The sequence below is a fragment of the Culex quinquefasciatus genome, chromosome 3, assembly GCF_015732765.1.
Source record: "Culex quinquefasciatus strain JHB chromosome 3, VPISU_Cqui_1.0_pri_paternal, whole genome shotgun sequence".
NCBI lineage: Eukaryota > Metazoa > Arthropoda > Insecta > Diptera > Culicidae > Culex > Culex quinquefasciatus.
The window spans coordinates 182,247,710-182,391,888 of record NC_051863.1 but is presented as its reverse complement, the minus strand read 5'-3'; the positions used below and the strand labels follow the sequence as shown (position 1 = coordinate 182,391,888).

General features: G+C 33.9%; 3 protein-coding genes across 13 annotated transcripts in view; 2 read left to right on the top strand and 1 right to left on the bottom strand.

Annotated features, from left to right (window-relative positions):
• The window catches only part of LOC6040757 (kazrin), a 189,015-nt gene extending 122,996 nt beyond the window's left edge, over positions 1 to 66,019 (top strand). For 6 of the 9 annotated variants that reach the window (XM_038259767.1, XM_038259762.1, XM_038259766.1 and 3 more), the window contains exons 13-15: positions 15,128 to 15,239; positions 58,483 to 58,506; positions 64,210 to 66,019. In XM_038259767.1, coding sequence (XP_038115695.1) covers positions 15,128 to 15,239; positions 58,483 to 58,506; positions 64,210 to 64,647 — 574 coding nt within the window. In that variant the 3' untranslated portion in view covers positions 64,648 to 66,019. The remainder of the gene's footprint in view (positions 1 to 15,127; positions 15,240 to 58,482; positions 58,507 to 64,209) is intronic. The other 3 variants (XM_038259768.1, XM_038259770.1, XM_038259771.1) reach the window with 3 other exon arrangements.
• Positions 66,020 to 69,318: 3,299 nt separating this feature from the next.
• LOC6040753 (protein spinster) lies at positions 69,319 to 134,879 on the top strand. Of its 3 annotated transcripts, none has more exons than XM_038261905.1 (8): positions 69,319 to 70,200; positions 114,183 to 114,540; positions 119,217 to 119,543; positions 120,037 to 120,298; positions 124,221 to 124,319; positions 130,363 to 130,675; positions 130,835 to 131,166; positions 133,790 to 134,879. In XM_038261905.1, exons 1-7 carry the CDS (start codon positions 69,837 to 69,839, stop codon positions 130,981 to 130,983), a joined length of 1,872 nt encoding a protein of 623 aa, XP_038117833.1. In that variant the 5' UTR covers positions 69,319 to 69,836; the 3' UTR covers positions 130,984 to 131,166; positions 133,790 to 134,879. The 3 variants fall into 3 exon arrangements, with proteins under 3 accessions (XP_038117833.1, XP_038117834.1, XP_038117835.1); XM_038261906.1 differs by lacking the exon at positions 120,037 to 120,298 and adding an exon at positions 119,617 to 119,878; XM_038261907.1 differs by lacking the exon at positions 130,835 to 131,166.
• A 5,642-nt stretch (positions 134,880 to 140,521) lies between these two features.
• Positions 140,522 to 141,782, bottom strand: LOC119770000. The gene is made up of 2 exons (XM_038264017.1): positions 141,603 to 141,782; positions 140,522 to 141,199 (listed from the first exon to the last, which is right to left on the bottom strand). The coding sequence occupies exons 1-2, from the start codon at positions 141,618 to 141,620 to the stop codon at positions 140,864 to 140,866; spliced, it is 354 nt and encodes a 117-aa protein (XP_038119945.1). The 5' UTR covers positions 141,621 to 141,782; the 3' UTR covers positions 140,522 to 140,863.
• Positions 141,783 to 144,179: the final 2,397 nt, after the last annotated feature.

Below are 144,179 nucleotides of genomic sequence, written 5' to 3'. Positions count from 1 at the left end.
CCTTTTCCATACCTACAACTTTGCCGAAGACACCAAATCGATCAAAAAATTCCAGATTTTTGAATTCTCAAATATCAATTTTGTACACCCAACCGGCGGTCGCATGATTGTGATGCATGGTGGCATGAAAGTATATCAGATTCTGCATGAAATCTGTCCTCATAGGGACGTGGCGTTACATCGTGCTGCCACCTGGTTTTTTTAAGCGCAAGAGTGTAAAAGTGCTGAGTCATCGTCTAAAAATAGACGGCGTCCTATCTCGCCCAGCAAAATGAAGTCGATAAAGTAGTCGGTTTCGATGAGAAAAAGTGGAAAATGTGGTCTAAAAATAGCGACGCCATCCCCCTATGCATTTTTTGCGATATAGGGGTATGACATTTTTGCCCGTTACCGACAATTATCGACATTACCGACGGCTTTTTGGTTGTATTTCATAAAAAAAACCCTTATCAGAACGAGGATTGAACCACCAACTTCTTGATTAATGATCCGACACGCTTCCACCGCGCCATGGACGCTTGATGAAATGAGAGTGAAAGAGCATCAACATATTCTTCTCTTTGGAGTGTTGCTCGGGGACGGGCCAGCATTATATGTCTTGGTGAGAACTGCAGATCGCTGTAATGTGTACACGCGGGCAAAAATGATCTACGGGCTTGCTGCAAAAAATGTTATAAATTGTGACATTTTCTGCAGCAAATCCACTGTTGCAGATTTTGAGCTATATTTTTCCTTTGGGTGTATGGACAGCTTGTATTTGTGTGACAAATTATAGGGACACACTAATGGTGCAAAATGGTTTTTTTGGGCAAACCGAAGGCACCAAAACAGTTTCAGCTGGATTGAAAAATACAAAAATATTCGAATGGCTGAAATCTCAAAGAATTGCTCTTTGTAGCTTACCAGGGGAGGTAAAAGGAATCAACTTCCGGACAGAGGAATTAACTTTGAGCATTTTAACTTTTTCCCGCCTGTGACGACATCGAGGTGATATTTCACCTTGTCCGAGTGGTTGTTAAGGGACGTGAAATCTTAATAGTTCAATAGACTGGTTCTTGAATGTTATCGATTCGTATTATCTTCCTAGATCTGTTTTTTTTTATTGAAATTTAAAACATTTCTCACTGAAGAAACTCACTCTGAAACTTAAGTTTCTGGTCAATCTAACCCTCATAGACCCATCTTCACATATAGAAGAAATTTTCTATTCATGCTTCAAACTCAAAGAAAAAGCTTAAAAAATAATTGCCATAAACCGTGTCATTTGCAAAATTTGCCCAAAATTCCCATTTGCGGAAACCAGCTCATTTCGTCCCAAGCACCTATTTTCGAACCAATTTAAGCTCAATTTAACTAGCAACATCACGCCCCTGTCCCAGCTCGATGTTCTCTCACACAAAAGAGTCTTTCGTTGGCAGCGGGGACAGAGAGGCTCCTTTATTACATTGTCGCTGATAAATAAACACTCTTTAGCGCACTCAATTTTGAACCTCTCCACACCCCACAGCTACACGTGACACAAGGGTGCTTCCTACGTTAACAACCCCTTCTCTAGTCGAAATGCCATCCGACGAGGACTCACTTGACGAAAACCAAAAAAAGTATAACTTTGAAAATTTTGCCCGCAAATTTCAATCAATTTTTAACAGTTTTTTTTCGAAATTTCAAAATATGAAAGTGAGCTTCCAAAAAATAAGTTGAGGTTCACAACCTCTTCCCACAACAAAAAATTAAAAACTCTCTCAATTTCCATGTAATGCCATCCCGGGCAGACGGTAATAACAACATTCATGCAAATTGCAAATAACAAATTCTGTTAAAAAAACAGAAAGTGTTATGAAATATTCTTGAAAAATCCATTTTTGCATAAGGTTTTAATAACAGTTTGTGTTATCATAACAAAATCTGTTATTGGTCTGATATTGGTTGAAAGCCAAAACAACTTTTGAATAACATTTTTTGTTATGGAAGAATACCTCCAACTGTTATTGGGAGATCGGATTAGTTTTTAAAATAACAAAAAATAATAACAAAGATTGGTTTGAAGAATAACATAAAATGTTATTAGTCTGTTATTACAGTCCAATAACAAAAAAATAATAACGACGAATAACAAATCTTGTTATAAATAACATACAATGTTATTGACCTACTATTTTCAGTTATCAAAAAATGTTATTCCAAAGTTATTACCGTCTGCTCAGGATCTTTTGATCAGTATACTTCCCTGAAAAAAGGTCCGCAGTCTGTTTACTTTGGAACTCAGCAACAAGCTCGTTAGGGCGAAAACCCAGAGTGAAAAATCGGGCCGTTCCCCCCTCCGACCCCATCCAGCTTTGAAGTGCACCCTGAAAAAGCTTCTCAAGAGCTTTCCCCCCATCCCGAAAACCACTAAAGCTCAAGATTGTTTGAATATAATCAATCAGCTCTCGTGCTGTGCCATTAGAGTAAAGTTTTCACCTTCAATACCCTGGAAAATTATCATAATTTTCAATAATTCAATCCGACAAAGAGCGCAGAGTGGGGATAGCACCGGAAGTGCCCGCGAGCTATCTCCGTTGCGGCGCCGCAAAGACAAAAGCTAAAAACTTGGCTGTCAAAAGTGAGCGGATTCTATTTCATTACGCTGCCACCCACCACCACCTCAAGTGGCAAGCAAATTCATTTACAAAGTCGAAAATGTGACGTCGATAAACTTTGGGTGCCTTTTCGGTTCGGTTGGTGGCCCGCAGTGGAAATCCGGTTGGAAACTGGTGGCGAGATGCGAACGCAATTTGTTAAACATTCTAACAATATTTGTAACTTTTTTACCTTTTTTTTTCTTTTTTCGTGATAAACAGTTTTTATCAAAGCGATCACTAACAAATTTTGTTATTATTGAATCGCAAAACCACGGTCTAATTAACAAATTTCGTTATTTTTGAATCACTTTTTCCACTCGGGATGACACCCCGTAGTTCATCCACTGCTCATCGCCAGATGGGATAAAAGCACTCTTGACGATAGAACAACCGAGGGATTGGGAGGGGTGGAGGACAGTTTGCTCACACCCCCCCCCTTCCCCCGTTTCATTCTCTTAACCACCGTTAGAATAATCACCGTTGATAATTTGGCAGAAGGGCGATGGCAAGTACGCCACATTTTGGAAGGTCGTAGTCGTCGACGGGAGTAATCTTGAGTTTTGGATCTTGGACGTTAATTGTATCATCAGATTTCACGATGATGGCGATGACGTGGTAAAATTTTGGTTTGTTTCTTGATTTCGAGGGTTTTTTGACATATGCGGTGCAATTGTTTTGATTAATGGCAAACACTCACGAAACTTACAAAAACTGATCAGGAGCGTTTTCAACGGTATGTCCACGCCTCCTTTTTCCTGTGAAACGTGATCCGTTCACAGAATCCTCCCTGCGGTAAACACAAAGCAGTAGGGCTGGCCGCTTCTATTTTTGTAATATATTTTAGGGTATTCTCGGGTGTACTGCAATTATTAATATTTAATTATTAAAAATGCTTCAAGACTCGACACAGTCATACAAGTGCCAAAAGTATGCTAAAATATCTGAAAATCCATGAAAATACTTTTTCCTTAAAGTACATGACCACGATGCGTAGTTTCTCTAAACTTTTAAGAAGTCAAAACTGAATCAATTAAAATGCTTGAAACTTTTCCCAAAGTTCAGAAAGCATTTTTTTTTGTTTTTTTTTTATTAAAATTATTATTGAAAAAACTTGCAAACTATTTGGAATACATTTATTTACATTATTTTTTGCATTTGGAATCAAATGTGGTTTTTAAGACTTTTTACAAATTAGAAATTTGAAAAAAAATATGTTTGTATAAATTCACTGGTGCTTAACCATTTGGTCTTGCGGACAAGATCTGATTCTTTTGAAGCAGACACTTCCGGAAGTAATGTTCAATGTTTAAAAAACAAGTGTAATGTGCTACGGAATTTACTTTGCTAATAGAACCACTGAAAAAAAAACTCTGGTGGTAAAACTTATTAATATGCAAGTCTTACAAATATGATTCATGGATGACATAAGGTCGAATAGACGACACGAATGCCATTGCAATGGTAAAGTGTCTTTAATAAAACTAATAATAATAATAAGGTTGAATGGACAAAAGGTCGAATGGACAAAACGTCGAAAAGACAAAAGGTCGAATGTGAAAATGTTAAACAAATAATTATATATCTAAACTTCTAAAAAATTCTTGCGAAAATATTTTCTCACAAACAAATCTGATTTTTTTCAGTGAGTTTATCCTTGGTTCATCCATCCTTTCAGTAATGACCTTTTCTTAAATAAAAAAAATAACTTCCAAACTTTGAGAAGATTTCCATTCTTTCAAACATGAGCAGTTCTTGCAAAAAAAAAGTAGGACCTCTAAAAATTTTTTTAAGTTTTATTTTTTAAAAACATCCTATTATTGATCATCAACATATTTTTGCGAATATTTCTTTTCTTTCAAACATGAACAATTCTTTGAAAAAAAATTCGCCTTCTAGAATATTTTGGAAGTTTATTTTTATTTAAAAATACAACCTATTCTTAATTGTCAAAATATTTTTGTGAGTTTATCCATTCTTTCAAACATGAGCATATCTTTCAAAAAAAAGTTTGTCGAAAAGTTCCTTTAAACAAAAAATCGACTTCTAAAATATTTTGGAAGTTTATTTGTATTTTTAATAACAATCTTTTCTTGACTATCAAAATATTTTTGTTATTTTTTTTTTTTTCATTCTTTTGAATATGAGTTCGACTTCTAATTTTTTTAAATGATTTTATTTTATTTAAAAGTCTTTTCTCGACCGTCGTTATGATTTTGTATTTTTTTTTTTTCATTCTTTAAAATATTAGCTGTTCTTTTTTTAAAATACTTCTTCTAAAATATTTTTTTTGGGTTTGTAAAACTGGGTAAAAAAAATATTTAAGAGATTTTTACATCTAGATTTTAAAATTTTTTAATAACTTCGAAAAATGAAAAAAGTCTTGCTTCTTAAAAAATTTTGCACGTTTTCTATCCTTTTTCAATCTATTTATGCATGGCCACAATAGATCCTAAAAAAATCTGACTTTAAAAACATAGCTGTTTATATAAAATCGATCGTATTTATTTATATTTTTAAAGATAAACCACCTCTGACCCCTCCCCCTTCACCCCCCGCCCTCTCCTTCCTTTCAAAAAGTATCCAACAATCGGAAAGCAAATTTTTATTTAAAAAAATTCTATTTTTTAGAATATAGAAGTGAAATAAAAAAACGTTCAGATCACCTTTCAATAGCTGCATTTCAATATTTGTGTATTTAGGCTCAAATCAAAAGTTTAATTTTGTTTAGGGTGTCCAATTTTCCCGGGTTTTGAATTTCCCGGGAAACGGGAAAAATATTTTTGGAATCCCGGGAATTCCCGGGATCCCGGGAAATTTTTGATCCAGTAATAAAATCTATGTTTCATTATAATTGTTATGTTTTCAAGCTTAAAATCATTGAATTAGCTTAATAATATCAAATGGCGATAATCCTCACTTCAATCTAAACAAAGACGTTAGTTTTAAAATAGCATAAAAGATTTTTTTGTCTTTGTGGTGTTTAGGATTTTTTATCAACTACTATTTTTAATTCCAGCATGATTTATTATTTTTTTATTTGCGATGCGAAATTACATAATTCTTGAGTTTTTTTTGAAAAGGTCCAATAAGCTTTTGTCTTCCATATGTTTATAGGACCTATTCAAAAAAAAACTTTGGGATTCTTTTTTTTTTTAATTATAAATAATTTGATATGAGATTGTTTTTTTTTTTAATTTAAAGTCGAAAATATACGTAAATATATCCAGTCTTAAAAAAAAAATAATAGAGAATAAAAATTTCAAAGCACTAAGCATTTTGCGGACTTGTTAATTAAAATTAAAATATTTTTCCAAAAAACCAATTTAATGGTGAGATTTGCTGAATACAAATTTTAATTCATTTTATTGTTCTATAATTTTCACAACCAAATCTGAATTTCCAGACCAAAATATGTTTTTTTTTAATTTCGGGAATTCCCGGGACAAATTATAGAAAATCCCGGGATTCGAGAATTCCCGGTTTAGGAAAATTCCCGGGATTTTTGTCCCGGGAATTCCCGGGATGGACGCATTACCCCTGATATAAATGAAGCTCCTTATTTCGTACCTAAAAATTTCATAGTTTATTAAAAATGCCCGGGATTTTTTTAAACATTCATAAAATCTATATTTTTCATATATTTGTTATGTTGTCAAGCTTTAATCATATAATTAGCTCATTTATATTAATTGGTGATAATCTACACTTCTATCTAAACATAGACGATAGCTTTTAAATAGCTTAAGGGGTTACATAATTGTAAATCGACATAAATGTCAGAGGTTTGTATGAGAACACATTTGAACTTTTTCAAATCTATTTTCAAGACATTAAAATATATATTTTCATCTATCAACAACATAAATTTGAAAACTTTTGGTTGTACCATTGCCGAGATATAACAATTTGAAGTTGGAAGTTTAAAAAAATGGTTGCCACGATATCTCATAACTGCTTTGACCAAATCGGCTCATCATTTTGGTTAACAATCGTTAAACTGGTACCGGTGCCTGACGAAGGCCGATATTCAAAAAAGTTTATTTTTAAATAAGATAAAAATATTTTTATGTTTTTCATAAAAAAAAAGCTAGAGAGCTTTTGATTCTTGCATTTTTCAAATATGCAAAATTCATAAATCGGGCATCGTCATGCACACGGGAGGCCTTGTGAGTCTTCTCCCTAATTTCAGCCAATTTGGTCCATCCTATCTAGAGAAAAAAAATGTTCACAAAGTTTGACAGTTTGCTTTGCGCATTGCAAAATTTTGTGCTTAAATCGTCTTAATCAGTTTAATAATGAAATATCTTCATGAAACTTTCAGGAGTGATCATCTTTCAAGTTGATTTTTTCGTGCATTTCCTACATGCATGTAACCTCTCAAAACAAATTAAAAATATATTTTTTGTTTTTTTATTCTGCTTTGGCCAACTGGGAAAACCAGGACTTAAGTCTGAATAGTTAAATATATTTTCCAATTTTTAAAATTATTAATATTTATAAATGTAATAACCAGTCTTTAAAAAATATAGTGAGATAAATAAAAAATATTTAAAACACTAGGAATTTTGTGAAATTTAACAATTTTCACTAATATGCCAAATTATTGCTGATATATGATGAATACAAATTTTAAAGCTTTTAAATTCTTATCGATTATTATGTATTCAACTATTAATGTATTTCCACCAAAAAATGTATTTCCGGTCCAAAAATTGATTTTTTTTTCAATTTCGGGAATTCCCGGGACAAATTATAAAAAATCCCGGGATTTGAGAATTCCCGGTTTTGGAAAAATCCCGGGATTTTTGTCCCGGGAATTCCCGGGATGGACGCACTAATTTTGTTAAATGTTTTTTTAATTCGACTTTTGTTCTTTCGAACTTTTGTCCTTTCGACCTTTTGGTATTCGACCTTTTGTCCATTCGACCTTATGTCTTTCGACCTTTTGTGATACATTCGTCTATTGCAATGAAAAATATTATTACTTGTTACTAATTACACATAGTTTTGCACCTTTTAATCTTTGAAAAAATACTATTTTTTTCTACACCGCTTTACTATGAAAAGTTACTCTGGAAAAAACACGTAATTTATTTATGGCTACCTTGCTAACTCACTCCATAACAATAAAAAGATCATTCATGTTCCGAAAATAGGTTGTACTTCAATTTGATGCAAACGCAGTAAAAAACCGTTGAGCAGGTATTAGACTATAACAAACAAACTCGCACTTTTTCGTATTTGAGTTTTTGACAGCCAAATTCGCAATCAAAGCAAAATGTATACAGGTTGACGTTTCCACAAACAAATATAAGCAAACAGGTAAACTATCAAACTGTCAGAAAGTGCGAGTTTGTTTGCAATAGTCTAGTACCTGCTTTAGAAATTTAAATTTCGTTTTCTTCTGTTCATTTGCTCATGTTTTTTTTTTTTTTTTTTTTTTTTCTTTAAATAATTCGCATTTTTACGAAAAGTTAAACTTTGGAATTTCTGGTGTCATTTCTTGAATCAAAACATTGCTTTCGAAAAAAAATGAATTTACATTAGAAAAGAATCAAATTCGAACATTTGAGCAATTCTCTATCAAAACCGGAAATGTATTTTATTTGTATTTTTTGGTTTGGCTCAAACTTTGTGGGGGCCTTCCCTATGACCAAATATACTATTTTGTGTGATTGGTTCATCCATACAAGTCTCCATACAATTTTGGCTGCTGTCCATACATAAATGGTATGTAAATATTCAAACAGCTGTGACTTTTGAGTGAATTTCCTGATCGATTTGGTGTCTTCGGCAAAGTTGTAGGTATTGTTGAGGACTTTTGAGAAAAAAATAGGTACACGAAAAAAAATATTTGCAGATTTTTTAATCAACTTTTTTTTACTAAAACTCAATTTCCCAAAACACAAAATAAGTTTGCATGAAACTTCGTTTTTTTCCAAAAATCACTGTTTTTATCAAAAATTCATAACTCGGTGGCAGATTTTTTGACCATGTTTCTCTATGGCTCAAAAGTTGCGGATTTTTGTCCCCTTAAACATATCAAAAAATCTCGAAAATCAAAAAATAAAAATTGGAAAATGAGTTTTAGTAAAAAAAATTGATAAAAAAATCTGCAATTTTTTTCCGTGTATCTATTTTTTTTCTCAAAAGTCCTCAACAATACCTACAACTTTGTCAAAGACACCAAATTGATCAGAAAATTCACTCAAAAGTTACAGCTGTTTGAATATTTATATACCATTTTTGTATGGACAGCAGCCAAAATTGTATGGAGACTTGTATGGGTGAACCAATGACGCAAAATAGCTTATTTGGTCATAGGGAAGGCCTGATCTGCTTTTGTATTCAGCTATAATTTTAGAATGTTTTGAAAGATTTCATTAAAAGCCCAAATAATCACTTTTCATTTAAAACGTGACGAGCTAAACATTTTTTTTATTCTTTATTATAGAGTTTTTTAGCCGGAGGCTGGTTCAACTCTTTTCGAGCTAAAATAGGTTTTTCGAAAAATAAAAATAAAATACCGGTCGAATTATTTTGGTCAAGGAACTTCCATCCCAAAATCAAGCCCAATCAAAACATTTTTGGTCTGGATCCTGCTGATTTGACGTGCACAGAAAAAAAATCATGGTAATATTACTTCTGGGAAGGGGTACATCTTTTATGTCAGAAAAAAGGTGTTATTTTACCTCTGGAAATGTGTAATTTTACCACTTTTCTGTTGTAATGTCACTTTTTCAGTCTAAATTGAGGTAAAATTACATCATAAAAGAGGTAATATTCAACCTTCCAAAATTAAAGCTTCCAAATTTACATTTTTTTTCTGTGTGGAATTGCTGCATTAAAAATGCAAAAATCGAAAATAAGAAAGCAAAATCTTTCCCATCATTCGACTATCCAAAGTCCCATTTTTTGGATTAGGGTCCACACAAGTCGTTAGCCGGCAACGAAATTATGGGAAAGTATAGTTTGAATCAGACTTGGGTTATGCTGATCCAGCTTAACTCAGTCCCGGGTTTTAGGTGGTGGCAGACCTCTCGCTGCGTTCAATAGACCCATTTCAGAATGGCAAAGTACTTTTTTGTAGAATTATTGCCTCGTTGAATACAACAACTTTCCACATATATATTAATAATCGACCATGTCACAATCCTAGCTACGAGGAAAAATAAGAGATTATAATTAATACACTCCATCAATGCACTCGAATCCAATTTATTACCGCCGCCGAGAGTACGTGCTGTTTGCCGGGCGATCAAAAGTGATTCCAAACATAATCGGCTTAATTAGCAGCGCGCTCCCCCCCGAGACCGGAAATTAAAAGCACTCGAATCGCACTATCGACGACTTTGTTTTTGTGTCAATGTTTGAGCAGGTTGGTCAAAAAATATTCAATCCCAAAATAAGCACACTCTATAATCCTCAACTGCTGCTGCTGCTCGGGAGCTTTCCAGGTTTAGCTCGGTGGGCGTTTCGGGCGATTAACGACGGGGAAAAGCAATTTTCCTGCGAAAGAGAGGGTACTGCTGGCTTTGATTTTCCAGCTCGATGCTCGTGGCGTATGTATGCTAATGACTTTCGGACAGGATTTTCCGAAACTTGCTGCCGAAGGTAGCGTTGTTGGTGTGGAGTGCGCAAGGGGGGGATGGGGGAAACCCCTTTAAGTTGGGTGAAAGTTCTTTGGCCTCGCCTGGGTGGAAAATTCAGATGGGACGAATTGTGGAAAAAAATGATTTTATTTAGAAGTCATTCGTAGTGTTCAGTGACTTTGTAGTAAAAATTTGATGAAAAATTTAACAAAAATAAAACGTTCTCAAAAGTTAGTCAAGATTCCTTCACACACTCACCCCCAGAAGGTGCTTGACTGGATATGATTTCCAATTCAAATCAAAGGGAAATTCACTCCGCAAACATTCATGGCAAACACACACACACACTCAAACCATTTCACTTAGTTTGTGTGTGAGTCTGTGTGTAGTATGCAAAATAAAATCAGTAGGATATTTCAGCACTGCCAAGTTCGCAGCAAACGAGAACAGCTTTTCCGAGGGAAGAAGACAAGTGAATGTCTTGGTTCATACTTTGGTTGTTGATAAGGATTCGAGTCGATGTGTTTGTGTGTGTGACACAAACACACACACGACCCAAGTTCATATCTTTGAATGAGCCAGTAATTTGATTTAATCGGTTCGCAGCAGCAGTGGGGCCAAACGTGGAAACTGTGCGTGTGTGTGTGTTTGGTTGTTCCGGATTTAATCAAATCAGCAGCCATAGAGAGAAAACTCCAAAAGTGTAATTGGAAATGATGAACGATAATTGATCCTTCCTGAATGAATGGGGGAGTTAGAGAGGTGTTTTCCATGAAGAGGAACGCTCTTTGGAAGGGCCGAATGATTAATTTTAATTCAATTTGTTGGTGGGATATGTATAATTTTCTATTTAGATTACGATTCAGGAAATACGACAAATTTAATTTGTTAGAAAGTTGAAATAAATATGTTGTGATTGCCATGTTATTGAATTATGGATCGAGTGATTTTGGTTTATTTCAGATTGTGGAATGATAGAACGTACTACATTATTTATTTATTTATTTATTTATTTATTTAATCTGGTAGCGTATGGTTTGCACCTTTTCAATTGCTATCTCCGGTATCATCTGTGTTTGCTAACTAAAATTTGGTTTGTTTAAGTCATGATTTATCTACTTAATATTCATATAAATACAATCAAAACGTGATTTCAAAGCATCAAGTTGTTTCTCACTGTTTAAATTGAAGATACATTACAGTTTATGGGCTTGAATTAGAACCTAAAATTTCAAAGATAACGTGATTTTCTAATTACAGAAATCAAAAACAAAAATGATCAGAAATTTTTCCAAATGATTATTTTTTTAACATTGAAAATTAGACCAATGATTTCCGAGATATCGTCAGTTGAAAATTGCCCGTTTTCAAAGTTTTAAAGAGAAAATTGTTGGAAATTTTCACAGCTCTTCAGGGTTGCTCATTTTTGAAGATGTATTATAAAAATGCAAAAAAAATGAAAATAAATCGACATTTAAAACCCAAAATAAGCTAAAACTTGAAAACAACAAATCCACATTTAAGCATTCGTGATTTTCCGATTTTTCCGAAAACAATATTTTCATTTTTTTTTTCAATCAAGACTAACACTTCAAATGGACGTTATATAGAATGTTTGGCCCTTTTGAAATGTTAGTCTTGATTTAAAAAAATTAAAATATTGTTTAAATCGGAAAATTTCACGAATGTTTCATAATTTAACATTGAAAATAGGACCATTAGTTGCTGAGATATCGACATTACAAAATGGTAGGTTGTTTGAGTGAGACTTTAATAACATAAATTTTCTTGTTTTTAAACCTTTGTATGGCAATATCTCAGCAACTTAGGGTCGTATCAACAAAGTTCAAAAAGCAAAACATAGACATTTTCTAAGCTTTTATTTATTTTATTTTTTTTTTTTTTCAAAAAAGGGCAAACATGTGCACTTATTTAAAAAAATGACAAACTACGACTGGTTTAAAAAAAAAACCCTAAAAATGGCTAACTTAAAAACGGTGCACTTTATCAAAATTTCACTACAGTACTTTTTGATTGCAAATTCGATTTTACATAAAAAAAATGAAGTTGATAAATTTTTGCGACCAATATTTCGATTTTTTGAAGAAATCAGTATTGATACAAAAATTCATAACTGGGTCAAAGATTTTTTGCACACTCTGCAAATTTCTGAAAATTTGGCATTTGATGTCCCCCAAAACATATTAAAAAATAAAAAAATAAAAATAGTGTTTTTTTTTGTAAATTATTTTTTAGTGACAAAAAGAGAAATAAAAAAAATCATCATTTTTTTACCGTATATCATTTTTTTCAGTGTAGTCCTTATTTATACCTACAACTTTGCCGAAACACCAAATCGATCAAAAAATTCCGTTAAAAGATACAGATTTTTAAATTTTCATTTATCAGCTACCAAATTTGTATGAAAAGTTAAATGGACAAACTTATGAATTTAAAAAATACAAAAAAAAACGAATGACAGGTATCACAGAGAATTGCTCAATCCCAAAAACACTGTTTGAATGTGATTTTAAGGAAAATGTATTTGGTTAATTTATGAACGGTGAATTCAAAATTATATTGAAAAGTATTGCTTTTTAATACAAGTGCTGAAAAGTTCAACTTTACAGCACTCATCTGAGTGCTGAAAGGTTGAATTTTTCAGTCCTTTAGGCAAAAAGTATTACTTTTCGATTCTATTTTATTTATTTATTTATTTATTATTATTTTTTTTATTTTATTTTTTTAAGAAAAGCAGGCCGTTTCCTTATCCAAAAATGACAGAAAAAAAATAGTTGTGTTACAATAGAGCTGAAAAAAAATTTTTTTTTAATTCCGTCGTGAAACTATATACTTTTCCTGTCATTCTTGAACGACGAAATGGCCTACTTTTCTATACCAAAAATAACAGAATCGAATAGCAACACTTTTCAAAATAAATGCTTAAAAGTTCCACTTTTCAGTACTGACATGGGTGCTGAAAAGTTGAACTTTTCACAACTTGTTTCGAAAAGTAATACTTTTCAACTTTTTTTTTTATTTGAACGATTTATTGACAAAACACACGAACATTTGACTTTTAATTTCACTTAAAGGGTGTTTTTCGGGATTGCAAAAAATGTTGTATGGAACTCTTTGCAAAACTTGATTTTACCATCACTCGTCGTAGTTATCCAACTCGGTGAACCTCGTTGGATAAATGTACGACTCGTGCTTAAAAAATCTTCTTTTTGCAACTTGTTGCATAAACTACTGTTTCAGTAGTGAGCAGTTACGGGCAATATTAAACACATCAAATAAATGTTTTTTTTTTCTTAAATTCTATTTTGAGCGGATTATATCTTGAAAATGGTAAACCTTTTTAGCGTAAGTGTGTTTGGTCAACTTAAAATCCAAAACAGTTTCGAAAAATAATAATCTTTCAGACTAGTCTTGATGATTAATTTATCAACACTGAAATGAGTTCTGCAATGAATTTTCCAGCTGTTATTTTTGGTGATGAGAGGTAGCCTATTTTGTAGCTGCAGTATGACAGGAAATGATGCAGGAACTTCTTTTCGTTGCAAATTCGATGATGCATTATAAAATAATTTAAGAAGTTACTTTCCTTGAAATACGATTTCCGGAAAATAATTTTACTAAAAACAGCATGCCGGAAAATGGTAATCCTGTTAATGAGTTTCCAGGGAATTTCGAGCAAACCATTAATTATTTTATATATTATTCTCGATGGATTTGGAAAAATTAACTTGAAAAGTTAAAACCCCGCAAAAAACGGTTGGTTAAAATTTCTTTAAACTATTTATAATTGATTACCAAAAGTTTATTGAAAAAAATCATGAACTTTAAAAAATATTGGCACTGGTCTCATTGAAAACAAATCATGATGAAATTTAAGAAGCTCAAAATATTATTCAAAAAATCTAATGTAATGTTTACAGAAAGATTAATGTGAAAAAATTAAAAAAAGTTAAAAGCAAATCTATTTGATTTTAAAGTTGTTAATTTGGCAAATCTTCAAAATTTTATCAAGTTACTCCATCTCACCCTAAATACAATATCACCTTTTTTGGTCGCCCATTTCATCAACAAAAAAAAACAAATAATTTCCCCATACAACAAATCGCATACATAGTTTCAGAAAGCAAATTAATCTTTCATTATGCATAATCCGCCTCGCTCTGCCTGCCCACCACAGCCCACCTTTCCACCTCCACTACTGGTTCTCGCTCGTTGTTTTCGCTGTGCTCTTAAAATTAAAACAAAAAAACTATATAAAAACTAGCAATATGATGGAATCCCTTCTACTGCAATCCAATCTCGCCTGCTCACTCAGTTCTCGCAATATCTCACGTTAATTTCCCCCTTTAAAAAAATATATAGATATTCTCTCTCATTCCGTCTCGCATCCGTGTGTACCATTTTTCGGTTACTATACTGATTTTAATTTCCATATCTTTTTTCAATATATATTTTTTGATTGATGTATTTTTTTCCATGTCTGCTTTTTTCTCTCATTTCAAACGTAAAACAAACCACACCTCTTCCGCTGAACTCCTCGTCCACCAATAAAACAAACCAAAAAAAAATCTAAAAACAATCGCAAACTGTGTGCGCGCGCGCCCAAACGTATGCAATCCCGCATCACGTCGCAACCTGGGACCCCAACAACATGGCGTGCATCGACCACCAATCACGTGCGTATCTGTGTTGTGTCGTATCTGTGTGTGTGTTAACTTGTGTGTTTGTGTATCTGATGCACTGTCCAATAAACCGAAAACACACAAACACACACTCACCATCAAACTACGTCGATGCGGTTGTCAACAAACAACACACAACTGTCACTCGAACAACAACAACACAAACCACAACAATGACACGACAATCATCAACAACAACAACACGCCACAGGGCCACTCTGGGCCAGGGGATACGAACCGGCGGCGGCACCGTGGTCCCAATCGCCAGCGGAATCGGCATGATACCGATGCCCGGAGATCGACGCAATACCGGCAGCTTGCGGGTGAGTACGGACTAATGTTTCCTTTCTTGTTTTGTTTTGTTTTCTCCTAGCCTACTGTTTGGCACTTGGTTATGGTTTTGGCGTCGAACAGGTTGAAATTCATACTGAACTGCAGTATGGTTAGCTGCGTTCGCAATGGAGTGAAACCGCCATGAAAAAATGACATTATTATATCGATAAAGATTACAAGCTTCAAAACAGAACAGATTTTTACGGCAAAACGACTCCATGTATTGTTTTCTCTTAATCCTCTTTTTGATTTTTTATATCTTGTCATAAAGTTTGATGATCTTGTAACCCTTTCGTGAAAAATATGTAAATTATCATTTTTTGGATAATGAATATCACCTCTTTTTGAGTAATTTTACCACAATTGTGGTAAAAATGTGAAATTCAACCATTTTTTACACAAGATATGTCACCATTCACAGATAAAATAAAAATATCATTTTCAACTATTTAGTGTAGGTTACAGGATTATTCTTGTTGTTCTTTATGAAATTAAATAAGTGAGTAATTCTTTACGTACTCATATTTTTAATTTTCTTTAATAGATTACATTTCGTATATGCAATCCCTTTATCGAAAGAAAAAAAAGCATCTTTTTGTCCCATCAAATTCATCAAAAGTTGTAAAAAACCAAAAAGATTGCATTTTTTCAACTTTTTGAACATTTTTTTCTCGGGTGCTGTTCCTATTTAAAATGTTTTAAAATTGCTGAAAAATGCTAAATAAAAAAATAGTCAATAATTTCTACTTACGTGTGCCTATAACTTAAACGTGGAATAAATAATTCAGTTTTAATGAAATAACACTTTTGAATTCCGCTTAAAAAATAATTAAAATCGTATCGTATCTTCAATATTTCTCAAAAAAAAATTAAAGATAAACTCCGGTTTCAGATATTGCACCACAATGATGGTTTTGAACATTCCCAAAAATGTAAAAGTAATATATTTCAAAGGTTTTAATATGCCTCTTCGATTTTTGTTTTTTTTTTTTTTCATAAAAAATCAGGGTCAACCGGTAGGAGAACGATTTAAAGTAGAGTTATCAAAGCGCGATAAATTACATGGCAACAGTTGTCGAAAAACTGACTAAAAGTGACTTCTTAAAATTCACATAGTGATAAAAAAATTCTCAGCCTCATAATGTAAAATTACCTCAATTTAGACTAAAAAAGAGGAATTACACTTAATTAGATGCAACATCAAACATTTTTAGAGGGAAAATTAACAAAAACTGATATAAAAGATGTAGCCATTCCAATATGTAATATTACCGTAGTCTGGGGCGAATCGGGACAACAGTCTGAATAGGGACAACAGTGTTTAGAGCACTTAAAGCTTTTAAATTTGGATATGGATGTACACATTGGGTGGGTCTCGTGGCGCAGGGGTAGCGGCTTCGGCTGCCGATCCCGATGATGCTATGAGACGCGGGTTCGATTCCCGCCTTATCCACTGAGCTTCTATCGGATGGTGAAGTAAAACGTCGGTCCCGGTTTCTCCTGTCTCGTCAGAGGCGCTGGAGCAGAAATCCCACGTTAGAGGAAGGCCATGCCCCGGGGGGCGTAGTGCCAATAGTTTCGTACACATTTTGTTGGTCTGAGCCTGTTCTAACTAAATTATAATTGAGATTTTTTTTTGCGTTTTTGTCAACCATGATCAAATGAGATGAAAATCGAATTTTTGCAAAAAGAATTAATTCAATTGGTTGAATACCTAGTACTAAAGAAATTACAATTTGAAGTAAAAGAATTATGGAGCACTAGTACATCTACAGGTTAGAGGGTTAAATGTGAAAATAATTTAAATCATGTTGCATAATAATACAAAACAAATCATTGAAAAATTACTTTCTATTGTTTGTTCTCAAAAAATGCAAAAATATATTTGAGCAATTCTTTACAAAACCGGCCGATTTCGACCATTTTTATTTTTTGTATTTTTTGATTTGGCTCAAACTTTGTGGGGGCCTTCCCTATGACCAAAGGAGCCATTTTGCATCATTAGTTTGTCCATATAAATTTCCATACAAATTTGGCAGCTGTTCATACAAATGGTACGTATATATTCGAAAATCTGTAACTTTTGAAGGAATTTTGATCAATTTGGTGTCTTCGGCAAAGTTGTAGGTAATGTTAAGGACTATTTAGAAAAAATAGGTACACGGAAAAAAATTTCCCGATTTTTATTAACTTTTTTCACAAAAACTCAAATTCCCAAAATACGTATTTTTGATTTTCGAGATTTTTGATATGTTTTAGGACAAATCCGCAACTTTTGAGCTATAGAAACATGGTCAAAAATCTGCCGCCGAGTTATGATTTTTGAAAACTGGGGATTTTGAAAAATCGAAATTTCATACATAAAATTTTGACCTCATTTTTATGCAAAATTGAATTTGCAATCGAAAATTACTTACAGATTTTTCGATAAAGGGCTCCGTTTTCAAGATATAGCCACCGAAAGTTTGATTTCAGTGAAATATTTGCAGTTTTTCAATTTTTAAAAATAGTGACCATGAGTAACCATTTCTAAAAATATTTTTTTTGAAAAGTTCAGAAAATTTGCTATAAAATTGGCTAAAAGACATTGAAGATTGGACCTCTGGTTGTTGAGATACAGCGGCTTAAAGAAAAAGAAACACGAAACTGAAGTTTTCTGTTCACCAAACAGCCCACCATTTTCTAATGACGATATCTCAGCAATTAATGGTCCGATTTTCAATGTTAATACATGAAACATTCGAGAAATTTTCCGATCTTTTCGAAAAATATTTTGAAAAATTAAATCAAGACTAACATTTTAAAAGGGCCAAACATTGAATATTATGTCCATTAAAAATGCTAGTATTGATTTAATTTTTTTCAAAATATTTTTTTCGAAAAGATCGGAAAATTTCACGAATGTTTCATGTATTAACATTGAAAATCGGACCATTAATTGCTGAGATATCGTCATTAGAAAATGGTGGGCTGTTTGGGTGAGACTTAGAAAACTTCAATTTTCGTGTTTCTTTTTCTTTAAGCCGCTGTATCTCAGCAACCAGAGGTCCAATCTTCAATGTCTCTTAGACAATTTTATAGCAAATTTTCTGAACTTTTCAAAAAAAAAATTTTTTAGAAATGGTCAGTCATGGTCACTAATTTTTAAAAATTGAAAAACTGCAAATATTTCGCTGAAATCAAACTTTCGGTGGCTATATCTTGAAAACGGGGCCCTTTATCGAAAAATCTGTAAAGTAATTTTCGATTGCAAATTCAATTTTGCATAAAAAATGAGGTCAAAAATTTTATGTATGAAATTTCGATTTTTCCAAAATCACCAGTTTTTCAAAAATCATAACTCGGCGGCAGATTTTTGACCATGTTTCTCTATAGCTCAAAAGTTGCGGATTTTGTCCCCTAAAACATATCAAAAAATCTCGAAAATCAAAAAATACGTATTTTGGGAATTTGAGTTTTTGTGAAAAAAAAGTTAATAAAAAAATCTGGAAATTTTTTTTTCCGTGTACCTATTTTTTTCTAAATAGTCCTTAACAATACCTACAACTTTGCCGAAGACACCAAATTGATCAAAAAATTCCTTCAAAAGTTACAGATTTTCGAATATATACGTACCATTTTTGTATGAACAGCTGCCAAATTTGTATGGAAATTTATATGGACAAACTAATGATGCAAAATGGCTTCTTTGGTCATAGGGAAGGCCCCCACAAAGTTTGAGCCAAATCAAAAAATACAAATAAAATCCATTTCCGGTTTTGGTAGAGAATTGCTCATTTAAAGCATGCTTCAAATATTTGAAAACATTGGGATGTTTGGAGTAAAACCAACACTACAAAGTTTTACCATTTGTTCAAGAGCTGAAACGAGTATTGGTCATGAAAAATATAATTTCTGAATGTTTTTTTCTCATTTGAATAAACTGGTCACAGAGGCAAGTTTGAAATTTCTCATCAAAAAATACCAAAATACATTTTCTTGTAGTTGAATGATTTTTTAGATGCAGTCAAGCTGTTAATTGATATTCACACTTATTTAAACCATTATTGTTGATTTCATATACAATTCTGTTGCATAATATTAATTAAAACTAAGATCATAACAATTTTCAATAAATTTAAAATTTCCCGGGAATTCCCGGGAAATTGGCTAAAAATTTCCCGTTTCCTGGGAAATTTGCAACCCCGAAAAATTGGACGCTCTAAATTTTTTCGATAAATGTGGAGGAGATAAAGCCAAAAAAATCAACTCGATGCATTAAACATAATTTTTTGTAATAATATTTTTTATTTTAAAAATGTTTTATTGTAATTCTTTTTAAAAATAATGTTCCAAATTATTTACAAATTTCTATCGCTATGCTAATAATATCGGAAATTCAGTATAAATGTGTTTTCAACATATTTTATTTATTACTTTTCTATTTTTTCAACCAGGATGATGATCAATCAAGACTACTACTAAGCGTTTTCTTTTTTGAAAATTAAAAATTTGTCATAATTGGCAAATTTTGCACAGGTTTCCACTAGATTGCCGCTTTGAGTTTAGTTTTTCTTTTCACAAATTTTTTTTTTTTTGAATATTTGGAACATGTGAATGTAGTGAAATTGTGTATACACATTCATTGCATTAGAAATAAAAATTTAAATGTAGCTTATCCCAATTTCCACATAATACTGTTTTTTTTTCAACTTTCGGGCACTGAAAGCACTGCTGAAAAGTAATACATTTCAGAATTGTTTTTTTTTTTGGTTTGGAAAAGTAGGCCGTTTAGTTTCTCCAGAAGGACAAAAGAAGACGACAGTATCACATTGAAATTGCAAAAAAAAAAAGTAATTGCTTTTGCAAAAAAAAACATGTCATTCAGCTGATAACTCTTATGCATACACAAAAAAAAGTTGAATTTGGGAATGTTGAAAATTCGACAGGTTGAATATTACCACTTTTATGAGCAATATTATATAAAAAACTAACTTAATCCACCTATGTGGTTGATGCCTTCCTCACTTTTTACCAAAAATGGGTATATGAGTGGTTTCATATTTTTTTTAGATCCAGAAAAAAAGAACACAATGTATAACTTATGTGGTAATATCTCGATACAGGGTTGTCAGTCAATGCTTTGGACTCATTGGAAAGTCCTTTCAATTACCTAACCAACGATGGGTCGGATGATGGATTCGGACATAGTTTACATACATTTAAGTGAGATCCGGCTTCAAAAAAGTACATAAATATCACTTAAGTGGTCATAACTCGAGACAGGGTTGCCAGATCTTCAATGTTTTGGACTCATTGTAAAGGCCATTCAATTACCTAACCAACGATGGGTCGAATAATGGCTCCGGTCATAGTTTACATACATTTAAGTGAGATCCGGCTTCAAAAATGTACATGAATACCACTTAAGTGGTCATAACTCCAGACTGGGTTGCCAAATCTTCAATGTTTTGGACTCATTGGAAAGTCCATTCAATTACCTAACCAACGATGGGTCGGATGATGGATTCGGACATAGTTTACATACATTTAAGTGAGATCCGGCTTCAAAAAAGTACATAAATATCACTTAAGTGGTCATAACTCGAGACAGGGTTGCCAGATCTTCAATGTTTTGGACTCATTGGAAAGGCCTTTCAATTACCTAACCAACGATGGGTCGGATGATGGATCCGGACATAGTTTACATACATTTAAGTGAGATCCGGCTTCAAAAAAGTACATAAATATCACTTAAGTGGTCATAACTCGAGACAGGGTTGCCAGATCTTCAATGTCTTGGACTCATTGGAAAGGCCTTTCAATTACCTAACTAACGATGGGTCGGATGATGGATCCGGACATAGTTTACATACATTTAAGTGAGATCCGGCTTCAAAAATGTACATGAATATCACTTAAGTGGTCATAACTCGAGACAGGGTTGCCAGATCTTCAATGTTTTGGACTCATTGTAAAGGCCATTCAATTACCTAACCAACGATGGGTCGAATAATGGCTCCGGTCATAGTTTACATACATTTAAGTGAGATCCGGCTTCAAAAATGTACATGAATACCACTTAAGTGGTCATAACTCCAGACTGGGTTGCCAAATCTTCAATGTTTTGGACTCATTGGAAAGTCCATTCAATTACCTAACCAACGATGGGTCGGATGATGGATTCGGACATAGTTTACATACATTTAAGTGAGATCCGGCTTCAAAAAAGTACATAAATATCACTTAAGTGGTCATAACTCGAGACAGGGTTGCCAGATCTTCAATGTTTTGGACTCATTGGAAAGGCCTTTCAATTACCTAACCAACGATGGGTCGGATGATGGATCCGGACATAGTTTACATACATTTAAGTGAGATCCGGCTTCCGTGGCCGTGAGGTTACGGGTTTCGCCTTGTAAGCGGAAGGTGATGGGTTCGATTCCTGTCTGGCTCGGCAAAGTCAGATCCCTTCAAAGAGTAATTCTACTCACTGGGAATACTGACCGGTAGGGGATGGGTTTCGACTAGCGGCGTGCTGGGTTTCCAATCCAGAGGTCGTGAGTTCGATTCTCGTACCGGGATGATGAAGTTTAAAGTTAAAAAAAAAGTACATAAATATCACTTAAGTGGTCATAACTCGAGACAGGGTTGCCAGATCTTCAATGTTTTGGACTCATTGTAAAGGCCATTCAATTACCTAACCAACGATGGGTCGAATAATGGCTCCGGTCATAGTTTACATACATTTAAGTGAGATCCGGCTTCAAAAATGTACATGAATACCACTTAAGTGGTCATAACTCGAGACAGGGTTGCCAGATCTTCAATGTCTTGGACTCATTGGAAAGGCCTTTCAATTACCTAATCAACGATGGGTCGGATGATGGATCCGGACATAGTTTACATACATTTAAGTGAGATCCGGCTTCAAAAATGTACATGAATACCACTTAAGTGGTCATAACTCGAGACAGGGTTGCCAGATCTTCAATGTCTTGGACTCATTGGAAAGGCCTTTCAATTACCTAACCAACCATGGGTCGGATGATGGATCCGGACATCGTTTACATGCATATAATTGAGATCCGGGTATTTGTGAAAACACATTTTTATACATAAGTTTTGAACTACTTATCGAAACTTCAAACAATTCAATAGCGATGTATGGGACCCTAAACCAAGTCGAATGCAACTGGTTCGATCAAAATCGGTTCAGCCAGTGCTGAGAAAACTCAGTGAGAATTTTGGTCACATACATACACACACACACATACACACACACATACACACACACATACACACACACATACACACACACAGACATTTGTTCAGTTTTCGATTCTGAGTCGATATGTATACATGAAGGTAGGTCTAGGAGCTTTTAATAGAAAGTTCATTTTTAGAGCAGGATTATAGCCTTACCTCAGTGAGGAAGGCAAAATGTACAAAAATGTGAACCTGATGAATATTCATCAAAAACTGATGAAAATCCATTATTTTCTGAGGTATAATTAATAATTTTTTGACACAAAATCTGTCACAATTTTCTGATGAATATTACCATAATTTTTTTTTTCTGTGTAAATTATTAAATTTCAGCATTAAAAAACGGTATTATGCGATAATCTTAAATAATAATTTTTAAAAACTCCATCGAAATGTTGCTTCATTTGGTACTGCCATGATAAAAATTTAAATATTTAGCAATATATACGGTATCGTGTGAAAATTGTATTACTTTTGTAAAAAATTATAGATAATTCCGCGTCATTGGATATCCATATTAAAAATAATGATAACTTAAGTATTCTTAAAAAATACGATGTTTTGTGAAATTAATAGTATTTTACAATAAAATCTCTATCAAAGCAAACAAATCTTGCTAAATTTCTTGTCTTTTGATGCCCATAGGATTTTTTTTAAAGTGAAAATGGTATTTTGAGAAAATAACTTTCAAAGTCTGAGGAGATTTGATATGAGTAGGTCTTTCTCCAGAAGTTTATTGAAATCAGTTATTCCGTTGGTCATCACTATGTGAATTATCTTATTTCGATAATAATACTTCTATAGCACACTTCTCATCGTTTAACAAAGTTGAATTGTAAGTAGCTTCCAACGCCAACTTTTAATTTTTTTAAGTGAATAGTTATTGTTGTCTTGTTTGCTTTTTTGTAAGGCCGTTGCAAACATTTTTTAAAGTTTACGTCCCTGGCCTCTGGCCAAAGTCAAGGGGGGGGGGGGCAAACAAATTTAAAAAAATAGAAAATATTGAAATTATTGCCATGGTTTGAACAATATTTAAAATGCATAAGATATCAAAAGAGTTGTTTTACATTCTTTAATTAAAAAAAAAAACTTTAGGTTAAACATTTTTTTTTTTTTGCAAAAATAAACATTTTGCTGGATAGCGCTTCGAAATTTTACAAAAACTTCTAAATATTAATATTAACTATTTCAAACATGTTACAAATTTTAATAAACGCAGCAAGCGTCATTTTGAATTGTTTTTGGTTGATTGTATATCAAATTTCATTAAAATTTTGATTTTTTTAAAATATTGAAATAATATGAGAAATATTCATAGCGGCTTAATTAAGATATTGAGTCGAAAAAATAAAACAACAACTTAGCTAATCAATATTTTCAGCAGTAAAACATTTTAAATAAAGGTATTTTTTATTTTAGACATTTTTTCATTATAAAAAATAAAACTATAAAAACCATAAACCATTAGTCCAAACAACTCAAGAGTCGTTTTGCCGTAAAAAAATCTGCAATAAATCTGAAACCATCACAAACAGCAGTATGCTGCACTTCATAACGAAACTTTTACTCCCTTCTATTTGAAACGAAAAGACAAACTCTGAAACATCCCGAAAGTTTGCATGAGCGCAGCAAATTTTACCTGTTATTTATTTATGCCCTAGCTTTTTCCCTGTGCTTGTTACTCTCTCCTCTCTGCATAAATCTAGCTTGTTTCTAGTTTCTGCTTGCCCAGTTAAACTGCACACGTACACACAAACTAAAACATATACACTCACATTCATCCTTTTCATGTATATACCAGATATAGAGTTACCGGCTGCCAAAAATAGTTTTCCGGCTAAATATTTACCGACCCGGCGTGTAACGTGAAAGTTCCTCCCAACCGGAGTTTGGCCCAATTTTTCCAAAAGCCCGCTTCATTACACGCTATCGGAGGCAAACTTTACACACACTGGGTCCGGTGATTCCATGAAATATTCATCCCAAATAATTACATATAACCCTTCCGACAATGGGGAATGCTAATGATACACTGCGAAAAAAAAGCTCGCCCAGTGTCAATTTAGAACGGTGTCAGTGAACGCCCCTGATGGCATAGTTGGCAAGGTCGGCGCCATCAAAATCTCGAAAGCGTGCGTTCGAATCACGAGCAAAGTAGTTTTTTAGCGTTTTGTTATTACTGTGCACTATATGGCAAGGTATTTTTAGCAAATAACCTTTCTTCTAGGGAATGGGACTCCATCCTTGGGACGAAAGCCCAGAAGGCCAGTTTAGTAGCTCTATTTTGGACAGTTTATTTTTGTTATGGTGGTGGTGAAACGTTACATTGCCATCTAAACAATAAACAAAGTTGTATTTAAATTTCGAAAAGCATTTGCATTTGGCGCTTCAAACATTAAAACAAACAAATTTGCATTAATGAATAACCTGTTCCGGTGAATACACCTTAACTTTTTCAGCAGAATCAATACAAATATAATTCACGCTGAATATTTTATCGGGACAAAGCAAACGTTCGTGCCATTTCATAATTGCACGTCATTATCGTTCGTTTTCTGATTAATTTAACTTGCCAATTGGAATCGCGGTTTTGTAGCAACATTAATCGCATACAGTTTGATATTTTTTAATGAAAAATCGGTTCCGAGCGTGTGATTGGCAAACCTCCGCCCCATGTAAATTTACGCAATATTTATGTGTACAACCAGTATCGAAAATAATTGCAAACAATATCGTTAATTGAATTTGCACTAATTGGCAAACGCTTTTCAGGAAGGTACTTTAAAGTTTAAAGCCCAATTTGACTATGCGGATGAGGTTGTCAAACTGATTGACTGACTCGCCTAGAGAGGAGAGAGATTCCATTCTCCTTCAAACTGTCGGGGAATGTGGACAACGCTGTCTGAAAGACATGCCATTTCCATCAAATGTCGTCGGAAAATGAAGGACCGAGAAGACTGGGAGCCAGCCGTTGCCAAATTTCATGAGTAAACATTGGCAGGGTTGAAGTCTCAGAAAGATTATTGCGCTGCAAAAGAAGAGAATTTGGAGCAAGACAGTGAGCAAAAGAGCAACTCTCTTTTTTCCGTTTTCCTTTCGTTTTGTCAAAGACGAGGTATCCAAAGGCTTGCTACGAGAGCCAACATGTCAAACAAATCCTGCGATGCATATTTTCATTTTTGTGGTGTTTGAATTCGATGTCTTAAAAATCTCATATAAATTTAATAATTCGCCTAACTTTAGCCCTTCAAAGTCATCATTCAAAACGGCTACCCAAAAAAAGAGGTCATACAAAGGTCTTGTCGGCAGCTGCTCACCCCCTGCAAAAAAAAATGCAATTGCCAACGACTTGATGCATCGTACGGGGCAATCACTGATGACGAATACCAGAACTTCATGCAATCGGAGTGCTGCAGCCTTCTTGGCAGGGTGGGAACGCATTCGTACTTTTTGCTACAATTCGACTAGAGCAAACTTCGGAAATAACAAAGCCAGGTGGATGAAGGTCGGAACTCGACACAACTTCCCCAAAAAAAAGTTGCCAGGTTCAGTTTGAGACTGGAAATAATTACTGTAAAAAATGCATTTTCATGTAAAAAATCGATTTCGATTCTGAGGTCAAAAACTGACCGATGGCCCACATTTTTAGAGGTTTCAAGTTTTTGCCCTTGTATGAAAACCTATACTTTTCCAATTTTTAATCGAATCGTCTTTGGCGGCCAAAAATTTTTCAATTTGAAAATTGCAGTAAAATCGTTGCTGATTTGGTGATTTTGCTAAACAAAATACCCCTATTTTAAAATAAAAATAGCATTTTTAGCCCGACATTGACCAAGATTTTGAATTTTCGTTAAACGTTTGGAAGTCAAATATTGTTGTTTTAAAAATTGTTTTATATTGTTTTATTATCTAAGAAAATTTCGATACACAGCTAAACAAAAAAACTTTTGAAAGGTTGAAAATTTTGATTTGAATGTTTCTCCGATGAAATTTTACACCATTTCAATAAGAATATATAAATTCACACAGAAAAGATGTAAATTTAAACACTTTTAGAGCTATAATTACAAATTTTTACTGATAAAAAATCTATCTACATTTTCAGATGAAATATCCAAGGTTTTTAACGATACAGTTATCGAGGCTCGATAGAGATAACGATAGTTCTATCGTTATTTCGATAATTCCAATCTTATCTTATTAATGTTAAATTTTCAAAGCATTTATTAAAAATATTTGTTTTCAAAAATCTAATAAGTTTCAAATTTAAATATGTACTCGAAATTGTTCAAAAAATACCGTTTTTTCTAAAGTACATAAATTTTCATAATTTGCAATATGGGTATCAAACGAAGCGAAATTTTGCATGCTTTTTAACTTTATTAAACATTCAAAAATTACCGTATTTTTTCGAAAATACTTTAATTTTCAAAATATGCAATATCAAACAAAGCAAATTTTGGTTTGCTTTTTCACATTAATGTAGTTTTTTTTTAAATATATAAATTTTCACAAATTACCGTATTTTTAGAAAACACTCAAATTTTTGAAGTACGCATTGTGGGTATCAAACGAAGCAAAATTTTGTATGCTTTTTTACGTTATTAAAGTTTTTTTTTTAATTCTATAATTTTCACAAATTACCGTACTTTTTCAAAAATACTCAAATTTTCAAAATTTGCATTGTGGGTATCAAACGAAGCAAAATTTGGTTTGGTTTTTAACATTCATAGATTTTTTTTCTTAAAAAAATCAAAAAAAAACATCACAAAATACCGTGTTTTCCAAAGTACTCAAATTTTCAAAATATGCATTATACGATAATATACGAAGCGAAGTTTTGTATGCTTTTTAACTTTATCCAAACTTACTTACTAAAAAAGTAAAACACTGAAATTTTCATAAAACACCGTGTACTTCGTTTGATACCCATATTCCATATTTTGAAAATTTGTGTATTTTTCAAAAAATACGGTTATACGAAAATATACGGTATTTTGTGAAAATTTTAGTTCTTACAAAAAAAACTATTGAGCTGAAAGAAGCTTACAAAATTTCGCTTCGTTTGATAACCATTTCGCAAATTTTAAAATTTTTGGTATTTTCGAAAAAATTCGGTAATTTGTGAAAAATTTAATATTTTCCAAAAACTTCAAATAATTTGAAAAAGCATACCAAATTTTAATTCGTTTGATACCCATATTGCAAATTTTACTTTATTCAAATTTTAAAATTTTTCGTATTTTCGAAAATATACGGTATTTTGTGAAACTTTTAGTCTTTACAAAAAAAAAACTAAAAAAAAATGGTAAAAGAAACTTACAAAATTCCGCTTCGTTTGATAACCATTTTGCACATTTTAAAAATTTTGGTATTTTCGAAAAAAAATCGAAAAACGAAACGAAAAAAATCGGTATTTTGTTAAAATGTTAGTATTTTTCAAAAAAAAATACTCTTATAAATTGTGAAAGCACACAAAATTCACATATTTACATATTTATACTTAAAAACTTACCAGATTTTCAAAAAATAAAAAAAAATCAAGATCATTTAACATAATACATATGGTTGAATTAATCGATTTTAGATATTTTTCAAAAATTAGTTTATCGATTAACAACCTTGAATATAACTATATTTTTTTAATGTATGCTTAAAAAAATTTTAAATTGCAAAGCTAGTAATATTAGCAGTTCGTTTTCTAAGTACGTTTTTCTTTAAACATGATTATTTTTATTATCAAACATGTAACCGAACATTTAACTTTTTATTTCTGTGATATGTACCATTCCTGACAATATTTCTGAAAGTCTTTCGGGCTTAAAGTCATAAAAAGTGTGTTGTTTCCTTATGAACTCTAAACAACGACAATGTTGGCATCAACAAGGGGAAAACAACCTATATTCAACTGTTACCAATTTATCTTAAAAACCCACTTCCTTCTGTTTTGCAGATTTTCATTGTAAATTAACAGTATAATTCAATACCAACAATAGTTCACTAATGACAATAGGTGGCTTCCCCCCTAACGATTGGACAGCATAAACCGTTTTTCGGTATGCAGCATCATCCAGCTTGCACCAACAGTCGCAAAAAAAAGAAAAAAAAAGTTGGAATCCTGGTTCATAAATCTTCCCAGTTTTGTCAGCCGAATAAACTGTGCTGCGTTTTTTTGTGTGTTTATCCAGAGCATACATAACCTACGGGTTAAAACTATCGAAAAAATATGCCATTTGAATTCGACAATCAAGTGCAGTTGAAATGGTACACCATAAATCAAGCATTTTGGGGGGAGTGCTACACACTTTTGGTGATGCAATCTGTCCAATTTTTAAACTAAATATTGAGCATTTTTTTATAATTTGGATTATTAGATTTCAATTCGATCAGGCACTTGCAAAAATAAATAGAAATTTTTGTTTGCTGTTCGGACTACCAGATAAAATTGAATAAAACAGCTAAATTAAAAAGGACTTTTAGATCTCATTTATTGCAATTAAGCTACCATTGTCTGAAGAATAAATTAATTTCTTGGCCCGAATCACTCATTCAATCTGCATCACTTCAATTGAAACTCAACCACCGTACAATCAACTGAAGTGAACCCAACTCCTCCCAGATAAACTTCCTGACCCCAAAAGCCAGTACCATTCGCCTCAATCAATTGCTGCAAACAACCAACCGTGTTCCAAAAAGTTGTCCTTTCCCAACTACTTCATCAATTCTACCAAACCACCAGATCTTTTCATTTCCAAACCAACCTGAGACCCCCCCCCCCTCTTTCTTTTAAGGACAACTGTTCAGAAAGTAGTTTCATTATGTCGCATAAATTAAACATTTCTTCGTTCTCGGTGACAGGATCTTGTCCGGGGGACAGCAGAACCGAGAAAAAAAGTCGTTTCTTTTTTTCTTGCTCTCCCACTCGGTCGACAAAGTTAAATTGCATGGAACTTCGAGGGGGTGGTGGGGTTTTGGTGGGGGCTGGGAGATTCGAAGAAAATTTCATCAAGCTCCCAGTGAAGATGCACTTCTGACTGGGTGGTGTCTACGAAATGCAGGCGCGCTAAAGAAGAGGATAAACTTTTTAATCAACTGAATTGGACAAATTGTCTTTACTTTCCTTTTCGTTTTTTTAGACTTTTTTTAAAAGGACGACTCAAGATCCCGAGCAGACGGAAATAACTTGGGAAGTTCAGTTTTTGATATTGTGAGAAGATCGAAACATGTTATTCGGATGATCGGATTAGTTGTTAAAATAACAAAAATCAATAACAAAGATTTGTTCGAAGAATAACTTAAACTGTTATTATGTTGTTATTGCAATAACAAACCAATAACACAGAAGGAATCATAAAGGAATAACAAGATTTGTTATTTTGTGCGGAGAGGTGGATCAGCATAATAACAAAAAATGTTATTGAAGTGGTATGTCTCCATAACAAAAAAAGTTATTGTTTTGGTTAATTTGTAATTTGCAAATAAACCTGCAGTTGCCATAACTCATCTGTACTAGTCAGGGCGACTTTGAATCCATACTTTGAAGACAACTCCGACTCTGGATGCAGGATATGACGTTCCAAAAATACCCGACTTCACAGATTCCGACTCCAAGTAAAAGTTGCTGAAAATTTTATGAATCCGATGCAGTCTCCGAGGTCTCACTCCAGCTCGAACTTCAACGTCAGCTCCGACTTCCTGGCTCTGTGAAAATAATAACAGTTTTTGTTATTCACACTTCAAAAATTCTCAATAAATAAATCAATTCCTTTAGGGAATTCAACAAAATTTAAATAAAAATTAACTCTCAAAAGTTAATTTTATCAGATTAATTTCAGCTTAAAACCCAATTTCAAGGTGAAATAAATGACCCCGACGAAATTGGTCAAAATTATTTATAGTTTTAGCCAATTCAAATCCCTTAGGGGGTATATCAAATAATTGAAAGAATCAACTTTGAAAATTTCAACTTTTTAAAATAATTTTAGCTTAAGGACCCCATTTCATGGCCAAAATAATGACCCTGACGAAATAGGTCAAAATTATCCCATAGTTCTAGCCAATTTTAGCAAAGTCCCTTACGGGGTATATCAAATAATTAAAAAAAAATCAACTTTCAAAATTATAACTTTTCAGAATAATTTTAGCTTAAGCACCCCATTGCATGGCCAAAATAATGACCCTGACGAAATTGGTCAAAATTATCCCCTATTTCGAGCCAATTTTAGCAAAGTCCCTTAGGGGGTATATCAAATAATTTAAAAAATCAACTTCCAAAATTCCAACTTTTTAGAATAATTTTAGCTTAAGGACCCCATTTCATGGCCAAAATAATGACCCCGATGAAATAAGACAAAATTATCTCAAAGATCTAAACATATCTAACAAAAGAAAAAATAATAACAGATTGTGTTATGGACACTTAGAAACTTTTCCATTTGTGCGATTTATGGTAATTTTATTTCTAAGTCAGTATACCGAACGAATAACAAATTTTGTTATTAGGAGAGTTTTTGAAAGGTATAACATTTCCTCTTATTAGCGTGTTATTAAACATTTTCAATATAATATCACTTCAATACCAAATTTTGTTATTTTATCAGAAACTGTTATTATTTTTTCTTCTTGAAGTTGAACTTCAGGACAAAATAATAACACTTTTTGTTATTTTAACAGGATTTGTTATTGAAATATTATTAATTTTGTTATTACCGTCTGCCCGGGATGGAATAAAAATATTATTCAAATGCCATTGCCAAGTGAAGCTTTGGCGAAGGTCCTGTCAGTCAACAAAAAAAGAAAGCTTGATTTTTTAGCACATTGATGATTACGACGTCGGATGCAGGTCTAAGAACTGAAACGATCTGAGGAATGATTACAGACATTGAGATCTCAACTGAACAAGTTTTTATATAATGATTTGATATCCTACGGACTAATATAAAGCGGTTTTAACGAAAATTCTTCAATTTAGAAAATTTTCTATTTGTCCAAACACTCCATACGTTTTCAACACAAATCCTTATACAATCGTAATGGCTGGTCAGTGGTCATTTGGGTCATATCTTAGGTACACACAAACTTTTTTTCAGCCAAACTCGCAAATTTACAACTTGACTTTAAGGTGGCACTTAAAAAAAAAAGCCATTCTCTTATTTTTAACTCCAATCAGTTGCTATTGAAAATTTTAAAGTAAAAGTAGTAAGGCGTCATCCATAAAGTACGTCACGCTCTAGGGGAGGGGGTTGTCGCAAGCGTGACAAAGTGTGACAAGGGGGGGAGGGGGGGGTTCGTGAGACTGTGACGTCACGCAAGACTTTTTTTAAAAATGAAAATTTAGTCTTAAACTATATTTAAAAAGAAGTTTAATGTTTGATAAAGTTTACTCATAAATGAAACAAAATACAAGGCTTTAAGGTGAAACCGTTGAACATTTTTGTAGAAAATTAATCATCACTATAAAATATTGTATATATTATATATTATATTCAATTTAACGAGTTTCAGCACCAAAAGGAATCAGCATGTGTCGGTTGTTGCCTTCTTGAAGCCACTGAAGGAATTTTTGATCTAAATTAATTGTACTTCAAAAATTATATAATTTTTGTCATTGACGTCCTAGTTGGCAATCATTGATTAATGACGATTTCCATAACTTAACAAGGAATGGGATAATCGTTACCAAAAGGAATCAGCATGTCGACGTCGTCGTGCTATCTTGTCGTACCCGCCATTTTGACGTTCCGAGAAAAACGGGTTTTAATGTTTGACCTTGAATATACAGAAACGCAATGTAAACAATAACAAACACGTTTTGTTTGGCTGACCATTCTGTGCATTGTCCCGAAGTTTGGTTGAAGTTGGTTGCTGGAGTCCCGAGTTATAATTAAAAATGTTTACGATAGTCTAGCTTGTACGTGCGACAAACGCATCCTGAATTTCCTGGCCTGAAATCCCTTTGGCCTTTTGTCGCACTTACATCAATTTTCATGGAGTGACAACATGGCACGACAAGATTGAAACTACTTTCATATGTAAAGTGACAAAAATGCACGGAGTTTTTTCGGTTTTTGTTGAATATCTCAGGATTGAAATCGAATTTTGGGGATCTGTGACGGTCAAAAGGTGAGGCATTGTGAGCTGCACAAAACGGCGTTCTTAACTCAATTTGGCCCAAAATGCACGTACGACAAGTTAGCACGATGGCGACGATGTGTAGGGCACTCTTCTAAACAACTTGTTAAAGGAATTTTGTCAAAATATTGAAAGCGACGCAAAATTTATATCTTCGAAGGAAAAATCATGACAATGATGGAAGTCTTCACGTTAAGAAAAAGAGTTTTTGATAATAGATTTAATTTGCTTAAATCATCATATTTAAAAATCACATTAAAAAAAAATCCAAATACAACCTTTAAAAATAAAAAAAAACTTCCTCGATTGAACTCCGAATTAAATAATAATTCTACATATATAAATCGTCAAATTTTCAAAACAACCTATGAGCAATGGGCTTCCTATGCAGAAAGGACCTTTTGAAAATTTAATAAAGATTTACAAAAGTCATGATGGGGGTCCAACAAATCGTGACGTACTTTTCAAGGGGGGATCGGAACCAGCGTGACAAAGTGTAAAATAGGGGGGAGGGGAGGTTAATTTTGGCCGATTTTAGCGTGACATACTTTATGGATGACGCCTAAGTAGTCATCAGTCTTTGTAATTACTTTTAATCACTTAAAGGAAACGAACAAAACAAAATCAGCGTTTTCTGAACTTTTCGATAAAATATCTCTAATGTGATGGAGGAGCGTTCTAATATTACGTAGTTGAGGGAAAGCGGTGCTAAAATACATTACGTCTTTTTCGTGGGGAATTGCTGTGGACTGATATGAAAAAAAACTGACCATAGTAGAGAAGTATTTGAAGTACTTAAATATGAGCCTACTTAATTTTTTTGAGAAACTTTAAAAGTTATACAAATATAATTAACTAAATGTTGATGAAGAGTATTACTTAAATAAACTCAAAGGGCCATGATTTTTACAATGGAAATGATTTCGAATAGGAAAACAAAATGCATTTTCGAAATCTTTGGATAATTTTCCACTAACAGAAGATAAAATTTGTTTGTAAATTAAAATTTTTATTTTTATTTTGAAGCCCAACTCGAAAAAAATATATTTTGTGGCAGTTTCAGTGAAACAAAGTTCAAACAAAATTTGGAACAAATTCAGAATTTTGTTGAAAATGCAATATTGATCAATATTTGTTTTAACAAAACTGTTTCAAAAAGCTTTAGATCTAATTATGATTGTTTTACATTTTTTTTCTGAAATTTTTATGTATTTTCATAAAAAGCTTATAAATTTAATGAACTCAAAAGAAACATTAAAAAATATTCATTAGGAAATGATGAGAAATTTTCAGTAATATAACATCAAAAATTGGTGAATTTTTAGCAGTTTCTGAAGAATTTTCAACAATGTACACTTTTTTGCACATTGTTTAGGTAAAATTACTCAAAAAAGAGGTAGTGTTCAACCAACCGAAATTTTAACCTTCCAAATTCATTTTTTTCTGTATAGCAGAAATCTTACACGGATAAAATAAAACCTGTAAGGCAATCCGGTAACTCTGTGTTGTCGAATTTGAAAACACGCAAATGTTTCCAAAATTGTCAACGTTTGTTCCGATTTTGAACAACAATGTTGTCCCGAAAATTCCCGGATAATTTGAAATTTATCGAAAATTGTACAAATTCTGGTTTTGATTAATATTATAAATATTTGACAATAAAATTGTATAGAAAAGCAACTAAAATAGTAAAAATAAGCATTAGGATCAATTAATGCCTTGACTGCTTGAAAATCATACAACTTAAAGAGAATATTTAATTTGCTTAGCTTTTATTGGTAACTCGTACAAAATATTAAAAAAAAATGGATGATTCGTTTTTTTGTCAAAAAGTAGGTATTATTTTTTAATCACAGTATTTATATAGTGAGTAAAATAAATCCATTCTCCAAAACCATAAAATTGCTTTCAAATTTGTCTTGGTGAGAATATGATCAAACATAATAGGTATTGAAAATTTAGTTGAAACAAAAATAAAAAAAATGCAGAAAAAAATTTCATCCCGGCAAATATTTTTTTCCAGGACAAATCTTACTGATAACGATTCATGATTTTTTAATGATTCAGCCTAATATATGACTTCGGTTGAAAGAACTTTCATAATTTTTGTTGTCCAACAGAAAATTTTTTTTTTCTGAAAATAAAAGAAAAATTTCCCGGGAAACAGGAAATATTTTTTTTTAAATCCCGGGAAATTTTTCCTGGGACGGGAATTTGGACGGTCTAATCAAGAAAAATGTTGACGATTTAAAATTTACTTTACACTTTCAATCTCATTTTACTAAATTAAATTAATAATCTTTAGACAACACAGCAAAAAATAGTTGAATTTTGGAATGTTAAAAATTTGGTAGGTTTAATATTACTTCTTTTTTGAGTAATAAAAATGTGTTAAAATGTGAACCTGATGAATATTCACCAGAAACTGATAAAAATTAATCATTTTCACCATTTCCTGATGAATATTACCATCATTATTTTTTTTCTGTGAACAGTGGAAAAATATAACAAAATAAATTGAAATTGAGACCAGAATGGCTTTAAATTCATCACAGAGAGATAAAATCCAAACAGAATTGATAACAATGTCCTCCACCGAACAAAAAAACATTAAGTTCATTGGAAAGAGAGAGAAATGTCTAAACAATATGAAAGGAAGTCCACGTTTGACGCCCCAGGACATGGACATTGGAAGCCGACGGGCTACTTGTTATCATTTGCTTTGATGACTCTGGAAGAAAGAGAGGAAACTGAACAGATTGGAGCTGTGTTGTCTGGGTGGTCCTATAGAGAAAAATAAAACATGCTTTTGTGACTAATGACCAATCAGTAAGTCCAAAAAGGTAGGGGTGGGGGGGGGTCATGTTGCTATCTTTAACTTAATGAGAAATTGATTTGTTACGTCACTAGCAAGCAATCTTCATTATTGACTACGTCAATGCAGATAATTCTGAACAAAATGAAGCTAAGTCCGAAACTTGAATTTTTCCTGAAATTGACACGTACTTATTTCAACATTTAAGCTCAATACCGACCGCACAGCCGCTCAATGTCACGTTATGTCATTCGCCCCTAGCACAAAAGATATCCTTCCTCGAATTCCACGTAAGTTCCCCGGCCAATCTCAAATGCATTGCATCAGCGTCCGGATTGCCCACAATAACCTCAAAACTTGTTCGTCCTCCTTCTAAGAAAAGACGTGCGGGTGAAAACGATCCAAATCAGGATGCCCTACATGAGCAAAAAAAATAAGATCCTGTGGAAAACAAACACGAACGTGTTTATAGAGAAAAAAAGGGCAGCAAGATAAGACCCCGAAACTTTGGCCCTCATCATTCGAGGAAAAGCAGCGAGCAGGAAAACATCTCGAAACAACAGAACAATAAAAGACTTTTATGATTTCGGTGCTGCCTTTTTTGCTCGACTAAACCAAAAAAAGAAGAAGAAGAAGGAAATATCTTCCAGCTTCGCAGACGGCACAGACATCTTTGAAGTGGGGCGAATTTTCTCAATAATGTACAATCGATGAAGCTTCTCTGGGGAGGGACGTCTCGTCTCTTCCCGGTGGCACAGCAGCTGAGCTTTGTGGGTCTTTGGGAGAAGATGATGAACGACCTGTCGATACCATCTGGGGAGCTTGGGAAATGGAACACTTTTATTGGAAGTTTTTCCAGGTTTTCATCCGGCTTATGTTTCATAAAAGGAACTGGAAACTGGGCTGAAATAATTGGAATTAAAACAAATTGAAACAACTTACATAAAACATGTACACACATCACCTTTTCCGCACATAATAGCAAACAAGTTGTGCAACTTCATTCATGAATGAAATTTGAAATTGCAAACCATGCAAAAGTGTGTTCCTGTAACGAGCGACGATGTGGAAGGCTTGGTGCACCGCAAAGTGCAATTAAAATAATTTCATCGAAATGATGAGTGTTTTACTCACTTTGGAGAAGGGCTTTTCAGCGAAAACATTGAATTCGAGTTGAAAACTCTCAACTCTGGCGGGTGATGATTTTTCCCCATTTCCACTAGAAAAATTATCGATGCGAAAAATGTGTCTCATATCTCATGAATGTTTTTGCACCTGATTTGGCATATTTGTTCAAAATTGACAGTTATTGACAGACTCACTATAATTGCACGAATAACCACTGCTGTTGTTTTTTTTTTCAATTTTTAAACTTTACAAATCACCTTAATAATAAAACACACAAAAACTTACCTGAACGTCGTAAAACACTTCAAACACACACAACACATCAAACCTGTTGCCCACTTTGCCAAATGAACCCCAATTTTGACGTCCGCATTCGAAGTGCAATTCACCCAACCAAGGGTCATTCGGTCGTGCAAAAATTTTGCAGCAATGCAGGCGAAACTTTTCCAATCTGTGCACCCACCGCGCAGGCAAACAAACAACACATCGTCGGTTCAACACACTCGAGTCCGTTGCTCCGATTTTCCGACCATCAAAGCTCTGCTCCCTGTATATGAGTTGAACATTTTCATCAAAAACTTTTCACCGTTCATCACCATGGCTGTGGAAAATGCGTCCTGGGAAATGTTTTTCTCTTCTCTTATTTTTTTTATTTTTTTCTTTTTTTTTTGCATCGAAGGGGATAAAACTCTAAATAAAAGCTACCGGATTCACTGCAAGAGTGCCATCCAGAATAATTGCTATCGGTTCATTTTTTTTTATTGCTTGGAAAGTAGGAGATCTCATTTTGAGGCACATCGTGAGTGGAAAATATCGATTCAAGCTGCGCGTTTGCGTCATTTGCAAAAAAAAATATTTCGATCGCTGAAAAAAAAATCTCACCAACGCGTGTACAAACCAGATAGCGTAATTCATCTCGATAACGATAGCTAGCAAAACTGTGCGCATAACTAGGATAAGCATTTCGAAGGAGTAAAAAAGCGAAGTAAAATAAATAAACACAAGTATGAGATATGATTTCTTTCGCGATACAAAGTTTATATTTACGTGAGATTCCAGAGTGAAAGCAGTAATACGAAACGTACCTTCTTTATAGCAAATTTAAACAGGACTATTTTTCACATCTCTCTTAGTAATGAAAACATATATTAGATCAATTCGTAGTTAAACTATATAAAGATTAGCAAAAGTCACTTTTATTTACAATCATTTAAAAAAATAACAAATCTCAGTAAAGTATATAAAACTAAAATAGCAAGAAGAACTTATTCTTTATACATAACGATACCGCTGCGAGCAAAACGATAAAAAGGAACCAATACAATACCAAAACGATAAATATTACCGTGTAAAATGACGCTAACACAAATTTAATTATAGTACTCACCTTACCAATGCCAAATGGCGCAGAAATTATTGCGCGTATTATTACAACTGTGCACACCAAACACACACACACTCTCTTTTGTATAAACTGATATTCCTGCAAATCACATTTTGTCACAACTCATAACGCAACGAACAATACTTGTCATAACCGTCTCATTTTGACATCGAAAACACAGCCAATCGCCCAAAACGTAGAAAATATTTGAAAAAGAAGTGTTGCCATTCAAAATTCCCAATCATCAACTTGAACAAATATTTTCAACAAAAAAAAAATAAGACCTGAAAAGGTTAAAGCAAAACATTCATAGGTCAAATGTCGTTACCAGTATTGTAATCTTTATCTAAATACGATAATTTATAGGCGAAAACCGAAGTTAACTGCTTGACATGAATTTGTTAAAAAAAAAACCTTCCAGGATTTTGAACGCTTTTAATGAAAACCATTTTTGATAGTGTGGAATGTTTATAAGGGGTCATCCATAAACAACGTGGACCCTTAAGAAGGAAGGGGGAAGGGGGTGGTGATTATCCATTAGGGTGGGGACGGATTTTGAAAAGTTCTCAGATTAAGTTCTGGTGTGGTTCCCCTTGTAGGGCTTACCAAAAGGGACTCTCACGCCAAATTTCAGCTCATTTGGTTGAAAAGTGGCTTGTCTCAAGCGGGTTCAAGTTTACATGGAAATTACTATGGGAAATCTTGAATTTTCATTAATTCGCTCCTACAGGCCTGGGGAAAACTTGTAGAAACTTCTAGCATGGCCAGAAATGAGCGGAATCGTCTGGAGAACAACTTTCCCTAAGAGACCAGGTCGATTCTTTCAACCCCCATCGAGCTCAACGGCAATACATCCGGGGTTTACGGAACCAACGGTTTTCCCCAGAAAAGCATCAAATTTTCCTTAGCATGCTATGAATGCTTGATGAAAACCGCGACGCCACGTGGCAAACAGCTACCACGTGATTGTAAAATTTGCACCATAACCCGAGCAGACGGAAATAACTTCGGAATAACATTCTTTGTTATTTGAAAATACTAGGCCAATAACATTTTATGTTATTTATAACAAGATTTGTTATTCGCCGTTATGATTTTTTTGTTATTGGATTGTTATTGTAATAACAGACTAATAACATTTTACGTTATTTTTCGAACAAATCTTTGTTATTATTTTTTGTTATTTTAACAACTAATCCGATCATCCCAATAACGTTTGGAGTTATTCTTCCATAACAAAAAATGTTATTCTCAAGTTGTTTTTGCTGTCAATCAATATCAGACCAATAACAATTTTTGTTATGATAACATAAACTGTTATTAAACTCTTATGCAAAAATGGATTTTTCAAGATTATTACATAACACTTTCTGTTATTTTAACAGTATTTGTTATTGAAATGACATGAATTATGTTATTACCGTCTGCCGGGGAACAGTTTTTTTCTTATTTGGAGGTTCAGAATACAGCTGAATAGTATCCTGATCATCATGAATGATAATTCTATGGTTCAAAAAGTAATAGAAAGTCATTTTTATAGGCGATGCTAGTCCACGTGATAGCTGTTTGACATGTGGCGTCGCGGTGTTCATCAAGCATTCATAGCATGCTAAGAAATATTTGATGCTTTTCTAGGGAAAACCGTTGGTTCTGAAAACCCCGGATGTTTTGCCTTTGAGCTCGATGGGGGTTGAGCGAATCGACCTGGTCACTTAGGGAAAGTTGTTCTCCAGACGATTCCGCTCATTTCTGGCCATCCTAGAAGATTCGACATGTTTTCCCCAGGCCTGTAGGAGCGAATGAACGAAAATTTAAAATTTCCCATAGTAATTTCCATGTAAACTTGAACCCGCTTGAGACAAGCCACTTTTCAACCAAATGAGCTGAAATTTGGCGTGAAAGTCTCTATGGGTATGCCCTACAAGGGGAACCACACCAGAACTTAATCTGAGAACTTTTCAAAATCCGTACCCACCCTATTGTCCATGCTCCATACTAAATTGATTTTTTTGTTTGGTCAATTGTCGGGTGATTTTCTATTGATAACCCCTAAGTATAGATACTTATTTGTTAACCCTAAATACAGTCATGCCTCGGTTAAGCACCGCATATGGGGGATGTAAAACCGAGGCGTGCATAACCGAGGCACAGAGCTTATGGGATTTTGGCTATATGGGAGACATTGGCTTTAATCGTACGAAAAATCATGCAAACATCAAAAAATTATAGTGTTTTGGAACCGGGATGATGTCAGCTATCCATTAAAATTATTATTTAATGAAAGTTTTCACAAATATACGTATTTTTCCTGTATTTCAAAAATGCATTTTTTCTCCAAAGAAACCAAAAATATATTGTTATTGCAATATGGGTATCAAATAATCAGGATTTTTTCATACATTTCGGGTGTAATAACAACATTTTTAGAAAATACTCAAAATTTTCACAAAACTACGTATTTTTGTAAAATTTTTCAAAATTTCAGTTTTTACAATATGGGTATCAAATAATCGGGATTTTTTCAAACATTTCGAATGTATTTACAACATTTTTTGATAATAATCACAATTTTCACAAAACTACGTATTTTTTTAAACTTTTCAAGACTTCAGTTTTTTCCATATAAGTATCAAATAATCGGGATTTTCTCATACATTTCGAATGAAAAAACAATATTTTTTGAAAATACTAAAATTTTTCACAAAACTACGTATTTTCGAAAAAAAAATACTCAAAATTTGCGTTTTACAATGTGGGTATCAAACGATCGGGATTTTTTTCATACATTTCGAATGTAATATTATTATTTATTGAAAATACTCAAAATTTTCACAAATCTACGTATTTTCGAAAAAAAACTCAAAATTTCCGTTTTTACAATGTGGGTATCAAACGATCGGGATTTTTTCATACATTTCGTAAGTTATTTAAAAAAATGAAAATACTCAAAATTTTCACAAAACTACGTATTTTCGAAAAAATACTCAAAATATCCGTTTTTTACAAGAGGTATTCCGATTATTGTAAGAACTGAAACTTTAAGAAAATTTTCAAAAATTTATAGTTTTGTGAAAATTTTCGGTATTTTCAAAATATGTTGTTATTACATTCGAAATGAATGAAAAAATTCCGATCGTTTGATACCCACATTGTAGAAACTGAAATTTTGAGTATCTTTTTCGAAAAACACGTAGTTTTGTGGAAATTTTGAGTATTTTCAAAAAATGTTGTTATTACATTCGAAATGCATGAATAAAATCCCGATCGTTTGATACCCACATTGTAAAAACTGAAATTTTGAGTATTTTTTTAGAAAATACGTAGTTTTGTGGAAATTTTTGAGTATTTTCAAAAATGTTGTTATTACATTCGAAATGTATGAAAAATCCCGATCATTTGATACCCATATTGTAAAACTTGAAATTTTGAGTATTTTTTTCCGAGAAAACGTAGTTTAGTGAAAATTTGGAGTATTTTCAAAAAAAAATCTTATTGCATCCAAAATGTATGTATGATTTTTCATTTTAAATGTTTTTTAATACCCTGACTCAAGGCGGTTTCAAAAACACACAAAAGGCAAAAACTGGAAATTTGGTTTATTGGACCTTTTTAAAAAAGAATTCCAGGATTGATGATGCAAAATGGCTTAAGAAAGGCAAACAAAAAGTTTCAGCCAGATTTCGTAGAAAATTGCTTTCTTATTGATATTGAACATCGCTTATATCTATAGATTTCAACATTAATACAATTTTGCGTTTGAAATAATTAAATGGTCACAAAATATCGTACTATTGAAGAAAAAATATATAATATTTTCATATTTGGTATGAAAAGATGTGAAAATTTTCACTTCATTACTAATTTCAGTGTAAAACACAAACATTTTCAAAAAACGATATTTTACACAAAAAATGGTTACGCGGGCATAATTCAAACCAAATTTCATGTATTTTGATAATTATATTACAAATCGTCGTCGTCTGCTAACCTTGTCGTACGTGCATTTTGGGTCAAATTGAGTTAAGAACGCCCGTTCAAAATGCCTCATCTTTTGACCTTCAATGATCTTAAAAATTCGATTTCAATCCTGAGATATTCAATAAAAACTGAAAAAACTCTGTGCATTCTGGTCACTTTTCATATGAAAGAAGTTCCAATATTGTCGTGCTATCTTGACACAGCCTGAAAATTGATGTAAGTGCGACAATTGGCCAAAGGGAATTCAGGTCAGAACACGTTTGACACACACAACCAAACGTCGGGGCAATGCACAGAACGGTCAACCAAACAAAACGTGTTTGTTATTGTTTACATCGCGTGCTCTCGGTTTTATTTATTCAAGGTCAAACATTAAAACGCGTTTTTCTCGGAACGTCAAAAAGCGACGTTCGACATGTTAGCACGACGACGTCGAAATTATGAAAAATTAAGTATTTGCAAAACATAAGGCCGATGCCAATATTTATTAAGTTTGTGTTTGAAACATTTTTTAACTGAATGTGTTAAAAAAAATAAACTGGTTGTGTTTTTCAAGCCTATGTTCGAGGGCAAGGGGCAACTCACAATTTGAAAAATATCTTTTTTATATATTTATATACCGTATTAGTTAAAAAAAGTAACTTGTACTTAAAAATACTTTTTATAATATATTTTTCTTTTCAAACAATATGACATTTTGTAACAAAAAAAAACGTATGAAACACTTCAAATTGTAAAACCGTGGAAATACTTACAAAATTTAGTTTCGATTCATTTGATACTCAATGATGATAAAAAATGATTTTAATTTAAAAAATAACGGATCTGTTAAAAATGAGGGTTTTCCTTTTAAACATGGAAAATTATTTTTAAATAAACATCTTTTTATTGAATGCGTTCGAAGTCTGGTAAGATTTTTAAAAAAGGTAAGTTATTTCAAGATGCGTTATGAGTTATCATCAGTTTTATCCGATAATTTATCGTCGATAAAATTATCGTATTTCGATAACGATACTTCCTTCTTTAACGTCCCGACGATAACTTTTTTCATGAAAACGATAACGTTTGGAATATCGTTCTAGAACCACGATAAGGTTATCTTTAAAAACCTGGGATCCAATCCGACTAGACTCAGTTCCGTAGATAGCAACAACACAAGGTATGAGTTCGATTCCCGTTTTTGTTAATTATCTCCTTGTTTTTAAATCTTCAGCGTCAGTAAGTGTTATACCACAGACTACAGACGTACCTCTAGTAACGTCTGATGAAATGCAATTCAGTTTAATCATCTAGAGTTGAATTAAATTGCATACCGTCAGGCGTTTATAATTCCCTGATTGCAGACTAACAACTCATTAGTAAAAAGAAGTAAATAGGATCTCCTATCTCTGGCAAAGTGCATCTGAAGCATCTCAACAACATTTTGCTAGCTGTTTGGCTATGAATAACATCTCTCTCTTTGCATTGCCGGGCAATAAACTCAATCCAATAAAAACCCACTCGATGAAGTCGAGCGAAATGTGGCACAACCCGAATCGTTCCGGACTGGGATAAAGTTTCCCCACCCCCTTCTCCTTCCATATTTCTATAATTGAGCCAACAAGTGATTGTTATCTTTTCCGGACCGGCAGCCTTACCTTGCCAACATTTGAGTTGGGTTGCGGGGCTGGGATTGGAGAGAAAATACGATTGTCTCTCGGTGGCAAAATCAGGATTACCGGAATGGATTACCAAGCAGCGATGGGCGGCTATCGGATTGGTCCTGCGGGACCAACCGACCACGGGTCGATTGCACTGACCCGATTCCGGATGCGGACGTAAATATCGAAGTTTTGCTGCGTCGGTAGTTTGTTGTTGAATCCCTGGAACGAGTCTTTTCTGGTGGTTTGTTTGTTAGTGTGACATAGAAAAATAAAATAGATCAACCATAAAAAAAGGTTTACCCGCAGTTCTTTTTTTTTTTTTGCTCAATATATTAAAGTTTTATTTACATTTATTTAATTTACAATTCAAGTTGTCAAAAGATTTGGACGCTCTCATAAAAGTGTACACGGAGAAAAAAGAGTTCTAAAAATTCGTGAACATGCGTTTATGAAAAAACCTCCACTTGTTGACCTCGCAGCCATTTCAAGCTTCTGGGAAGACCGATTGTACTAAAAATGTTGGCCCGACCAATTCCCCGAAAGTACATAAACTTGCCAAATTGGCGGGTTTTCGCGCGAGTAAACACACTGCGGAGTTTAACCTCCGAGTTTCGCGAGCTTTGTGCGCAAAAGCTGGGCAAATTTACCTCCAAAGAAAATTCCCCCTCCTCGACGAAAAACTTGCTGCAGGTAATGCGTTTGGGCAAAAGTTGGTGCGCTTTGCGCGGGAACCCGCAAGCCATCGTATAATGATACACATTTGCATAATTTGGGGGGTTTTGCCGAAACTGAGTGCACTTTATTGCTGGGAACTGCACAACTTTATTTTTTGGAAGAGATTTTGCGGAAAGAAAGAGAGAAACTACAGTTTTGCTGATTTGAAATGCAAACTGCAAACTTACTCCAAAGTTAAGCAGTGGGTTGGGTTTTAAAGCGCGCTGGAAAACTCTACTCTTTGTCTTCAATGAAATGCTTTTGATTGTATTGGGAAAAAAAACACTGCAGAGTCACAATCGAGAATTAAACAAATTTTATCGAGATTTTAAATTTTGTATTTAAAATGACACATTTTAAATACAAAATTTAAAATCTCCATGCATTCCCAATGCCAAAAGAAGCAATTTTTCATCAATCGTTTCTCAATATAAAACTAAACAATAAAAAACACGTTTTGTGTGGTGGATCATTCTGTGCATCGTCCTGAAGTTTGGTTGAATTTGGTTGCTGGAGTCCCAAGTTATAATTGAAAATGTTTACGGTAGACGGGCATGTACGAGTGTCAAACGCGTTCTGACCTGAAATCCCTTTGTCCAATTGTCTCACTTACATCAATTTTCAGGCTGTGTCAAGATAGCACGACATGATTGAAACTTCTTTCATATGAAAAGTGACAAAAATGCACGGAGTTTTTTTTCAGATTTCGTTGAATATCTCAGGATTTAAATAAAATTTCGGGGATCTGTTAAGGTCAAAAAGTGAGGCATGGTTAGCTGCACAAAATGGCGCTCTTAACTTAATTTGGCCCAAAATGCACGTACGACAAGTTAGCGCGACACCGACGATTTGGCTATTTGTTATTAAAAGTTGAACTCACAAAATCATTTTTTATAATTTTAGAATTTGTTTGTTATGTTTGTTATAACTAAAAAAGGCATTTTTTGCGCTTCAGATTAAGATGGTGCAAAATCCTGAACAAAAAATATAAGATTTTGGGAAAAAGTAGGATTTTTAAAAAATCCAAGATACTGTCAAAAATATTTTAAAACATAAAAACATAGCTTCATACATTTTCAAATTTTCTAGTTATGGGTAGCTGATTTTTTTTTCGAAAATGTTCTGTTTTTTTCAATTTGAAAATACTTTGTGATGGAAAGCACCCCTGCAAAACATATTTTTGAAAATCTAGAAACATTCCCAAAAAATGTCATTAGTGACAATGTTGATCAGAATTATCATTATTCTCAATGTCACCAAAATTAACCCTCATTTTTCAACTCGCGTTGTCTCTGAAACTATTGTTTCGGTATTCAATATTATAAATGATGATTTTTTGATATTTTCCTCTCTTTTGAATAAAACAATCCTAAGAAAGACTATCTTATAGGAAATTGGACGAGTTTTCTGTTAACAATATTTACTTCGAGACTGAAAAATCAAGTCTGTGATATAGAAATTGCCAAAAACCACCAAAATAGAAGTTTATGCAACAAGTTGCAAAGAAGTTTTTTCAGCACGAGTCGTACATTTAAATACGAAGAGTGCTGAAAAAATCAAGTTTTGCAACGAGTTCCATACAACATTTTTTGCAATTCCAAAAAACACACACTGAGTGAAATTTTAAGTCAAATTTTCATGTATTTTGTCAATAAATCGTTTAAATCAAAAAAATGTTGAAAAGTGTTACTTTTCCAAACAAGTGCTGAAAAGTTCAACTTTTCAGCACCCAATTGAGTGCTAAAAGTTGCTTTTCAGCTTTATTTTGAAAAGTGTTGCTATTTTGTTAGAATGACAGGAAAGGTGGAATTCACGACGGAAAAAAACATTTTTTTTCAACAATTTATTTTTAAAACTGCTGTATCTTCACAAGGATTGGACATAGGACAATGGTCAATATAGAGACTTTTATGTTAAATTGTCCGAGGAGTCGATTCCCGCTATTGGCCACTTTTCAAATAAAGAGTTTTAGTAAATGATTTTTGTATTTTTCGAGGAGAGACATACTAACCTTCATTTTTCGTGAGTCTTTTTGTAACATCTTGGGCTATTTCCTCAAAAATTTCGTGAAAAAATCGTGACATCACCTTAAAATTTAACTTTTTAACTTAAAAATTCAAAAATCTTTTTGAAGTGGCGTGTATTTTTATTTCAGTGTATTTTTTTTTTTTTTTTTTTTTAGAAAGACCGTCCAATTTTCTACCAACTTGTCCTTGACCACTTTTTGATAATTATCTTACGCCCTTCTCACGTGCTATTTTTGAGTACTATTGGCTCCATATACACAAAAATGGCTTCTATAGGCCTAGGATAACATGTCTACAAAGATTCATTGATATCGAAGAGGGTGAGTGCAAAAGTGCTAGAAAAATTCCCGATTTGACCTGGAATTGTTCTTATGTTAAAAAGTCCGATAAAAAAAACGAATACAAAATCAGACGATTTCGACCCTTTTTAATTTTTTGTATTGTTTGATTTGGATCAAACTTTGTGGGGGTCTCCCCTATGACCAAAAAAGCTACACGGCAATATTTTGTCGATTTTTTGGTTGTTTTTTTTACAAAAGCGAACTACCGAAATATATCTGCTCGTAAATCTTCAACGCTACGAAAACTGTGCATGGGTAAGAGGTGGGCCATCCAAGGATAAACTCAATTTCCAAAAATTGGTATTTTTTGATTTTCAAGATTTTTTGATATGTTTTAGAGGACCAAAACCCGTCACTTTTGAGCCATAGAGAAGTATTTTCAAAAAATTTGCTGCCGAGTTAGGGATTTCAAAACGGGCTAAACATTCAATATTATGCCCTTATGAAATGTTAGTCATAGGTTTTGGTCCCCTAAAGCAGCGATTCTCAACGGGGGTACCGGGCCTACTTGATTTACATGGTAGGGGGTACCAGCCTAGAAGAAGGTTGAGGATCACTGCCCTAAACCATTTTAAAAAAATCTTGAAAATCAAAAAAAATACCATTTTTGCGTTCTTTTATTACGTAATGCAAAAATTTGATTTTTGTTCCCTTCCCTCGTAACAAAATTTCCATAAAAAATTTTTTTGTGTGGAGTGTAATAGGGCATCCAACTCCTCCTCCCACCAACTGCGTTACGTAATAAAATAATGCTTCCTTTTTGAGTTTTTGTGAAAAAGAAGTTAGTTTAAAAATCGGCAAGATTTTTTTGCTTGTACCATTTTTTTTTTTTTTTTTCAGAACACTAAATGGATCAGAAAATTCCTCCAAAAGTAACATAATTTTTAAGTACAATTTTTGTATTGACAGCTGTCAAAATTGTATGGAGACTTGTATGGATGGCTTATTATGCTATATGGCTTTTTGGCAAATGGAATGCATTACTCTATGCAAGTTTCATGTAAATTTAAAAAAAAAGTAATGAAAGGTTTGCATATCACGTAGAAAATTTGTCAAAAGGCAAAAAATCACTGATTTTTTTTAAATTAAATTTATGATTTTTATTTCGTTGTATTTTTAACATGAATAACTAAAATTTTCACAAATGAAAAATGTTATTGTGCGATATTATCCTCTTCCTAATTTTAACTCAATTTATGTGGAATATGTAAATTGACTGGTTTTAGAGATTTTTATTGTGTACCGAAGCGCATATTTCTAAAGTATTCAAATGTGCATTATATTGCCGGATTGATTTTTTTTTTTTTTATTGTGTACCGAAGCGCATATTTCTAAAGTATTCAAATGTGCATTATATTGCCGGATTGATTTTTGTTAAAAAAAAATCAAGATAAAAACGGTTTGGATAGTTACCCGAGCAGACGGAAATAACTTGGGAATAACATTTTTTGATATTAGAAAATACTAGGCAAATAACATTTTATATTATTTATAACAAGAATTGTTATTCGTCGTTATTATTTTTTTTGGTTATGGGATTGTTATTGTAATAACAGACTACACTGAAAAAAATAGTACCAAATTCTAAATTCTAGGAATTTTGGCTCTTTTCTTATTAAGTAATCAAAAAAACCGATTACTAAATAAGGAAAAGAGGCAAAACACTTAGAATAAAGGAATTTGGTACTATTTTTTTTATTTCAGTGTAATAACATTTTAAGTGATTCTCCGAACAAATCTTTGTTATTATTTTTTTGTTATTTTAACAACTAATCCGATCATCTCAATAACAGTTGGCGGTATTCTTCCATAACAAAACATGTTATTCCAAAGTTGTTTTTGCTTTCAACCAACATCAACCCAATAACAAATTTTGTTATGATAGCATAAACTGTTATTGAACTCTTATGCAAAAATGGATTTTGTAAGAATATTCCATAACAGTTTTTGTTATTTTAACAGTATCTGTTATTGAAATGGCACGGTAATAACTAACGTCTGTTCGGGTATTGTCACTGGTCATCTGTGAATCAATTCTAATAATGAAATCATTAAAAAATGGACAATTGTTATTTTGATCGTAAAAAATGTTAAAATTGAGCCAAAAAGGGTGGAAGGAATTAATATGAATTTGTATGATACACTCTAAAAATATAAATTTGAAAAAAATCAGAAATCACGATATTTTGAAAAAAAAAAGACAATCTTAAATGTTTCTACCAAAATTCGAAAAATGACTTTTGTACAACCCCTTTAGAGTTTTATGGTATAAAATATCAATTTTGTTTAATGCATCATTGATCACTTAACACCTACAAACGTTTTTTAAAATTCTTGTAAATTTTGTAATTGTAGAAATAGTCAAACTTTTTTGTAAATGTTTTCGTAGGCAGTACTTTAGGAGATGAATGAAAAATTTTATCGATAGTTCCCGTAGTTTTGAAGATACTAAAATACCTGTATCAAAAATCTTGGTACAAAACCTCTGGTTGATGTGCACCGTTAACGAACTTATAACTTATTGTTAACACTTCTAGATTTATTTTTTAAGGTTCTATATAAACTATGGGGTTTTCATATGTTTATAGAACCATTTCAAATAAAACTCTACACAGCAAAAAATCCGATGGTAAAATCGCATGCAAAAGCATGCACATCACACTGCATGTACAATTTTTGCAAACACAAAAAAAAGTTGCAGCCGACGGGATTCAAACCCAGCACCAACAGTAATGACTGGCGCCTTAGCCCACTGAGCCATCAAACCGATGAAAAGCTGTAGGGATAAACGCATATGAGCAGTTCTCTAGGATTTCGGTCATTCGATTTTTTTTGTATTTTTTAATCCGACTGAAACTTTTTTGGTGCCTTCGGTATGCTGAAAGAAGCCATTTTGCATCATTAGTTTGTCCATATAATTTTCCATACAAATTCGGCAGCTGTCCATACAAAAATGATGTATGAAAATTCAAAAATCTGTATCTTTTGAAGGAATTTTTTGATCGATTTGGTGTCTTCGGCAAAGTTGTAGGTATGGATACGGACTACACTGGAAAAAATAATACACGGTAAAAAAAATTTGGTGATTTTTTTTATTTAACTTTTTATCACTAAAACTTGATTTACAAAAAAACACTATTTTTAATTTTTTTTATTTTTTGATATGTTTTAGAAGACATAAAATGCCAACTTTTCAGAAATTTCAGGTTGTGCAAAATCACTGACCGAGTTATGAATTTTTAATCAATACTGATTTTTCAAAAATCGAAATTTTGGTCGTTTTTCACTTCATTTTCGATGTAAAATCAAATTTGCAATCAAAAGTACTTTACTAAAATTTTGATAAAGTGCACCGTTTTCAAGTTATAGCCATATTTAAGTGACTTTTTGAAAATAGTCGCAGTTTTTAAATTAGTGCACATGTTTGCCCAGTTTTGAAAAAATATTTTGAAAAGCTGAGAAAATTCTCTATATTTTGCTTATTCGGACTATGTTGATACGACCTTTAGTTGCTGAGATATTGCAATGCAAAGGTTTAAAAACAGGAAAATTGATGTTTTCTAAGTTTCACCCAAACAACCCACCATTTTCTATCGTCAATATCTCAGCAACTAATGGTCCGATTTTCAATGTTAATATATGAAACATTTGTGAAATTTTCCGATCTCTTCGAAAAATATTTTTGGAATTTTCAAATCAAGACTAACATTTCACAAAGGCCAAACATTCAATATTACGCCCTTTTAAAATGTTTGTCTTGATTTGAAAATTCCAAAATATTTTTTCGAAAAGATCGGAAAATTTCACAATTGTTTCATATATTAACATTGAAAATCGGACCATTAGTTGCTGAGATATTGACGATAGAAAATGGTGGGTTGTTTGGGTGAAACTTAGAAAACATCAATTTTCCTGTTTTTAAACCTTTGCATTGCAATATCTCAGCAACTAAAGGTCGTATCAACATAGTCCGAATAAGCAAAATATAGAGAATTTTCTCAGCTTTTCAAAAATATTTTTTTCAAAACTGGGCAAACATGTGCACTAATTTAAAAAAATGAAAAACTGCGACTATTTTCAAAAAAGTCACTTAAATATGGCTATAACTTGAAAACGGTGCACTTTATCAAAATTTTAGTAAAGTACTTTTGATTGCAAATTTGATTTTACATCGAAAATGAAGTTGAAAATTTTACGACCAAAATTTCGATTTTTGAAAAATCAGTATTGATTAAAAATTCATAACTCGGTCAGTGATTTTTGCACAACCTGGAAATTTCTGAAAAGTTGGCATTTTATGTCTTCTAAAACATATCAAAAATAAAAAAATTAAAATAGTGTTTTTTTGTAAATCAAGTTTTAGTGATAAAAGTTAAAAAAAAATCACCAAATTTTTTTACCGTGTATTATTTTTCCAGTGTAGTCCGTATCCATACCTACAACTTTGCCGAAGACACCAAATCGATCAAAAATTCCTTCAAAAGATACAGATTTTGAATTTTCATACATCATTTTTGTATGGACAGCTGCCGAATTTGTATGGAAAATTATATGGACAAACTAATGATGCAAAATGGCTTCTTTGGGCATACCGAAGGCACCAAAAAAGTTTCAGCCGGATTAAAAAATACAAAAATTAAAATTGAAGAAAAAAGACCGATTTCGTAGAGAATTGCTCATATATGAGCTTGACATTTCGGTTAAGTAGGTTTCCCATACTGATGGGCTACATATTTCAGGGTGTAATATTACACAGAATTTCATAAAATAATGCAAAGTTTATTTTACACCCAGGCCTTTTACACGCAGCTGGATTACTACTTTTTTAGCTGTGTAGACCTGCTTTAGTTTTGTTTATACGAAAGCACAATTACGACGTTTTGCTAAAAGATTCTGTTTTCTCAGAATTTAACAAGTGATTATTACATTTTCATCTCAAGTTAAGAATAGACAGAAATCTATTTCCTGGAGAGAACAAATGACTTGCTGTAAAACCTTCAGTCAAACCACACTTGTACACAAATGCACTCTTCAGTGCTCCACTTGCAGTGCAAATAGTGCACTTGCAGTGTTTTCCATCCGGATCGAAAGTCCAAGCTGTGCTCAAAAGTCACCATTGACCACATCCCAATGGAACAAGAAATCCGAGAGGGTAAAAAAGCCATACCAAATAGAGGGTGGGGGTTCAGGGATCAATTTTCAACCATTTCCAAACGATGAAAATACATTCTGCATAAAGTGCAGACACCAACTACTCTGAGCGAGGCAATGGCCAATATCGACCAATCGACAATTTCATCCGGAGAGGGATGATTTTGCATGTGGGGCGTTTAGGAATCAAGCATGGCCTTCCAACGTTTCGGAGTTGGTCAAGCTTCGAGAATCGTACACGTATGGAGAAGTCTCTTAGCATGACGGCAAGTGGACTCGGATTATGGTATGCATGCAACAACGATGGAATCCCATCATGGTGCAGTATTACGTTACAAAAGTTTTGTTCAAAATAGGACGAAAATCTTTTTCAAAAAAATCTATTTGAATAATGTTAGAAAGGAAATTCTTGAGATATATTGTATTTATTTCATTTTATTTCATAAAAATCCCCTCGCACACGCCGTCCTCCGAGCCCAAATCTGTTTGCAGTTTCTTCCAGTTCAAAAAGAAAATAAGCATCCTGAAGTGCAGCTCCATGGAGAATTAAAAGTTCGTTTCTTGCTGGCTGCTGCACATTCATAGAAAAAGAAACGAGAACGGATGCAAACACCCAGCGCATTCCCTCCTTCCCTCCAGGAGAGGGGAAAAGCACAGAACCAAGGCAAACCTCGCCCACAGCTGCACACGAGGCGGAGGAGCACTCGGCCAACAGATGAGATTAGCTTTCCCTTCTGGCTGCACTTTTGATATGCAAATTTTGCAGTTTCAGGGAGAAAGTGGGTGGACTGCACGGAGCTTTTGAAGGCAAATGACGGTGATCATATTCAGATTTTGCCTCGGGCAACGATATTTTGTTGAAGTAATGTTTCGCTGGGTTTTGAAGCTTTTTGAGGGAAACTTTAAACCGCTACGATTCGGCAGAAAATTGCCACTGGAGGTATCGATTACGTAATGGCGAGAAACGTTCGCCGGTATCAATTTGTATACGTTTCATGCAAACCCAGCTGAATCAGTCGGTTAATGGCCTCGAGCTCCCTTTTTGGTGAGTGTTCCGAAATTAAGGGGCTTGCTTTAAGGTTACCAAAAAAATGTTTTCGAAATTTTTTATGAAAAAAAAGTAAAATAAATATTGAGAAATTCAAAAACAGATTTTGACTTTCTTCACAGAAAGATTTTATTACCGAATTCGCTACTTTAAAAATCGATATAGTTTAGATCGGTAAACCATCTGTCAAAATGAAAAAAATGTTACCGAAAATCGATTGTACGATAAACAATAATGAACTCCATTACCGAAATTCGGTTAGTTTTTACCGAATTCGGTAATTTTCAGTTTACCGAACTGTTTTGCAGATGAAAATTGGGTAAACTTTACCGAGTTCGGTAAAAACATCCCGTTTCACCTTAAAGAACAGTGTATCAATTCGCAAATATATATTTGCTGTAAGACAATTACAAAAAAGATTTATATTTATTTGGGTTTCCTTGTAATCATCACAAGTTATCGCGGTTTTACGAAAAAAAAAAGTTTTGAAATAGTACTTTATGCAACAAGTTGCAAAAATAGGATATTTTCAGCACGAGTCGTACATTTATCCAACGAGGTTCATCGAGTTGGATGAATACGACGAGTGCTGAAAAAATCAAGTTTTGCAACGAGTTCCATACAACATTTTTTGCAATTCCGAAAAACACCCATTGAGTGAAATTTTATGTCAAATTTTCATGTATTTTGTCAATAAATCGTTTAAATCAAAAAAAAATTTGAAATGTGTTACTTTTCGAAACAAGTGCTGAAAAGTTCAACTTTTCAGCACTCATTTCAGTGCTGAAAAGTAGAACTTTTCAGCATTTATTTTGAAAAGTGTTGCTATTCGATTCTGTTATTTTTGGTACAGAAAAGTAGGCTATTTCGTCGTTCAAGAATGACAGGAATAGTAAGTAGTTTCGACGGAATTGCAAAAAGTTACTTTTGCGTTTTTTTGTTTCGTTGTCCGTGTCTTTTGCGGCTGATCAACGACGTCCATCTTTTCAAATCTTGTTTTCGTAAAACGCGATCACTTGTGATGTTTGCAAGCAAACCCCTTATGTCTACATATCAAATTTTTTGTAATTGTCTGCTCTACAACTTTGTAGAACATTGTTACACTCTAAAAAATAATCCTGCAAAGTTAGAAAAAACACGAAATTTTAAAATGAAAAATATTGTTCTAAATGAAAAAATTACCCTTCTGGGTCAATGTAGATTCGAAAAGTACATTAAATTTCCCATAAAATGACTTGTTCCAAATTTTTTACGGTCGAGTGATGGAAATTGGGAGAATTTTAAAACTTTTTTAGTGTTTTTCGATGAAAAAAACGTTTTTCGGAATTCTGAGTACGCCATCAAATCGGGCGTCTAATTTTACATAAAAGTCCCTTTGACACCAAATTTCTATCTCATCACCGTTTCAGGCTGCAAATTATTGAAAAACACCTCTTTTTCGCATGTTCAAAATGAAAGTGGTCGTACCGCCCCTCCGTCACGACATATCAAAAACAGACCTCGGATTCTTGATCAGGGACAAAAGTTACCCATTAGGACAAAGTTTCACGCAAATCGAATAGGGGTCGGGACAACTGCTGTGTGAGTTGGCGAAGAATTACCCAAAAATCATAGATAAAATTTTAAAATCACAGTCATCGTTGAAACGATAACGATAATCAATCGTTATTGCTATCGTTTTTTTTTTTCGATAATTCTATCGGCGATAACGGACGATAAATAATTTTTAAATATTTTTCTAAAATTTACTTAATCCAACCATACAATGTTAAGTTTTCAATTCTTTCACTTAGAATTTATTTTTTGATAATGTAATTAGTATTAATACTTAAAAAAAGATACTAAAATACTGTTTTTTTTTTTCTTATTGGAAAAGTGAGTTTTAAACAAAGCGTAATTTTGTTATGTTTTTTTGTCTGTCAAATTTCAAAAAAATCTCAAAATAGCATGTTTTATTAAATACTCGATTTTATATATTTAATATGGGAATCAAACGAAGTACTAAAATTTTAACAAATTCCGTATTTTACGAAAAATAACATAGAATATGCAAAGTTTGCCAAATCAAGCTTATTCTATGTGCATTTTCTTTTACCAGAGTTTTGTTTTTTTTTTTATTTTTCACTAAATACCGTAATTTTTGAAAATATTCAAACTTTCATAGTAAACAACATGGGTATCAAACGAAGCGAGATTGTGTATGCGTTGTCGCTTTACCAAATATATATATTTCTTTTTTTTGTAAAATTCTAGAATTTTCATGAAATACCATATTTTTTACTAAAAAATTAAAATTTTCATAATCTGGGTTCAAAACGAAGCGAAATTTTTTAAATACATAAATTTTCTCAAAATACCAAATTTTAAATATTCGGTATTTTTATAAAATTCGAATATTTTTGAAAAATATGGTATTTTGTGAATATTAAGTTTTTTGCAAACACAACTCCAATAAAATAATAATTATTAATATTTTGTTATCAATATAGCAAATTATGAAAATTTGTGTATTTTGGAAATAATACGTTATTTTGTTTTATTAAAATAGTAAAAAAAATAGTATTTTACAAAAAAAACCTCAAAAAATGTGAAAATGCATACAAAATTTTGCTTCGTTTATACTCATATTGCAAATCATAAAAAAAAATATTTTGTTTAAATTTGAATATTTTCAAAAATATGATATTTAGTCAAAATTTGAGTAAAGTCCAGACTCGATTGTCCGAAGGCCTTGGCAAAATTTCACTTCGGATAATCAAAACTTCGGTTAATCGAATCATGAAAAAATGTTTTTTTTTATTTTATTTTAAATCCAAGATGGTGGCCTAAATGGCGATTATGGAATATTAAAAAATGAATTTTAGAGACAATCAACCATTCAAATTTGACTAAAATGAGATCGTAGAAATCAAACTTGATGTTTAAGGCAAAAAAAAATACCAAAAAAAAAAATTCATTCGTGATTCGCTTATCCGAAGTCCCAACCTTCGGATTATCGAACTTTGGATAATCGAGTCTGACTGTATTTCCAAAAATATTACGAAATACAAAATTTCGCTTCTTTCCATAATTAAATTACGGTAATATTAAGGTTTTTTGGTAAATATACTGCCCTACAATTTTGAAACTAATCGCATATCAATACCACTGTCGGATGCAGAAATGTTCGAAATAAATCATTTTTAACAATAGTTATGGTTGTGTTGAAACCACTCAAGTAATTTTAACACATTGTCGAAGTCATTAAAATACAAACAAAAAACATCATGAAAGAAATTAAGTTTTTAAAAACATATATATTCCAAAATGACCACCTGATTTTTGGAAAGTTAGAAGAAGTGGCAGATAAATATGTTTGATTTTAAACTGCACCGGTTCTTTCCCAAAATACAGAATTACAGACATTGCACACGTTTTTCGATCATTTATTTTTAAACGTGGCAACAATAATAGTTGCATTTAAGAAAGTTTATTTTGAAATTTCAGAAAAAAGTGTGCAAATTGAATTGATGACGAAAATTTGCTATTGGTGCTTCATATGAAAAAATCACAGTTAAATCTATTTTAATTAATTTAATGATTTTACTATTTTTCAATAACATCCATATAAATATTAGGTTTGGTAATTTTGTCATCCAAACACCAAATTCAATTTTCGACAAAGTCAGATTTGAAGCATTTACCAACAAAAACATGTTTGAATAACATTTAAAAAAAGTAATTTGGAAACTGAATGTGTTGTTTGTGAAAACAAATCCACGTTGTCTAAGTTTTATCTGTTTTTATTGAATAAAATAAAGTTTCAACAACAACAAAAACAATTTTGATAAAAATACATTTAAAAACATTTCTACGTAAATCGACTATGATATGTATATAATTGAAATATGATGATAATAGTGTTTTTTATTCAGTGAAAATGTTGAGTCTATTGATAAAATAACAATTATGTTGGTTTTTGTATGATTTTGTTTAGTTTTTTTTTACAAAAATGGGTCCATAGTTGGTGACACCATAAAACGCTAATTCGGAGCAAATGTCCCCTTTACTTCACCACAAACCCTCCTCCCAAAAAGAACGAATGTCGAAAACCATTTTCTCATTAATCTACCAGCAAACGAATCGTACGTGCTTGACGGCTAGTTTCGTGTCTTATTTTCCAGTGGGTTGAATTTCTGGTCCTCCGGCCGAAAAAAATCCTCCATATCTGAAACACAAACCCTGCTGTTGTTGCTCATCTCGGATGCGTTCTCGCGTTTGTTCCTGTAAAGGGCACGTGCCACCACCTTTAGGAAAGGGCACTTTATGCGCCTTGTTGACATTCTAGATTCAACTGATAGGATAGATAAGAAGGTTGGCATAATTTTACACCCCCGCACAAATGTCTACACACCCACACAAACACTCAAAATCGAGTTAGCGATGAAAGTGTGGAAAACTTGTTTTCCAATTATGCAGATAAAACATAATCCACTGTGAATGATAATAGACGAAAGGAAGGTCAGAAGGATAATAGATAAGGATAAAAGGATCAATAAACAACTTCAGACAGGACAACTGAAGAAGAATAGTTCAATTTCTAACATATAAAAAACATGAAAAAGAAAGATGTGTGAATGTTGTCGAAGGATAACCAACTCTAGATACAATAATTTGTAAATACTCATCAATAAGACGCAAAAATCAAACAGAAGGTAAAACTATCGAAATCAAAAGCTATCTTGAAAAAAAAGAGAAACTAAGTGAAATATACTCAATCGGTGCAAACTATTGCCAATATCCAACCAAAAATGTTGCGTTTTATTGAGACGAAATCAAGCCGTCAATGTTGTCGCTTTTGCATGCTGATGGATGTCAAAATTGCATTGAAACGTTTCTTATTATTGATATTTGATGGTAAAAAATATTTATAAATTATTGAGCTTTTCAAAAGAAAATATGCTTGTTAAAAATCTGTTGATGCTTATTAACACTTTTTTTTTGCTGTTTATGTAACATTAATTTTATTAATTATATTTTGCATTTTTATTATAGTTCATTTTCAAATGGCTTTCTTTGACACTGCAATTGGAAGGAATTATGATGTACTTTTGAACTGTTTTATCGGCTTAATGTTTCCAAAGCTAACGCCTGATTTACCTAATCGACGCAATTATTACAAGGTCTGCTTTTGCTTCAACGCTTAATGCAATTCATTACTTTCTATATCAATATTCCTCCCCACCTGACAATTGTCACCGTCAAAATTATGTCGGCACCTGCCTCACCACCCCTTCTTCAAATTATGCTTCACTAACCCGCCCGCTTTGCTGCACATGCACGTATCAAATCTCCACAAAGCCCGCACCAGTCACATAATTCGGCGGCACACCTCATCAAAGGATGGAAATAGAAAGTAAATTTGCATTTTGCATGACAAACTTCCGTCCTCGCGCCATGCCAAACCGAAACCAAGTGCCGAATGCATAATCAACCCCCTCCACCCCCTCTCCCCGTTTCGTCATCGACCAGTGTACTAATTAGCATAATTTTTCCATCTCTTTCATCCGCGTATTGCATCCACCACCCACACACACACACATACACACACGTTTTGGCCAAACGACCCCTCTTCTCCGAGTCCAGTTTTCCGCCTGGAAAGGATCACAGGTAGTGTACCCCATCCTTCGTTCTCCTCAAGGGGAGTGATTCTCTGTGAAATCTATCAAATTTAATTTTGTTATAATTTATTGTCCAAAGTTTTTTTTTTCCAAAATCCGAAAAATGTTTTTATCAAAGTTTAGGATTTTTCCAGTCAAACCGTTTTTGTATTTTTTTGAACAATATGCATCAATAAACTTTAAAATTGCAAAGGAAACAGAAAGTGAATCTATTTTTTAAATCTCCAAACCTTTTTTATTTTTTTATACAACTATTTGCACTTATTAGGTAGGTTTTTTTTATATAAACCAATTATATAGTTGAATTCTTATCTTGCAATACATGAAGAAAAGTCCAAGAAATAAACCTACAATATTTAAATTATATAAAATGTTGTAAGACATAAGTGTCGCTACATGAAAATACACGATAACAGCTGGAATCTTTAGGTTCAAAAATTTTGAGCTTCAGCAATAATTCCTTTTGCGAAAAATGAAACTTTTTCCCGAACGTTATCCTAAAATTTCAGTAAATTCAAAATGTTTTACATCGAATTTTTTGTTAATTTGATAACATTTTTTTAATTCTATTTTATGTTTATTTCAATATTCTCCATATTGAAAAACTTTTACATCGGCCTTATGGTTTTTATTGAACATCTTTGGCCTTGAAAATATTTTTCTAATGATATTTTTATTGAGCTCAAACTTTGCATACAAGGTCAAGTATAATATTTTCCGATCGATTTGGTGTCTTCGGCAAAGTTGTTTATGATACAACGCGATAAAAATTGTTTTGGTTCGATTTCCAATGTCAAATTGAAAATTTTATGATATTTCACTTTTTCAATTTTGAATTTTATAATAATAATTTATCAGATGGTTGAAAACGTTTTTGACATTTCAAAAAACGTTGGGCTCGGTTTTAATTTTAAATAATTGTTTCTGCAAAGAACAGAAAATTTTACAAGACTTCAAGTTAAACATTTTCCCAGATATCTTTTTCTCTTGTAATTTTTTTTTTCTTCAATCTTTTCATAGCATATGTCAACAAGCATTGACCGTTTCAACAAAGCAACAATAGAAAATTTTTCAGCAGCTTCAAAATTTTTTTTGCAAATTTTGAAACTATTTACTTTTCCTGTCATTCTTGAACGACGAAATAGCCTACTTTTCTGTACCAAAAATAACAGAATCGAATAGCAACACTTTTCAAAATAAATACTGAAAAGTTCTACTTTTCTGCACTCAATTGGGTGCTGAAAAGTTGAACTTTTCAGCACTTGTTTCGAAAAGTAACACTTTTCAATTTTTTTTGACATAGGACTATGTCTCTACTTACTATATTGGGGGGCCAGTTCAGAAATTCGATCCAAAGCGTCACTTTTAAGCGTTAAAAAAGGGGACATTTTGAACGTTTATATCTTTTTTCCCTGTGAATCAATCCAGATGGTTGGACCACCAATCGAAAGAGGAAGACTTCAGCTATTGTTTAACTACATAGATAGTTTGACTAAACATAGTTAAAGCACTTAAAACATGCAATCAAAATGAGTAATTTTTCAGTACAAATCGGACAGATGACCAATCAGAGCGAACGTATGCATCGAGACCGCGCCTTTGTGTCGTTCTGGCTAAAGCCATTTAAGCAGAAAATTTCGCAAAAGCAAGTCACTTTGGAACGAGCACTGAACTGTGCACGTCGGGCCGGCGCGGAGCAGCAGCAGCAGCAGCGGCCAATAGAAGAAGAGGACCAGCAACCAGAAGGAAGAACCACCAGCAGCAGAAGGAGGAAATTGAGCGAAGCGGACTGCGTTAGCCATTATGATGCGGCGGTTCCTGCGAAAATGTCGAATTGGTGTGGAAAACCTGGAGTGGCCGGTACCCTCAAAGAAGGTTCCTCCGGGGCTTGGGGGGACATTTACAGAAACATACGAGTTGTGGAAATATGGGTATCAAAATTCATGCTTTTTGATACTGAACATAATAATGGCCATTTCGACAGTAGTGGCCACAACCTGGAGTGACAGGTGCCCTCAAAGAAGGTTCCCCCGGGGCCTGGGGGGACATTTACAGAACGATAAGAGTTGTGGAAATATGGGTATCAAAACTCATGCTTTTTGATACTGAACATAATCATGGCCATTTCGACAGTAGTGGCCACAACCTGGAGTGGCCGGTGCCCTTAAAGAAGGTTCCCCCGGGGATTGGGGGGACATTTACAAAACCATACGAGTTGTGGCAATATGAGTATCAAAAAAGTCAAAGTAGTTATGTCACAGACATAACCGGAATGGCGTAGACTACGTAAAGTTTTGAGATGTGGACATTGAGTTTTCCATATCTTAATTTTTAAGAATTAGCTAGATACTTGAAATACATTAACAGAATAAGATCGTAAATGGGAGATGGACCCCCCGACTAAACAGAACTTAACACTCCAGTCAACTCAACTGTCATGTAACCATACTTTGAATGTGTTGGTAAATCTTTGACTAGTAAGCCTTATTTAAACAATGGAAACATTGAATGGAGGAGAGAAAACAAAAACGATTTTTTCGCGAACCGAATGAAAATTTGGTAGCAATGTGTGGAGAGAGGGGTTCAGAAAGCTGTACAATCCGTCACCCTGAAGACCAACACTAGTTCCTGAAAGGCATTTCACCGACTCATCACGGTGGGACGAGAGACGGGAGTTAGGCAAACAGTTTGGAATTGACACGACGCAATTCTTTCAGAAGCGCTCGCCGCGAATGCGACGAGCTAGTTGCTGTTTCACAACCACGGCTTGACCACGAGGAAACTGTTCGGCGAGAAGGCAGCTCCGGTGGGACGAGGGACGGGGGTGAGGCAACTCTGAAGAGTTGGGAAATCCTCACCCCTACCACGAAAGATCCAAACGGTCCGGCCATCGAGAGGCAACTGGCTGACGGTGAGGACGAGAAGGCGATACGCGCTTCTTTTCCAGTTCTGGTCCTCTGCTGCTGCTGCTCTGGTCCTCCCTGCTGCTGCTCTGGGCTGAGCTTCCTGCTGCTGCTGCTGCCGGTCCGACGTCTGAGACGTGAATGATAGAATGGGCTCTGCGCGCGTTCTTATATAGCCTTCGGCCCGCTACTTTCTCCTTCGCGACCGACACTCGGTCGCGTTGCTCGGATGATTTTCCCCTCAAAATAGGTACTTGACATTCCCGTCCGTGAGTGGGAAGCGCTCATTTTGCTTGCAAAATCTGTGCATTTTGGAAACATTTTAATTCAATTGTTTTTTTGATTCAATTGTTTCAATAGTTAAACTATTTTGCCAACAATGAAAGTTTTATAGCAAATTCCTGAATAATTTTCGAATCGAATGGAGCATAAATCGTGTCGATTCGATTAGAGGGAAGGAAGATATAAGCGTTTGACGGATGACGCAGTAATCCAGGGCCTTCGGCCCGGGTTTTTTGGAATGACACCCCAGTACCTTCGACAAAGACGTAAGTCTACGTCAATTCATGCTTTTTGATACTGAACATAATAATGGCCATTTCGACAGTAGTGGCCACAACCTGGAGTGGCGGGTGCCCTCAAGGAAGGTTCACCTTGGGAGAACATTTATGACAATTTTGCCGACAAATCTATGAAACAAAATAAAATAATCTTATTCCAGATTTCACTAGCAATCCAACAACACATTCAAATTGTTTGGTCCTATGTCTTTCGGTTATGTCTCTGACATACCATCTTGAACTTTTTATTTTAACGATTTATTGACAAAATACATGAAAATTTGACATAAAATTTCACTCAGTGTGTGTTTTTTGGAATTGCAAAAAATGTTGTATGGAACTCGTTGCAAAACTTGATTTTTTCAGCAATCTTCGTATTTATCCAACTCGGTGAACCTCGTTGGATGAGTGTACGACTCGTACTGAAAAAATCCTCTTTTTGCAACTTGTTGCATAAACTACTATTTTGCAATTCCGCCGTGAAAATAAATGCTGAAAAGCTCTTCTTTTCAGCACTAAAATGGATGCTGAAAAGTTGTAATTTTCAGCATCCATTTTAGTGCTGTTTTGAAAGTAATACTTTTCAACATTATTTTGATCTAAATAGTGGATTGACTAATCCAATGGACATTTGGGCATACAATTCCTTTCAAGGGGTGTTTTTCGGAATTGCAAAAAAATGTATGGTACCCTGTGCAAAACTTTATTTTTTCAACACTCAACGTATTTATCCATCTCAGTGAACCTCGTTGCATAAATGTACGACTCGTGCTGAAAAAAATTCCTTTTTACAACTTGTTGCATAAACTACTATTTAACAATGGGCAAACATAGCCCCTATTTTCAAAATTTAAAAACTGCGATTTTTACAAAACAAAAAGTTACCTAAACACGGCTTTAAATTGAAAAATGTGCACTTTACCAAAATTTTACAAAAATACTTTTTGATTTCAAATTTGAAAAATCAATATTTTTTCAAAAAAATATAAATTGGTTAAAGATTTATTGCTCTCTCTGGAATTTTCTGAAAAAACGGCATTTAATGTCTCCTAAACATATAAAAAATAAAAACAATGTTTTTGCTGGAAATCAAAACAAAAGTAATTTTAAAAAATCTGCCAGATTCAAAATGCAAAAAATAATCGGATGGCTGAAATTTCAGAGAATCGCTCTTTTCCCCAACTTCAAACTCTTTTTGTTTTTTTTTTTGCGAAATATCGAAATCATGATCAAAAAAATGTTTATAATTTTATTTTAAATCGAATTTGAAAGTATTTAAAATAATTTTTGAAAAGTGCTTTGTTTTAAATTAAGAACTCCCCTAAAATGATTTTTTTTTTTGTAAACAAAGCTACTTTTTTACCTGTAGAAGTCATTTCAGGCTTGACCATCCCTAAACATATTTTCTTGGGAAAATTAAGAAAATTTTATTTAAATTTAAAAATAACATTGATAACTGGACCAATAGTTGTTGAACGTCAACAAAAAAATCTGATCTATCCGAAAAAAGTATTTTTAAACTTCGGTAAGACGGTAATTCGGTAATTTCGAAATAAAAGTATTGTTAAACTTTATAAAAAAAATCGCTAAGAATTTTCGAAAAAGCATTGTCAAAAATTATAAAAAAATGCTCATTTTTTGAATTGATTTTTCAAGGCACAATGAAATTTACTATGGAAATTACTTTAAACTTTTGTTTATATATAAAATGCACCATTTTCAAGTTATAGTTATATCCAATTTATGGTAAATTTCAGGCAAAAAAAAATTAAAAAATATAAATATTGAAATATCAAGCCATCGTTTCAACATTTGCATGGAAAAAGTGTCTTAAAAACTTTAAATAAAATTTGTACCAGCCCTATAAGGAATCATAGACATAATTGTTCGCTTTCAAATTTAATTATAGTTTTGAATTAATTTACAACAAGACAATGCAATTGATTTAGTTTGGCTTGGAACTTATCAAACATGTCCAAATTTTAGCCCAAGAAAAAACCGAGGAAACTGAAAATTTGTCCTTTTTTAAGCCTTTTTGTTATTTCAATCATTTTTTTCAAATTTGTTTTTATAAGCATAATCAGAGTATTACAATACGATAACAGGTTTCTTAGAGAATTGCTCCCCTCTTTACCCCAAGCGCAACCTTACCTCGTCTACCCATTTGTCAAATCTAAAACTGCCCCTACAACTACTAATCAACACAAACCCCCCTCTTTCCTCCCACAGGGATCCCTCACAAAAGCATTCCGGATAAGTTCCGGGTACAAGCCACGAGCGGGAGGCAGTGGCACCAGCAACGGCGGCGGCTCCGACAAAAACAGCGTCTACAGCTCGACATCTCCGACGCCGTCGTACAGCAGCAGCGAGGGCGGAATCTACGCCGCGGTCGGTTTCCATCAGCTGCATGGCCACCTCCCGCACCACCATCTGCCTCCGCCCACGACGGCCCCTCCCCCCGTGCCATCGTCCGGCGGTGGAAGCGGTGGCGTTCCCAGTCCACTGGCCACCGCCGACCAGAGGGCCAACTACCGGGTCAGCGCACCACCCATGGACGGGTCCTCGTCGTCGTCCTCGATGGCAACCCTGCCCAAGTACGGTTCGCAGCATCGGCGCGTCAAAAGCATCAGCGACATCGAGGTGGCCGCGGCCGTTGGGTCCGGCTAATTCCCTCGCTCGCTCGCTCTCTCTAATCACACGCGATTTCATCTCATCACACCACCACAAAGCGTATTGATGGCAGCTGTTGCAGTGCAGCGGTTGCATAAATACAGGCGCACGAACGGTAGAAATGGGGGCGAAACGGCGCCATCTGTTGACAAATGTAGAATTGGGCTGGAAGAGAACCGCAGTCGAATGGATCATAGACAAATAATATTAAAAAAAAAAAGTTCAATGTTTTGATTCAGTGAAATATTGTGTTTGTTTCAGTTATATTTTTAACAAATCATTTAAAATTTCAACATGTATTATAGATTTTTAGATTTTTTTAAATTGCAAAACAATTTAAGTATTTGAACCATACAATTGGTCTGTCTGTGGTCCATTGCGCAAAAAAAACTGAAATCAATTGTAAACCAAAAATCACGCCCCGTGTACAACCGCAGATTAACTATGAAGCAGAGAATTATTATTTTTATGTTTGGTTGTGCGGTTATCAATGAAACCCAGTCCAAACGTGACTTTTACTTTGATAACTAAAACTGAACCACAAAGGGTTTAGATTGGTTCACATTGTGATTTGAATAGTTCTACCCCGTATTAATAATTCCGTTGTAAAAAAAAAATCCAAACCAGACCATTCCACAAAGCCACCGTCAAAACAGTAGAAGAGTCAACATATCAACTCGACCACTATTCCAAAGAAACCCGTACATTCCACAGATGTAATTCCACTGAACCGAATAACATAAACCGTAACCAAAGCTTGTGTAAACGATCTTACAATAACTGTTAGTAAAACAAAGCAAAACAAAACTCTTATCTATAAACCAAAGCCGATCGCGATGCGCAAACTTGCGCCCCAGAGTGAGAGCAAACAAGTCGAACTAAAAAAAAACCAGTCATCACAAATATATTCTTGTAAACCCGTACTGTTTGTATTTAGTAGCAACCCAGAGTCGACGACGCAAAACCAACTACTAAAAAAAAGAGAGATAATCAAGTGCATGTGGAATATTGATATTGATATCGGAATTTCTGTCTAATACTGCACAGGCTCAACACTGGCACAGCAAAGCGAAGTGATTTATTATAATCAGTATCTGATAGGGAAATTGTTTAATTCAATAAAGTTAGGAACGCAGCTGCATCTAAGAGATATTAATTATATATTTAAAAGATAAATTCAAGCACTCAAACGATAGATTGAAACGCAAAAAAAACAAGTCGCAAAACTATTTATAACTACGCTATGTTAGAATAACTTATTGTAATTGTAGTACTGATGACAGATATGTAAAAACAAACTGCTAGATATTACATTTCTTATCTGATGGTCAAACTAATGCAATGAAATATAAATTCTGGAAACTGTAAATACTTTTTCATATACTGATATCACTTTTCCCAAATCGTCATAAAAAAAATTGAAAAATGTTATATAAAATCTTTCCTAAAATATTTTTTTCTAATGAATATGAAATAGCGCCATTTCAAAAGTTGATGTCTAAATGCTTGCTAGAAAAAATGAGAGATGGCGCCTGCATGTAGTAAAAAACGCTGCCACCTGGCGGTAAGTAGCTTTATCTACACATCATGCACACTCGAAAAGTACTTACTTCTAGTACGGACTTCAAAAGATTGATAGTTCAAATCTAAAATAGACGTAAACCCGGAATAAACAATTAGATAATTGAACGCTTCAATAAATAAATATTTTGATTCTAAAATTCTTACATTATTAAATTCTTTAATTATTGAATTCTTCAATTAAGCAACTCTCAACGAAATCGGTTGATTTCGACCATTTTTATTTTTGTATTTTTTGATTTGGCTCAAACTTTGGGGGCCTGCCTTAAGACCAAAGAAGCTAATTTTAGATAGCCTATATGGAGAGGCGAAATGTCACTCTCAGGGTTCCAATCGAGCAACAAGATCATGCAAGAACAAGGTTGGAATCAATTTAAAATAATTTTGGCAAAAAACGAGACTTATAACAAATACAAGTATTGTACAACTGTTGTTGATAATAATCTGGTAGTTTTTATTATGTTTGTGCTTGTTCGGTACAAGAAAAGTGCCAACACCAAAGAAAACTATAAGTTTTTCAACCTTAAATTTGAATGACTTCGGGTGTTTGAAAATTTCTCCCAGAACATTTCATTTCCCAATGTAGGTCCCTAGGTAATTTGTGTCATTGGTTCACCCATACAAGTCTCCATACAATTTTGGCAGCTGTCCATACAAAAATGTTACGTAAATATTCGAATATCTGTAACTTTTGAATGAATTTTCTGATCAATTTGGTGTCTTCGGCAAAGTTGTAGGTATTGTTGAGGACTGTTGAGAAAAAATAGGTACAGGGAAAAAAATGGCCGATTTTTTAATTAATTTTTTTTCACAAAAACTCAATTTCCCAAGATACGTATTTTTTGATTTTCGAGATTTTTTGATATGTTTTAGGGGACAAAAATCCGCAACTTTTGAGCCATAGAGAAACATGGTCATAAAATCTGCCAAAGAGTTATGACAAAATAGTGATTTTTGAAAAAAATTGAAATTTCATGCAAAAACAAATCTGACGTAATTTTTAAATGTAAAATTGAATTTCCAATCGAAAAGTACATTACAGATTTTTTGATTAAAAGGCTCTGTTTTCAAAATATATCCACCGAAAGTTTGATTTTAGCGAAATATTTGCAATTTTTCGATTTTTAAAAATTGTGACCAAGAGTGATCATTTCTAAATATATTTTTTTTAAGTTCAGAATATTTGCTATAAAATTGTCTAAAAAGACAATGAAGATTGGACCTCTGGTTACTGAGAAAAAGAAAAGAAACTCGAAAATTGAAGTTTTCTAAGTCTTACCCAAACAGCCAACCATTTTCTAATGTCAATATCTCAGCAACTAATGGTTCGTTTTTCAATGTTAAAACATGAAACATTCGTGAAATCTTTTCACGATCTTTTCGAAAAAAGTATTTTTAAAATTTTTAAATCAAGACCAACATTTTAAAAGGGCCATTTAAAATGTTAGTCTTGATTTATTTTTTTCGGAAAGAAATTTTCACTCTTGGTCACTATTTTTAAAAATCGAAAAACTGCAAATATTTCGCTAAAATCAAACTTTTGGTGGCTATATTTTGAAAACAGAGCCTTTTATAAAAAATATCTATAAAGTACTTTTCGATTGGAAATTCAATTTTACATTTAAAAATTACGTTACGTTTTTAAATTCTCAAATTCTTGAATTTTTCAATTCTTAAATTTTTAGATTCTCAATTTTTTTAATTCTCAAGCTCTTTAATTCTAAAAGTCATAAATTATTAAATTGTATAATTCCTAAATTCATTAATTCCCAAATCTTTTACCTCTGAAATTCTTATTTTTTTTATTTCCTAAATCTTCTTAAATGTCTCAAATGCAGAAACAGCAAGTTGATAAAAATGCAAGGCAAGTTTGCCTCACACTAAAAAACGGGATTTTTCTCCAGATTTTACGAACAAAGTAATGGCTATTTTGGATTCTCTAGAAGATCACACGATTTTGAACCAAACATCATGAATAACTCAAAAGTGATGAAAACGCGGGACATTTATGCGAACAGGGGCAGTTTACATAAAAAAAAACAATTCTTTGTTACCTAGGAAAATTGGTGTTGTTATTGAGATTGATGTGGTGAGGAATTTGAAAAATCGAGTTTGATGTGCAGGTACTTAAATTTTTAAAATCCCAGTTTTTTTTTTGTAAATTCATTTAGAATTTTTTAATATCTGGACTTCTAAACCTTCAAAATTTTTTTTAAATGTTTGATGATTGAACTTTAAATTATATTCTAAAATATTTTTAAAATATAGAATTTAGAAATGCTTGCTTGCTGTTTTAAATATTTCTTCGAATATTTGAATTTAATTTTTATTTTATTTTGAAATAGGGTATTTGTCCCTATTTTAGGCCTAGTACATATTTTGGTTCTACCAAACATAATTCAACGAAATTGTGCATTTCACCAAATCTGGCAGGAATCAAGTATAGCAAGAGAAATCAATCATTCTAATGTTGATTTGTGACTTTCAAAATTTCACAATGATTTAGCATGTTTGCGACCGAATTTGAGCGGCTGTACTGTACGAGCTGGGGCTGAACTGTAGGTCAAAAAAGTTCGCCACGTGCTTTAAGATTTCAACCAATCAGAAGGTAAGTTGAAAATAGGTACAAAGAAGGTCATATCCTAGGAGCAATGCCCCCAAAATAGGGACAACAAATGTTTTAGTTTCTCAGCCTCGGCCAGCTATATAAAGTAAATAGTAAAAATCCTGCATATTTCTCCAAATGGAACCCATGGCACATACATTGTTTTGGAAAGGACTCCAGAAATATTATTTAGAATTTTATTTGAAAAGGTCAAGCATAAAAAAATCGTATAGCTTATATGACATTTACAAAAATCTTTAAATTCATAAAAAACAAGTGCAAAACGGCATGCGCCAAAGTCGAAGCGCAACGGCCAATTTGAAAACAATAAATCGCCCACAAATATGCAACCCACGTAACTCAAAAAAGGGTAAAAACAAACTAAACTTCAGGCATTTATGCCTACTTTCACGTTAGCGTGTTTGCTTTGACGTTTGCACTGTTTGCGGCCTTCCAACGATTCGCCCAACCAAACTTCAGACAGGCAGTTTAGTTCATCACAGTTTGTCGCGAGAATCGGACCTGGCTCAGCGTTCCGTCGTCGGTTCCCGGTTTGACGTCGGTGTGTGTTCAGCTAATCGGCGCTGCGAGAAAGAAGCAAGATATTTTTAGCTTTTAATTCCTTGCAATTTTTTTTTGTTCGTTTCGCTCGTCCGGTCGACGACAGAAGAGCGCCGTGCCAATTCCTCGTCGCTGCAGGTTCGAATCCCGGTGCAATTGTTCCGTCGTTCGTTGTGTGTGTGTGTGCGGCCGCGAAAGAGGTGCGGTTCTCGACGGGGTATTTAGTTCTACCGGAATTCCGACCAAGAAGAAAGTGTCAACTCTTGTGGCGGCCGAAAATAAGCTCGGATTGGCGAAATTGTGATTTTCTGCGGCGCTGTCTGCGTGGCGCGGCCAAAAAGAGAAAGCACCAAAAATCATCCGATCTGCACACGTAAACACACACTTTTGTTGTCTGTGCCGGGAGTGAGCGAGAGAGAGAGAGAGAGCGCGCGTGTGAATGCCGTCCAGCCAGGGCTACCAAAAGGTTGCGTCGGACCCATCCGAAGCGGAGCTGGTCCAGAGAACCGCAGCAGGCGAAGAAATGCCCTCGATGCAACAGCCAGATACAGCCGTGACCGCCAATCCGGCGGGCAAGATTCCGGCCACAAACTCGCAGCAGCGGCTGATGCCGGGCGATTCGGATTCGGTGTCCTCCTCGTTGGACGAGGGCGACCCGGAAGCGCCGCCGGGCGGTGGCCGGCTAGAGGACGACGAGGTGACGGTGGCCAGCTCGACGCAGGTGTCGGCCACGGCCTGGTTCACGGTGGGCGTGCTGTGCTTTGTCAATCTGATCAACTACATGGATCGGTTCACGATTGCCGGTGAGTGAATGTTTTGGTTGATAATTTGTAGCATGTTTAGAGGCGTGGAGAGGAAAACAGTCTTGTTTATGTTTTGGGAGGCCTGCGTTGAGTCGGAATGTACAAGGAGGACTTACGAAAAGCAGATGGATTAGGTCCACTTGTTGATTGTATGAATGTAAGAAAAAATCAGTCTAATCGACTTATACTAATACTAATCATACACATTTCGATTTTTAACCGAAATTGGTAGTTGAAAATCAGTAAAGTTTAGACCGGTAAAAAAAGAGAGGCTGCGTCCGACCAACAATGTAGAAAAAAATAGTTTTTTGAATTTTCGTATAAAACATATAAAAAGAAAAAAATCAAATAGAATTTGGAGTCACAAAAACGTTAACATAAACAATCGGGATGTTTCGTGTTAACATGCTTTTTTTGACGTACGGAATGCATGCACAAAGTTTCCTTCTAATCAAAAAATCAAAAAAAGCGGATTTGCAGACTGGATGATAGAACAGATTGCCTAGGAATTGATAATTGAAAATTAAACAAATTCCACCTGAACCAGATTTTCACCACCATGACAGCCGTCAATTGACGGCCGGAAAAAGGATTTGGATGACGGGAAGTGTCGATGCTCCACTTTTTTAAGAGGACAGGGGAAAATCTCCACGGAATCTCCAAATAAGTTTCGCTTGGAGTTAGCCGTTTTTGGGAAGATATAAGTCCAAGCAAGTCGATTTATATTTCGGAATTAACTATTCAACGGTGTACACCAAACAGAGTCAGGTTCACCCAAATGGTTAATACAATCATTTAGTTATCTGTTAAACTGCAAAAAAAAATCGATTTAATTCTGTATTCATTACCAGAAAAATAAACATTTAAAAAAAACTTGGGAAACACATCCTTGCTTTCGACAAAAAAAAAAACATTTCTAAATGATGCCTAATTCTAACAATTGTGATTATATTACGGGCTTTTATCGGTAGTTTTCGGTGAAATTAAACTCACAAATTAGAAGAAAGTAATGAAACTGATAGGTGGATAGATGACTAGTGTCTTAGAAGAAGATGGAAAAGGACGGAAACTAAGTCAGCGAAAGGGCCATATGAGAAAGCGTACGTGTGTGATCAAGTCTTTTAACCTTCTAATTTGGCTGTGTACAAGTACTGAGTCGCAACCTCAGTAAGTGTACACAGACAAATCATCACTGTGTGTCATCCAAATGACTCCAGGACGGTCAAAAGAAATGATCACACACCGCCTAGATACGCTTTCGGCACGTAATTTTGATTCTCTCGATACATGATTTACAACCAAGTGTTTCGGGTTTCTCTATGTATTGGGAACTACTATTGAGCAATTCTCTACGAAATCGGTCTTTTTTCTTCAATTTTAATTTTTGTATTTTTTAATCCGGCTGAAACTTTTTTGGTGCCTTCGGTATGCCCAAAGAAGCCATTTTGCATCATTAGTTTGTCCATATAATTTTCCATACAAATTCGGCAGCTGTCCATACAAAATGATGTATGAAAATTCAAAATCTGTATCTTTTGAAGGAATTTTTTGATCGATTTGGTGTCTTCGGCAAGTTGTAGGTATGGATGACTACACTGAAAAAATAATACACGGTAAAAAAATTTGGTGATTTTATTTAACTTTATCACTAAAACTTGATTTACAAAAAAACACTATTTTTAATTTTTTTTATTTTTTGATATGTTTTAGAAGACATAAAATGCCAACTTTTCAGAAATTTCCAGGTTGTGCAAAAAATCACTGACCGAGTTATGAATTTTTGGAATTTTCAAATCAAGACAAACATTTTAAAAGGGCGTAATATTGAATGTTTGGCCTTTGTGAAATGTTAGTCTTGATTTGAAAATTCCAAAAATATTTTTTTCGAAGAGATCGGAAAATTTCACAAATGTTTCATATATTAACATTGAAAATCGGACCATTAGTTGCTGAGATATTGACGATAGAAAATGGTGGGTTGTTTGGGTGAAACTTAGAAAACATCAATTTTCCTGTTTTTAAACCTTGCATTGCAATATCTCAGCAACTAAAGGTCGTATCAACAAAGTCCAAATAAGCAAAATATAGAGAATTTTTCAGCTTTTCAAAAATATTTTTTCAAAACTGGGCAAACATGTGCACTAATTTTAAAAATGAAAACTGCGACTATTTTCAAAAAGTCACTTAAATATGGCTATAACTTGAAAACGGTGCACTTTATCAAAATTTCAGTAAAGTACTTTTTGATTGCAAATTTGATTTTACATCGAAAATGAAGTTGAAAATTTTACGACCAAAATTTCGATTTTTGAAAAATCAGTATTGATTAAAAATTCATAACTCGGTCAGTGATTTTTGCACAACCTGGAAATTTCTGAAAAGTTGGCATTTTATGCCTTCTAAAACATATCAAAAAATAAAAAAAATAAAATAGTGTTTTTTTGTAAATCAAGTTTTAGTGATAAAAAGTTAAATAAAAAAATCACCAAATTTTTTTTACCGTGTATTATTTTTTTCCAGTGTAGTCCGTATCCATACCTACAACTTTGCCGAAGACACCAAATCGATCAAAAAATTCCTTCAAAAGATACAGATTTTTGAATTTTCATACATCATTTTTGTATGGACAGCTGCCGAATTTGTATGGAAAATTATATGGACAAACTAATGATGCAAAATGGCTTCTTTGGGCATACCGAAGGCACCAAAAAAGTTTCAGTCGGATTAAAAAATACAAAAAAAATCGAATGACCGAAATCCTAGAGAACTGCTCTATTATTGCGCCCTTCCATATAACACAGGCCGTACTACGTTACCCGGTTGTTACCGAAATAGTTACCGAAATATTATTCTTCTCTACGAAATCCAGGGTTGTTACGAACGGCGCGGATCGCGCGGATGGCGCGAATTGCGCGGATCTGGCGCGGATTTGCTGGTTAATTTTGCACAGGCGCGGATTTCGCGCGGATAGCAATTTTGATAATAAGAAATAATTGAGAACGATAGAATTTCTTTCAAATTACAAAGAAAAATATTATTAGGAATTAAATAAATTCAATCTTTTTCGTTGAGTGCAAAAACATCAATTTCTAAGAAGTTGTTAATGAAGAAAAATTTTTCTAAAAATTATTGATTTTTTTTTTTCTTAAAATGAAACTTCGAAATAATCTTCCAGGAGCGATTTTTTTTAATGTATTGAGATTTGTTATATAAATTAAACTTAACATTATAACTCATTATTTTTTAAACATCTGCTTAACAACTCGTGTTAATAAAATTTTTATTAATATCAAAATAACAAAATTCGGAAAATTACAGAAAATTACACTTAGCAATCTGTTAAAATCTCCGTCTAAAAGCGAAATGTAATGTTAAAATTGAAAAAAAGAAGGAAATCTTGAATACAACACTTTAAAATTTCAGAATTTAGGTACATATTTAAATAATAAAAAAAAAGATTTTTTTTATTGAAAAATTGAAAAATTACGAAATTATTAAAAATGATGTTTATTTTTGATTTTTTTAAGAAAGTTCTTAAGTTATTAAATTGTTAATTTATTTAATTTTTATTTATTTAATTATTAAATTATTCAATTATTAAATTATCAAATTATTACATTATTTAATTATAAAATTATTAAATTATTGAATTATTAAATTATTAAATTATTAAATTATTAAATTATTAAATTATTAAATTATTAAATTATTAAATTATTAAATTATTAAATTATTAAATTATTAAATTATTAAATTATTAAATTATTAAAATTAAAATAAGTTAAATTATTAAATTATTAAATTATTAAATTATTAAATTATTAAATTATTAAATTATTAAATTATTAAATTATTAAATTATTAAATTATTAAATTATTAAATTATTAAATTATTAAATTATTAAATTATTAAATTATTAAATTATTAAATTATTAAATTATTAAATTATTAAATTATTAAATTATTAAATTATTAAATTATTAAATTATTAAATTATTAAATTATTAAATTATTAAATTATTAAATTATTAAATTATTAAATTATTAAATTATTAAATTATTAAATTATTAAATTTTTAAATTATTAAATTATTAAATTATTAAATTATTAAATTATTAAATTATTAAATTATTAAATTATTAAATTATTAAATTATTAAATTATTAAATTATTAAATTATTAAATTATTAAATTATTAAATTATTAAATTAATAAATTATTAAATTATTAAATTATTAAATTATTAAATTATTAAATTATTAAATTATTAAATTATTAAATTATTAAATTATTAAATTATTAAATTAGTGTGAAATGTGGTGAATCGAGAATACAGTCTAAGTAAGGACATTAGTTTTCAGAGTACTTAAAAGCTTAAAATTTAGAAACTTGTTTTTACATAAACAATTTAAAAATATGATCTGATGAGTGAAAGTATAGTTGAAATAGCTGTCCCTATTCATCCTATATGTCCAGATTTGCCTCATATGACTGTACATTCGGCTGAAATACAATCCTGCTTTGTTTTGACTGTAAATTAGGCTCATTTCTGGAGTCTGAGCTTTGGTTATTTTTAACTGAAATTTTACCAATTTCTTTCATCCGTTAATAACTATACGAAAACTATTTCATTACACTACTTTTCACAAGTTGATTTTATGCAAAATCTTCCAATCTTTCGAATGAAAATGGTTGCGTAATGATAAGTGGTTGCGAATACGGTTAAAATTCAAAATTAAGAGTAAGTTTCTCAAAAACCCTTAAAATTACACTTGAAAAACTAATTTTTGAAATGTTTTTAAAAGTGCGATAGAAAGCCCTTACGATTACCTTTCCAACGATATATAACTTTTTGATGTTTGGTAATGTATTTTGGGAGATATCATTTCTCCAAATAAGGGCATTTTTTCGAAAAAATCCATAGTTCAATACAAGTTTTTATTTACAGGTGGCTAACGGCTGACATTTTCATTGGTTCGAAGGTTGTTTTAATGGTTTTTTGGTGCGCTGAATCGAATGAGAACATTGCCGTAACGATTTGAGAACATGTGCATCTAGTGGGACGGTTTCAGCGAGAATTGCTCAAATTATTAAATTATTAAATTATTAAATTATTAAATTATTAAATTATTAAATTATAAAATTATTAAATTATTAAATTATTAAATTATTAAATTATTAAATTATTAAATTATTAAATTATTAAATTATTAAATTATTAAATTATTAAATTATTAAATTATTAAATTATTAAATTATTAAATTATTAAATTATTAAATTATTAAATTATTAAATTATTAAATTATTAAATTATTAAATTATTAAATTATTAAATTATTAAATTATTAAATTATTAAATTATTAAATTATTAAATTATTAAATTATTAAATTATTAAATTATTAAATTATTAAATTATTAAATTATTAAATTATTAAATTATTAAATTATTAAATTATTAAATTATTAAATTATTAAATTATTAAATTATTAAATTATTAAATTATTAAATTATTAAATTATTAAATTATTAAATTATTAAATTATTAAATTATTAAATTATTAAATTATTAAATTATTAAATTATTAAATTATTAAATTATTAAATTATTAAATTATTAAATTATTAAATTATTAAATTATTAAATTATTACATTATTAAATTATTAAATTATTAAATTATTAAATTATTAAATTATTATCATTTGTTAATTTATTTTACGGTTTTAATTTTTTTAAACTTTTTCATTTAATTTTTTTCCTGGTTTTTTTTTCAAAGCAACGATATTTAAAGTGTTACAAAAAATGCTAATATTGTTTCAGAAATGGAAAAGGTTCCGTGCAGGTGGGATATGAATCCACAACTGATCAACGGTACTGATCCAAATGCTTTCTGTATTATTCTTTATTCGTTTGAAATTTCATTCATTACGTTACTCTCTTCTATGTTTGTCGCGATTTTTTTTGTATGGCGCGGATTTCGCGCGGATTGGGTTTTGGGGTCGGCGCGGATCTGGCGCGGATTTTTTTTTCGACTTTTTGTAACAACCCTGAATCGGTCTTCTTTAATTTTAATTTTTTTAATCCTTCAACTTTTCTGGTGCCTTCGGTATGCCCAAAGAAGCCATTTTGCATCATTAGTTTGTCCATATAATTTTCCATACAAATTTGGCAGCTGTCCATACAAAAATGATTTATGCAAATTCAAAAATCTGTATCTTCTGAAAGTTTTTAATGTTTTCAATTTCTGATATGTTTTAGAGGACATAAAATGCCAACTTTTTAGAAATTTCCAGAACGGACAAAAAATCTTTGCACAGTTATGAATTTTTTAATCAATACTGATTATTTCAAAAACATCGAAATATTGGCTGCAATAATTTTTCAACTTCATTTTGCGATGTAACATTTAATTTGCAATCAAAAAGTACTGTAGTGAAATTTTGATAAAGAGCACCGTTTTTAAGTTGTAGCCATTTCTAGGTAACTTTTTGAAAATAGTCGCAGTTATTTTTTTAAAACTATTTCAACGTTGTTTCTTCCACAACTGGAATCGTAATGTCTTTTTTTTTAAATGATCCTATAAACCAAATTTACAGTTTTTGCTTTTTGGGTGTTTTGAAACCGCCTTGAGTCAGGGGTATTAAAAAACACCCAAAAAGCTGAAACTGGAAATTTGGTCTAATGGAACTTTTTTTTTAAAAAAAAGATGTGTACATTTGTCGCGATCGTTATCACTGAAGATCCAAATCAGATACAAAACAGACAGTATTGGATTGGAAGCACACACACACACATAGGGTTATTTTTCAGTGAGTCAAAAATATTTGAAATGCATAAGTTTTTTTATAAGTCACTTATTAAATCATTAAATGTTTTAGAAAAAACAAAAGACCTTTAAAAAACTGAAATAAAATTGAGGAATGAGGCTTATTTCTAATTTTTATTGTAAAAGTATATTAAAACCAACTGATATCCTAATATTTTGTTCTATCAATTTCTCCAAGCACTTGACACCAAAAAGTAAGCTCGGTAATTTTACCGTTTCTCGATAAACCACTGTTAACCAATGTTTACATTGACAAATATTAAACACAGCCAACGGGTCGTCGTCGCCGCCGCCATGTAAACAACAATACATTCCGGCGCAGTTTTCGCCAACTCCAGCACAATAATGATGCCAACATGTGCAGAAACCAACAAAAATTAAAGAAGGCTGTGTGGCCGTTTCGCCGTCATTGACACATCTCTTCTTCACATGGACATTTCGCAAAACACATTTGCCAATATGTATAAAATTCGCTTGTGTTGGTTGGTATACGTTCCACGCCGCAAGTCTCTTCACGTTTTTTTCAAGCTCATTGAGAAGAGGCCTCCGAGCTCAATTTCGTTCAAGTCTGCGCCGTTCAATGCGTCTGAACACGTTGTGAAAGAGCGCGCGCAATATTAAAAATTAAACACTTGACTGAGTTGTAGTTTGCTTGCTTTCGACAGGTCGTTTGGCAGGTAGTTTGATCAAAGTGAACCCCTTTTTTTACCTGTTTTGGAAGGTCATGCCAAAATTCGCTAGAATTCTTCAACTTGTTTACTGTCGAGCCGTAGAATCGAGACATTACTCATTCAGTTCAGCGATGACGCACCGCCTACTTCAAGTGGTACCACTCCTCGGGCCATAACGCACTTCCTCCGTGCGGAACTCAAGCATTATGGATGCATCGAAGGCCCCTCTTTTTTCGCTGCAGATCTTCGGAACGGAACGAAAACATAATTTATTCCACTCCGACACAGGAAATCTTCACATCGAACTCCGTTCGATACCTGTTTGCTGAAGTTCTAAACTCAACAGAAGAGTAGTTCTTCACGGTTCGATTGTAAACACTTGAGCAGAACTTTTTCGAAACGCATCTGGAGAGCTGATTGCTGGTTCAACATCACCGCAGTAATTGTATTGTCAGTTACACTCTCTCTCTCTCTCTCTCCGGAGTAAGTCGTTCAACCAAATTGAAGGGTTGGGGGAGTTCGCAAACGAAATCCACCCACAATTTCCTGTGCAACTTGGACTCACTCGAAAATCCGTTCGCCCACAGGAACTTGAACGAGAATAATGTCGTCCCAAGCTCGTGTACAAAAACGAAAGAAAGAACCAGATAATCAAATGCTGCATCTGATCACCATCATTCAGCGGAAAAAAAAAAACTTTCCTCCCGCTCGAAAAGTTCTCGTACACGGTAAAGTGATTTTCCCAGAACGACGAATTTTCCAGCAGCAGCAGCAGCAGCAGCAAAAAAGAAAGAATGAATATGTAATCCGCCACCTTTTTGCTCTGACTTTTCCCGTCCGTCGAACCGGAGAAATGAGATATCGTCTTCTTTCGGATTTTGGTACGTGTTCCGCTGCCCGGAGGGCACTGCTGAAAAATGCAAATTTAATTTCTGCGTTCCGAAAGTTCTCAAGAATGGGCTCCATTAGGGCTGCCAGAAGGGATTAAGGAACCCGGGCTGGTTCTTGGGTGCAGTTGAATAGTACACCCAGAAACTCGAACTTGAGTGGCCTTGGACAAATTTGCAAGATAAAAAATGTGCGCATTTCAACACAAAAAAAAAATTGATACAATTTGATTACCGTTGTGCCGCGAGAGCTTATTGGTAAGCAGAACGCAAACACGCTTTTCGCCGTTTGCACTTTCATTCTACTTCTAATCTCAATTTCAAATTGCTTAAAAAATATAAATTTTGAACATACACAGCAATAAACACCAAAAAAAAGTTGCATCCGACGGGATTCAAACCCAGCACCAACAGTACGAACAGGCGCCTTAGCCCACTCGGCCATCAGACCGATGAAAAGCCGTTCGGATAAACGCATATGAGCAATTCTCTGAGATTTCGGTCATTCGATTTTTGACATAGGACTATGTCTTTACTTACTATATTGGGGGGCCAGTTCAGAAATTCGATCCAAAGCGTCACTTTTAAGCGTTAAAAAAGGGGACATTTTGAACGCTTATATCTTTTTCCCTGTGAATCAATCCAGATGGTTGGACCACCAATCGAAAGAGGAAGACTTCAGCTATTGTTTAACTACATAGATAGTCTGACTAAACATAGTTAAAGCACTTAAAACATGCAATCAAAATGAGTAATTTTTCAGTACAAATCGGACAGATGACCAATCGAGCGAGCGTATGCATTCGAGACCGCGCCCCTTTTGTGCCGTTCTCCGGCTCTGCCGCTATTTAAGCAGAAAATTTCGCAAAAGCAAGTCACATTGGAACGAGCACTCGAACTGTGCACGTCGGCCGGCGCGGAGCAGCAGCAGCAGCGGCCAATAGAAGAAGAGGACCAGCAACCAGAAGGAAGAACCACCGGCAGCAGAAGGAGGAAATTCAAGTGAAGCGGACGGCGTGGAAGTCGCTATGATGCGGCGGTTCTCATGAAAAATGGCCAATTCGACAGTGGTGAAAAAAAAGCTGGAGTGGCCGGTGCCCTCAAAGAAAATTCCCTCGGGGCGTGGGGGGACATTTACAGAACCATACTAGTTGTGGCAATATGGGTATCAAAATTCATGGTTTTTGATACTGAACATAATGGCCATTTCGACAGTAGTGGCCACAACCTGGAGTGGCCGGTGCCCTCAAAGAAGGTTCCCTCGGGGCCTAGGGGGACATTTACAGAAACATACGAGTTGTGGCAATATGGGTATCAAAATTCATGGTTTTTGATACTGAACATAATAATGGCCATTTTGACAGTAGTGGCCACAACCTGGAGTGGCCGGTGCCCTCAAAGAAGGTTCCCCCGGGGCCCGGAGGACTTTTTACAGAACCATACGAGTTGTGGCATATTGGTATCAAAATTCATGGTTTTTGATACTGTACATGAAAATTGACATTCCGACAGTAGTGGCCACAACCTTGAGTGACCGGTGATCTCAAAGCAGGTTTTCCCGGGGCCCGGAGGGTCTTTAACAGAACCATACGAGTTGTGGCAATATGGATATCAAAATTCATGGTTTTGATACTGAACATGAAAATTGACATTTCGACCGTAGTGGCCACAACCTGGAGTTGCCGGTGCCCTCATAGAAGGTTCACCTTGGGAGAACATTTATGACAATTTTGCTGACAAATCTATGAAACAAAATAAAATAATCTTATTTCAGATTTCACTAGCAATCCAAAAACACATTCAAATTGTTTGGTCCTATGTCTTTCGGTTATGTCTCTGACATACCATCTTGAACTTTTTTTTGTATTTTTTAATCCGGCTGAAACTTTTTTGGTGCCTTTGGTATGCCCAAAGAAGCCATTTTGCATCATTGGTTTGTCCATATAATTTTTCATACAAATTTGACAGCTGTCCATACAAAAATGATTTGTAAAAATTCAAAAATCTGTATCTTTTGAAAGAATTTTTTGATCGATTTGGTGTCTTCGGCAAAGTTGTAGGTATGAATATGGACTACACTGAAAAAAAAAATGATACACGGTAAAAAAAAATTTGGTGATTTTTTATTAAACTTTTTGTCACTAAAACTTGATTTGCAAAAAACACTATTTTTTTTTTTAATTTTTTGATATTTTTCAGAGGAAATAAAATGCCATCTTTTCAGAAATTTCCAGAATGGGCAAAAAATCTTTGACCGAGTTATGATTTTTTGAATCAATACAGATTTTTTCAAAAAATCGAAATATCGGTCGCAAAAATTTTTCAACTTCATTTTTCGATGTAAAATCGAATTTGCAATCAAAAAGTACTTTAGTGAATTTTTGATAAAGTGCACCGTTTTCAAGTTATAACCATTTTTAGGTAACTATTTTGAAAATAGTCGCAGTTTTTCCTTTTTTTAAATTAGTGCCCACGTTTGCCCACCTTTGAAAAAAATAATTTTGAAAAGCTGAGAAAATTCTCTATATTTTGCTTTTTCTGACTTTGTTGATACGACCCTTAGTTGCTGAGATATTGCCATGCAAAGGTTAAAAAACAGGTAAATTTATGTTTTCTAAGTCTCACCCAAACAACCCACCATTTTCTAATGCCGATATCTCAGCAACTATAGGTCCGATTTACAATGTTAAAACATGAAACATTCGTGAAATTTTCCGAACTTTTTGAAAAAATATTTTCAAAAATTTAAAATCAAGACTAACAATTCAAATGGGCGTTATAATGAATGTGTGGCCCGTTTGAAATGTTTGTCTTGATTTTAAATTTTTGAAAATATTTTTTTCGAAAAGTTCGGAAAATTTCACGAATGTTTCATGTTTTAACATTGTAAATCGGACCTATAGTTGCTGAGATATCGACATTAGAAAATGGTGGGTTGTTTGGGTGAGACTTTGAAAACATCTATTTTCCTGTTTTTAACCTTTGCATGGCAATATCTCAGCAACTAAGGGTCGTATCAACAAAGTCCGAAAAAGCAAAATATAGAGAATTTTCTCAGCTTAGCTTTTTTTCAAAAGTTGGCAAACATGGGCACTATTTTAAAAAAATGAAAAACGGCGACTTTTTTTAACAAAGTTACCTATAAATGGCTTTAACTTGAAAACGGTGCACTTTATCAAAAATTCACTAAAGTACTTTTTGATAGCAAATTCGATTTTACATCGAAAAATGAAGTTACAAATTTTTGCGACCAATATTTCCATTTTTTGAAAAAAAAACAGTATTAGTTAAAAAAACATAAATCGGTCAATGATTTTTTGCACAACCTGGAAATTTCTGAAAGTTGGCATTTGACGTCCTCTAAAACATATCAGAAAATGAAAAAAAAAAAAAACTAAAAATAGTGTTTTTTGCAAATCAAGATTTAGAAGTTAAATAAAAAATCACCATTTTTTTACCGTGTATCATTTTTTTCCAGTGTAGTCCGTATCCATACCTACAACTTTGCCGAAGACACCAAATCGATCAAAAAAAATTCTTCAAAAGATACAGATTTTTGAATTTTCATGCATCATTTTTGTATGGAAAGCTGCTAAATTTGTATGGAAAATTATATGGACAAACTAATGACGCAAAATGGCTTCTTTGGGCATACCAAAGGCACCAAAAAAGTTTCAGTCAGATTAAAAAAAAAAAACAATAAAATCAAATGACCGAAATCTGAGAGAACTGCTTTTTTTCCGAAATGCCTTCAATTTTAATCTCTTGCTTTGACTTATGGCAGAGGAACTCCCAAATCTATCAGATATTTTGTGATGTAATTCATACCATCTTCGTGCCTTAATGCCTATAATTTCCAACTTCCAAACCTGCCAATGATGATTCACGGCGTAAGCGTTTGAACGGCCGTTTTTCTTTAATTCGAACCGGCAGCTGTGGCCGCTTGAAGGGTTCATCAACCCCTTAAATCCAGATATCTCCAAGCCACCGCAGACAATGCATCCCTGCTGCGTTCACTACACCATCTAGATATGCTTTATTATTTATTGCATTTTTTATAAATCGAATAAATTTCGTTTGAACCACCTCCAGCAACCAGCATTATCTCTGCGTGTCCCCCTCTCGAAGGATCTCGCATCAAATAATGCTGCCTCATTCTCGGAGGGGGAAGCAAATCGAGCTCAAAAACCAATAAAAATATTGAACAATAAGTCCTGTGCGCGTCTTCGAGGGAGAGGGTGACTTCCCCCTCCGAAAAACAAAACCAACCAAGCCAAAAGTGTCAAAAGTGGGCTTTAATTTCGGTAAACACTTGCCCCGGCCCGTGAGATTACGATCCAGGACAAATTTGGGACTGTTTACCGCGCAACTGAACAAACAAGCAATTATAGAGTGGAAAATCGTGACCGCAGCGAGAGGGAGAGAGGGAGAGAATGAGAGCGTGCACAATTTCCCTCCGTGCACTAACGATCCTTTCACGACAGTTGCAAACGTCACCCGTAGAAGAGCGAAACATATTTGTCACTCATCATCATCATCGTCACTACGCGAGCGCGTTGAGTTGAGCTGAGATTCGTGGGACTCGCCGGCCAACTTGTCATGATTTGTTCGTCTGTCAAGAGGCTGGAAAGTACCGTGGAATTGGGTACATTTGTCTACTTTTGTGCCGACTCTTTCGATGACAATTCTTCCACCGTTGGCGTTCTTATTTGGCTGAGACAGTACTCTTGCTGTGGAGCAAAGAGAAAGAGAAGGAAAAAAGAGAAATCGAGAGTTGCTCTCTCGCTAGCTGTCTAGCCATGGACATTCAACTGATTGTTGTTATTGTTTTCAATCATGTTATTTAAATTTAGTTTTGAGAATGTAAAAGCGTTTATTATTCTAAATTACATAATTCTCCTTTATGTGTTTAGAGCCTTCACATTCATTTAATATCTTTATCCAAAAACACTATCATATGTTTCAATATTGCTCCATCCATCGATTGTGTCTTCAGCCCCTCAAAATAGCATACTTGGATGCTCGTCTTGACATTGGTTTAATTTGAAATAAACGTGTTATCTTGTGAACGGCTTGAGATAGAAATTTGCAATATTTTACAAAATTGTTCTCATCATTGCTATCTACAACATTGCTGAACATTTTAAACTCCTATTTTGCTATTTCCCATACAAAATCACATTTTTAATGTTTGACCTTTAATGGCGCCATCAATCGGGCAAATTCGGATGGTATGTTTTCACGAATTTGTTGACATTAATTGTGTCTATAACTTTGTAGAACTTCGAGATAATAGGAAAACACTCCTATTTTGAAACGTTACACCATTCCGTAAAATATTTTTACCTAATGCAAGGTACCGTCAATTGAAAATCAGCAATATCCTAAACACAGTTAAAGCTAGCGTTTTTCGATATTCTGCAACTTTTAAGAGTAACATCATGATTCGAAATCCGGACACTTAGTAGCATATCATTTTTGTTATAGCTGGTAAAAAATCCTTTAATAGCTTGAAAAAGTAGAAATATCATCAGGATGTAGTATAAACAGTCAATTTTAAGAGAATTCATGCAAAATATGTCTTTTGTAAACATTTTAAAATTAAAATGATTTGTTGTGTTTCGAATCCCGGACACTGATAGAAGCTGATTCGGACACTCATTTTTTCTTATGAATCGCACACATTTGGACTGAAATTTTATTGAATGGCATTATTTAGATCTCAAATAAGCAGTTGACATCAAAACAATCGAGATTTCAAATAAAATTATGCTAGAATTTAAGGTAATCAGAACCATAATGTTCTGCTTTGCCTTCCCGATGCTCCGAACGCATATGAAATATTTCAGTGAAATGTTTCACATGTTTAATAAACTCAAGTTCATATTTTATTACATTATTTTTGCATTGTCTACAGCGTCCAAATCGATTTGAAATGAAAGTTAATGTTTAAATTCATCTAAAAACACAGTTTTGACAATTATTATGCGAACTTAAATCCAAATGATTGATAAAATAATATGAAGTGTCCGGGTTTCGAAGCGACCGGGAATTCGAAGCATGGCGTTATATTTGAGACAAAACGTTAACAATATTTAATTTCTCTATTGCATCATTAAGTGAGCAGTTCTCTCAGATTTCGGTCATTCGATTTTTTTTATATTTTTTTATCCAACTGAAACTTTTTTGGTGCCTTCGGTATGCTCAAAGAAGCCTTTTTGCATCATTAGTTTGTCCAAATTTGGCAGCTGTATGTATGAAAATTCAAAAATCTGTATCTTTTGAAGGATTTTTTTGATCAATTTGGTGTCTTCGTCAAAGTTGTAGGTATAGATATGGACCACACTGAAAAAAAATTATACACGGTAAAAAAATTTTTTGGTGATTTTTTATTTAACTTTTTGTCACTAAAACTTGATTTGCAAAAAAACACTATTTTTAATTTTTTTGATTTTTTGATATGTTTTAGAGGACATCAAATGCCAACTTTTCAGAAATTTCCAGATTGTGCAAAAAATCTTTGAGCGAGTTATGAATTTTTGAATCAATACTGATTTTTTCAAAAAAATCGAAAAATTGTTCGCAAAAATTTTTCAACTTCATTTTTCGATGTAAAATCAAATTTGCAATCGAAAAGAACTTTAGTGAAATTTTGATAAAGTGCACCGTTTTCATGTTAAATCCATTTTTAGGTGACTTTTTTGAAAATAGTCGCAATTTTTCATTTTTTTAAATTAAAGCATTCAATATTACGCCTTTTTAAAATGTTAGTCTTGGTTAAAAAAAAAATTGAAAATATTGTTTTCGAAAAGATCGGAAAATTTCACGACTGTTTCATATTTTAACATTGTAAATCGGACCATTAGTTGCTAAGATATCGACATTGGAAAATGGTGTGTTGTTTGGGTGGGACTTAGAAAACATCAATTTTCCTGTTTTTAAACCTTTGAATGGCAATATCTCAGCAACTAAGGGTCGTATCAACGAAGTTCAAAAATGAAAAATATAGAGAATTTTCTCAGCTTTTCAAAAATATTTTTTTCAGAGGTGGGCAAATATGTGCACTAATTTAAAAAAATGAAAAATTGCGACTATTTTCAAAAAAGTCACCTAAATATGGATTTAACTTGAAAACGGTGCACTTTATCAAAATTTCACCAAAGTACTTTTCGATTGCAAATTTGATTTTACATCGAAAAATGAAGTTGAAAAATTTTTGCGACCGATATTTCGATTTTTTTTATAAAATCAGTATTGATTCAAAAAATCATAACTCGGTCAAAGATTTTTTGCCCATTCTGAAAATTTCTGAAAAGATGGCATTTTATGTCCTCTAAAACATATAAAAAATAAAAAAAAATTAAAAATTGTGTTTTTTTGCAAATCAAGTTTTAGTGACAAAAAGTTAAATAAAAAATCACCAAAAAATTTTTTACCGTGTATCATTTTTTTTCAGTGTAGTCCATATCCATACCTACAACTTTGCCGAAGACACCAAATCGATCAAAAAATTCCTTCAAAAGATACAGATTTTTGAATTTTCACATATCATTTTTGTATGGACAGCTGCCAAATTTGTATGGAAAATTATATGGACAAACCAATGATGCAAAATGGCTTCTTTGGGCATACCGAAGGCACCAAAAAAGTTTCAGCCGGATTAAAAAATACAAAAAAAATCGAATGACCGAAATCTCAGAGAATTGCTCAAGAGCAGAACTCTTTGAAGCATTTTGTAGAGAATAGAAAATTCTACAATTTAAAATTATCTTAAAAAATCTTTTTTTTTTCACAGTGATTTTTTGCATGCATCGAAAATTTGCCGGAAAAATATTTTTTTTTTTGATAAAATTATTTTTATTAGGTCCTTTTCGGTACTGGGACCTGTTTAGGACCGAGTCGGCTTTTGTAATTACATTTGACTTAATAATTACAGAGGATCTTGTGTAAATGTTAGTGGGAGGGGAGCCGATTATCCGCGGCCTACTCGGGGTTAGTAGGGAAGGGATTGATGTTAAAGACAAGGCGTGGAAAGCCGGAAAAATAATCTAAAATCAATAAGTAGGTACTTTTGTGATTTTTTGAAAAAGGCACCCTTTTTGAGTGAAAACAAGCATTTTTAGAAAAATCGAATACTTTATTTGTTTAAAATAGTTTCTGTCCTCGTACATCTCTTGGGAAACTATATTTGAAAATTTTCAACTGATGATATGTTGGAAACTATCGATCCGATTTTGAATGGTCTGTAATTTTGTAAACGTCGTTAAATAAATATTATGAAATTTCTAAAATCACATTTAAAATTTACATTTTAATAGGTCAAATAATTCCACAACACAAATCAAGAAATCCAAATTAAAACAAAAAATTGATAATTATTTTTTTCGACACAACCTCACCCATCTTCACGGTACCCTGACAAGTGCAACTCAACATGCTCAAGAAGATCAGTCGGTGCGCGTCGAAAGTAGAGGTACCGACTCTGGAGTCACATGAAGTTACCAGAACCGCAGCCGGTCCCAAAAGGTCTTGCTGGCTTCAGCGACAGTCAGCCAAGCGCGATAAAAGCAAACGATCTTCAATGTCACCGGGGAAGAGTTGCTTGACATTTGGTGAGATTCTGGTGAGATAGAATCGTTAGGCTTTTTTTTTGCAATTAACAGTCAGCGAACGAATTAAAATGGAGGACCTCCATGAAATTCGTTTGATCTCCTGGTGATGTGGCGAATACAAATGAGCGGAATTTTTCATCTGAATCGACACATCAGAGAAAAAGTACGCACATAATGTGTGATGATATTCATGACGTATCCATTATTCAAACCGAACGGCGTTCTCACAGAGTTGTAAGTAAATGGTGTTTCCAGAACCACTTGTGTGAATTACTGTACAGCGGTAATAATTGTCCGATGGAAAGTTTCTTTCCCCTTTTCATGTTTTATTGGACGTTACACGACGAACACAAGCAATTAACTGGGTTCCAGACGCAAACGAAAGTGTCCGCATATCGGTCTTTAGGGCAAGCCGTTCTGGGTCGTAGAATTGCTTTTTTCTAGCAGAAACTTCACATCATTACTCTAATGCCGCCGGCCAGGGCTTCCAACGTGCTCTGCCGACGATGGCGGGAAAATGTCGAGATTCTACACCATGTTAACAAGTGCAGCAGCAGCACATGTGATAAGGCTTAAGGGAGAGCAGATGAAAAATGATACCCAACGACACGTGTGGCACTTTCCTCCTTCTTGGGACTTGGGAATGTCGGACAAGCTTTTGAGTCTGGTTTTTGTTGCTGTTACTAGAAAATTATTATAATTTGATTTCGCCCAAATCCATAATTCTCTGAAGAGTTCCCCTCTCAAACCGAACACGTTTTTCGTTTTACAATCTTTCCGTAATCCATTAAGCTCATTCGTCAATCTGCCACTAATGAACAAGACGACGATGTTAATCTCAGAATCCCGTCACGCCACAGGTCGATCCCCGTCCCTTTTTCCCCTCATCCCAGGTCAAAAAGTGAAAAATAATTTCCCCTCATTATCTCAAGCCAAGCCAAGCCGGGGTTGAGGCTGCTCCACATTTTAATTAACACTTTGCCCCTTTTGGTTTCTGCGAGCAGCCGAGTGTGCGGCGGTCTGATACCGTAATTAAGTTCTCGCGTGGAATATCCGAGCCCGGCAAGTTTTGTTGGTTGAGGGAAATTTAAACAAACAACACAAGGATTCCGTGAAAAGCGCTCTCGGGCGCTTGTTGAGAGATTCTCAACTTTTTGCTGTTGTTGTTTTTATACCGCACAACTGCAGGTCGTCGAGCAGGTGAGTGAGGTTAGGATGCAAAAAATAAAGTACCACCTCTTGACTTTTGTAGTGCGAACTATCCGAAAGGGGTTTTCTAGCGCTAGGCAAACTGTAGAGTTCTTGAGAACTTTGCGGAAGCATCTGCGATGCTGCTGCAGTCAGAGTGTTCCGGCTTTGTTTGCTTCAAGTTGTTCATGATTCTTGAGTGGGGTTTGTCAGAACTTTGTTACAGCAATTTGGCAAAACATCTACATTTTCAACTATAAAAAATTATGAATTGAAAATTTTGAAAACATCTTCATAGGAAATCACAATAAATACAACATGCGACATTTTTCGCCAACTCCACACAGTAGATGTTCAGGTCCCTCTTCGTTTTCCGTGAAACTTTAATCTAAGATATACAGTCAACTCGCTGGTTGACGATCTTCAATTATTGCAATTTTGCTTCACTGCCCATCATTGAAAATTTGGCTATTATGCCATGACTGTTTTTCCGAGAATAACATGATTTTGCGTTTTTGTCTATATTTATTTAAAATTCACTAAAAATTAATAAGTAAACTCGTAGAATCCATTCGTGTAGTACTCATATGTTCGGCCGATAACAAAGAAGTTGTTTGTTTAAGGTTTAAGCCATTTTTTCGTTTATTCTTCTGTCCAAATCTGCCGTTTGGTGAAACATTTTGGCTAATGTGGGACATTTGTGAGTAATTGATAACAAAGCTTTAGCAGATCTGATACGGAATTTGAAGAAAAGGTTTCTCAAAGGTGACAGCTGACAAAAGGAAAGCTGAAAAGCCACACTGTGACAACGGAACCTAAGGACAGGAAGCGGAAGAAGCTGAAGGAATTTTTGGTTACGTGGTTGCCGGACGGATGGAACCATTAGATTTATGCTCCAAGTTTGTCTGAGAATCGTAAGAAAAAGCTGTTATCAGGGATGTGGATTTGGAGTCGGTGGGGACGGTTTTTGAAGAGCTCGCTACATTTTCAGAAGTCGCTGTAACCTGTCCCGATCAGCAACGAACAGCAACTTTACCGAATTTATTTGGAGACATTCCTTTCCACCCTGTGGAATCGAATTGGCACAACTGCAATCAACAAAAGTACATATTTTGTCCGGACCACAGCTTACTACATAATCTGATTGACACGAGGAATGAGATCTAAAATATATTTTATTTTATTTTGCAATAAAAAAAAACATCTCGAAAACTGTATTTTGACTCTTTAATGCTTTAATAATCAATTTAACTAAAACCTTGTTTTTAATTAAACAATTGCCTTTTTATTTCCATTTCAAACTAGTATCGATATAAATGGCAATAAATTTATAACCAAAATTTGCATCTAAAAAACGATGTTCAGCTTTGAACCCAAGGGGCTGGAAACTCTAATATTACTTAGGAATACTTAGTATACTAACGATATTCCAGTATACTTGTTAGTATACTAACCGAAAAGCAATAAGCTGTTAGTATATTATGATACTCTCAGTATATTGGTAAGTATACTGGTGATATGTAAAGGAAATAATAAGTATACTAACATATATTTTGATATACTGGTAAACATAATAATTATAGCCCTAAGAGTTTCCAACCCCTTGTTTGAACCAAAACATAACCATCAACGATAACTGGGATAAATCGGGACAATAGCTCAAATGGTGATGTCAGGTTATGGTGTATTTGAAATCAGTGCACTTATTATGTTGTTTTGTATTGCCCAGCAAAAGTTTTTAAATATGGCTAAAACAGCTATCCCTATTCACCCCCTGCATCTTTGTTTGTGTCAGATGACAATTAGTAATATATTCGCAATCCCATGTCAAAATATACAAGAAAAAACATTTAAAAAAAACTGCAGCCAATTTTTCATTTATTTGGCATAATAGCCATTTCGTTTTTTCAATCCGCAGAAGCATACGAACATTTTTTTGAAAAAAAAAATCAAGTTTCAGGGGATTATTTAGACTCCAAGGAACAAACTAGCGCGATAAACTAAATTTTTGCCAAATGGCATATTAGCCATTTTTTCGATGATGGGCAGTTCAGCTGTCAATAAAATTTTCAGTCCCTTCAAGAAGCATGCTTTGATTTTCGGTCTATAATTTGATAACTACCGCTCTCGACATTCCCTTCAATATCGACAACGAGAGAGCCCTTAATCACGAATCCGAGGTCAATTTTTCGATATCTCTTAACTACGTGGTACAGTCATCCCACATATTCGGAACACCCACAAATTCGGAACACTTTTATGATAATTTGTCAATAGCATGTCAAAAGTAGCTTTTATATCAACCTCACTAATTTTAGAACCTTCATTTGGACATTATCTTGCTATTTCACTAGTAAAAGTAGTACTTTTTGAACAAAAAACTTCATTCCAAGACTTTTTTGTCCAGAGCAGCAAAACACTGCCTCCAAATGGCCTGTTTCATAATTGTGGGATGTTATTGTGCCTCCCACAATTGTGGAACACCTGAATTTAACTGATATTTTCACAAAAAAAAAGTTATCAAACCATGTATAAAACATCACTGAGCTTGAGTTTCATTGGTTTCAGTGTGTGAAGTCATTATTTGGTAATAAATATGTACTCCTGGAGAGATCCAAAGTTTGTTTACATTCGTAAGAAAAAAGTGTTCCGAATTTGTGGATTTCAAGAGTCAAAGTAATTCTTCAAAAACTTCATATAAAAGTTAAAAATTGCAGATGTTCGATACAGCATTCGAAAGATCGCTAGAAAAGCTTTCAAATGAAAGTAAAAGCAATTAATTAAGTTCAATTCTCGATTTGCTATGATTTTTTGAACATTGGCCGATCTGGAAACCGTTCCGAATATGTGGGATGACAGTACCTCTTTAATTTTTCTGTTTTTTTTTTTTTTTTTTTTGTTGTTTTTTTATTAAGACACGTTTTCCATGATTTGTGGCTCTAAACGGTGAACCGTGACTTACCTATTTGTAGTATTTGATTTGTTTTGATGGCATACTCAAAATTCCCCAAAAAACGGATTTTTCATTAAAAAAATTTTAAAAAATGGTAGAGCGTCCAATTTTCCGTCCCGAGAATTCCCGGAATTCTAGCAAAATTATACATTTTCTTAACTTTTTGGCATTTTTATTAATTAAAAAAAATATTTATAGAACTCAATTTTCTGTGTACTGTTCTTATTGAATTTTTCAGTTCGTCTGAAAATTTCATGCCATGGTTTATTTCAAAAAATGTTCATTTCCTAAGCATTTAGAACGGGGAATAGACATTATTTATTTGTTGGGCAATAAAAAATACGATATTATGTAATATTTCAAAAACTCTCTCCAAATGTTTAAAGACTTTGAGTTGTGATTGCATAAAAGTTGTATTCCAGGTAGAAAAATAGATTTTTAAAGTCAATTCATTGCTTATCTATTTACTTATGATCTCAAACTAGAAAGATTTGTTTTAGAAAAAATATGTTTAATTGTCAATATTATTCTATACACACGTAGATTTTTCTACCGAATACGGTAAAGTTTGCCAAATTTTCAACTGCTGAACAGTTCGGTAAACTAAAAATGACCGAATTCGGTAAAAACTTACCGAAAATCGGCAATAAAGTTCATTTTTGTTCATCCAAAATTCGGAAAAAATATTTTTTCAACTGCCGTATTCGGTAAAAAAAACTTAGTGTGTATGTGTCAATCCCGGGAATTACCGGGTCCAGGATTTTTTTCGAAACTGGGATTTTTCGAATCTCAGGATGTTTTTATATTTTTTCCCGAGAATTTCCATTTCATTTTATTTTATATACTTTTGTATAATACCCAGTTTATACACTTATATTTATAATTTCAAATTGAAAAAAAATATCATAATTATTTATATTTTAACAAACACCGACATCTGTGGCAAATCAAGGATGCATATGCAGCGTTTTTTTAAGACAGCTGTTAAACCCGATTTTTTTTGCATAATGATATGAATTTTTATTGATTTCGGTTAAAACAGGAACAGAACAAATTATTGCCCTATAATCTCCTGTACCTATTCAGAATGTAGTCCCGAATTTCCCCACTTGGCGGTAGTGACTTAAAGATAATTTGTGAAATATTTTTTATGCATAACATTCAATTGAATCTTTTCTAAAAATTTTAATAAACTGGTATTATTTAATTTTTTTGTTTCTTGTTATTTTTAAATTTTGAAAGATATTTATTATGCTTTTCTAGTCATATAAAATTTTATCTAATCTAATCTAATCTAATCAGACCCTAGCGCAGCCAATCTTTCGAAGGGATCCTGGAGAGTGCCTTAGGTTAGATGACGCCTAGCACTCTTCTTGTCATTTATTAACATTTGTAGTGCGCCATTGCATTAGAATGCATTGAAACATCACAAGCGTTAAAGCGGCCAGGCCTACTGCGTAAAGCCGTATCGCAGAGATGACTCGTAATTGGGTTGAGTTTGAGCACTGAGTGTTCGAACGACAACACAATTCTGAATCGACAGGAGGAAGAAGTGGGGACACACCACCATACGCTCCGTGATTTGGTTGTATTCGTTGGGTGCACCATGCTAAGAAGGTTTGGTACTCCGGGACCCTCTGGGATGGGACATTGTATTTCCACGAATGCCCTGGACACTATTTGCCGTGGTTATAGCGCCACAACTCGCTCTCTGTAACAGTATTCCTAATTCCAGTCCAAGCTTACCAAGTCGTCATGGCCTAGTGGTTAGCATTTTTGCTTACCAATCCAAAGGACGGGGGATCGAACCCCGTCTTGAGCGACTTTGATTTTTCGTTCATATTCATCATTTCAAATTTTATGTGTTCTTAACTTTCTCGTTGGGAGTAGATGGGCATCGAACCCAGAACCATTCGCTTACAAAGCGAACACCGTAACCAGTCAGCCACGGCCGCTCCTTTTCTAGTCATATAAAATTTTAAAAAATAAACCTATTTATAAGAGACTTACTTTAAACTTCTATCTTTGTTTAGATTGAAGTGTAGATTGTCACTAATTAGCTGATTCTATGATTTTAAGCTTGAAAAAATAACAAATACAATGAAAACATAGATTTATGACTGTTTTAAAAATTTCTCGGGATTTCAAAAATATGTTTCCCTTTTCCCGGGAAATTGGACGCCATATATAAAACCTCTAAAATAAAGTACTTAACGATTCAAGGACTGATAAACTAATCTTGAAAAAAAAACCAACAAAAGTGAGGGTTCGGCTAAGTTGGTCCAAACTAGGGACAACAACCCTACATCATTTTCTTATTGAAAACCATCATCTTTAAAGTTCAAATCAATGAAAGTTCATCGAGACTCGAGTAACAATTGGAATTTTAGGAACATTAAAGAAGCTCTCAATCATAAATTGAAACACACATCGTGCCAAGACTCATCTTTTTTGATGGAAAATACATAATTCAATTAAGCCCCCATCCCACGACCATTTATCTTCGAAGCCAAAGATCACTCAGCTGGATACAAAAAAAAAACATCATGTGCAACCCACAAAAAAAAACGCAATCATTGTTCCCTTAAGTGATAAATTGCCTGCCTTAATTGCATTTTTCCTTCCCTTCATCAAGTCTGCCTTCGTGATAGCTGCACTTCCACCTACACACGCCCTGCACGAAACTTGTGTAATTGTACACCGCGCAATCTTCCCTTTCTGACTACTGACGGCCACTGCAGTGTGTTCAAGTTCCTTCAATTAAAGGTTTGGAACCACCCACCTTGTGGGTCTCAACATACCTCCCGAGAACGATCTCCACATCCTCGTCGTCGCCGTTTTAGATTAAAATGTCTATTCAAGAGTTACGCTCTCACAAGAAGAACGGAGGCATAAATCACCCCCTTGCTCACCCGTTTTCTTCAATTACATTCCGTTTCTCTTTTCCCACAGTTTTTTTTACTTTCCATAACTTTGTCTCCTCTCACACTGGTATGTTAATCCGACGGCCGGGACTCACGTTTCGAGCGGTCCCGTTACATCGGCACCCGATAAGGTTTAACGAACACGTGTTGGTCAGATGACCCCTGGCATCTGCGGCGTCAACAAATTGATTCGTCACGTTTTCTACGGTGGAGTTCCATTAGTGACGCGAACCCCCGGCCAGGTTTAATTAGGTTGTGACGATCGAGTTTCACCTGGTGGTAGTCAAAACATCGGCGACGTGTGCGTATTGGCTTCTGTTGTGACTTATGCGTTTGTTGAAACTGTTTTGCTTGAGCGACATTCCAGAAATATCTACGTGTTACCTAAGCTGTTGGTGGCCGCAGGCGTCGCCACGCAGCTTGAGTATCATAAGCTGGGAGTAGTCGACTAGTTGGTATTTTTCCAAGTTCTATTGGTTAGTGTTTTCACTAAACATATCGATTTTGGGCCAATTGTGCCAGCTTTCAATTTTTGACAGATCCCCAAAATTAGATTTAAATCCTGAGATATCAAAACTCATAAAAACTCCGTGCAATGTTGTAATTTTTTCATATGAATGTAGTTCTGTTTTTTGTAACATAGTGAATGGATACTAAGCCCAGTAAATGGATATTGGCCGTTTCCAGTGATATCCCAATGCTAGAAGCTACTTATTTATTTTATATTGCAATTCGATGCCTCAAACCTGGCCAATCTGTCTGAAAATAAACACATTTCATCTGTTTCCATTAAATCTCTCCCATCAACAAACCTTGGACGATCGTTGAAGATCGCACCAACACCCTCGCACATTCACGTCCCTCTCTAATGCGTTTCCAAAAACCTTTCCATTTGAATTGTTCACCAACACAAACCAGCAGCAGCACCGCCACTCCAGCCCAAAACAAGTCGATGAAAAGCTGAACTTGAAAACGCTCGACCTCTCTGTCTGGGCGTCACTGAGATCACTTGAGCCGGCTTGTCGGCGTGACGCAACGTGGCCTGATCGCGCGACCACATAGCCCCGAAACTTTGTCGTGGTCGTGTGCTATCTTGTCGACAAAATGCATTTTTTTTAGCAAAATTTTGTATGACGAGTGGCAAAAATGCACGTGGTTAATTTTGTTTCAATAAATTTTGACCAGAACTCACATGCGACAAGATAGCATGATCCCAACAACACGAGATGAGTACAAACCGGCAAAACCAGCAGATGGAAGTCAACCTTGCCGAACGGCAGAGAGAATCTGCGCTGTGGAACCGACGAGTTCAGCGAGTTTGACGACATCGCAAGGCGGCCTGAAACGCACAAAAACATTGCGAAATAGATCGAATTGAACGATTGTCGTTCAGTGCAAGCTTCACAAAAGGGAGGTCAAACGACTCGTCGGCGAATAGCCGAAGGTCGGTGGAGTAACCGTCACGAGACCGTCTGGTTGAATGTCGGGCATGCGTCACGGTTCCACCGTAAACGATGGAGTTATCAAAGATGACGTCTGTGTTTTGAACTAAATATGTGGCGTTAGTAGACTGAGTGAGTCACTTGGTGGGCTATTCAAATGCAAAATATGGGTGGCGTGATGTTTTCAACAGTAGAGTGGAGTTACTTTGCCACTTTTGTTAGGGAATTCTTTATACTTTAATTTTATTCAAAGTGCTGAGATATTATACTCCATTTTATAGAAACTTCCTAACACAGTAAAAATTGTGTAAATTTGGAAGGTTGAATATTACCTCTTTAATGATGTAATTACCTTACACCAGAAAAGTGATAAAATTACACATTTTCAGATTTCAAATTTCGCATTATTTCTGACATAAAAATGTACCTCTTTCCAGATGTTATATTATCATGAATCGCGATCCCAGCATAAATTCAAAATAAATGTGTTTGAAAAGACTCCCTCAGTCACGGTTTTAATCACTAACTTGGGGCACCAATATAATACTGCAATGCGTTGGCGTTTATTTGCTGTCTCGATTAGGGTCGACTTTTACTTTTTCACTGAATAAACCAGAGTTACGTCATGCCCCACGAAGCAACGAGCCCCTTGTACCTGCCACAAGAGCAGGACTATTACACCGAACGATAACGCAGAGTAATCACTCCTTTGCGGTACAAGAATTCTCTTATCTGGCAACGTGACGCTGGAATTTTATCCAACGAACATTTGTTTAGGTAAACACTCAATATGGTCCTCACGAGAATGGTTCGTTTGCTTTCCGAAACTAGCTTATCTGTCCCAAAACAAATACCGTGCGGTGCTCCGAGTTCTAAGCTCAGACTTTAAGCCAATTGACTTTGAACCCAATATCGCCAATTAAACTTTGTCACCCTCCGCTCGGAAGATACTAACATTTGGTCTTCCTCGAGCGGTTCGGTTATTTTAAGGTCGGCACGTACATGTGCCAAAAACCTTGCTATCAGCTCGACCGTTGTCAGTGTTCGGAGATCGGCGCGTTACGTAAAACCGTCGCGTAACGTGACTGTTATCTGTGCGCTACCCCATATAAGGCGCCTCTCGAATTGATTGGAGCCGGCAAAGGTTCCGCTCTAATTGCTTTAATTGAATGATATTTCTTTTTTTGAAAAATGCAGCCGGCACCAACCTTCGTCGAGATATTCTCACGGAGGAATTTGAGAGTTCAATTGACTTTTTGAACTGGCGGCGCGGAACCTCCAGAATTAGATATTCTCACATGAAGCTTCTTCGCCGTGGAATAGTTTCTCTCTCACGATGACGGTGAAATTGCGAAGCGTAATTGAGTTTAAAACCAATCAAGTCGATTCAATTAGGGTGACACTGGGATTCATCAGAGTGACTATAAGGGTGACAATAAAAAATCGACATCAGAGATACCTTCTGACTCGATTCCTAATGCAAAAATAAGTATCTGTGTCAATTTTGAGCCAAATAGGTTAAGGCTAAGGGGTCGCTTTTCATCGTTGAAGTTTATATCGAGAAAATCGCAAAAATGTATGGGGTATGGGGAAAAACATCGCTTCAGGATTTTTGCAGCAGGTGGCGCAGGTTTCGCCCAAAATTGTCCAAGTGTGAGATTCTTGTAGAAAATTTAATTCCCTACAACTTTGTCCAAGGGTGCAAAACGATCCGAGTTGATCCTGATTCTTGGTGATTTTTCTAGAAAAAAATATTTTCTTATATACTTCCTATATACCCCTTGTATACTTTCAAGTATATAAGCCGATTTCATTTCATCGTATTGCTAATAACTCATCAGGATCAACTCGGATCGTCTTGCACCCTTCTACAAAGTTGTAGGTAATTAAATTTCCTACAAGAATCTCACACTTGGACAATTTTGGGCTAGACCTACGCCACCTGCTGCAAAAATCTTGAAGCGATGTTTTTTCCCATACATTTTTGCGATTTTCCCCATGTAAACATCAACGATGAAAAGCGACCCCTTAGCCTTAACCGATTTGGCTCAAAATTGGCACAGTTACTTGTTTTTGCCTAAAGAATCGATCCAGGGGGTATCTCTTGCGATTTTCCGAAATTTTCAATTTTTCTTGTCACCCTAGTGATTTGCTCTCATGGACTTCGTAATTTTATTTTTTCAATAGCTTTGCATGGTTGAAGTATCTGCCTGCAAAATTCATGCCTCATTGTAAAGGTTGCCAACGATGTATCACAGCATGCATTAAAACTCCTTTCTACAAATTTTCAGAAAAGCATATAAATTTTCCTTTGGATTTTATATATTGTGAGATAGACTTCTATCTGATAGCAGAAATATCAAGGAAGTTAAGTCTAATACACAAAAGAAACAATTTTCGTAATCGTGAATAGTATTCATGAATTTGAGAACCAATAAGGAATTATGGTGCATTTGCACTATAAACGTGGCTCATGGTTCTCAAATTCATGAACACAATTCATGATTTCAGGAACTGACTTTTTTCCGTGTAAGACTTATCACAATATTCTATTGTTCCAATGATCTTACCCATACACGGGAAAAAGCCAAATCTCGAAATCATGAACACACTTCATGATTACTAGAATGTACTTTTTTATGTGTAATTTCAGGGTGGCCACTAAAATCGTGAAAGTCGGGACAAAGACGGTAATTCGCCAAAAAACCACAAAAAAATGGAAAAAAGTCGGGAATTTGTGATTTTTGTCAAAAAGTCGGAAAAAGTCGGGAATCCATATCTTTTAAAAATTATTTTCGAAATCTTGAACATTATGTTACAATTTTGTACAATTTTCAATTTAAGTTCACTCAATTTTTCATTAGGAACTTACATTAAATTTAGGGTTCCTTTCACTATTTCAATCTATTTGAGACATTAAAATTGCTAATAAATATTGGCATTGTATGCCTTTGACACAGATATTCATGATATTTTTTATAAAACAGAAGTTTTTTATTATTTCTATGTATCAAAAAAAAGGTAACATCTATCTTAAAACAACAACAAAATTAATGAAAAACTAACATGAAAATAGAGCCTGATTTTAACGATTATGGCCAGCGTAAGGTTACGATTCTGTTTCTTTCTGTCACACAGTTTGGAGTTTGTTTTTTTTTTTTGTGGTAAATATTTTTAATTGTTTAACTAAATTTATTACCGTAAACTGGGGTCAATTGGGACACATGGGGCGAATTGGGACAGTAGTTTTAACCATGTTGGAACACAATATTTGGATTTTTCTGGTTGGTTTCGATTAGAACAAACCTAGACTAACAAAATGTGTACATCCTTGAACTTTCTGGGAGTATGGGTAAATAACAATAGGTAAAGCTTGATTTTCGTCATCGGCAAACTTAATATCGAATAAAATCCAATTGTTATTCGTTTTGCATGAACAAATGGAAAAAAGTTATTATCGTTTTGAAAAAATAAAAAAAATGCTGAAATTGCAGAAAACTATCAAGTAGTTTTTATTTAAGTTATTTCAAAAAGACAATTTTTTTTTTAAATCACAAAAAAAATAAGCGGTGAAGCATGGAAACTTACCAAACTGAATTTTTCGTTGAAAAAAATTAAAATCGTTGAATACTGACAACTATTTAAGGGTTACATACATGTAAATCGGCAATAATGTCAGGGGTTGGTACGAGCACCCACTTTAACTTTTTTTTTGATTTGTTTTCAGGGCATTCAATAGTAGTTTATGCAACAAGTTGCAAAAAGAGGATATTTTCAGCACGAGTCGTACATTTATCCAACGAGGTTCACCGAGTTGGATAAATACGAAGAGTGCTGAAAAAATCAAGTTTTGCAACGAGTTCCATACAACATTTTTTGCAATTCCAAAAAACACACACTGAGTGAAATTTTATGTCAAATTTTCATGTATTTTGTCAATAAATCGTTTAAATCAAAAAAATGTTGAAAAGTGTTAAATTTCGAACAAGTGCTGAAAAGTTCAACTTTTCAGCACCCATTTGAGTGCTGAAAAGTAGAACTTTTCAGCATTTATTTTGAAAAGTGTTGCTATTCGATTCTGTTATTTTTGGTACAGAAAAGTATGCTATTTCGTCGTTCAAGAATGACAGGAAAAGTAAATAGTTTCACGACGGAATTGCAAAAATATACATTTTGAGTTGTTACCAACATAATTTTCATGATATTCGGTTGCATCATATAGCTTTTTGAAGTATGCAGTTTCAAAAAACGGGTGCCACGATATCTCAACATCGACTCAAAATTTTGCTGAAGACTCATTAAACCGGCCCCGTGTGCATGACGAAGGTTGATTTTCGAAAAGTTTTTTTTTTAAAGGATTAAAATATTTTTCTGTTTTTCATATAAAAAATCGTGGATTTTTGATTGCTGTAATTTTTCAAAAATCGAAATTTCAAAATCGGGCTTCGTCATGCACACGGGATATGTCTTGAGAGTTCTCACTTCAAATTTCAGCCAATTTGGTTGATCCAATCTCGAGATATCGTGGCGCCCGTAAATCAACTCGGTGTTTCGAGAAAAATGCTCACAAAGTTTGACAGTTCGCTTAGCGCATGGCAAAGCTTTGAACTTAAATCGTCTTCTACTCACTTGAATCATGATATATCTTCATGAAACATTCAGGAGTGATTGGAAATCATATTTTGAAAGAATTTAATAAATTTTCGTATACATGAAAATTTAAGATTTCTGTAACCCTTTAAATCAACATTGATATAAAAATCCAGTATAAAAAATTACAAAATAAAAAACGGAACTTTGTAACATCATTTGTAACCAACTGAACAAAAATATTTATGTTTCTGATTTTACGAAAATTTTCAATAGTTTGATTTGTTATAACTCATTTAGATATTTTTTCGATGGTTGATATCGACATTTTTATTAAGAGTTTTTTGTTTCAAATCATTCTCAAGATAAGAAATGTATATTATTTGAGTTTCTGGAAAAGTCGGAAAAATCGGGAATTTGAAAATGGGATTTGAGTGGTCACCCTGAGTTTAATATCAAAAGCAGGAATCCGGGTTATCTGTCTGTGGTGAAGAATTACGAAAAAATCAATATTGTCCACGAGCTAGAACTTCGCACTTGATTCCATTACATTTGGCCGTGGCCTGCGGTTACGAAAATGCAATCGAGCGTGATTTTCAATCGTGTTGCAAATCGAACCAAATTTAATCGAATTTAAATTAGACTGACCCTGGGGCACCAACTTTCGGCTGCGTGATATTTAGTGCAATCACCGAAAACAAGGTACCTTCAAGTGCTATTAACGATATGCAGCACTGCAATTTGTCAATCATACTTAGCAGGACCAACACAAAGCGCAGTATCATCTTGAGGTTTAAGTTTCGTTACCGAAAATTTGAAAATGTGGCCGGAAATTTCAATAACACCCCGACTAAGCCCGTGGCCAATTTGGTATCACGTTTTACGACCCGCAACAGGTTCTACCTTTTTACGACCCTTCTTCGTACCACGGAACTCCGCGCTAGAATGTTGGTTTTACGTCCCGGGCTGGCTTATCCAAAGTAGAATAAACGGATGCACTTTGTCACCACACCGCCTGTTCGGGCTTGTTTTGATGAGGTTTTTAACAAGGTTTTAAAAAAAAAAGGTAGAACGTGGGAGGCTTTCTCCTCTCGACAACTCGTATAACGCTGATGCAAAGTGGCACGTTGATTGACACTGGGTTCTCTGGGGTCCAGGTCTCTCTTTATTGTGTACCTTTGCGCTACACTTTGTCAAGGAGATGATTGAATAGGGAAGGCGTCTTGAGAGAAGAGATGTGGAGGATTAACATACTCTGAAGAACCGTTGAAAGGGGTAGAAAGAAGAGTAGTGACGCAAGCTGTCCTCTGGAGAATTGATGAAAAATGAGCTTGAATATCTGATTTAAGTACTTAAAGCTATGATTACATAACTCGATATTTTGAAATTAATGTCAGTAAACGCTTCAGTTTTGTCAAGGTATGATAGATTAGGGCTCCCTTAACATGCTCCAATCGACGGAATTGGATTTTATTGATTCCCTGCCAATAAATAAAATTGTAAATTTCGGAAATAAACGCTTTTTTTGCTACACCTACAAATAAACGTTGATGCGCATGGTTGCTACTCAAATTCAATTATGTCGATTAGAGCGTGTTCAGGGAGCCCAAATCTATCATACCTTGACAAAATTGACATCAACTTCAAAAATTTATAACACACAAAAATAAAAAAAATCAATGATTCAAGAATGGGATCTGCATTACTTCCATTTCCAACTGTTAATTTTGTGAGGTCATCACGATCAAAACAATTTATTTCGAGCAACTTTGCCTTGCCTTACTTTAATCAACTACTTCAAATACTCAAGCGATGACGACGACCTTTAGCTTCGATTATCGGCCCCAGACGGAACCTTCTAAGCAGTCACGGATTCCACCCCGATCATAACAACCGTACATGCTCTTATCAGTGCTGAATGGAACCCAGTCTCGGACGTTTCTAGTTTGAGCTTATTTTAATACAAACCACAAGCTAAACATCACGCGATCGTCGAACGTGTCTTCAACGTGCGCCGTCTGAATCACGCGTTGTTCGTCCAAAGTCGTGTCTACCTCCCAGTTACGACGACGACGACGACGACCTTTTCTTCATTGTCTTAACCGTTTTGGCATTTTTCATTTGAATTGTGTGATGTCATCGATCTGTTAGTTGCTATTTTTAAACGTTGTTCTCAACTCTAAGTAATTTGCATGATTGAATTGACGATCTACTTTAGCTGCACTCGCCAGACATTTAATTTGTCAAACTTTTGCAAAGTTTTACAATTAACTGTAACCGATAACGACCCAGTCACACCCATACTTTCTTACAAAACTTTCAAAGTCACGCGCGTCGCGCGTCCACACACAAAGCAATTACGCAAACATCGCTTATCTTCGTTTGTAGGAAATTCTTCTTCCCCCAAAGATACCCAAACACGAGAGAGTCTGCTCCCCCACACACACACACAAAGCTGAGCGCGAGTGGCGCGATCCGAAACCGACCAATCGGGTGCAATTAGAAGCCGATACGTCACAGAACCCCCCCTCCAATCGACGGCGGGGGAGCCACGCGGAGCGGCGCGTAACGGCCAAAAGCCGCGTCAAACATTGCGAGAAGAGGATTGCGTTGTGTTGGTGCAATGGGAAGGTTGCGAATCTTTGCGGATACCAATACCGACTTGAGGTAGGGTGCGTTGGGGCTAGTGGGGTTACTAGCAAAAAGTTGAATTGAAAAATCTTTCAAATTCAAAACATATTTGAACAGAAATTATAGATTGCATCTTTTTTTTTTTGCAATTCCGTTTTGAAATTACTCACTTTTCCTGTTATTCTATAATGCCGAAATACCCACTTATCATCACCAAAAATAACAGTGCTGAAAAGTTCATTATAAAAGGACTAATTTAAGTACTGAAAAGTTCATTTTTTCAGCAATTGTATCGAAAATTTATACTTTTCCACAATGTTTTTGACATAAATTTTGATTTTTTTTTGTAACGGCCTCGCCTAATTTAAAAAAAGTTACCGCAAATCTAGAGTGTCCAATTTTCTTGGGTTTTGAATTTCCTGGGAAAAATCCCGTGATTCCGGTAAATTTTGAAACAGTAATAAAATCATTGTTTTAATTTAATATGTGATGTGTTGCAGCTTAAACTCTTTTAATTAGCTCAACAATAATAATTGATAATAATCTACACTACGATCTTATCAAGGACAAAAGCTTTTATATAGCTTAAAAGAATTAAAAAATATTATTTTTGTTTGTTCTTTGTTGTGCTTTCGATTTTTAATGAACTTCAATTTTTTATCCAATGTGCAATGTGAGTCAAAATTAAATCATTTTTATATGACATGACTAGAAAACATATTTAAAAAAATGTAAAAAACAAGAAGCGACAACAATTATAATAATATCAGTCAATGTAAAACTTAACATAATTTTTGGATTTCATGTATTATTTAAAACATATTCTAACATCGGCCTCGTGGCGCGGTTGTTACCGGCTTCGGCTGCCGATCCCTAAGTAGCTTTGTGGCGCGGGTTCGATTCCCGCCTTATCCTCCTGGCCTTCTATCGGATGGGGAAGTAAAACGTCGGTCCATTTGCGTAAAAGAGGTTTAGGGTGTCTCACCACACATAACCTTCGGACGCCTAGAAATGAGCAGAAACTTGCAACAGAGCCCACAAAAGACCCGGGGGTCGTTAAAGTGAATTTCTTTCCTTTTTTTTACAAATTATCTATAAGTTAGTAACTGCAGTCTGAATATATACAGGAGATTTTAGAACAATAAATTTCTAAATTAGTGTATTAGTTGTTTTGTTCTGTTCTTGGTTTAACCGATGTCATTCAAAACCTTCTGCAAATAATTGGCCTAATAGCAGATTACGGTGCTAGATGAAAAATAATTTGATATGATATTATTTTTTTTCAAATTTAAAATCATAAATATTTGGAAATATAATTCCCAGTCTTAAGTATGTAAAATATACTAAATAAATTAAATTAAATTTACACCTAAACTCCCAAGCTTGAGAAAAAGGAGGAATTTCCATACAAATTCCTCCTTTTTCTCGAAATTCTGAGTTTAGATTTTAATTTTCACTAATAAGCCAAATTAATGGTGATTTATGCCGAATACAAAATTTGATGCTTCAACATTCTTAACGGTTACTAAATATTCAACTGCTCATCTGTTACTACAACCAAATCTGAATTTCGGGATTCCCCGGTTTTGGAAAAATCCCGGAAATTTTATCCCGAGAATTCGCGGAATGAACGCACTATCTACTTCTTCTGATTCGTGGAACAAAATTACGTAAATTTCGTCTGCTTTTTCAATTTAAACATTAAATTACACAAATAGCTGCAAAAAAAATCAATACTATTTTTTTGCTGACAACCATAATTGTGTATTGGGTAATTCTCTACCAACTCACACGAAATCGGGAAAAGTTGCCCCGACCCCTCTTCGATTTGCGTGAAACTTTGTCCTATGGGGTAACTTTTGTCCCTGATCACGAATCCGAGGTCCGTTTTTTGATATCTCGTGACGGAGCGAAGGTACAACCCCTTCCATTTTTGAACATGCGAAAAAAGAGGTGTTTTTCAATAATTTGCAGCCTGAAACGGTAATGAGATAGAAATTTGGTGTCAAAGGGACTTTTATGTAAAATTAGACGCCCGATTTGATGGCGTACTCAGAATTCCGAAAAAACGTATTTTTCATCGAAAAAAAAACACTAAAAATGTTTTAAAAATCCTCCCATTTTCCGTTACTCGACTGTAAAAAATTTTGGAACATGTCATTTTGTGGGAAATTTAATGTACTTTTCGAATCTACATTGACTCAGAAAGGTCATTTTTTCATTTAGAACAAAAGTTATCATTTAAAAATTTGGTGTTTTTTCTAACTTTGCAGGGTTATTTTTTAGAGTGTAACAATGTTCTACAAAGTTGTAAAGCAGACAATTACAAAAATTTTGATATGTAGACATAAGGGGTTTGCTTATAAACATCACGAGTTATCGCGATTTTACGAAAAAAGTCTTGAAAATGTTGGTCGTCGTTGATCATGGCCGTTCATGGTCACCCGCGACAGACACGTACGACGAAACAAAAAGAATCGCAAAAAGTTACTTTTTCAAAACTTTTTTTTCGTAAAATCTCCATAACTCGTGATGTTTATAAGCAAACCCCTTATGTCTATATATTATTTTTTTGTAATTGTCTGCTCTACAACTTTGTAGAACATTGTTACACTCTAAAAAATAACCCTGCAAAGTTAGATAAAAACACGAAATTTTTAAATGAAAAATTATGTTCTAAATGAAAAAATGACCCTTATGGGTCAATGAAGATTCGAATAGTCGAGTAACAGAAAATGGGAGAATTTTTAAAACTTAGTGCTTTTTTCGATGAAAAATACGTTTTTTCGGAATTCTGAATACGCCATAAAATTGGGCGTCTAATTTTACATAAAAGTCCCTTTGACACCAAATTTCTATCTCATCACCGTTTCAGGCTGCAAATTATTGAAAAACACCTCTTTGTCGCATGTTCAAATGGAAGGGGTCGTACCGCCCCTCTGTCACGAGATATCAAAAACGGACCTCGAACAGAAAAAAAATCTGACTGAAAATCTGGAAAAACCTGGCAAGCCACTTTTCTCAACGTAATGAGCAACATTGTGTTCAAAAATGGTGTATTTTCACTTTTTATACATTATAGCTTCACAAAATAACACAAAATAACATACATAAATTTTACATAGTCTGGATGAAATAGAAAATAAAATAATTCAAATTGTCACTCAAACAAGATTTATCTGGCAACCTGGCATCCCTGATTGTAACGCATCTCATGCCTATTTTTATTTTTATGAAGATAAACTAAAATTTTACCTGGCGATTTTAAATTTTGTATTTTTTTAATGAATGGAGGAAACTTTGACGATCAGTCTTGTTTTTTCGCGATAATTTTCGTCTCTTTTGTGTCGCTGTTTGTGTGCATGGGGTGATTGGTCATAATAATTGAATAATGCCTTCATAAGTGCAGTGCTTCTTGGGACGCACAGTCCGGATTTTTCGCGATAATTTTCGTCGTAAATGATCGTTAAAATTTATTCCAGCTTTCAGTTTTAGTAATTACTCATCAAACTATCGATTATATGAAGAGTAAAGCGTCATTTATTTACTATTTTTGAAATTTGCTCGCGTTATCTAAAATGTAAAAACAGTAAAATTATACTGATAAGTCCAGCCCATAGCACTGCTGCTCGGCTGGCACGCGTTCGATTAAAAAACTTTTTAAATAATCAATTATCTATCTTTCCGCAGCCGGCTGCCTAAGATTTAAAAATTTCAACCGATAAACAAAATGCTCATGGTCACATCACTGCCACTCGTGAATCCTGACCTCATACCCATCTACTAACCCCCTCAAAACTCATGTGATACTTTGTCGGAGAAGCAGTCGATTGGGCGGTCTCTATCACTCAAGTATCGGACTAACATTCCCATCCACTTCCCCGTGACCCTACCACTGGTCGTAGCCGGCGCCGGTATTGATCAGCATGATAGGGGCCTTTGAGAAGTTGCGAAGCGAGGAAAGATAGCACCCACCTATCTTCCACGGCTCGTGGATGTAACTTCTGGAGGTCCTGGTCAATAACGGAGTAGCAACTGCGGGTGGGCACCTATGCTTATGCTTATGCTTAATGGGGGAAACTTTGACGATCAATTTAAAAAATTTCTGGAGTTTTTTTTTAATGGTCCAATAAACCAAATTTTCATTTTTTTTTTTTTGCTTTTTTGGTTTCAAAAAAACTTCAGATTTGGTTTCTACAGATAAATTTGGGAGACGTCCATACAAAAGTGCTTTGAAAACGTAACTCGATCAGGGTTCTTTCTGATCGATGTTCGGCAAAGTTGTAGGTTATGGTCTGGATTTTCAGAAGAAAAAAATAGTTCACGGAAAAACTGTCACCCTTATGCTCATACTTCTGCATGTGATTTCAATATCGGATTATTTTTCATTCCTATCCTTTTATTTTTTTATTTTTTGAAGAAACGAGTTGTACCGCTTCACCCCAACGGTCACTAGAAAAAGAACCGGCTTAGTCATTTTTCCGTCCATTTCATTCACGTATTGGCGCACATGGTGCGCGGCTCAAAACCTGTTGAAATTTGCAACGTGTACTTTTACACGGCACGGCAAACCTAGCGACGACGTGGAGGTAATTTGGTCCACCTTAGTCGGCTTGAAGTGATGCTGACACGATCTGCCGAGCACAGATCGCCCTACCTTAGTCACTCTTGCACATGGGTGCGGATTGCAACAACAAAAAAGTCTCGTAATCCTGGCAAGTTTTCAACTCAGTGCGGTTTTTAATGTTTTGCACAAACTTTTCCACCCAGATTGAGATAATGACGGCATTAATTAGACCTTTTGCTCCCGACTAAGGTTAGAAGACCATTGACACTTGCGACGACGACGACGGACTGCAATTAGAGTTACCGGTTCGGGGGGCGGTTAGGTCATATTTGCGGATTGTCGCATGCAGAAATGAAAAAAAAACTCAATGAATAAAGATTACGACATCCCGCCTCGGGTTGTTGTTGTTGTTTTTGGTTACCAAAATAGCTCTGTCGTTCGTGTGGACGTGGCCATTAGGCGTTTTTAATTTGTGTTGCGTTTCAAGTACGAACAAGTGGGAGCTATTAATCCCAAAATGGTTTTGCAATGAACGAAGAAAAAAATCTTCTAACGGGACTTGAACCTGTGACGCCGCGAGCGCAGTAGTCTGCGCTTTCCGACTCGACCAACAAAAACATCGCACCACTAGTGTGACCTTGCCAGAAACGACAAACAATCTGTTTTAGACGAAAACATCACGCCACAAACCGCCGCAGTTGTTTACGTGGAACTAAAAAAACACACACAAAAACAGCTGTCTAAATCGCGACTGAGTGACGGCGCCTTCTTGTGGGGGTACAAAGTTTGCTCCCGGTCGTGCCAACTATGGCTAGTTTGGTCATCCGAGAGGTTTTGTGTGAAAGTGACCGAAACTGTGCCAACAAGTGCTTGCACTTGCAGTTTAAAAACCGCTCAGGAGAGAGCGAAAGTTAATCATACGGCGCTGAACTCTCCTTTTCCAAATTGTCCAATTCGCTTTTGTTCGTGCCAGAAGGCTCGACCGGCTACTGAATTTTGAAGATTTCTCAAGTTCCAAGTGGTCTCCCACACTAGGGTGTCCAAAAATGACTCCACTATGCGAATTTAGACATCTGAGCTAATTTTTTTTTACTCAAAATCTTAAGCACTCTACAGTCCCGAACGTATCGATGCGGTCCGGTAATCTTCGGTACTCGCGTACCAAGCGCCAAGGGGACCAAAAATAGTACTTTGGTGTGCTACAGCGTGACGGTGACGGTGACGGTCAGTCAGTTGGGCGTGCGATGATTTTAAAAACGAATTTTGCCCCCCTCACTTTTCAGGTTGCATCACTTTCTTCCAATTTGGGCCGATTAACGGCACCTCGATTACGCTTAGGTATTAGGCAAATTGCGCGGAGATTTTGCAAGCGAGGAAGTCGGGTCTGTGCCTTGATTGACTGCAGTTCAGCCCGAGTCGATTGATTAGTTCATAATTGGCGATCAAAAGGGGCAATTAACTTCTAGAGACACCACTTGAAACTTGAAGGCCGCAAAGTTACCGTAACTCGGTTCATCTCCGACACAGTCGTATAGTATCGGAAATGATAACGCAACTTGGGTGCATTGCGGTATCGTTACTGATATTAAAAGGGGTGGGTGTGCTATCACATTCGCAATTGATCGATTGCGTGTGACGTTGGACAGAATCGTACGATGTTGTTTGTTTTTGTTGCTTGTATTTGCCTCAACGATGATGATAAGTGGATTTTGACGTGAGGCAAATCGGCGAAGAGGTTAATGGTAAATTGAATTATAATAGGAATAAATATCCAGAAAAAAGCTAGGAATTTATTCAACTAATGTTGCAAAATATGCTAAAATAGCTCCAATTTCTACCTTCTTAAGTTCATTCCAAAATGCTTATTATTGAATGAAATTCTAAAGAATAGATTTGTTTAGAGGTGGGTAATTCTCTACCAACTCACACGAAATCGGGAAAAGTTGCCCCGACCCCTCTTCGATTTGCGTGAAACTTTGTCCTAAAGGGTAACTTTTGTCCCTGATCAAGAATCCGAGGTCCGTTTTTTATATCTCGTGACGCAGGGGCGTTACGACCCCTTCAATTTTGAAAAAGTTGGTCGTCATCGATCATGGCCATTCATGGTCACCCGCGACAGACACGGACGACGAAACAAAGAGAAACGCAAAAAGTAACTTTTTCAAAACTTTTTTTCGTAAAATCGCGATAACTCGTGATGTTTATAAGCAAACCCCTTATGTCTATATATCAAAATTTTTGTAATTGTCTGCTCTACAACTTTGTAGAACATTGTTACACTCTAAAAAATAACCCTGCAAAGTTAGAAAAAACACGAAATTTTAAAATGAAAAATTTTGTTCTAAATGAAAAAATTACCCTTCTGGGTCAATGTAGATTCGAAAAGTACATTAAATTTCCCATAAATTGACATGTTCCAAAAATTTTTACTGTCGAGTAACGGAAAATGGGAGAATTTTTAAAACTTTTTTAGTGTTTTTTTCGATGAAAATTACGTTTTTTCGGAATTCTGAGTACGCCATCAAATCGGGCGTCTAATTTTACATAAAAGTCCCTTTGACGCCAAATTTCTATCTCATCACCGTTTCAGGCTGCAAATTATTGAAAAACACCTTTTTTCGCATGTTCAAAATGGAAGGTCGTACCGCCCCTCCGTCACGAGATATCAAAAAACGGACCTCGGTTTCGTGATCAGGGACAAAAGTTACCCCTTAGGACAAAGTTTCACGCAAATCGAAGAGGGGTCGGGGCAACTTTTCCCGATTTCGTGTGAGTTGGTAGAGAATTACCCATATACTAAGAATATAGTTTTTGGAAATGTAGTAAATTTCAAAGTAAAAATATAGTTTTTGGAAATGTAGTAAATTTCAAAGTAAAAATATGTACTCAAAATATTTTTTCGAGCGTACTTAAATTTTCGTTATAAGCGAAGCGAAATTTTGCATGCTTTTTCACTTTACAAGAGTTTTTTTTTTTTGAAAATACTAAATTTTTCACAAATTACCGTATTTTTTCGAAAGTAAAAAATCTGTATATCTGTATCAGGGGGACGAAAATCTGTATTTGGAATCTGTATTGACATTTTTAAACAATTTTTCAAAAAAAAAAAACAAAATATTCTTAATATTTTTTAATGCATAAAAATGCTATACAATCTAAAATTTAATGTTTGGGCTTATCCAGCAATTGAAAAAAAAATATTTAAAGAATTAAAATTATTTAATTTAACACTGGAACGCCCAACGCATGTCCAACTTACACGGACGCCCAAGCCTCCCAAAAAAAGTGGAACGGTAAATTCAACTCGCTGGTTCTCGGGCATTACTCAACCAATAAGGACGATTCTTGTTTCCAGTGATTTGTAAGAATGTCTATATGATCCTAAAACTTTGCAGAACTTGATTTGAACAAATCTGTAATTTCTGCGATCGAAAACATCGTTCCACCTTTTTTGAAAACGACTGCCTCCGCGGAATTTCTGGCGATTTTTTTTTTTTTACACGCGAAAAAAAAAGTTGGAACGATTTTTTGACCGCAGAAATTACAGATTTGATCAAAATAAGTTCTGCAAAGTTCTAGAATCATCTAGACATCCTAACAAATCACTGGAAAGAAGAATCATCTTGATTGATTGAGTTATGCCCGAGAACTATTGAGTTGAAGTTACCGTTCCAACTTTTTTGGAGCCTTGGGCGTTGGAATGTTAAATAAAAAATCGGGAAAATCTGTATATCTGTATGTTTTTATTAAAATCTGTATTTCTTTATATACAGATTCTTTATGACCTCATCACCTCAAAAATCTGTAAAATACAGATAAATCTGTATTTGTGGCAACCCTGATTATGGATATCAAACGAGGCGAAATTCTGTATGTTTTTTTTCACTTTATTAGAGTGTTTTTTTTAAATACTCAAATTTCACAAATTACCATATTTTTTCAAAAATACTATAAATTTTCAAAATATGCAAAACGAGATTTGGTTTGCATTTTCACCTTAAAAGCGTTTTTGGGAAAACGCAAAATAAAAATACTAAATACCGTATTTTTCGAAAGTACTCAAATATTTATAATTAGCAATATGGGTATCGAACGAAGCGAATTTTTTGTGCTTTTTCACTTTATTGAAGCATTTTTTTACGGTATTTTGCGAAAAGGATAATTCAACATAATATGGTTAAATTAATCGATTTTGGACAGATTTAAAAAATGAGTCGTCGTCCATTATCGGCGATAAGATAATCTCCGATAGAATCATCGACGATAACGATAACCATTATCGTTATCGTCAAACGATAATTTTTTCGATTAACAACCTTGAAAATTACATAAACTGTGAGACATATTTGACTTCGAACAGAAATTTCTTCAATGCCTCCAAGAAGGTTACAACCGGAATTTGCTGATACATTTTGGTACCGATATTCTTTAAATTGAATAATATACAGAGCATTTTAGAGTGATGATCAAATTTCCCTGAAAATGATGTACTTTAATGGGACCTGATGAGTTGAACTTTTCAGCACTTGTATCGAAAAGTACTACTTTTCAATTTTGTTTACATTTTAAGCCATTACAAATATTTTTCAAAGTTAATGTCGAGGGACATAAACTTCAAAAAATATTGGCCTTTCCGTTGAATTGACGAAAAACACAGATTTCACATTAAGTACTATACAAATGGAGTTTTTCGGAATTTCAAAGAATGTTGAATGGAACTCGCTGCAAAAAATGTTTTATTTTCAGCACTTGTCGTATTTCTCCAACGAAAAGCATCTTCGTAAATACTTTTTTGTAGAATTTTATTTTGTAATGCTTAAAGCATTTATTTTCAAATATTTTCAACTCTCATAAGCCAGAATATTGAATTTAAATTAAAAATATAATATTACTTCTATTTCCAAAATTACTCATATTGATTTGTAAATCGTCTTGAATTTACAACATTGTTCCTGGATGCTTATGATATGTGTGTCGTAAACTAAACAAATATGTCAACAAGCTGCGTGATTTAGAGCATTCTACCACTTAAAAAGAAAGCAAAACAAAACTTTTTCATATGACAAGATAAATATCATCATTCCAAACCATTAATACCTAATGAAACAAAAATGCATTCCCCCTGTTAGAACCCAAAAACTAACAAATCACCTTTTCCACGGTTAATCCAAACACAATAAACATTGGATTTACAAACATACAAACAGATGCGCACACACACACTTGATGTGCTCTCCGAAAATCCATAGTTGATGAAATCCAAACATTTATCTTAGTTTATCTAAATGCATTCTCGTGCACCATCTGACAAGGTTTTCCCGAGTTCATCGCCGAGAACCTTGACGATGCACCACACCACCCTCCTTTCCCTTCAAACCCTATTAAGAGCTAATTTATATTCTGCCAAGTTGGAACCGACTGGTCCAGATCATCACACCGCTAGCCTGACTGCAATTAATTGTCCAAACAAGCCGTAGGCCGCCTCGTGCAGCGAGTGAAATCGGATCACCCTCCCCCTCCTCGCTAGAACTTTTCAAAGTTCTTCCCCTAGGTAGGTGGATGCACCACACCGTCATAAAAAGCCATAATCGTTCTGGGGCCGTGCCGCGGCGTTAACCCTTACCAACTTCTAATAGCTAGAAGAACCCACTTTTCCCTACGTTATTGACTTATCTGAAATCGAAACCCCTTCTTCGAAAGTGGCTTAAAAAACCCCCCACAAGAAAAGTGGTTTTAAAGTGCGTTCGGAACTTGTGGGTGGTCCCAAGTCGAATTTCTTCATATTAACTTCAGCCGCCCAAGTTTTTCGAATGCAGTTCTGTCTAAAAATAAAAGAAAACGCATTTTACGCAGAAGTGCAGCTAGTCAGTGCGGTGTTGTGCTCCCAATTTTTCACACCCAGAGCAGTCTACTGTTGAGTCGTAAAAAACTAACTCGGACAGATGATGATGAGATCCCGGCGAGAGGGCACTGTTTACGGACTTTTCGGATGATGATCTAATAAATGCGATGGTGACCACTTAACCAAGTAGAGACAAACTACTCCGGATGGCGATCTTTGACTTTTTAACGATCTGTTACGGTTACAAGTTGAAATTTGCATGTAAACTAAAGTCGTTCAGGGATCGAAAGCCAGTGTCATACAACCAATTAACAAAATAAATTTAAAACATTCAAATGTATGGTAAAATTGTTTCTAATTTTTTTTTCAACAATTTTACAATTAAACCAAAAATAATGAATTGAAATTTTTTTTTGAAAAAAGTAACTTTAACTCAGCAAAAGTTGATTTCGTAACACTTTATTTGGAAACATAAGTAAGTCCGCTGAAACGTCCACCAAATAGATCCAGCTGTTCAGCTGATCTTCTTTATGGCCCCATCATAAAGTTGTAAACAGTTTATGCTGCCGTTGCACCCTGATTTGCATAGCTCATAAAGTTGTTCCTCTTCCAAGTTTGTAACACACTCCCGTAATCGTTTGTGGAAATTGATGTCTCTAGTTGATTTACAGCCGCGTCATGGGACCAATTCGGTAACGTCACGTACCAATCACAAGATCTCGGTCCTAATTGCTAGTTTATACACGAAAATCCTCACCTAGTGCTAATCATATCAACTGCCAGAGCTCGAAACCGTCAACACCAAACTCAACCCCATTTTTCCCTCTCATTTTTTTTCTTCCAGGCGTGCTAACGGACATCCAGGAGCACTTCCAGATCGGCGATGACGAGGGTGGCCTGCTGCAGACGGCCTTCGTGCTGTCGTACATGATCTGTGCGCCCGTGTTCGGCTACCTCGGCGATCGGTACTCGCGCAAGTGGATCATGGCACTGGGGGTGTTCCTGTGGAGTACGACGACGCTGCTGGGCTCGTTTATGAACCACTTTGGGTGGTTCATCACGTTCCGGGCGCTGGTCGGTATCGGCGAGGCGTCGTACAGTACGATCGCGCCGACGATCATCTCGGATCTGTTCGTGGGTGATATGCGATCGAAGATGCTGGCGCTGTTTTACTTTGCGATCCCGGTGGGGTCGGGCTTTGGGTGAGTTGAAGTTGTATGGGTGTGCTGACCCTAAATCTCAACATTGTTTGCTTATAACTTTTTATAGGGTTGTCAGATCTTTAATGTTTTTGATGTACTTAACTAAACAAATTCTTAAAAATCTTAAAATTCTTGAAATTTTTGAAATTTGAAATTCTAATTGAAATTCTTAAACAAATTTAAATTCTTAAAATTCTTGAATTTCATAAGATTCTTAAAAAATTTAAAATTCTTGAAATTCTTAAAAATTCTGAAATTCTTGGAATTCTTGAAATTTATGAAATGCTTTAAATTCTTAAAAAATTAAAGTTTTTGCTTTTTTTAATTTTGGAATTCTTAAAATACTTAAAATTCTTAAAATTCTTGAAATTTTTGAAAATTCTTAAATTCTTGGAATTCTTGAAATTTATGAATTCTTAAATTTTTTAAATATTTTAGATCCTTAAATTTTTGATGTTTTTAAAATTCTTAAAATTCTTAAAAAGTTTAAATTCTTGAAATTTATAAAATTTTTGAAACTTCTAAAACTTTTGAAATTTTTGAAGTTTTTAAAATTTTAGAAATTTTAAAAATGTATAAAATTCATAAAATTCTTAAAAAAATAAATTCTTGAAATTTTTTAAATTCTTGAAATTTTTTTAAAATTCTTGATACTCTAAAAATTTTAAAATTCTTGAAATTCTTGAAATACTTAATTTTTTTAAAATTCATGAAATTTGTATAATTCTTGAAATTCTTGAAATTCTTGAAATTCTTGAAATTCTTGAAATTTTTGAAATTCTTGAAATTCTTGAAATTCTTGAAATTCTTGAAATTCTTGAAATTCTTGAAATTCTTGAAATTCTTGAAATTCTTGAAATTCTTGAAATTCTTGAAATTTTTAAAATTCTTAAAATTCTTGAAATTCTTAAAATTCTTGAAATTTTTGAAATTTTTGGAATTCTTGAAATACTTAAAATTCTTGAATTCTAAAAATTCTTAAAAATGTTGAAATTGTTGTAATTTTTTGAAATTTTTGAAATTCTTGTAATTCTTAAATTCTAAAATTTCTTGAAATTCTTGAAATTCTTGAAATTCTTGAAATTCTTGAAATTCTTGAAATTTTCAAAATTCTTGAAATTTTCAAAATTCTTGAAATTTTCAAAATTCTTGAAATTCTTGAAATTCTTAAAATTCTTGAAATTCTTGAAATTCTTGAAATTCTTGAAATTCTTGAAATTCTTGAAATTCTTGAAATTCTTGAAATTCTTGAAATTTTTGAAATTCTTGAAATTCTTGAAATTCTTGAAATTCTTGAAATTCTTGAAATTCTTGAAATTCTTGAAATTCTTGAAATTTTAAAATTTTGAAATTCTTGAAATTCTTGAAATTCTTGAAATTCTTGAAATTCTTGAAATTCTTGAAATTCTTGAAATTCTTGAAATTCTTGAAATTCTTGAAATTCTTGAAATTCTTGAAATTCTTGAAATTCTTGAAATTCTTGAAATTCTTGAAATTCTTGAAATTCTTGAAATTCTTGAAATTTTGAAATTTTGAAATTTTGAAATTCTTGAAATTTTAAAATTCTTGAAATTCTTGAAATTCTTGAAATTCTTGAAATTCTTGAAATTCTTGAAATTTTGAAATTTTGAAATTCTTGAAATTCTTGAAATTCTTGAAATTCTTGAAATTTTGAAATTTTGAAATTCTTGAAATTCTTGAAATTTTGAAATTTTGAAATTCTTGAAATTCTTGAAATTCTTGAAATTCTTGAAATTCTTGAAATTCTTGAAATTCTTGAAATTCTTGAAATTCTTGAAATTCTTGAAATTTTGAAATTGTTGAAATTTTGAAATTTTGAAATTCTTGAAATTTTTGAAATTCTTGAAATTCTTGAAATTCTTGAAATCTTGAAATTCTTGAAATTCTTGAAATTCTTGAAATTCTTGAAATTCTTGAAATTCTTGAAATTCTTGAAATTCTTGAAATTCTTGAAATTCTTGAAATTCTTGAAATTCTTGAAATTCTTGAAATTTTGAAATTCTTAAAATTTTGAAATTCTTGAAATTCTTGAAATTCTTGAAATTTCTTGAAATTCTTGAAATTCTTGAAATTCTTGAAATTCTTGAAATTTTGAAATTTTGAAATTTTGAAATTCTTGAAATTCTTGAAATTCTTGAAATTCTTGAAATTCTTGAAATTCTTGAAATTCTTGAAATTCTTGAAATTTTGAAATTCTTGAAATTCTTGAAATTCTTGAAATTTTGAAATTCTTGAAATTTTGAAATTCTTAAAATTCATGAAATTCTTGAAATTCTTGAAATTTTTGAAATTCTTGAAATTCTTGAAATTCTTAAAATTCTTGAAATTCTTGAAATTCTTGAAATTCTTGAAATTCTTGAAATTCTTGAAATTCTTGAAATTCTTGAAATTCTTGAAATTCTTGAAATTCTTAAAATTCTTGATATTCTTGAAATTCTTGTTATCTTGAAATTCTTGAAATTCTTAAAATTCTTGAACTGCCCATGTTCGCATAAATTCTTGAAATTCTTGAAATTCTTGAAATTCTTGAAATTCTTGAAATTCTTGAAATTTTTGAAATTCTTGAAATTCTTGAAATTCTTAAAATTCATGAAATTCTTGAAATTCTTGAAATTTTTGAAATTCTTGAAATTCTTGAAATTCTTAAAATTCTTGAAATTCTTGAAATTCTTGAAATTCTTGAAATTCTTGAAATTCTTGAAATTCTTGAAATTCTTGAAATTCTTGAAATTCTTGAAATTCTTAAAATTCTTGATATTCTTGAAATTCTTGTTATCTTGCAATTCTTGAAATTCTTAAAATTCTTGAACTGCCCATGTTCGCATAAATGTCCCATATGCAAAAACAGCAAGTTGAGAAAAACGCATTTGAAGTTTGTCCCACACATAAGGCTACGTGTTAAGTTTTCATGAAAAAACTGGATTTTCTCCTGATTTCTAGAACAAAGTACTGGATGTTATAGGCTTTTCTGAAAGAGCACACGATTTAGAACCAAACTGCATCATTAACTCAAAAACGATGAAAATGCATATGGGACATTGATGCGATCATGGGCAGTGAAGTTCTTGAAATTCTTGAAATTCTTGAAATTCTTGAAATTCTAGAAATTCTAGAAATTCTAGAAATTCTAGAAATTCTTAAAATTCTTGAAATTCTTGAAATTCTAGAAATATTAAAATTCTTTAAAAAAAATTAAAATCCATCAAATTCTATAAATTTTCAAAATTCTCAAAATTCTTGAAGTTCTTGAATTGAAGTCAATTCAATTCAGTTTTTATTAACTAAATAATGAATTCACAATTTGTTTTGTAATTAGACCTAATAGAGATTTGGAGGTCCTTTCAGCTGCGTGTTGATAAATTTGTATAACGACACAATTGGTTATTCTAAAGGCTCATCACAAGTAGGAAAATGTTTAATTATTAATTCTTGATTTAAACAAATATAAATTCTTGATTTTTATTTGATGATCTTATTTGATTTGTTCTTTTTTTTTAAATTGTATAAATATTATAAATTCTTTGAATTCTTTATATTCTTTAAACTCATTAAATGCTTTATTTTTTTATAATTTCGTTTAAAGTTTTAAAATTCTTCAGTTTCTTTAAAATTCTTGAAGTATTTTAAATTTATTGGAATGGTTACGTGGACTATGGATCTAAATTTCTAAAATTGTATTTTTTCAAACGGTTATTGTTATTTTTTTTTGAAATTGTTAAATTTTCTAAAGTTGTTAAAATTGTTCAAATTTTGAAATTTTTTATTTATTTTTTGTAATTGTTCAAATTGTTTAATTTGTTTAAATTTGTTAAAATAAATCAACAAAATTTTAATTTTTCAAATAAATTCTGCATTTATTTTTAACATAATAATCTTTTTGTACAGTTAAAAAAATATTTTTCAATTTTTCATAATTCCAAAATCCTTAATATCCAAAAAAATACAGGTTTACATGGTTTGATATTTCAACGAAAAAAGTTTAAAATGTTTAAAAACATGCAAACATGCTAAATATAATTCTAGGGGTTTTTTTTTTTTTTGAATAGATCCTATAAACACATGAAACACAATAGCTTATAGGACACCCAAACGACGGTCGCATGATTGTGATGATGCATGACTGCATGAAAGTATATCAGAATCTGCATGAAATCTGTCCTGATGCATTTTTGCGATATAGGGGTATGGCATTTTTACACGTCACCGACATTTTCGACATTACCGACTACTGATTATTGATGCTGAGAAAAAAAAAATCTTAATAGAACGAGGATTGAACCATCAACTTCTTGGTTGTCACCGCGTCATGGACGTTTGATGAATTGTTTGGGACAGAGCACCAACATATTGTTCTCTCTGGAGAGAAGCACATATGTGTTGGTGAGAACTGCAGATCGCTGACATGTTTACACACGGGCACACGGGCTCGCTGCAAAAACTGTTATAAAATGTATCATTTTCTGCAGCAAATCTCCTGTTGCAAATTTTGATATATATTTTTCGTTTAGGTGTAGAAACAAAGCACAACGGGGTCTTCACTAAAAAAAAATACACAGTCAATTATTTTAAGCGATTTTCGCTGAAACAAATAACATTGTCATTAAGAATACACCCCTGATTAAAGCAAATTACTAAGCATGGTATTTTTTCCACAGTTACATCGTCGGCTCGGAGACGGCCAAATTCTTCGGCAACTGGGTGTGGGCGTTGCGCGTCACCCCCGTCCTGGGCGTGATCGCCGTCGTGCTGATCGCCATGCTGCGCGACCCGGAACGCGGTGCCAGCGAGGGAACCCACCACATGCAGGCCACCTCGTACAGCGAGGACATCAAGGCGATCGTGCGCAACCCGTCCTTTATGCTGTCGACGGCCGGCTTCACGTGCGTAGCGTTCGTGGCCGGAGCGCTGGCCTGGTGGGGACCGAAGTTCATCTATCTGGGGCTGGTGTCGCAGCCGGGCAACGAAAACATCACCCTGAACGAGTAAGTATTAGGCTGGGTCGTCGTTTCAGGTTAATCATGTGCAACGTTTCTTCCCTCAATCGAACACACGAAGCGTATCGTACAAGTTTGGAATTATAGCGATGACGGCAGGGTTGATCGGCGTTCCGGCTGGGTCGTTTATGGCGCGCAAGTTACGTCCCCTCTATCCGACGTGCGATCCGTTGATCTGCGCCGGAGGTTTGTTCTGCAGCTCTCCGATGATCTATCTGGCGCTGGTGGTGACCCGTTACAGCGGCGCTTGGTGCTTCTTCCTGGTGTTCTTCGCCGAGGTGTTCCTCAACCTGACCTGGTCGATCGTGGCGGACATGCTGCTGGTAAGAAGCCACGCCCCGGCACAGTGCCGCCAGATATTCTTCCAGAGGAGACCACCACCCGTCGATACGCTTCCAACTTTAAATTCGATTTAGAACTAGCTAGCAACTCCAAGTAGACCACACAACTAACCTCTCTGTACTGTTCCCACCTCAAATAGCGTGTCGTTCATCTTCGGTGCGATCACCATGACCACGGGCATTATCGGGGTGCCGCTGGGGTCGTACCTGTCGCAACGCTTCAACCGCAAGTACCCGCGGGCCGACCCGTACATCTGTGCGGTCGGGTTGATCCTGAGTGCACCGCTGCTGGCCGGCGCCATGCTCACGGTCTCGGCGAACGCGACCCTCGCGTACGTTCTAGTATTTTTCGGTGAGCTAGCACTGAACCTCAATTGGGCAATTGTGGCGGATATTTTGCTGGTAAGAACCCTGGTTCGGGGAGAGAGAGAGATCGCAAATATTCACTCAAGGAGGAGAGAGGGAGAGAGAGTTCGAGACTTTTTGGTCCTCTTTTCGGCACACCTGCAACTTTTGGTTCAACGCGCACAATTGCACAGAGTTTTGTTTTCAAGCACAACGTTGTATGCGTGAACATTTTTTCGTTTATTTGTTTTGTTATTTTTTGTTTTGTTTTGTCTAAAGTGCTTTTTTGTTTGTGGCTTAATCCTTTCTTTTCTCACACTGTTGGTGGATGGTTTAAAACTAACTTATTTCTTTGCTGTAAATATGCGTTTTCTGTCAAAACTTATTGATTTCAAGAATGATTATCAAAAAATGATGAAATATTGTGAATCATCTTGCACTATACTAACAATCCATTTCTATGATGTGAATAATGATGTTGCTAATGAAATTTAGAAACATTTTCATTTTTTAGGCAGTTTTCTAATCTTGTTACACTAGTTCACACATTCTTTGAATAAGTGTTTTTTCCAAAATTACTAATTCATCTATATTTTAACGAAAATTTCTGAGGGTTTGGTATAAATTAAGGAATGATGGGTTAACTTAGATGAATTTGAATGTTTTATGTTGAGAAGTTCTCAACGTTTTCAGACACACAATTTTCTTTGTACTTTTTTATTGGTTAGAAGTTGCCATTTTACATCCATACAATAAAATTGCCATATTTTTCACCATCCTGAACTCTAGCGCAAAAGATGCAATCTTGAATAATTGTATAACCTTTTGTACAATGTTTAAATCAATTGTAATATATATTTGTATTGAGCACTTAACTTAATATTTAAAGTTTCTAGCACAAATTTAACGTATCTGAGAGCTATTTATTACATTAAAATTCTTATAAATATTGGATGATTATAATGGCATCTGTCTGCACATACATTCATAATAATTTTGATCAATCATTTTTGGTATATTTTTACTACATTTATTAAAATAATACGGAAACAGTAAACTTAAAAGAGAAAAAAAAAATCAAAAAACCCAATCTGAAAAAGAGCTTTGAAACTATTCCTACTTGACTTAACTTCTTTAAGTCTTTGCAAGTATTATTTTTAAATGTTTGATTAACTTTTTTTTTTATAAAAAATAACAAAAAATAAATTGCAACTTTGCTATCAAATCAAATTCCATATTTTTTTTGCATTTTGAAAATTTAATTTTTTTATACTTCATCTTCATTTCATAAATATGAGTGCTAAATAAAGTTTAATTTAAAAACCAAAATCAACAAAATATTACAACTTGATAAATTAAAACAAATTAAATATCAAAATTCACAATATCAAAAATTTATAAAATATTGTTTTACTCGAATTGGTTAATATTTTGATTTTTGGTGAGAATGATATTCATTTACAATTCATCATAGCTATTTATCAAATAAATCACAGATAAAATTTAATAATTAAGTAATATTTTACATTTAGCAATTCCCTTTATTTTCCAGTTTAAACCAGGCAATGAAAACTTATGTTTAGAAATTTATAAATGTTTTAGATGAACATTTTTTTTTAATTTAATTTTATAATGATTAGTTTATTTTAATAAATCAGTCAATTGATCGTTCATCTGTCTCAAAAATTTCGAAAATTAAATAAATACGTATTTTGAGCATTTAACTTTGAGTGGTAAAACATTGAGATTTTTCCCCTTAACCTTTTTTTAAATTGTTCAAATCATAACCTACAACTTTGTCGGAGACATCAACTCGATCAGAAAATTCCTTCTCGAGAATCTGATTTTTCGAATACAGTACTTGTTCGGTAACTGACGTTTTTTAAGATGGGCTGCTTTTTAACTGGATGCTTGATAGCTGGGCTGTAGCCCACTTAAATAGCAGACAAACGTCAATAGACAAAAACAAACCTAAATTACCGAGGGGTCAATGGATGCAAAATTCAAGTGTTTTAAATTAAAAAAAAATGTGAAATTTCAAGTCACAATTGAAAGAAAATTGAAAAAAAAGCTCCTGACACAAATTTCCGAAACTTTTATTTTTCATTTTATTGAGAAAATTTAATAAATTGGTGGTCCCCTCGGAATTTTTCGTTCGGCCCTTGTAGCCCTTCTGATGCCAGAGGGAATGCTTGGAAAAATCTCCAAATCAGAAAAATATAAAATTTAGAATCAAATCAAATTTGCAGAGAATTACCCCTATTTACCAAAAAGAGTTGTAGTTTATGCCACACTTTTTAATCTAAAAGAAAAACCCGTATGTTTTGGTTTAATTTTGAACGATTTTGTTAATTTAAAACTTTTTTATAAAACGTAAAAAAAAAATTTGTTTATGATATATCAAATTTTTTAAGAGTAAAAATACTTGACTTTCCAGAGATTATTTTTATACTACATCAAAACAGATTGATTGTAATTAATAAACTATCGTGGTCAGATTTTAAGAATTAATCTCAAGTTGATAAATTAAAAAAAAAACATCACTTGATTAGAAGCATAGTGAATTTTGGTCAAGATTAAAATTCCTTGTGTAAGATTTTATTTAAAACAAAGTTGTAGGAAAATAAATGTCATTTTACAAGGATGCATCGTACGGCTTGTTCTGATATGTATAATTTTAAATAAAATATTGATCTACAAAATGCTTTCAACATGAACCAAGAAATTCTTTTATTTTTGTAATTTTTCGAAGCATTTTAAAGTGTTGCACTCATTTTCTAAATGGTCATTATTGAATAATCTCTAAGTTAGGCTTTGAAAAATTCTAGCTTAACTCAATCTTACTGTTCAATTAAAATCTGCAAAAAAACATTTACCCCTCTGTTAAACTTTGGCTGCAAGCAATTAAAATCGTACGATCAAAATCGCATGTTACCGGCCGCGGTCGACCGGCGTCGGCGGCGGCGCCAACATAAATTGTTCGACCACCCTCCCTTAGAACACAAAATACATGACTTGCAAACGCACGGCAGACGCCGCCGCCGATAAAATGTGTTCGTGCTTTCTACACTTGCTGCGTTCTTTCTATCCGAACAGCGAAAATTCATTTCCGGTTTTCTGCTTGTTGGTTACCCCCTTTTTGTAAAAACTTTTGGAAAGTTGAACAATCAAGTTGAAGAAACTAACTAAACCATCACCACACACCAACAGAGTAAGAATGCGATAGTTTTTAAATTACTTTTGAAAGCTTTTATGTTGCACCCTTCTAACCATTCACACAGCCAAAATTTAATTAAAGTTTGATTTGCTTTACTCAAGTACTGCTTCCCTCAAAGGATTGAAATTTTAAATGCTTCTAAATTATCGAAATTTAGCTGAAATTCTTGTTAACACAAGTAAGATGTCTTACACATTTTGCCCAATTGATGCGGCAAAATCACGTTGCAAAACGAGATTAGCTAAGCGGTACAGTGTTAGCTTGTAAGATGTTTACTTTTAAGCAGAAAAATAGTAGAACTGTACGTTAGAAGCATCACGCGATCAAATTACTAACAATCAATTCGGTAGATCAGAACCCTATAGTTTATTAATAGTCTAACAAATTGTATTCCTTAATTTAATTTGCACTAAACTAACGCGTAAAACTTGCCGGATTCCTGACCACAACGTGTGAAGGATGAAAGGAAGACGCTTCCAACAAGACCCACAAGAGATCGCCAAAGTTAGACACACGCACACAACTAACACGCAAAAAGTGCTTCACTTTCAACGCCACCCACCCTCACATTGCTCCCCGTAGTGACCACTAGCGGCATCTGTTGACCACTAGATTATTCTTTAGCTGCGCCAAACCAAAAATGTTGCGTCGTCCCTCTGTGAGAATATTTGCGAAACCTCGTCACGTCACGAGTTGTTGCGTGACAAAAAAAGAAGTGTCACATGCTAACCGTTTCTTTGTTGCGTTTCGTCCCCTCCACAGTATGTCGTAGTGCCGACGCGACGATCCACGGCGGAAGCGTTCCAGATTTTGATTTCGCACGCGTTAGGTGATGCCGGCAGTCCGTACTTCGTCGGAGTGGTAAGTTGATTATGACTAGCTAATGACAATTTTTTTAAGTAAACTTTTCGATTCCCTTTTTTAGCAACATTAAAAATAAATCATTCGGGGTCATAATGAATTAAAGTTCAAATCATAAAATCCGTATTTCTGAGATGTTCGGGGGACTTCTGAGCCATAAAGAAGAATGGGTGAAAAATTTCGCCGTAAATTTTTAATTTTTGAAAACATCTATTTTTTCAACTTTAGAATTTCTAGCAAATCAACACCATTTTTAAATGCAAAGTTAAATTAGCATGCCAAAAATTACAATTTTTTGAGTTATACACTTATAAAAATTCTGTAAGCTTATCCGGTAACTCTATGTTGTCAAATTTGTTAACATTGAAATGTTTCCAAAATCGTCAAGATTTTTTTCGAATCCGCTGTAAATAGTTATTTGATATTTTCTTTAAATCGAACTTTAAGAGGATAATAACTTAAAGCTGCACTATTTCAGCAAAAAAAAACTTGTTAGTTATTTTTCAAAAGCAAATTTAAAAAATGATCAGTCAAGAAATGAAAGAATGGGGCTAAATTTTTCAAATTAGTCAAAACATTCCTTCCAGATTTTCAAATATATCATTTTTGTATGGACCTTGTATGGGCAAACCAATTACAGTCCAGACTCGATTATCCGAAGTTCCATTATCCGAAGGATTTTATAGTGCATCGAATAATCAAATCAGGACCAAAAAAAAATCATTATTTTTTTACTTTTAACACCAATTTCGAGTTCTGCCACTCAATTTTGGTCAAAATTGTGTGTTTGATGGCTCTTCAGATTATAATAATGCATTTTTTCCAATATGTTCATCGCCATTTTCGCCGCCATCTTGGATTCAAACATTCTAAATAATTTTAGAGTAGTTTATGGTTCATGCCACCACCCAAAATAATACAAAAAATCGTGATTCGATTACCCGGAGTGAAATTTTTCCGAGGCCTTCGGATAATCGATAGGAAAGCCGCCTGGAAAGTAGGGGAATATGCCCATTTTAAGCCTAATAAGCGGTCGTGTTTGAATGATGCTGGATAATCTGGATTGTTCCTTGAAATTCACTAAAACCAAGTACACCAACGAGTAGAGTTACTTTTTGTGAACATTTCTGTTTATTTTCACTTTTATTAAAGGTTATACATTCTAATCAGTCGAGTGCATTGGGCCACGCCCATTTTTCTATTTTCAGCTTAGTTCTTTTTTTCTTCCAGCGGGTCTGCTTAGTGCTGCCAAAATTGATGAAATTTTAAGCGAACACTCACGAAATTTATAGCGAAAGTTTCCTGGCAGCACTTGCTCACTCTAACAGGCGCTGCACCAGCATGTTGGTGGTGTTGGTGGCCACCCTTTGTTCTTTGTTTGCCTTCGCTTCTCGCTCGGTTTTCTTCAGCCTTCGATTAGAATCGGTATTCAAAATTGAAACGTCAAAAGACTTAGCGCGTTTGTTTTTTTGATGGTGCTTGCTAATTATTTACATTTTTCGGGATTATTTTTCAAGTGAGTGACTAAGTAATGGTCAAAAGAACATGTTGCCGGTAGTTGGAAGCAATTTTATATCTTAAGCGCTTTGAAATCGTTAGCGCAAGTGAAAAGATATTGATGGCGACTTTCGTTAAGCAGTTAACCTCGGATCTTGTGGATGTGTGTGCCACCAAAATGATGAGAAATGGTCTCGCAAAATAGAAATTATGATTAAAATTGCATTAAATTTGATCTTTTTGGCCAGTAAGTGGCATAAATTTGCGTGCTTACTCGAGGCGGTGCTGTTGCTGGTAATTTTATAGCCTGAAAAGTATTTTTGGAGCTTTAATCGAGCATCAAACTCTCCATATGACGAAGATAGGTGTTTGATTAGAAAGGGTATATTTCCCCTATCAGTCAAATAAAAAAATAAAAATGAAGTCCATTTCCGATTTTCGACCATTTGTAATTTGTGACTACCATTTCAAAACCACAACCTTAATAAGAGCAAAAAAGGGTTAAATAGATCAAAAAGTGGTAAAAAAGAAAACGGACATCTAAGTGAAGAATCATATTTTTTGGCATAATTTTCATTTATATTTCCGTTTCAGATTAATTTGAACCTTAAATTTAAGCAACTTGCTTCCGATTTTTGCAAAAAAAAAAAATGACTATCTAATGCCTTTACATTCCTTTTTTTAAACCGTTGTTAAGAATAAATTTCATGAAGTTTTTTTTCTGAGTTACGACAAGAGATAATACGTTACGTGAGTTTTGAATGGTCCTACTTTGTTTACATCTTCAAAGTAGGAGGCTGAGGCTGTTCAAGCACAACCATGTATTTTTTCTTACGGGTAAATGAGCTGTTTTATAACAAGTGATTTGTGTTTTATTTTGTCTAGTTTTTGGCATTGTCAAAATCAAATATTCTGTTTAGAAGAACAACTTTTTTTTAATATAATGCGAGCAATTTCAATCAAACGGTCGGAATCTATCGTTTAATACCACTTTAAAAAAAACCAATCAGATGTTGCCGAAAAGACGGATATAGTTAGCCGAAATAAATGTTAATCGTTCAGACTGTAGTCCCCATTTTATAATGTTATCTCCGATGGTTTTATCGTACTCGATTATCCCATTGTTTGTAATTTATTAGCAATTTTTTTCAAATTTCATAAAATACGGTATTTTTTCACATTTTATATTTTTTTTAAATTGCAATTGTTATCAAACGACACAAAATTTGGTATATTAAATAAAATACTCTTATTTTCATAATTTGTTACAATGGTATCAAAAGACGCATATTTTGTATAAATTTATAAAATATTAAAGTTTTTGGTGTGCATTTCTCAATTTTTTACAAAACTTTTTTTCATATTCTCAAATTTCTATAATTTGAAATACAAGCATATATAATTTTGCATAGCTTTTAACTACATAAATGCATTAAAAAAAATCAAGGTTTGTCATCTATATTGCAGTTTTGTAAATAATTATAAAAATAATCATTTCATTTATGATTTAAGAGAATTTTACACTTGAAACTTTAAACCTTCGAAATATATGAAATCATATAAATATTTTGCGTGCATTTTAACCCATATGGCAACATTTGTAAATCTGAGTAGTTTTATTTAATACGGTTTTTTTGTGAAAAAGATCAATAATCTCTACTGGACCCTTGAAATAAAATTCTACTTCGTTTGATACAATTTTTGTAAATAGTTAAAAAATAGTTACAATTTTTTTGTGATTTGTTTTGTATACTTGAGCAGTTCTCTACGGAATCGGTCTTTTTTCTTTAATTTTAATTTTAGTATTTTTTAATCCGGCTGAAACTTTTTTGGTGCCTTCGGTATGCCCAAAGAAGCCATTTTGCATCATTAGTTTGTCCATATAATTTTCCATACAAATTTGGAAGCTGTCCATACAAAAATGATATGTGAAAATTCAAAAATTTGTATCTTTTGAAGGAATTTTTTGATCGATTTGGTGTCTTTGGCAAAGTTGTAGGTTTGGATATGGACTACACTGAAAAAAAATGATACACGGTAAAAATTTTTTTTATGATTTTTAATTAAACATTTTGTCACTAAAACTTGATTTGCAAAAAAAACACCAGTTTTTTTTTATATGTTTTAGAGAACATCAAATGCCAACTTTTCAGAAATTTCCAGAATGGGCAAAAAATCTTTGACCGAGTTATGATTTTTTGAATCAATACAGATTTTTTCAAAAAATCGAAATATTGGTCGCAAATTTTTCAACTTTATTTTTCGATGTAAAATCGAATTTGCAATCAAAAAGTACTTTAGTAAATTTTTGATAAAGTGCACCGTTTCCAAGTTATAACCATTTTTAGGTAACTTTTTTGAAAATAGTCGCAGTTTTTCATTTTTTAAAAATAGTGCCAATGTTTGCCCACTATTGAAAAAAATATTTTTGAAAAGCTGAGAAAATTCTCTATATTTTGCTTTTCCGGACTTTGTTGATACGATCCTTAGTTGCTGAGATATTGCCATGCAAAGGTTAAAAAACAGGAAAATTTATGTTTTCTAAGTCTCACCCAAACAACCCACCATTTTCTAATGTCGATATCTCAGCAACTATAGGTCCGATTTACAATGTTAAAACATGAAACATTCGTGAAATTTTCCGGTCTTTTCGAAAAAAATATTTTCAAAAAATTTAAATCAAGACTAACATTTCAAATGGGCGTAATATTGAATGTTTGGCCCGATTGAAATGTTAGTCTTGATTTTAAATTTTTGAAAATATTTTTTTCGAAAGGATCGGAAATTTTTACGAATGTTTCATGTTTTAACATTGTAAATCGGACCTATAGTTGCTGAGATATCGACATTAGAAAATGGTGGGTTGTTAGGGTGAGACTTAGAAAACATAAATTTTCTTGTTTTTTAACCTTTGCATGGCAATATCTCAGCAACTATGGGTCGTATCAACAAAGTCCGAAAAAACAAAATATAGAGAATTTTCTCAGCTTTTCAAAAATATTTTTTTTTTCAATAGCGGGCAAACATGGGCACGAATTTTAAAAAATGAAAAACTGCGACTATTTTCAAAAAATTACCTAAAAATGGTTATAACTTGGAAACGGTAAAAAAAAAACGAAACTATTGGCACTACGCCCCCCGGGGCATAGCCTTCCTCTAACGTGGGATTTCTGCTCCAGCGCCTCTGACGAGACAGGAGAAACCGGGACCGACGTTTTACTTCACCATCCGATAGAAGCTCAGTGGATAAGGCGGGAATCGAACCCGCGTCTCATAGCATCATCGGGATCGGCAGCCGAAGCCGCTACCCCTGCGCCACGAGACCCACTAACTTGGAAACGGTGCACTTTATCAAAAATTTACTTCAGTATTTTTTGATTGCAAATTCGATTTTACATCGAAAAATGCAGTTGAAAAATTTTTGCGACCAATATTTCGATTTTTTGAAAAAATCTGTATTGATTCAAAAAGTCATAACTCGGTCAAAGATTTTTTGTCCATTCTGGAAATTTCTGAAAAGTTGGCATTTTATGTCCTCTAAAACATATCAAAAAATAAAAATAGTGTTTTTTTGCAAATCAAGTTTCAGTGACAAAAAGTTAAATTAAAAATCACCAAATTTTTTTTTACCGTGTATCATTTTTTTTCAGTGTAGTCCATATCCATACCTACAACTTTGCCAAAGACACCAAATCGATCAAAAAATTCCTTCAAAAGATACAGATTTTTGAATTTTCACATATCATTTTTGTATGGACAGCTTCCAAATTTGTATGGAAAATTATATGGACAAACTAATGATGCAAAATGGCTTCTTTGGGCATACCGAAGGCACCAAAAAAGTTTCAGCCGGATTAAAAAATACAAAAAAAAAATCGAATGACCTAAATCTCAGAGAATTGCTCACTTAGGCCGTTACAAATATTTATGTCCCTCAACTCTGACCAAAGTAGAGGGAGAAGACAAAAAAATACAGGCCACGGTTTCACCATTTAAATGAAAAAGTTGTTTTAAAATGCATTATACACCTGTCCAGTTGTTTTGCAATCATAAGTTTCGAAAATTTCTAAGCATTGACAAAAAAAATATTTTAGTGAGAAAAAAACGTTTTTGCGGTGCTGAACACTGTAATTTAATAAAAGTTCAAAATATTTTTGCAGATAAGGGCATTTTAGATTGTTTTCAGTTGATTATTTCTTTTTGTAATTTTATTTTTTTTAAATAAATTCAAGCAAAATTACAGGTTAATTTACTCTATCAAATTTTGCACCTTCCAGATTTACAGATTTTAACCCTGTTCAAGTGGTTGCAGGGTTAAAAATAGCAAAGAAATTTGAAGTACAATCAATTGTTTGAATTTAACTTTTTCACGCTTATAGTTGCTGAACTCAAATATCTCATAACCGCGACAAGTTTTTAAAATTCCCAAAGTTGTAAATCAATTGAATTTGATTTTTTTACTTAATAAATAAAACTAAATTATTTATGTATCAAATTGTTAAAACTTTACTAATTCTCCTGTCTTTCCTCCCACCCTCTCCCACAGATTTCCGAGGCCATCAAGCGGTTACTGCGGCTGTCGGCGATCGGCGTCGCGGCCGTCTTCCCCGCGGAACTGTCCAGCTACTCGCAGCTGGCGGAAAATGCAACCATCGCGACAACGACCACTCTGGCCCCCCTCGTCAGCCAAAGCCCCCTGGCGGGTGCCGCCGACGGTGACAGCCATGCCGTCCAGTTCCGGGCCCTGCAGTACGCCCTGTTCTCGACCAGCTTCGTCGAGGTCATCGGCGGCGTGTTCTTCCTGCTGACGGCGATGTACATCCTGCGGGACCGACGGAACGTCGAGCGGGTTGTGGCAGGTGAGTTTGCCTTGGGACAGAGGGAGTTAGATTTAGAGAAGCTTGCTCTGGCCGCTTTGGACGCGCTTTAGAAGTGACGAGTTACTAATTGGGTGCCTCATGTTTTAACTTTGATTCATTCTTGCTCGGGTATGATTTAACCAACTGCATAACACGTAGGTTGCGATCTAGAACTTAGCGAGAGTTCGTCGGGGTCGGAAACGCTCGATCCAAGCACAGCGATCGCTCGGGAATCGTCGCGAACTCATCGCCATCATCATCATCGCCGCCATCATCAGGACCGGCGCTCGAACTCTTCCAGCTCGTAACAGCAACAGCAGATCGAGATCATTTAATTGGTGGTGTCCTTTGGGTCCTAATGCCACGTCGATGTTAACCCAAAGAGTGTGTTCTGTAGTATTTTAATGCCACTGTGTATATTTAGAATAGCACACATTCGAACTTCAGAGGCAAATAGTTCAACAGGTTGCGGATTTTGTTGCGCAGCGTAGGTTAGTGAGTGCCTCGATGATGTCCGTTTTCAATTGTGTGTGTGAGATTGTGACTATGTATTACGTTCGATTTGTGTTCGTTTATTGGACTTTTTTATGTTACTTTTAATGTTTTTGTTTTTAATCTGTTATTTCTGGTCATAAGGGATTTTATTGTCTTCCCAACCCAAAATTTTCAAACCCAATCCAACAATCAATCTGGTTGTTAAAATACCTAATCAAACTTTATTGTCAAAAAGCTTCGGTTGATATGTTTCGTTGAAGCTGTGTTGCGCAATTGACTTTTTTTTTTAATTTCTCACATCGAGCTCATATTTTAACAAAAGTTTTGACTATCGTGCTCCTGAGAACATGTTACTCAGCAGGTAGCTAGGCTAGGCTGAAGGAGGTATTAGAATTTGACAAACATACAAACAAGCCAACTCGCACTTTATGAAAGTTCAGCTGTTTGCATTTATTTTGCTTTGTTTGTTTGTCACAATCTAATTCCTCCTTAAGTTATCGAATTTGGGTATTTTTTTCTTATTAGTTATTGAAAAGATATTTAATTTTAAAGGTTAGTGTTTGATAATAACTTAACCCTCTACCACCCAACCCCGCCTTTAGATGGGCTTCGATTTAAAAAAAAATCGCCAATAATCCATTTTTCAATTAAATTTTGATCTTCAAAAAGAATTGAAAAGAAGAACTCTTTAAAATTTTAGAAAATGTATTGGTTGGAAGAATTGCTTGTTTTATGTGACTTTGCCAATGTTTTAAAAAATGCAATTTTTAAGGGTCAACTTTGGCTGTGTATTTTACTAACATTTCCTATATTTTAAGTAAAAAGAAGTATGCAGTATTTTTTCTAGTGTCCCTGGTTATGCCTCCACGCTTTTTTTTTACAATTTAAATGATAATGGTGCCATTTTCGAGCAGAAAATGTGATAACAAGCAAAAAATTGAAAAAGTGACAGTAAAAATAAGAAAAAATATTAAAATGCTAAAAATAAAACAAGAAAAACAAAAAACAAGAGAAGTAAAGTTTTTTGTAGAACAAAAGTTGCTCAAAATGATCTCCTAACCACGGAAAAAATAAAAAAAAATCGGAAAAAAATTTTGGCGGTAGAGGGTAAATTCATGCCGGGAAGCTGAATACATACTTGCCAAACAAAAAACTGAAAATTTTGCTGCGTTTTACTCAACTAAAGTTAACGAACGAGTTTAGGTTATTTAATTGTTTCACTTTTTCCACTGTAAAAATATTAATTCTAGAATTCTAAAAATTGTAAACTTTTAACTTAATTCTAAAAATTATTCTAAGACTCCTAAATTCATAAACGCCAAAAATAAAAATAAATGTAAATTTTTTAATATATTTTTTTTAAGTTTATGGAATTTTGAATTTTGAAATTTTAATCAGTTATGCTACCATCGAAAATTTGCAAAATTTCAATGATGTTTTCAAAACATATTTTTCCAAAACTTGTTCGTCATTGACCGAAGTCAAAAACACTTTTTTGATCCAAGTTGAAACCTAGGTCCTAAAATATAGCTTAAATGTATAACAATAATATCTATTGTTCACAATGATAAAGCTTTTTTTCTCAGTACAATGACCCTTTGTACGACCGCAAAGGTTTTGAAATGGATTTTTAAATCAATTTAAAACATAAATAACTTCTCGGCCCTTTTTGACAGCAATGGCCCTACTTGACAGCTCCTTCCAAAGGGGACCATAGTTGACCTATCGGAAAAAATGTTTTCTTTTCAATTTATTTTTTTGCATTAAAATGAAAAGAAAAGTGATCAGAAATGGGTTTTAATCGTGTTTTTTTACCGTTTTACATAAAATTTTACATAGGGCTATTCCGACTGACAGCTGTCAAAAGCAAGACACCACGTGCTCGAATATCGGCAAAAAAAGGGTCGAAATTTTAAAAAATATTTGAAAACTTAATAGCCCTATGTCGATTTTTATGTACAACGGTAAAAAACATTTTTTCATTTTAATGCAAAAAATAAATTGACAAGACAACATTTTTTCGATGGATCAACTATGGTCCCCTTGGAACGAGCTGTCAAGTTGGACCTTTTCTGTCAAGAAGGGCCACGAAGTTAATTTTTGATTTAAAAATCCATTTTAAATCCTTTGTGTATTGACGAGCATTCGAATTAGTGGTTAAGCTTAGCCTCAAAGCCTTTTTAAATATTTTTATATATATTTGGAGTTATTTTTTATTTATTTATTTTTAGGTCCAATAAACACATTTTTTGCATTTTGAGTGTTTTTGAATCACCTTGACTCAAGGTGGTTTCAAAAACATCCATAAAGCTTAAAAAATTAATTGTTAATTGTTAATTGAATCTTTTCGAAGGAATCACCCGAGATATATTAAGTCTCCATCAATTTCTGTTAAAATGAAAACAACCGAACTGTCCCTTCCAAATGTTGCTCCAGATATAGTGTTGATTTTATTATGTTTGTTCATAATTTGCATGTTCTTGTTTATTGTTCAAATTCGCTTTTTCGTTCGCTTTACGCCTATCTCTATGCATCATTTTGCCACCTATTGGATAAATATGAGACTGACCGTTTGTTTTTTTTTGCATTTTCTTCCAAATTTCCTCCGAAAATCGACAGAAAACCAAACCACCAGCTCATCGGCCCACCAGTTGAACAACTCCACGTCCAGTTCGTCCGTGTCGGAATAGTAGAGGCGGTGCACACTGGCCACCGGTGATATCAACCCTAGCAGCAGCCGCCGCAGCAGCTTCTATCACAATCATCCAGCAGTAGCAGCAACCTCAAATGCTCAATGCAATATTAAGAAGAAGAAAAATGGGAGGGGTTTGTTTGTTAGCTAAGGTCCTAAAGTAGAAGCAGTTAAAGCAGCAGCAGCTTCTCATCAAATTGTACATACATCCACTGTAGAGAGAGAGAGAGAAATGAAGGTTAAGGCGAAATTAATCACACACACACTCATCTGCTTTTGTTTAAAGCAAACAAAGTTAGCCAATAATATCGATTGTTACTTTAGGGAGCGAAAGTTAGAGTGCATGAATTGAGAGGGAAGAGCAAAACAAAAAGAAAAAATCACAGATTATCAACGACTGAAGACTAGTTTTACTGTAGCTACATTTAGTGAGTCCCCCGCATCCACCCCCAACTTAAGTTCCCGCCACACTTTGTTTTTGGTGTCTTTTTGTCCTTTGGAAGAACGCTAAACGGATTGGGTTTTCTTCTACTTGTTGTTGAACGGGGATTTTTGGTGTGAAATTTATTAAAGCAAAAAAAAAAATCGATTGGGACTTGTTTGAGAATGAAAGTTGTTGAGCGGCATAACAGTGCGAATGAGTCCGGGTTGAATTATGTGCGCGAAAAGAACGACTAACTTCTAAATCTAGAGAGACTGCCTTTCGATAAACAGACAAAATCACACTTTGTAAGTAGGTAATTGCGGAGAGAAATTAATTCTCAAAAAAATTAAAACAACAAAAAACATCCATGTAAAGTTTAATTTGGTCAGACAAAAGTTCCAGATAAATCTTTTTGTTGAAGAAAAAATTATTGCAAAGTCACATAGTTTAAAAACAATAGCGCTAGAATATTTATTTATCACTTACTGCTAGGTTAAGGTGATTTGGCCTGCACTTATAATGCGCGCTAAATCGAAAGAAAATCACATTAAAAGTAAGTTGAAAAAATGGATAATAAATAATTTTACACGAAATTACTGCTGCGTTTGAATATTTTTAATGCTTCGAAAGTGTGGCTGAAGTGCGTCCTGGAAGGCCAAAGAGTGGCGGCAACAGCAATTCTCCCCGGAATCCAAAAATGGCTTTTATTATTTTTTTATTTAGCTTAAACTTTGTGGGGCCGTATGACCAAAAAGAAGCCATTTTGTGCAATTGGTTTGGCCAAACAAGGCTCAATTTTGACAGCTGTCCATACAAATATGATACGTACCTTTTCTAGGAATTTTTTTATCGGTTCGGTATCTTCGGCATACACATGCATTCGATTTTTTTTTTAAATTTTGATAACGTGCAGCGTTTTAAAGAAACATAACTGAACGCTTGATCTCAACTAAAATAAATTAGTTTTCGGATTTTAAAATTAGTGCCCAAAAATGTCCATTTCCGAAAACATTTTTTTTTTTTCAAAAAAATTCCTGTTTTTTGTCCTAGAAACATTGAAGATAGGACCTCTGGTTACAGAGATACAGCGTATAAAAGAAACAGGAAAATTTAAGTTTGCTAAGTCCCATCCAAACAGCCCCCATATAAATATAGAGGTGCCCAATGTTTTTGAAAGACGGGCCAGATTTAAAAAAAATCAATTATTTTTTTTACATTTTTGTCATTAAAATATGCAGTCCAGACTCGATTATCCGAAAGGTTGTATGGGTGTCTTCGAATAATCGAATCGTAAACAAAAAAAAATATTTCTTTTTTCTTGCTTTTTACATTAAATTTGAACTTTGCGACCCTATTTCAGTCAAATTTTAATGATTGATTGCCTTTAAAACTACTTAATGCTTTTTTTTATTTCACCACCACCACAATTTAGCCGCCATCTTGGATTTCGAAATTCTCGTGATGCTCACGATCGAGATTTTTCAGTAGACAGATTTCAATCTACCATCGACAAATTACGATCGAAGACATTTCAACTGGCCCGCGAAGGTTTTTGAAAATTGTACAGTGACTGGCCCTTATTGCCGTTCAGTTAATAGGTATTAAATAAATTAGATGAGTCTCTTTATTCATAAAAACAAGCGTGAGATCGATTTTTTTGCACGTAAAAATCTATTTACAACTATTTATTTTAAACTTTGATAAAAAAAAATGCCGCAGTCTTATTTTAACGAGTTATCTGGATTTTGATTTAGCTTTTTTTTAGTTATAAATATTACTATTTCAAACTCATTTAAAAAATGTTGTTTAAATTCATTCTTTTCTTTTCAAAAGTAATATTTTCCGGAATCACTCAATTTGAAATGCAAAGAATATTAAACTTGAATTTGTAAATTTTTTTACTGCGTTTACTTAAATGGGTAGTGTTTTTTTTTATGGAATTTGAATTAAAAAGATATTTTTAAGGAATAAGGAAGTGACGTGGCTTAAAATAAACTTCAGTTATTTTTTTTTTTCAGCAAAATTCTACAAAATATATTTTACTAAAATGTTGATTTTTTTCATGTATTGGAAATCATTTAAATTATTTTCAAAAGATGGATGTAATACAAGGATTATTTTTCGTTTTAAAAATATATATATTTGCAAAGCAAATGCAATCATGCCATATTTAAATTTAAATTTTTATTATTGGTGTTCCCCCATGGAATTAAACTATTGCAAAAACTTTTGCACCCCTGAGATACGGGATAACGGATCGTATATAAATCCAGTTTAGACTCGATTATCAAGAGCCTCGACGAGGGGCCATCCAACCATGCAGACTTTTTTTAAGTTTACCTTCTAAATTGAAAAATATCAAAAATTTAAATTTAAAAACATTAAAAAAAGGAAAATAATCCAAAATATTCAAAAGGCATTCAAATTTAAAAATATCAAAACTTTCAATCAATACAAAAAAGACAAAAATGTATTTTTTATTATTTTTTAAAATTCTGATTTAAAAAATAATTTTAAAATCCTTTAAATTTAAAGATTTTTTTATAATTTTGAAAACATGAAAAATTTCCAAAATTTGTAAAATGTCTGACGAAAAAAAAATAAAAAAATCCATTATTTAAAAATTTTCAAAGTTTGTACTTTTTTAAATATTAAAGCTCTTTGAAATTTTGAAATTTAGTTATTTTTTATTATTTTTTTAGTTTTTGAACTTATTAAAAATTTTGTAATTTTGGAATTTTTGAAAACGAGCTACGCATGTCGAGATTTTCAATCAAAAATAAGGAAAAGAAAAAAATGTGAACTCGAGAAAAAAACTCGAGACATGTTATCTTAGACCTATATAAGCCATTTTTGTGTATATGGAGCCAATAGCACTCGAAAACAACATTTGAGAAGGGTGTAAGGTATTTAAATATTTTTGTATTGTGCAATTTAAAAATTACTGTATCTCGAAGCCGTTGTATCGTATCAAAAAGTGGTCAAAGACAAACAAATTGGACGAGCTTTCTGAAAAAATACACTGAAACAAAAACGCCACTTATATGAGATTTTTTGATTTTTATGTCTAAAACTTAAATTTAAAGGTGATGCCACGATTTTTTTTGTTCAAAATTTTTGAGGAAATACCCTAAGATGTTCCCAACAGACTGACGAAAAATGCAGGATGGTATGTCTCTCCTAAAAAATACAAAAATCATTGACTAAAACAGTTTTTTTGAAAAGTGGTCTAAACGTCGAAATTTTTAAAAACCGGTAGTGGGAATCGATTCCCCAGAAAATTTTACATAAAAGTCTCCATATTGACCATTGTCCTATGTCCAATTCTTGGGAAGATACAGCGGTTTTAAAAATAAAAATGTGGAAAAAATGGGTTTTTTGGTGGTTTTTGGCAATTTCTCTATGACAGACTTGGTTTTTCAGTCTGGTCAATATTTTTACCGAAAAGCTCGTCCAATTATAAGTTATAAGTATAAGTTTGTCTTTGACAGCATTTCAATTGGATATAAGAGCTTACAGATATAAGCTAATTTACTATTCAGGTTTCTACCACACTGAAAAAAATATTCTATTTTCAGTTATTAGCAATGTAATTAAGCTATATTATATTAAAGGTCTAGGATAAGATGTCTATAAAGTTTCATTGAAATCGGAGAGGGTCGGGTACAAAAGTACCAGAAAAATTCCTGATTTGAACTGGAATTGCTCTATATATAAAAAAATTTAACGGTTTTGTTCGAACGCGAATCAGTTCAATACGGAGCGTCGCATCGAGGTGCTCTTTGTTGCGTTGGGTTGCCCAAGGAAGGTTCTTACGCCAAAAACTGACAACTTTGGCCACTCTGGAACCGATTCCGGAAAACCTGCAGATTGTATGGAAAAAGTTGCGTAAAATAAAATTTTGATCATAGGAGGCTGAACAAGGAAAAAGCTAAAAACGTCAACAAGCGAAAAAAGGAAAAGAATAAGTTTTTCGGGTAGGGGAGAGTGGGGAGACTTGATCCCCGGGGACACTTGATCCCAAGCCTGTATCTCGTCAGCATGTGGGTAAAACAATTAGCTTTGTTCTAGAAAGTTGTGCGAAATTAACTTAAACTCATTGTAGAAAACAAAGAAAAAAATTAAAAAATGTTTAGATTCAGTTACACACATTTTTCTAAAACGAGCTGCAAAAAACTTCCAAGAGATCTTTTTTTCTTTGTATTGATATGTATAGAAAACACTCAAAAATTATTCAAAAAAATATTTTTTATACATGAATTGTTTGATAAACTTATCAACTCCAAAACCCTTACGCATTTGATGTTAAATTTATCGTCATACTATTTTTACAATCAATTGTTTAAAAAAGTGCGTTTAGGGAGACTTGATCCCTGCATTTTTACAGTCACTGGAATCAGCCTCAACATTAATTAATTGAGCTGGGTTTTCATACATAGTTTCCTTTAGTATAGTTGTACATAACTTACTGCAGTTTGAACCATTTTTCAAAACTTTTGTAAAAAAATGACCAGCTTTTGTAAACATGCTCAATTTTGGTCTAAAAAAGAAAATTTTAAGTTTTTAAATATTTAACATAATAAACTTGTTATATTTTGAACACAAACGTACAGGTTTTATGTGAAATTGCTGTAACTTATAGAAAATTAAAAGTTTGGATGAATAAGAAACATTTTGCTTAAGATTTCTTCAAAATGTTGAAAAGGGGATCAAGTTACCCCTAACATTTTTAAAATGCCGGTTAAAAATATTTTTTTAAAACGCTTGGCATGATTCGAAGAGTTCATCTGATGAAATATCCTTATTAGCCAAACATAGATGAATGTTTGCGCTTTCAATTCATGCAAAAAGTTTATAGTTTTGTGAGAAATTGACCCACTCTCCCCTAAGGCTTGTATGTATGTATGTATGTATGTATGTATGATCCCCATACCCGCAGGCAACTTGGTCCTGGAACACATGTGAGCGCTAGGTGAACAATTCGATCATCTTTTACTCCGTCATCTGTACACCCACGTGCATAAGTTTTTTTGCACGAATTTTAGTGCTACAAATACCAGCGCATAGAACAAAATGGTTTCCCGCTTTCCTCCCCAAGCACCGGAAATTTGTAGCGAGTGTAGGGACACTTTGCATAGACGCCCTTGTTCCCATCACGTCACTGAGGGTATGGAGCGACGAGAAATTAATAAGCATGCCCCCCCAGTCGAACCTTCATTAGAGAAGCAGGCAATCCACAACTCACAGCGAACGACCAAGGGAACACCCTACCGCGTATTTAGTGGAAATTGGCGTAGTTAGTCTTGATTGGAATGAGTGAATGTTAGCGTATAAGTGAAAGTTTTTTTTGTATTATAACAAGAACGGGCTCACCAAATTATGTATCTTCAATACCAGCTTCATCTTCAGTATCAGGAGTGGTCCGATTTGATTAACTTGAGATCCGTCGACAAACTTGAAACAGCCAAATGGTTGATGATTCGAATTTCCGCCGAGTTTGAAAACGTCACGACGGGACCCAATGGTTGTCGAGGAAACGCACCGGATGAAGATCACCATCCGCCGATGAGTTGCTACCAGGAAACGTTGTCGTTGAAATCCGGAAAGCAGCTCAATTTTTTGCAACAGGCTTGGAAAATCCAGAAAGATGTGCTCCTGAAGTCACGCTGGAAACCACCGTCAGGACGCCTTTTCCGCAACCACCACATTCTCCACTGGATATCGGCAGAAATAACGGCAATTTTTCGCACTTTTTGAAACGAAATTGTAGGAGGAGAAATTGACAGCGAATTTTTTTTTCGATCCGTACACACGCGAGGCTTACTTCGATTTAGTTTTTCGGGTAAGGCTTGTAGTTTATAAAATATTTACGATCAAATTATAAAAATCTATTTTCTCAGTTAGCACTTAGTTGGCGTTGTCACAAGATAGCACACAAGGGACGATTAGTTTATCTCATGTATTGACAAACAAACGCTGACAATTTAATCTGAAGCGGTCTCATTCGGAACGACCTCTATAGACCAAATCGAGCAATGTTTTTAAAAACTGCTTGTTATTTTGTAGATTTTGTTTTTGTACCGTCATCAGGGGTGAAATAGGGTCATACACCCCCAGACCCAATGTTACCTTTGATGACGGTATTGTATTTGTAGAACAATGTCGGTTTCAATTCCAGTATGCTTAATTTTTGCTAAATTTCGGATAGTTTCTTTAAAATCAATGCTCACAGGACTTACAAAAAGGAGTACTCTTTTTATTGGTTTTCTTACACTAAATAAATTATCTTACGTTCGCTAGTTGGCAATGTCAATGTCAAACATTTACGCACATTTTTATCACATCGCTTGTCGATTTTTGTGTGCTTCGAGCTCTAATTTGATTCCAGCCAAAAACAAGTGTTAAAAATACTACTGTTATGGCGCTGTTCTTCCTCCATTTTTTTAGCAGCCTCGTGTTAATGATCATGTTAATGGACGCGGACACCTCAAGCCGATTTCTTGAGCGCTGATCCCGGACGTTTTTTCCCTGTTTTCGTTCCTATTACTTCCACTTGAACTAGAGCGTTTGTTTGCGACTAGCAGTTGCAGTTCTTCTTGTAGTAGTAATTGGGTGCGTAGTTGGAACCCGCCGGAACTGGCTGAGCCGTCGCTTGGGCTTTCTGTTGGCGCTCTTCCTTTAGTCGTTGCTTCTTGATTTCCTGCTGGCGGTACACGAACAGCGGTCGGAAGATGATGGCACGTTTCGAGCGGGTTGGAGCTTCCATTTTGGCAACAGGAAGTGTGCCCGGTGCTATTTGCGCCGACGATTGTTGCACTCGTGCTAAACTCGTTAATTGATCGTGCTCGCCGTTGTTCTGTTGGCCGGCTGGGAAGCTGGCTGCCAGTGTGACGAGGGCCAAGAAGAAGAATATCTGGAATATTCGAGACATTTTTGGTGATGAATTCATTAGAAGGGTGTATTAACTTTAAATATTTAATCTATTATTGTTTTGCAAGTTTGTATAACACGTCTAACAATACATATATTTTGCAAAAAAATACTTTCAGTTTAATTAATCATAAAAAAGATATCATTTCATCGAGTCTAGGAAGACATTGTTTAACTCATCAATCATGAAATCCAGATTTATTTTATTCGACCAAACCTGAACTTTTCACTGCGGAGAAATTTCACTCAATTTATTCATTTATTTTACTGGAATTTAACTCAATTTTCAATAGCTTAGCCAAATATTTTCAAAATATAGCTCGAAATTATCTCAATTTATTGTAAGCACTCTCGAAGCTGTATTCAATTTTCAAAAGTCAATTTACCTTCAATGCACAATTCATTTTCTGTTGTTTTTAATTCACTTCACTTTCTCGAAAAACAATCACCACAGTTCGCTTTTACAGTTCGTTCGTTTTGTATCACTATTTTTCAATCACTATCAATCCCGATAAAAATAAATATAATCACAGTTGTTCAAAGCTTGATGTTCTGTTCTGCACTGATTTGGCGATCAACAGGCAGCTTGATTTATATACATTATCGGCTGTGGATAAAAATTCGCACATTTCCCTTCTTTCGCGCCTCCTCCGCAGCCCCACCCCTTTCGCAGGGATTGATGATTCAGAGATGATTTATCACGGTTGATCACCAGATGCTGGAACTAAGTCCAGGTTATAGTTGTCTAATGTTTTATGTTAGAAATGCTTGGAAATTATCAAAGTTAATAATTTTTTAAAGCATTTAAATTTTATACAAGTGCAGCGAACCAAAAGAAGCCAACTAAAAATATCTAGATTCGATTATCCGAAGTGATTTTTTTCAAGAACTTCGGATAATCGGGTCTGGAATCTCAGGGACCATCCATAAACCACGTGGACACGTTTAGGGGGGGAGGGGGGTTTATGGCGATTGTCCACGATCCATACAAAAAAGGTTTTTTTTTGTGTGGACAATTGTCCACAAGGGAGGGGAGTAACACATTCCCAAAAAAGTGTCCACGTGGTTTATGGATGGTCCCTTATATGAACTCAGCAATTAAAATTTTGTAAATCAGAAGTACCAGAAATTAAAATTGATGTTATAACACATTTATTTGTACCTGAAGTAAATTTTCAATGTTTTCTTTTCGTCATTTCAAATAATTTTTCAAGTTGTTCTGCAGTTTCTTTCAAACTTAAAAAAAACCGAAAAAAATATCGTTTTCAAGACGTTTCACTCAAACAAATGTGGAAACGATTGTAGAATTAAAGTATAATTTTTAAAGGTAATTCCAATATCAAGAAATAGATTTTCGAACAACAGAGCAAAAGAAAGTTAGTTTGGGGGCACACTTAAGGGTGCACAGCAACCAATGAAGTTGTTGTTTTCTTATTCCAAAATTGGAAAACTTCCGGACAATTTAAAAAAAAATTAAAATTTAAATACAGTCTAGACTCGATTATCCGAAGGGCTCGGAAAAATTTCACATTCAGAATCACGAAAAAAAACTATTTTCCTAAAACAATCTGATGGTAAAAAAAGTCAAACTTTGTTGCAAATAACTTTAAAGACAGTACTTAAAAAGATGAATAAAAAACCATAGCGATAGTTCCCGTAGTTTTGAAGATACTAAAATGTCTGTAACTAAAATGTTGGGGCAAAAGCAAAAAAAAAAAGATTTTTTTTTTAAAGATCCTATAAGCTATTGTGTTGTATATGTTACCTATTCAGAAAAAAAACTTCAAAATTTAAAAAATACAGTACAGACTCGTTTATCCGAAAGCCTCGGAAAAAATTCACTTCGGATAATGGAATCACGAAAAAAAAACTATTTTTCGTTGTCTTATTTTCGATTGTTGGGCTTTAGTTTGACCTTGACCTATAAAATCCCCCAAAATTATGTAGAATTTTAAAATCCAAGATGGTGGCCAAAATGGTGGGAACGAAATATTAGAAAACATCATTTTATAATTTTAATTTTAATTTCTCTCTCTCTCTCTGGGTGCTAAATATTGGTTCGCAAAACGGCCTCAATATTGAACTGTCAAAGTGGAACCAATTTCTGTTCGCCAAAAGTAGAGAGTATTGTTATCGATCATTATTTTTTGTTTGGGCTGGACCTGGAGATGAAGTCATTTTTTATAATTATAAATGAAAGTTGTTTATGGAGTCGATGCGGTTGTATCCATCCAGTTGCTTTCTTAACTGTTTGATTCCTTTTGAAAACTTGCTTGTTTACTGAAAATCTTCTCTGTTTGTTGGATCGTCTTCGGTAGAATTGGCGATGTCTTTTTCGCTGGACGCCACCAGGGAATTTATCTGCGACATCGCAGAATGACACTCTCGCCGCAGTTCTTCTTCACCCGTAAAAAAGAAAAACCTTTTCTAATCGATCGAAACACAATTTTCCAGCAAAAAAAAAAATCAAAAGCTAGACAAAATAAAACACATACCACTGATTATTTAACAGCTCGTTTACCAGTAAGAAAAAAGTCATGTTTATGCTTGAACAGCTTCCTACTTTGTAGATGTAAACAATGTGGGATCATTCGAAAATCACGTTACGCATTCTCACTATTCATCGCCCAGGTTTTTACCAATTATAATGTTGACCAATTTTACTAAATTAAATTTTCCAAATAGCAATCAAAATATTAAACATAACTTTTTTAAATTATTTAAAAATTTAAATGCAATCATCTGAAATCAATTTAAAGTGCATTCCCCTGCGTTTAGAATCATGTTAAGCATATTTGGGTTGATTTAAAAAAATATTTGAATTTTTGAAAATCTTCTATGTTTATTAGACCGTTGCAAATAGTCGAGGGGGGCGGCCAAAGTCGAGGGGGGCGGCAAAAAAATAAAAAAATATGTAAATCGAAATTACAAGCTAAGGTTTCAACATTTGGATGAAAAAAGTG

Excerpts from the sequence above, each read along its gene's own strand:
- LOC6040753 (XM_038261905.1), top strand. The coding sequence starts at position 69,837 with ATGCCGTCCAGCCAGGGCTACCAAAAGGTTGCGTCGGACCCATCCGAA. Across the intron at positions 119,544-120,036 it reads GAAAACATCACCCTGAACGA|CGTGTCGTTCATCTTCGGTG; the intron begins GTAAGTATTAGG and ends CACCTCAAATAG. Across the intron at positions 124,320-130,362 it reads GTCCGTACTTCGTCGGAGTG|ATTTCCGAGGCCATCAAGCG; the intron begins GTAAGTTGATTA and ends CCTCTCCCACAG.